Raw genomic sequence first — 121,896 nt, 5'->3', positions numbered from 1 at the left:
GACAAACACTGAGAAATCACCGTCTGCTTGGCAAAAACCTCCTTGTGATTGCGTTGGTTAACAGCAGATTGCCCCAGTCACCTTTAGTTTGCATGAAATACAGCGACTTCTTTATAAACACTCACCAGCTACTCTGTGAGCTGTAATAAAGGAATGAAAGCAGGTAGCAGGCTGTAAACATCCTTATTAATTGTACTACGTTGGGTATTTTAATACGTAACTCTATGGGGATTGATTCATTCTTGTAGCCAGCCTCAGCTGGCTGTGAGAGCAACTGGACTTGTGTCGGCTGTGGTTTGGCACAAATATCAAATAAGACTACAACACATGGCGCTGTTAGGTAGCTTGATAGCATTAGTGCCACCTAATTAACTGAAAACGTATTCCTCCCGGTCGGTGGTACCTCCACATAGCCAGTGTTGACTTTAACTCAGAAGTCGGATATCAGAACTCAGAATGACGTCACTTTTGAGTTGAGTGCATTCCAGATGTAAAGTCAGAACAACAATGAAAAACAGGATTCATTTTGCTTCTTAGCATAATAGAAAAATGTGTGTATCGCTAACAATGCAGCACAATGCTTGTTTTTTTGCTCTGCAGGACATTCATGGATAAAGCCTGATCAGTGGTCTACGCATAGCGTATTTAGCGAGTCAAAAAAACACAACAGTGGCAGCACAGATTTAAAGTTCACAGCTTTACTTCTGTTTACCTTCAATCCTGCCATATTGGATTGTTAACTCGTTAACTAATAGTTTTTACCATTATTAGTACACAGCCCAGGTACTAATAGTGCACTTTGGAACTATCAAAATAGCAAATATTGAAGTATGCAACTTGACATACAGCACGAGGCTCACTGCAGTCTTTATGAATAGATGTTTCCCTTTGAAATGTCCCATTAAATTTTTACCTTTTAGTATTTTCCTTCCGATCCATATGTTATATTTTCAAATCTTTTTACTAAATATTTACACTTGATGTTCATGCTTTTGTTTTTGAGGTTTTTGTAATATTGACTAGCTTAAGTTCCTCTCTTTTGTTCTCCCTCCAGCTGCTTTCTCTATTTTTCCTCCAAATGTGGAAAGTTTGAGTTTCAAAGTTGACTCATTGACTGTTAGATGTTACAGGGTTGGAATGCTACTGAGTATATTTACTCTTCTTACGTAATTTTAGACTGTTGTTCTTCACATATTTCTTCTACATTTCAGAACCCAACATGACACTCTTTAACTTTATTGAACACATCTGGCTACTTAGAATTCTTTAAAACCATGGAGTTTAATCAACTTGTGAAACACATAAGGGATCACTGGTTGTGCTGTCACTTTGTGCAGTCTTTTTGGATGTATTTTGAGTATAATTTGTTTTCCCTAATCTTGCTTTGTCTACCTGGCATTTTCTTTTTCTTCTCCCTATAGCTGTTTTCTATCTTTTTTTGTATTTCACTCATCCTTTGTGTGGCTTTGTGCGTCCCTTTGAGTGCTTTATGTCTGTTTGAGCTTGTTTTGTGAGTTTTTGTCATTATTTTTTGCGATTTGGCAGTGGCTTATGGGTCACTGAGGTTGTTTTGCTCCCTGTTGGGATCACTGTGTCTCCTTGTGGTCATTTTGTGCATCTTTGTGCAATTTTAGTTAGTTTTGAACTCTTTATAGTCAAATTGTAGCTCTCCGGATGAGTTACTTTTCAATAACAATTGTTAGGACTCACTTTAAGTGGACTCTCTGGTCCAGAGCCACCAATCCTAGCAGTATGCCTGACTTTTCTACAGCCGTCAACATCCACACAGAAGAAATGTGATTGGTTCAAGCAAACAGAACAGAAATTCCAGTGGAACATCAATGTCGAAAAAACATACAGGGACGCAGAACATAGGACCAACGTGTTAGCCTACCATGTTTTTCCATTTCCCAAAACACAAGGACGCACCTGTACCACTCTGACAACACAACGCTGATAAGATGTCCTCAACTGCTCTGTTTTATTTTTCTTTCTGAACTATTACATCACAGCTGCTGCATCCTCCCAATATAACGTCCATAATGCTAACTTGCATCATAAAACTAGAAGCATTCTTGGTATTGAAAGGACAGACAAAACGAATGTAGTGACATCAACCTGTTACAGGATTGTTAAATAAATACATTACAATGTTTGACTTGACTGAAACAATAGCATTATCTTTCTTTAATTTCTAAGTCTTATTGCTGTTTTCAACAGAACTCAGTGCCACAGAGTTTTATTGTTGTTGTGTAGAAACTCTTAATCAGTAAGCTATTCTGTGTGACTTGTTCCTTCATTATCACAAAAACACACACAGTTGACTTGACCACATACTCGATTCCCTGCTACCCCAAAAACACATACCAGAGGACCAAATTTTCTAAAAGCAGTTCCAAAAAATATGCTCTAAACTCTTCTATAATGACAAGCTTGTTTGGGAAGTTCCCGAGTCTTTTTTGAATTAAACCTCAACACTTGAGAGGTAGTGAGACATGAACTGACACTTGAAAAAGGAGAGTGGGTGTGTGGATGATGAGCTAATTCAGGTACTCACTGTCTTTTAAATTAAGGCTTGTTCCCTGCTTACGAACACTTGTTTGTTCACTTAAGCTGTTTCTTATTAACAAATACTACGGGACTAATGAGGCATATTCTCTGTCCTGTGGGTGTGTGTGTGTGTGTTTGCATTACCTGCACAGTGGGGACATATGTACACCTATTTTCATACAAACAAAAAAGATCTCAAAACTTAAATGGCTAAGATTTAGTCGTGGTTTAAGGTTATGATAAGATGAGGGTAAGATTAGATGCAGGTTAGACTTACTAAGGAATGTCATGTGGAGTGACGCAAACCCTGGTATGTGTAAGTAAACAGGAGTGTCATGAACCAAATGTCCGCTTGCCAACATAAGTACTGTGTGTGTTACACTACGCATTCATCCATCACAACAATGCACAGTCGCCGTCCTTCTGCTGCGGCTTTATGTAATCGAGCTAATGTTCACTGTCTGTGTTGCACAATTCTGTCCTCGGCGAGCAGACGGCAGAGGTCAATGACTTTGTTTTGATGTCATTCAAGACACACTGAGTAACGTATATGCTGCACAGTGATCACAGGAACCTACCAGAACCTGTTTGTCCTCATACTAAAGTGATACTTGCTGCAGCTTTGAAAGGTGACCGTAAAGAATTCAGTTTGCTCCAGGGATTCCAGCAGTGGTGAGTGTTAAGGTGGAGCAAGGGTATCAAAGTATTTCTAAAACATCCGGACTCGTAAAACTATTGAGAGACCCATGGGGAAAAGACTGTAATGAACTCAGTAATGATTAAACTGTGATGTCATATTTGTAATTCATGTTGGCTAACATGACATAAGTAACGTGTAACAATAATTGAATGCAAAATGTGTTTTCTTAGCATGCGTGTGGATGTTTTCATATTAATGTGCAGTTTTTATGCATATGTATATTTACATGCACGGGCATTCATAGTTTATGTGTACATGTAAGAAAGAATGTGTTTTTTAGGATAGGTGTGTTAATTTAGTCCGATCCTAACATCAAGTGTAGAGCAAGATTTTGTTTGTGCTTTTTTCCTTCTTATGTTTTCCTTGACTGCGTATTTTATTTAATCGTATTAACAATAAAATGATTGAAAAATAGTTCTTGCAGTAAGTGATGTACAAACACCTTGAGTAAATCTAACTGGTCCCTTGTCATTAATGTATCTAAGGAGATGTTAAACGTTTCCATGTGTGGCATAAGCAAAGGTATAATCCTAAAGAACCAACATTAGAACATTATATATCCAACTTGGAATTTATGAAAGACATGGTGTCATTTGAGACATTGTGATCTTGTTAAATTTCAAAATATGTAATTATGTTTTATTTTCCTTGATAAATCTATAACTAACTCTTATCTGTAAATAAAGGTGCAGTCTCAGAATTGAAACTACGAGGAAATGCTTAAACTCTATACAAGTTGCAGAAGAAGACCAGTTGTATAGACGTTTAGGAGAACATTTCTTTATCAGCGATCTCAATAAATACTTTTCTGATTGGTTTATGGTCTAGGTTGCTAGTTTCAAGTGTCACGCAATACAGCATCATATTAATTTAGTATATTATGGTCATAAGCAGGGAATGTGTCACAGAGCAGGCCACTTTGTGATTGACAAGCCACTACCATATGAGTGTTGTTCTCAGTCAGGTCCACCCCTTGCTTGCGACATAAGCTTTCAACAGTCAAGATGGCACAAATGGTCGAAAGCATCAACCCAATAAGCGATGTCCCTGTGGCCACATCCATCTTTTATAAACAGTGTGAACTTAAATCAAATTTAACACTTTATCAAAACAGTTCTTGTTTTACATCTGCAACGCCAAAAGAAGTAAACGCGCCCTCTCAGCATGTTTTCAGTATCATCTCCATGTTGACTGTTGCTATGGGGACAAGCCGTCTGTCTGTTGATTTGCACTTTAGATTCATGACGTACAGATGCAGAGAGGAATGTGGGCCCGGCTGGGAGTAGCACACTGACCTCTGAGGCATCAGAGGTCACAGCTTCACAACTAACGACGATCAATGACAACTTCTACTTTATCTTACAAAAATGTAGTAGTAAAGCTTTCAAACATAATATTTCTAAGTTCCTGTGGTTTAAAAATGGAGGGCTTTAGATTTTGAATAGATACAGTTTTCTGCAGATATTTCACAAATTTATTATTTGTCCCTCAAACAAGACTCTTTAGCAACTCTTTTGTATTTCTAAAGACTGTAATCAGAGACACTAATTGCATCTTACAATGATCACAGTGACAAAAGGGTGAATATAGCTGTATCTGATTTCATATTCCATTATTCTGATTTGTAGATGCCCATAAAAGCTGCACAAATGCACAAAGGTATTTGACCCACTTGAGGGTCCACAAAAGAACTTGTATGAAAAACACATTGCTCAAAGTCTGCACTGAAAATGATGTATCGTAAGTGACTACAGTAAATCCTTCTAGAAGGATGCGAGCTATACTCTCTAAATGTGTTGTGTACATTAGTCAGGGCTGTTGTGTGTTTTATTGGGCCTGCTATTTAAGGGATCAGCTGATTCTGGCCATGTAGGGTATACAGACAGAGGAGAGGACTATACTGCAGTAATTGTCTGAGATGTGTCCACTCTGAATGCATGAATAAGCAATGAATTCAAAATGCTGCTTGTTATCAACAAGGAAATTAAAAGCCTACAGGACCTGAGCGTTCGAGCTGTTGATAGATGGGGCGGATTATCACTCGAACTCGTTATAACCTTTACATGCAAGACCACAAACACAAACATGTATCCACACCCAGTGGAAAAATGCTGCTTTAGAATTCCGACAAGGGTTTGATGTGCTGGTATCAGAAACACATTGTGCAGATGGTTAACTTTGCAGTAAAGGAAAAGGTCCCTCCCATAGTTTCTTCAGAATAGAAAGCTTGAAAGCTGTTTTAATATAAACATCTGAAAAGCTGAAAGGTGACATCCTCCTCTTGAGTTGCATCAGCTGAGCTGAGCAGACTAAGGGGCGGGACAAGGTGCTGAGAACCAGCAGGCCATTGGCTCTTAATGCCCCTTTTCTGCTGGCTGCAGCTCCAGTCCTGCTGCTCATAAAGTGAGTTAATAATAGTGGTGAAGTTATAAAACACAGACAGTTTCCTTTCTGTTTTAGGAAATTGCAGGAAGAACATGAGTCACAGCTTGGGAAAAAGAGTTTGACTGCATGTAAAAAAGCAATGCAACTGTACACAATGACACTATGGTTTAATATTTTGCAAGACAGCATTAAAGGTTATTCAAATGTTGAAAAAAGTTAAGGAAGAAGCATTTAAATACTTCAGAAACATTACTGAACAGGTTTAAAAAAAAAAGGCATAAATGCATGTGAGTTTTTAAATTAGGTAAATGTGTTGATGAGTTGTTGTGTTGTAGAGGTGCGGACACTTAAATCCTCTTTTATACATGAATATATTTACTCACTAATGACCAAGCAGCATTTTCTGGCTTCATTTTAAAATGACTTTATAGAAGACACAAATAGCAGACACTTTTGAATGACTTATACATTTCCTCATTTAATTGAATGATAATATTAACTCATTCACTGCCAGCCATTGGCAGTGAATGAGTTAAACCCATTGACTCATTCACTGCCATTGACGGCTATAGACGTCAATGGCAGTGAATGAGTTAATAAAATTCCTATTAGTCCAGAATGACACCACGTCTAAACTTTCTATACTTAAAATAGGGACCTACAGTACAGTACGTGGATAAATGTACCTTTAAAACTAACTGGTCTAGAATTACCAGGTAAATTGGTTGCATTGATATGGAGTTTCTATACAAAAACATTTAATCCCTTTTTAACCCATTCATACGGATACAATGAGGACAGGGTAGCATTCACAGCACCAGCCTAGCCATTGGATGCAGTGGGAAGATCCATTGTTTCTTCTCAATGACGCTTTTCTGAGTGAACAGCGAGGAGTGACCCACCCACCTTGAGATTAGAAGTTAGCTAATGGACGACCCTCCTACTGTGCAGCCGAGGTTGGGCAACAAAGAATTTGCATCCGATTTGCATCCTCATTGTTCTACAGCAGCTTTTAAAGGTAGAAAAGCCAAATGACTGCTCTCTGAGATGAGTGAAATCTGTAAATTTGTGTTTTTCATCAATAAGAATCATGTTGACACCTTGAGTTGTGATTATCACAAAAATTATATTATAAAACATTTTTTTCTTATTTCATGTATAAGGATGTGTGGCTTTTTTGCACAACTGTTTTCATCATGATGCAGAAGGAAGTTTGTGATGATGCCACATAACTGATGAATAAACAGCAGTTTTCTTTTTAAAAAAAAATACATGTTACAATTAAAAATGTCATGTGGAACCCTCTCGTAGCAAAACAGTGACATACCACGTTAGGGTAGTTTGTGCAGTATAAATCCCTGTATTCCTGCTATGATTGGCTGGGAAGCCTGGAATTTCAAAACTCTTAACAAGCGAGAGTCTTCTATCTATATAACCGGTTTTCCAGCTGGTTTGCTCGTGAACTTTTTGAGATGAACGCGGAAGTGAAGCCAACTAAGCTGCTGAGTCACAAACTGTGTTTCTCCACAGATGGTCAGTGCTAACATGGTTACTAAACATGGTGGAGCTCTGCAGAGCGACTGTCAGCAGCTGCTCAGTGTTAATATCCATTGTAGGTTAACTAGGAATGCTTGAAATAAAAGAAATCAACAGGAGAGCATTGTCAGAGAGACCGACAGGAGGTCCTCTACAGAGAGTCACATAACTTTTTATCCATGGAACAGAAACAATAAACTTGCTTGGTTCAGCTAAATTTGTCCTGGTACTGTAAACATTGATGTTACTGTGGTTCCTGCTGACATTAGGGAAAATATCTGTATTTATTCAAAAGCAGTATGATGCCTCTCGTGTCTCTCTGTTAAACGTGAAGCTACGGCCTGCTGTCTTTTAACCTAACTCAGCAAAGCAAACAAAAGCATTCCTTTCTGCAGACAAACATTTTTTTTCTGACTTAATATTCTATTGAATGCTTTTCCTGTTAGTTTCACAGAACCACAGCTGATGGTTTACAGTGAAGAAACTATTTGGATGACTAAGTTTAAAAGCATGGGTTTTCTTTGTCTGAAGATGAATGAGACTGAAAACACTCTTACATTTCCCATGCTTCCTGTACAGAAGTGTGGCAAATATCAAGTTGATAGGTTAGTGTAAGCATACGCAGTGTCCATACTCTTATGCAATGGTGCACTCGCATGTACTCAAAGTAAAAACAGGTCTGAAGGATTTTTTATTTATTACAAAACTAACTTACAGCTATGATTTTTTTAAATTTTACATGTGTAGTTGTCAGTAAATTTGATGCCTACATTTGTAAGATCTGGTTGCATAAGTTAACAAGCAAGTAAATAAACTGACAACACTGGTGTCCACATACCAGAGTGGCAGTGTATAAAGGACTTAGTGTCCTCTGTTTTTTGGTATACTGTGTTGATTCGATTTCATCTTTGTGACTGCCACACTGAGGTGTAAAGGGTGTTCTTCACTTTGCAGTTGCAATCAGTAAACATTGAAGGAGAAAGCATTCTATTAATGCAAATATCACCTTTTATTCAGTGTATATTATGCAACAGTGTGTCGGTCTAATGGCATGATGACTGCAATTTGTGTGGTTTAGATCACGCAAGAGCAGCTAATGCAGCACTTGTAAGTGGTGGAGTATTTGTAGCGTGTTTTATGTGTCCAGATGTCATATGAGTGGTGACCCAATTCTTCAGCTGATGGTATAATACTCAGATCCCCACAGCGCCATGGTGAACTACATAACTCGTTCAAATATTTTAACTTTCCTGTTAGTCCTGCTTTATCCTTCTACCCCTTCTGTAATCAGTTTACATTTGATTGCATAAGTTAAGGGGACTGTGCCTGAATGAGCTCCAGTTATATATTTTCTTTGCCTTCTCCTGTAACTGGTCTGCCCTTTGATTGCTTTGTGGATGCTTTTGGACCGTGAGTTTTGAACATAATTAGAACTGCATTTAAGTTTCTTGCAACTGCCTTAGGAAATAATTAATTTGGCAATTAAATAAAGAATCCATAAATATATACAGAGCCCGCAAATGATGAAAGTCTCATGTCACTGTTTATTAGGGACTGATAGAGAAAGAAAATGCCTTCCGGAGCTACAGTATTTTTCCCAGGGAAGGAAGAGAAATAATAGATTCTCCCATAAAGAATGAAAAATGTATTTTATTAATAGAAAATCTTAAGTCCATCATTTAGACTGCCTTACAGAGCAGAAATACAAATGTCCTCAATTCCCTCGTCCTTCTCAAATAAAGCAAAATAAAATGTGAAGCATTCAAGCAACACACAAAAAGCTGAAGATAGGAAACTCAGAACAAGTTAAAAAAAATCATCACTAAAAAAAAAAAAAGTAAAAGTGAAAGTAGGACAAAGTTATATAAAGTGACAAGTGAGCAGCTCATGGTTAAGGTCCGAGGACAACTGTATGCCCCAGTCACCTGCAGGTGAAGGTTCAGCCTGTTTATCTCTGCACAGTTAAAACTTTGTCACTGTGTAGCAGCACTAGAGTTTCCTCATGGAAACACAATGCTGATTTAGAACAACAAATAAACAAAGACAGGATAAGGCCAGTCAGTGAGAGAAAAAAAAAGACAAGTGCATCTACAAAATCGGCTTTAACAGTTAGCACAATGCATAAAATCACTCCATAAACATCCATCCATCCATCCATCGTCATCCGCTTTGTCCGGGGTCGGGTCGCGGGGGCAGCAGCCTAAGCAAAGAGGCCCAGACCTCCCTCTCCCCAGCCACCTCCTCCAGCTTGTCCGGGGGAATACCAAGGCGTTCCCAGGCCAGCCGAGAGATATAATCTCTCCAGCGTGTCCTGGGTCTGCCCCGGGGCCTCCTCCCGGTGGGACATGCCTGGAACACCTCACCCAGGAGGCGCCCAGGGGGCATCTTTGTCAGATGCCCGAACCACCTCAGCTGGCTCCTTTCGATGTGGAGCAGCAGCTGCTCTACTCTGAGCCCCTCCATAAACAGTTAATTAAAACATCAAAATGACCCAGTGCTTTCTCTTTGTGCCGTTTGACAGTTAGTGCAGAATGAAGAAAACAGGAAATATAAGTTTCACAAAACATCTAGCAACAGAAGCCAAGCCTGTTTTCCTGTTGGTTCACCGTCTTGATGAATGTTGGGTGGATTCCTCTCAGTATCCCCAGAATCCCACTGACTTTGGTGGTCAGACTTACTTTTCCCAAACAGCCAACTGAAGTCCCTTCTAGAGCTAATTCCATGCAAACACAATCTTTATATAACACAGGACACTAACACAACCGTGTTAGCATGCTGACAAGATGATTTTACTTTTTGGCTAATGTTATCGTATACCAGTGAACCTGCAAACTCCAGTGCTGAACTGAAAACTGCAGTTCCCTCTGATGGCCACTTGAGGCTGGCTCCAGAAGACTTTCATGTTAAAATTCCCAATTTTACAACATTAAAAGCATTTTTAGCTCCAGATCAAATCATCGAACTGGATCTGAACTGAGTACTGTTGGTACTTTTGTATAAATTCATGCATGCTATTGGATAATATGGTCTCTTGTGAGATAGAGTCTGTCCAAAAAGTTTGCACTTCAGATTTCGTGAGAAAAGCTTTAGTTTAGTAAAGTTTGTTAATTAGCAGTAATTAGTGGATTTCTGTTTCAATGTATTACAGTTTACAGATACAGTTAGCTAACCAAGCCTGCTTGCTTACAACTTAGTACCATAACGTCTTGTCTAAATATGATTGGTTCAGACACCACAAAACCAACAAGTCAGTGGCCAAAACACTATTGTTAAAGCCTGGTAATGAAGAATCTAAAGACCAGTTGCTATAGTACCAGCACAAGTTAAAACTCAAGATCTTTTTGCTAGCTTACTCAGAAGCTTTAAAACACATCTCACTGTGTTTGCAGCTAGATTTTCTAAAAGGTCAACTCTTTTAGTCATTTATTTTTCCTGACAACTGTAGCAGTCAGTCTTTATGGTGGTGTTTCAGTTAGCATACAATATTAGTACACTACTATGCTAAATGCTAACGCACCGACCAGATGACGTTGCTTTTGCATGATGGTGCTGTTTGAGTGCAAGAGCAGCGAGTATAATGGCCCCGACAACCGTGTTAGGTTGAAAGTGAACATAGAAAGAAAAGTAAATGATTTCTACTTTGAACAACCAAAACTGAATCGTGATATTTACTTTATTTCGCTTAAAACAAAAATAAATCATCTCATAAATACACTCTGGGTGTCCGATTATGCTTATAAATGACATAGTAATAATTTTCTTAATAACATTTAATATAAAATTGGCACCTTTCTACACAGAAATTCAAAGGGATTATTCACATTTATCTCATAGATATCTGAAATTCAGACATGGAGCTCAGTGCAAATTGAGTAAACTCTATCATTTTGTTTAAAAATTGTCTGATTGAACCACATTTTGCTTGGAACATCAAACGTTTTCATCTTCGTCTTCTTCATCCGATTACATTGCAACACGCGGAAAAGTTTGTCCTATCAGGAATCAGTATCATAAAGTAAGCTCAACAGTCTGGGAGTTCTTTGGTTACATAGCTTCACTGATCTTAAAAATATTGCTGATGCGTTCAAATTAAATCTGATTCTAAAAAGTCAGCTATGAAAAAATATCCATCTGTTTTATACTAAGTGGAAAGATAGTTAACTGACATTTAAGTGAGATAACCCATTAATGCGATCTTGTAATACAGATTCCTGACAGGAGTTTAAAGTTCTTCACAACTTGAAAAGTTGTGGTTTTGCTGGAGTTTAGCTGGAATGGAGACATTCAGATTGCTGATCAAGTTTCATAGCTGTAAACAAAAACCTTAGGCATGTATGTGGGTTAAAGACTGCAATAAAGCTGTTGTGCTTTGTCCTTTAGTTTCAGTTTCATTTTATCAGGAGTGTTGATAGAAACCTGTCATTGATAAGAAGAGCAAATAAAGCAGAGGATTACAGAGTTCAGCGTTATCTTTTTGTGCAATAACTGTCTTCACTCACTATCCTTGGTCCTCTTGACAGCTACGACTACCCTGAGTGTGAGGAAGACCAAATTTCATCCTGAGAGTCTGAGTCCTCCAATTGAAGATCCTCTTTCTCAGCTCTCTCAGTGTTGCCTCTGGCACATGAAGTGACTCTGTTGATGTTGTTCAGAGGGACGTACGAATAATCCTTGCGCTCGGGAAAGTGAGATGCCACTGAAACGGCACGGCACGCCTGTACGAGGTGAACCAGCAGGCTGGCTGAGAGGACAGTAGCCAGGGTGAAGGTGATGATCAGCCACGTTCGCCTGAGGAGTGGAGGAGGTTAGATCATTTCAATGATGAATCCAGAAGCCACATGTATCAGTACAAAGCACTCACTGCCTTACTGTAATGAGAGCAAGCAAGGTTTCCTTACAGTGTGCCTTCATTTTAAAACTGGATTTTACTGAGTGACTGAGTTCAATAATGTCCACAGCTGTATTTGCACTTGTGCAGTTTCTCCTTCTCCTACAACTTTAAACAGCTTTTCATACAGGAACTGACCCACTTGTGTGGCAGGGATAATATAAAGTTGTGGGAAATATGTGCATGTTTTTTTTTTAAACATCAAATGTTTTGATTTTTAGGTTCCACTTTTATAGTATTTTATAGTGAACCGCTAACAGTCCTACAGTAGGAAGATTTACTGCTGCAGGGAGATTTAATGCCCAAAGTGACAATGGAAACAATGTAGCTGATGGACATCAGTTGGGAAAACTATATTTAGACTATTTTAAAACATTTACTATATATAAAGACAATGTTATGGGTATGCTAAAGAGAAAAAGAGCCATTAAAAATTACGTGTTCCTGAGTGTTGGTTAAAAACCAAATCAGTTGCTAAAATAGCTGCTTTAGGGTTAAAATGTATTTTTCCAATGTATCTCATTCCTTAACCAATTTGTTAGCCTTCTGTTTATGTAGAATATGTAGAATATAGTTTATCATTTCCTGAAGCAAATACAAATACTTTTCCTTGTCTGATAGTAAGTAGTGAGAGGAAAAAGCAACAAGCCGTGAGAAGAAGTCTGAGACATTTCTCACATGTGGCACACAACATGAGATAGTCTGCTAAGGGTTTCTTCTGACCACTAGAAACTTTCTGTCAGTACTGAGGCAGTTGCCTGGAGGAAGCTGCGTGCAGGACGACTGCTCACTTGCTTTAAAAAGCTACTTTCAGCTGCCTTCTTATTCACAAAGAGGTCACCATCATGTGGAGCTCTGCATGTTAACAAATGTTAACAAATTTCCCACGTGTGGGACTAATAAAGGTTATCTTATCTTATCTTTGAATTGGCAGATTTTTACACTATTTGTTAGAGGCAGGTTAAAAACTGTTTAATATTCAATAAGACTGTGCATGAGATTAGCATATATCTAATCAGTTTAACTGCCAGACTGAAAAGTTGGTGGTATTATTGTTACCGTGGTCTTGAGTCAGTATCTCCTTCACATGCTTGTTTGGATGATAAGGGACAGAAACAGTTAAAGATAACAGAGCTCCACCTACTTTGTCGCAGCTGATCAATCCCTGCCTGAAGTGGGAGTTGGTTTTGGAAAGTTACAAGAAATGAATGACAAAGACAGCCCCATCTGGAAGGCCCTGGGGGAAGGGGATTTCAACGCTGACATGCACTTTGACTACTGCTGAATATAACAAATTGGAACGTGTCCAATTTTTTAACAAACACTGTTTAAAGGGATTAGTTCTTTTTAAACGTGTCCTTTCCTACATAAGTGACCAAACATTAGAAACCATAGCAACAACTAACAATCCCTCACTTCCATGTGAAAGGTAATGAGGCCAGTGAATGCATCCCACCCCCAGAGTGTCTTTTACATGCCTTGTTTACATGTAAAAGAGAGAGTGTGAGAGAAAAAGCCAAATGCGGGTCTGGGCTGCTTCAGATGTTTTCTATTATTATTAAACTGAACTACAGTATTTAGAGCAGAGGGAAAAACTGGATCACTTATTAACAGGATCTGTAATTTTCTGTATACATAGCAATACCATATATACATGGAACATGGCCAAAGCCTTAGATTTCACAAACAGCTTTTTAAAAGCTCTTGGTTCTGTGTGCAGCCAGTGTGAGTGAATAAGAATTCTTGAACCTCATTCCCATTCATATTCCTTCTTATTTAACACATTAATACTACGTCGAGAGCTGAAATCAATGCTAAAAATGGTATCAAAATGGCAAAATGTAACCACTTTATTTTTTAAAAGGGAGACAATTTATTGAAAAGACCTCAAGATGCACAGCAGGGTAAAAGGTGACAGGGGAGGGTGGGTTAAGGTTGTGTGATCTTTGACACTTACTCCGTAAAATAAGGCCGCTTTCTGTAAGCGTCTTCTTCTTGCCTCCAAGATATAAACATCTTTCTAGCCAGGCAGTGTCCAGCTATGGTGAGGTGAGGAAAAAGAACAAGAGATAAATGACAGAGGACACTGACTGTGGCTGGTCAGTGTTTTTAATCCCATCCTGCATGAAAAGGTAATTTTCTAACCCAGACTTCAGCCACAATTACACTGGCTGCTCCTCCTGTAATTGAAATCTCCTCCACAGCCAAACCTTGGATTTCAAATTGGTGTTTTTCCAAATAGAGCAGCATGGCCTACTTTTATATCAGCTCTGTGTGAAATTTAACCTACAGGCTGTCACCATTAAAGGGAAACTGGAGTAGTTATTAGCAGCTCAGGTTTCCAGCGCAGTTATAGATATTCAGACTATCACTGATATAGTTGGACATGTAAATTAGTAATCAGAAACTAAGGCAAGAAATCAAAGATAATTATATGCAAGTCACACTAAATTTTGCCAACTTGTTACTCTTAGAAAAAGGATTTCTGAATAAAGTCTCCCACGCCTGTGCACCTCTGGGGAGAGGTTTATGTTTCTGTGTTGGCTTTGTGCACACGATGCCTGCTACAGACCTCATCTCATAAGTTATTGTTGGATAAAATATTGCATGGACCAATGAGTTAAACTGCTTAGAGAGATGTATTTGAATATTAATTTACTACGTCTTTAAAACTGATATCATAAGTCAACTTTGGAAAATGTTAACAGAATCAGGTGAAGACAGTATTTAAAGCTTCACTTTCTCCCATGTAGCACACAGCTTTAGATGTGTTGTCACGAGACTGAAAACACTGGAGCGATGGATAGTTAGAGCATGCAGTTAGGAAGGTAGGAAGGCCATTTGGAAGTTATGAATTATAGGTTTGTGGTTTGAACTCATACAGCGGTATCCGAGATCATTTTTTCTGTTTTTGTTGTTCCTATTAGAAACATAACAGAAGCAGTAAAAAACAAGTCTATTTATATCATGATGTAAGTAAAATATCAGACCTGTCAGGCCACATAAACAGTGCTTTAGGTCACAAAAAATGGCGTTCCTGAAAACTCGTTATAGGGTCAAGATTTTCAGAAACTTGTTCTGCAATGACATCATGTAACATCAAAGGTGTGTGGCTTTATCACATTTTTATGCTTTTTTTTTTGCTTTTGTGCAATGGCGGACATAGACAAAATACTTTTTCTGTTAACGATATTATCTGCATTTTTCTAAGCATGCGGACACATGCGCACAAATGCAAATCTCGCTTCTTCCTCTATGCACTGTCTTTTGTTTATATAATAACTTCCTGCCCCAGGCGTCTGATTGGCCAGGATTTCTATACAGTTATGCTCTTCACAGCCCTTGACACTGTGTTTTAATATGTTCGTGTGGGTGGAAATATTTTTCAAAACGATGCTTGAGAGGATAGGATTTAAGGAAAAAAAAGAAAGCTGAAAAACCCCCCACAAAAAAACAACATCAATGATAATAATAACATTAAAGGGTATAATGTAATACAAGTAGAGTGCAGAGTGGAATTAAAGCCTCTTTTAAATAAACAATGATTGAACATTACTAACTTTTATGAGGATATTCACTGTACTAGTTTTGGCTACATGTACCTAATATTCTGAAAACAGATTGTAGAGCAGAAAGACATAACCGTATGAGTTACAGTGGAAAGTTTTGAGAGCTGACATGCAGGTGAGTAACATTTCCAGTCCTCCCAGATGAGCTGACACGGTGCTCCTCTGTTTAGACAGACGGCAACAAAGACAGAGCTGCGTCTACATCTGCTCTCTGCAAATATTGAATCATTTGCTCATGTGAGAATATGCACACTTCAACACAATGATAAACACCATCTCTGCCTTTTCTCCTCACGCACACACATACTGAAGCTGATTTACATAGTGTCACATTACTTTAGTGTCTCCTCTCACACTGACTGTTTTTCCTCACACATATTCTCTCACTTTCTTACACTATGTTTACTATGTGAGTATCTCACCCTACTTTAAGGAGATGGGATAGAGAATGACTGAATCAACAAATGGAAATATATTTGAAACAAAGTAGCCACATTAACCAGCTGTAAGGACTGAGAGCTGGTTAATGTGTACATGTGTAGTGCTTATGGGCAGCAGGCAAATCAGTATTTAATATCTGCTCAGCTGTTTAACAGGAAAAAAAAAACGAAAGAAGAAAAATGTAAATGAGAAACACCACAGTGGGACTTCAGTTGCACTGAAACACAGTACAGATGACCACATTTTGAAATGTGATACAGTGAAACAGCAAAGTATGTTAGACAAAAGATTTGGTCTCCAACCCTGTGGAACTACATGCTTTAAAAGGTTGCTACTTGCTGTGATTTGGTCAGAAGGCATCTATTAAATAATACTTTAGTCTTTAATCTTTCTCCTCTCTTGTATGCTGGCTGTGAATTTTGCCCAGAAGAAAGCAGGCAAAGGAGATGAAACTGAGTTATTTGCATCTTGTTTCACTTCAAATTCTCTACAAAAACAACCATAAATGTTCCTGCTTTCACAACTAGCGGCATAATTAATAATTAAATATGGTGTAACAAACAGGCTAGGGATGAGGGAAAAGGAAGGAACAGAGGCGCTGTGCATAGAAAAAAAAATTCAAACTGTTCATTCACGTGAAAACCCCTGCAGCTAATCACCAGCTGCATGAGAGCTTAAGGACAGGGTTTCGTTCATCTCTTTACCGCTACCATCAACCACCATATGACCCTGTGTGTACAAGCAGTATGTATGCCTATATATGGGTCTGCACAGGAGTTATTGCAGTTTTGTAACAACTTTGTTTGCATTCTTTTTATTTCAAGCAGTTCTTTTAAGTTTACTTTATGCTTTACGTAGCTTTAAAACAAAAAAAATAATTTAGCTTGGTTAACTTTAATAACCTTGGTCTGTACCTGTGTGTAAGGTGTAGTTGGTGCTTCCTGGCAGTGTGGTGTGGCAGCTTCCTGTTTGTGGGTCACATGGACACCGATCCTCACATTGACACTCATGAGCGCAGGACAGACCGTAGAAACCCAGAGGACACACTGAAAGAAAAAAATGAAGTGAATTTACATTTTTTAATATTTAAATAAAGAACAAACAAATTTAGCAAACTAAATGGTTCATTTTGTGACTGAAATGGTCGTCAAGTTGATTTTTCTCTGTTTCTTTTCAATCAAGTTTAATCGTCGGATCTTTTAAATAAGTTCTGAAAAGTTTTAATACCCGTTTCATTTTTACAGCCAAAATAAAAGCATGAATGAAAACAAAAAGGTTATTGAGTGACTTCACTCAGACTTTTTTTGTGATACACCTGTTCAACTGCTCATTAATACAGATATATAGTCAGCCAATCACATGGCAGCCTCTCAGTCCATTTAGACATGTAGACATGGTCACAACAAGCTGCTGAAGTTGAGTATAAAACTGAGTATAAGAGTAGGGAAAAAGGCAGTTTGGTGCCACACTGGTGGATTTGCATATTTCAGAAAGAGCAGATCTGCTGGGATTTTCCCACACAAACATATGGTTGTCTGCTTTACAGAGAATGTTCTGAATATGAGAAAATATCCAGTTAGCAGTAGGGCTGGGCCATACCATACTGTTCACAGTAATACCGGTATAATGTTGAGCAACGATAAGAAAATGAAATATCGCGATAGAATATGGGTAAAACGCGCATGCGCAGCGCCTTTGTTTTCATACGCACATGGCGGAGAATGAGAAGGACGAAAGCGGATCATTGAATGAAACGGATGAACCAGAATTGGTTTGTAAAAATGTTGCAACTTCAGTGGTGTGGAACTGGTTTAGCTTTCGTCTGTCAGAAAGCTAAACAAAGCACTATTTTTGGTAGAGCATGCTAGCGGGCTGTCGTTATTACCGTGTTCTTTTGAAAATACGGCACACTTAAAATCAATCCTTTTATTTTTCTGAAAATCGACAGTGCCCCTGTATAATCCAGTGGGCCTTATGTATGAATTCTGTTTGTGTTTACTGACCTCGAAATGATTTTATGTGGTACACGGCGCTCGAAAAGCTGTCAAATGTTTTAGTACGACTTTGCTAAGCTACGAAGCCGCACCACTTGATGGATTGTTGGAGCATTACGGCTATCTTAGGCAGGAGCCTCACGGAGTGATACGTACTGCGCTTCAACATAATATTACCGTATTGTGTGTGTATAACCTCTTTTTAAAGTTTTGTGGATATTATACATGGTTATGCTGAGGATATGTCAGCCAACTTCCACTGGAAATGCCTTTTGGTTAAACTGTCAGCAAGGAATTTGCATTTGCACTGTTATATTTTTATATAACTTTAATGCACATAAAAAACAGCTGCTTGTTTAAGTGAAAATACATTGATGTTTTTTTTTGCACTAATAAAGTTGAGGAGTTGTAAAGTATTTTGTCTAGTGTCAATTATATTGTCAGTTATATCGTTATCGCAAATTTTCAAATGTATATCGTGATAAATATTTTTGGTCATATCGCCCTGCTCTAGTTAGCAGTGGTTCTCTTTTTGAAAATGCCTACTTGATGCCAGATATGAGAGGAGAATGGCCAGAGTGCTTTGAGCTGACACAAAGGAAACAGTAACCCCAATCACCACTTTTTGCAAGCAAGGTTTTCAGCAGAGCATGTTTGAATGTTCAAGAAGTCGAACTCTAAAGCAGACGTGCTACGGCAGCAGAAGACCACATTGGGTGCCATTACTCCTCCCAAGGAGAGGAAACTGTGCCTACAATTTACACCTTCTCACCAAAATTGGACAAATGCTGCCTGGTCTGATTATTTTTAGTTTTTGCTGTTACATTTGGATGGTAAGGTTACAATTGAAAGCATGAATCCATCTTGCATTATATCAATGATCTCTATTTCTGGTGGTGGTGTAATGGTGTGAGGAATATTTTCTTAGCACACTTTTGGCCCCTTCGTACCTGACCATGCCTTGAAGACCATAGTGTGATCCACATGTGACACATAATACTAACTTGTATTAAGTGGTGTGAATTCTAGCCAACACAGCAAAGGTTTAGTTAATGATTTCCTTCTACAGCATAAATAAAAATGGATGGAAATCAAGTTGCAGTTCAACACATGTGACAGAACATACATGCAATAGTTCAACACAATAGTAAAGAAAATCCTTTTATTTCCACTAAAATTCCGAGTGACTTTCAACAGGTCCGGGTGAAGTGACATTTAGCATGCATAGCTCTACCTTGCTCACAGTAGTTGCCATGGAAACCTGGAGGGCAGGTGCAGCGTCCGTGGACGGGGTCACAGGAACCGCCATTAACACAGGAGCAGGTCTGATTGCAGCCGTCACCATAGAAACCAGCGAGGCACTCTGCAAACAAAAAAACAAAACAAAACAACAGAGACATTTCATGTAAGGAGCGTGTTTTATTTTTGGGTCACAGGACAGCAATCAAACAATGTGTGAACATACATACACATTTAAACAAAATATAACACAAATGAAAAAAAAAAAAAAAACAACATGTAAAGGTGCAGTGGGATGACCAACAGACCCACACGGGTGGGAAAAATGCCACATTTAATCAAACCATAACTCACCATTAGAGGCTGGTGTTGGTGAAAGTTAATGAGGTTGCGTATGTGTATAGAAGAACAAAAACATGTGTTTGCATTCTTGCGTACGTGTGACTGGATGAGGCTTTTGATTACCTTGGCTGCAGTTCTTTCCTCTCCAACCAGCATCACAGACACAGCCATCTGCAACACAGATGGAACAGACAGAAAGACATGAATCACAGAGGACAAACAATGAGTCAACAATCAGTGGGGAAAACAAGAAGTTTGATCTTTCACTTATAATACCCCCTCTAGGCAGGCTTGAAATATAACTGTAAATACTGTGCTGCTCTACGCTTCCACCACTCAAGTCAAACTGCAGTTTGTATCCAATTCTGGAGTTTGGAGCATGTCTTTGCACATTGAGCTGACAATCATTGTCAGCTAGACCTCACATCTGTTAACTTGAGTCATCGGACTTCTTAATTATGTTTGTGAAGTTTGGACTTCAGTTTTGAAATTCTACATTTTATTAGTCTGTTACTTTGCACTACTTAGCTGATATCCATGTCTGCGGATTTCAAAAGTACTGTTTATTGTGGCAGCTTGCCAGCCAAGCTTACTAGCGTTTGCTGGTAACTTAGCACTCAACCCTCTTGTCCATATGTGGTAACTTCTGGGCCCAAAATACTCAAATAGCAGCAGCCAAAACGGTAAGACTGAGGTATCAAAATGTGAACAACACAAGCTAAAAAAAAGTAGGTTTTTAACAGTGTTTTTAAATGATTAAGAGACTGGGCAGCACTTATGTGAAAAGGATTGTTGTTGCAAAGATTAGAAGCCACCATTGAAAAGGCTATCACCTCTGATTTTAAGCCTGGATCTATGATATCAAAGACCTCAGTGCTCAGCTAGGATTTTGCTGTCACCAAACCACTGACACTCTTAAAAAGAAGCAATCAAATTTTAAACTGGATCCTGAAATGGACTGCAAGTCAGTGTAAAGAGGTCAGTATAGGTGTAATGTGTACACCTATCTGTAGGTCCTCTAAAAAGCAATGAAAGGAGATGTTGTTTTTTTAAAAATGGACCCCAAGAGAAGCATATATAAAATGAAAAAAAAAAAAGGAGAACCCTTAGGTATTCCTCAACCAAGTGGGGACACACATAATGAATACTGTCCTAAATGCACAGGGGAACTCCTATCTGACAAATATGACTGGAAATTTTTAAAGGCTGTACTCTTAATACCCAGACATTGGACAAAGATTACTCTTAAACCAGCTGCAACTGCACTAAAAGCTTTAAAACTCAAATTTTAGAGGAACTTCGAGTGCACTGATGTCAAATTCAGTACATCACTGATGACATGTTTACAGGGCTAAAGGTTTAGAATTACTGTACTATAAGTAATCCTGCTATTTTGCTTTATCTTTACCAGCACTTTCATACTTACTGGCGGTACAGATGCCATGGGGTCGGCAAGCTGATGGCTGACACACCAAAGAGTCACAAGCAGCACCCTGCCAACCATCATGACACAGACAGTGTCCGTCCACACAGTCACCGTGCTCGCTGCAGTTTGCTGGCTGGCATAGTCTTTTATGGATACACAAGATGGTGGAGACCTTTCGCTCACAGCGCCACATGTTATCTGAAATACTGGGAGGGAAGGAGATGTGTTGACAGCATGGAAGGACAGAAAAAAGTCTATTAAAAAAATCAATCATTTATTAATTATCATGTACACCTATATGCACACTTTAACATTAAATGTTGGAGAATAAAAAAGTAAGTGTAAAGTTTCACAAGTGTGAAGGGACAACTCACTCACCAATGATCAGATGGATAGCTGGCCAAAACGCCATTTTTAACATAGGTGGCAGATCCGCCCCCATCCAGATTAATGGCATTGATCACTCCATGCTCCTTCAGGAAATCAGCCATCTCCCAAAGACTCAAACTGTGTTAAAAAAAAAGCAGCACTGAAAAAACTGAAGACAAACACTGTGGCCATAGAAATGTTGAGGACTTTAGTCATACTGGCAGCGTGTCAGAATCAGTGACTGCCAAACAGCCTGGTGCATCTGTTACTGTTCTGTCTGTCTACATTTATTTGGTTCTGTGTTTTGTGTTTGTAATTATGTAAATACCATGTTTCTCTCACAAAATCTTGTGCATGAGTCATTCAGCTTTGTGTATTGTATGGAAACAAACTTGCATGGGTGTTGCATTAGCTTGGGCTATAAATTCCTTGGTATATGCTGCTGTACATTGCATACTTATCCCCACATACAAAAACAATAAAACAAAACAGATATCCATTTACAAGAATATCTCAAATAACTGTATACAAACATTCATAGTCCTCGGAAGGTGAATCCTACTGACACACAGGTAAAAGCTTCACGTGATAAAAAGATCATTTTTGGAGCAGATACAAGGTAGTGCTGACATTTTGCAAAAATGTCCCACAGATCACCTCTCATGGTTGGATATGAATTGCTGGCAATGTGGATAAGTGGCAAGCTTTGGTCAAAGATCATATATTTCAGACAGTAGAAATTACTTCTAAAAGTTATCTAAAAGCTTAGTCTCCAATTTGTCTTTTGCAAACAGTGTTTTTGATCTTGATTCTGTATGATGTCAACAAGGGGAGGGGGATATACTTAATATGGTCACCTCAGGTACATGGTAGCTCTGGGTGTGTGTCTCCACAGAAGCCCCCCTCTGTCATTTAAATCTTTTTTGAGAGGCAGTCATGCAGAAGACAACAGGCCTAAATACACAGTGTCCTTTAAAGGAGAGGAGCTATCATGGTTTGCCTCAGACAGAAGATGACCTGGGGCCCTGCACCAAAGTCCATTATTTTCCACTGTGAATGATGCAAGCAACTCTAGCGGAGTCACAGTTTGCCACAGGTTTTCATGTGTCACCTGCCTGCCAAACTTAAAAAGAGTGAGTCTTTTCAAGGATTCAAGGGTAGAGAAGAAAAGAAAGGTGTGGGATGCTGTAGATGACGTAACTTTAAAATTGAAACTGTGACAATAGATGACAAAACCTCATCTCAGTAGTCTGGCTTAATTTTTGTTTTGTTAATCTAAATGGAATGAAACAACCGTTAAACTCTGCAAATAATTAAGATTATGCAGATTAAGATAAAAATGATAGTCCCTGAAGAGAAATATGTTCTTGATCATGAGAGCATGCAGACCTGCCTGTGTCAGAATTAATACAAGAAGAACAAATACCAAAATATATTGTTTTTCCATTTACTCAGTATGACTTACCATCATCGTGGTTACAATGGCACTATAATATGAGAAATAAAGTATATACAAAACACAAAATCTTCAAAAGCTAATGAGTCAAAAACACTGCAGTCAAATATTTTCATGTTGTTGGCATTTTACTTTATGTTTGGGTTTGTCTGGCCAAATTTCTAAAACAGACGCCTGATTATTTCACCAATCGCGTGTAGATTAGGCTAAAAAGTCCAAAAATGGCCACTGTACTGTGGATAAGTGGTTCTTTGCAGTTAAGATGTCTCACAATTCAATGCTAATCAATGCATCACATAATGAACACAGAATGATTAATTAATTGTGAAAATAATCATAGATTAAGTGTCTGACTGGCTGATCATCTACGGCAACCTCCACTAGAATTAGTTGAGAATTTCAAAGAACTAGCATGTCGTTCATGGAAACTAGAGGTCAGTTTCTGAGGTCACAGCTTCCTTCGACCTGACTTTTTCATGTTTTATTGAGTGGGAGGTGGCCCTATATTGAGCAGAGATATACAGAGGGCAGCAGACATGTTCAGACGTGTCCGATTGTTGTGCTTTTCAAACCCCGATCATAAACACAACAATAGAATATCTGAAGTCAGTGCAGGTCTGTGGGGTCACAGCACTAAAGGTGGAGGGAAAATTAGATCAATGCAATTGATTGGTGGAGTATCTAAGAGGGTTGAGCTAATATAAGCCTGATAGTGTTATCGGATGTCTGTTTACCAAAACCCCTGTTTACTACATTCACTGTCAGCTTGTTTTTATTTTTCAGCCTCCAAATGACCTCGACCTGCATTAGTCCATCATCTTGTTGTTCAATGCTGTTGTTATTGATTAAACTAATCTATAATTAACAGCTATATTTTGAAACAACTTTATATTTTTTTTTTTGCATCTTGTGAAAATATCATTTCTCTGCAGAGTTTGTGGACACATTTTTACTGTTGCTGCTTCTAAAAAAAAAGATGTTTTGTTGTCAAAACAAACCTACAAGACAGGAAACAAGCAGGTCGAAAAAGCTGTGTGTTCATGTGTGTTTTGTGTGTTTACGCTTGAGCATCTGTTTACATTTGTGATGTGTCTTCTTAAGCCTTTTCCCACCAAAATACCTGTGGGGGTTTTGTGTGCGCTACGAGTTCAGGAGCCATCCCTGAGGGTCTTCTTTCTTTTGTTTTTTTTCCTGGGGGAGGCAAAAGCAGATCTAATCGTTTGTAGGCTCTGGAAACTGCTGTTCAGTGCTAACTTGGCTGTTTCTGCTCAAAGCTGATTGGCCATTTCTGAACCTTTTGTCCTTGACGGCCAGAAGTCTTCATCTCTTCAACCTCGCCATTAACAGTGTGAAGTTTTACTGACTGACAACAAAACAACAATGCAGCAACCTTGCCTACATTTATAAAACCCGGTGCTGTACCCTGGTGTTGTGACAATAATTCCCTCCATTGTTCTCATTGTTTTTATGGTTTAAAAAAAGAAAGTCATCAGAAAATAAAAACTGATTAGTAGGATGTTGCTGCAAAATGTTTGCAATACCTTACAGCCAAACCAGTACCTGTTGTGAAAAGTTTGAGAGGGTCTTAGGGCTGCTCACTGAGCCCAGATCAGCCAAAATGTCTTTGTTAGACGGTCGTTAGGTAATTTGTCTTGCTTATTCTCTGATATTTCCTGACCACAACAAGGAAGCTGCCAGTGTTAGGCTGTAGATGCTTGTGTCACAAGATCAACAAAAGATAAACACTGATGGATTAAGTTTGGTGTTGGTATAAAACAAATTTTAAAGATTCATTTTTTTCAAGGTTTTAAACATCTTTAGAAAACCAGCAAGTGGAAAATATGCAAACAGTCAACATGTCATTTTCATGGTCATGTCAAGTCTTTCAATGAGCTGAAGTAAACTGGAGACATTCCAACGTACATGGAGGTTGTTTTTCTCTTCACTGTGTGTGAAATCGGTTCCTGGATAATAAATTCCCACTTGGGACATCCTGTGTTGACTCAAAAACCAGTGAATCACTTCAAGCTAACAGGATAAATTCACTCTTTTCTTACATTTACACCCGTGTTTGCCGTTTCTTTTCTAATGGTTGGAGTAGATAGCTTCCCACTCACTGTGTGTAATTTTAAAAACAAATTGTTTCAATTTCATCACTACTTCTTGCTTCAAATTTCTTAAAAAGAAAACAGCATTGTAAACATTGTTTATCACCTTTCCTTTTCTTACCCTCGTGCTTTTGTCTGTCCATCAAAATGAAACAGGATTAACCTTCCTTCTGCATCGTGGCCCACTGCCGTCCTCGCTGAAACTACATCCACAAAAGTGCGGAAACCCCCTGTGAAAATATGAGAAAATGCTTTTTTAATTATGATGTACGATTAACAGTTCAATAAAACCTGTTAAATCAAACTGTCTTGAATTTATCCCACCATAGAACTCAGGATCTACAGAAATGTGCACACCAGTATGAACCAGTTATTCCAGATTAGGAGTTTTGTGATTAATTAACTCAATATTTTGTCTTTTTTATGCTGACCTCACATTTGGGAATTTAAAGTCTAACACCTTTTCCTAACCATGCCTTTACATCCAAATGATGCATTATAAAGACATGACTCAATAATGCCTCAGTGCTGCTATTTCAAGCTAATGGCTGATTTAAACTTCTGCAGTGAATGCTTGTAGAGCCTACAATGTAATATGTAAGTCCCCAGCGTTGCTGCTGGCATTTATGTTTGTGCTTGGTGCATTATGTGTCAATTACCTTGTGGTCATGTCCCTGTGTTTTATATTCCCTATTCCCTCCTGGGTCCCTACTCTTTGTTGTTTTTGGGGGCCAACATACTTTTCCCTCAAGTTCTACCATTCCTTTGTGCACCCCTCACATCCATACTGACAGTTTCATCAATGTCCTTTCAGGAATTTGCTGACATTTGTGAGTCCTTATGTTGAAGCTGACATTAATATTCCTTATAGTGAGATGATGATTGTTTTTCTCTCACTGATAAATTCAAAAACTGCAGTGAAAATTAGCCAGAAATGTGTTTTAATCATACATCCCCAGTAACAAGACCAAACATTTAACCGAACGAATGAAGAAAAAGCAATTACCTTTATTAGAATGACCAATAAAATTTGATAAAAATATTATTTCAATGTTGTGTCTTTGCTCCAAAACAATGTTTAAAATCACTTTTTGTTTCAGTATGGTTCGATTGAAGAGTCAATCCAGGGTGCCAGTTCAGTTCAGTAAAGTTTTAAATACTGTAATCAACTGTTGGCTACAGGAACAAGGCAGCAGCTATTGAGACAATAAGGTCGTGACCTTTGAATTTTTTTTCTGGGAGCCAGGTGCTCCAACACTTAAGGTTGCTGTAAGTGTTCCCTATACACAACTAAATTAAGGCAAGCTGCATGACATTGATGAGTAATGTGGCTTTTGGCCATTACATTTAGTCATTACTAATATCTATCAGTCAATACTGAGAACTACTACTTATTCCAGCTAGCTGGTACACAGAGACATATTGTACTGGCTGTTAATGGGCAACACATGAAAGGCTGCACCATGTCTCTTGCACTGCTCTATATTTTTCCATGTTATAAATTCAGCCTTGAAAAAATGTATGGGTTGATAGATAAGGCTAAATAAGACAAGATAAAAATTACTTTAATAACGACTATAGTGGCTTAGGATTAGTTTGCTCTTTGTGTAAGACAAATGACTCTAGACGTGTCATGTTTATCATCTGGCGCCATGCCACACCCCCCGTGTTAGTTCAGAGCTAGATTTAGAAAACCTGGGTCTACACACATGATAGCAGCTGTTAATTTTAGTGAAGACAGAGAGTGTAAGCACAGACAATGTAAAAGAATTAGCTGTCTATAAATGTAAAGACATTGTGGGCATTATGAACAGGCCTCTGGGTTATGCCAGTACTGAAGCACTCTAGCCAGTTAGTTACTGAATCTGATTGAATAAGCCCCAGACAATTCCAAGGTCAGAGAAAATGATGCTGGACAAGCAGAGAGTAATCTAAAATAAATTACCTCCAAATGAACTCTGTTTTTTTTTTTTTAACTGAAATCCTGAGAAATGTTTTTTTATTTTATTTCTTCATTTTTTTTTTTTGGGGGGGGGGGTTGGTTACTGACAGGCTGGATCCTTTTATGTAACAGTTTAACGTAACCAAAAATCTGGGTCAATACCGGTCCTAATATCAAATTTTCACTATGCAAGTATCGTGGAATAAGACTTTACAGATAATATCGCAATATCCATATAAGATTTAAAAAAATTCTACCAGTCAGAACCAACCTTTACTTTTATTTGCTTAACTTCAGTCACCATCAATATCAGTATACCGTGACAAGATTTATAAATATCTCTATTTCTCAAATCCTAAAATCTTACGATTGAAAACCTTTATACATACATGTGGTCAAAGAAATGAATCCAGCTGGATGTGGATTTGCATCATTACCTGTTTCCTGTGTCTTGTTGCACTCGGCCTCAATGCTCTCATTGATGTAAATCTCGCCGTTTCTCAGTAACCACACCACCCCGCTGACTAATTGGACAAACGGATTGGACTGATCCAAAACGTCATCCTGAGATAGATACCTGAACGGTAAGAGGGGAGAAAGGAATTCAAAAAATATATAAATAATAAAATAAATATAATACTACTGTAGTACATATTATAATTTCATGTTTCTATATTTGATATTTGTGGTGATAAATAATGCTGGTAGGTAATCCTTTACTTTAGTCCAGGCTGAAATGTCTGACATCAATTTGCACAGTTTTTTATGCACCCCAGAGAAAACAAAGAATATTTTTTTACTTTTGTGTTACGACTACTAACAAATCCTCTTTTTTACCACTTTAGGTTCAGGCAGCTTTATTAACTTTAACAGCATTTCTGTTAACTTAGAGGGATAATGTTAAAACAGCATAGCACGGTGGTTCCCACATTTGTACTCGCTGTAGCTGTTTGATGCGTCTCTTAATAAAAATAAAAAAAACACACAACCCACACACAGATATCAACACTTCAGTTATCTAACAACATATTAGTCATAGCAAACAGCTGTTTGGACTCTGTACTTGATTTAGTTTAGTAGACCAAAGCTACTGAACTTTTGGACACTGTGTCTACAAAGAAAAACTGAGCTCGGCTCCATCTGGAGGAGTAAACAGCCCAACAGTCACTTCAAACTAGGACCCAAAACTGTCATTTTGTGGGCGAAGCAATGCGTTCTATTTTAAATCAGAGGTAGGTTTATTATGAGCTCGACTGACAGGTCATGGACGGCACAAAGGGCCCAAGCAGGACTGTGAGCAGGTTATTTTTTTACTGAGGTCCACTCGCTCCCTGGGAGTGTGACCGACGACACAAACCACATCATGTTGCATCATGTGCATTTCTGACCTCAGTTATCAAACAAACAAGTTACATAGAGTACTTCATGGTTTAAAGATAGACGATGAGCAGATGTTTTGTTTTTGTTCATCGAGGAAAATGTGGTGGCTTCACATATGAGTGTTATTTAACTTCTAGTTCAATTTTAATGTGATTCTCTTTAAAGCATTAATGTAAAGATATGCAGTTTTCTTTTTCTACAACAATTTGATGATAGTTTAATGCATTTCCACTGATTTAACATGCTACAATGATAAACACTAGTTAGATCAGTGACTGATTCAGACATGAGCTCATCTTCTTTTGTTTTTCACATTAAAAAAGAGCAGAGGTTATAAGCTTATGCAAACAGGAAGTCACTGTATTGCAAATGTGCATTACTTGGGACAAAACCTGAAAAGAGGCCAGTATCAGAGGCAGAGGTGAGAAGATATTTTAGTGCCATGATGTCAGGTACAGTTAAGAACAAAGAGGGAATGGAAAGAGGTTTGTTTTTATTCACGGTGTGGTTTCTGGCTGTTTGAAAACACTGATGATACAAACTGTGAAAGTGGGCTGTACCTTGTAAAAATAAATGCTGGCTTGTACGTTGAATATTGTAATCTGAGAGTTCAATCTAGCAGTAATTCTACAATTATTGGTAACTTCACAGCGTGTCTTCTGTCCTGTCTCCCTCCCTTCACCCCCCCTAACTGGTTGCAGCAGATGGCTGCCCCTCCCTGAGCCTGGTTCTGCCAGACATTTCTTCCAGTTAAAAGGGAGTTCTTCATTCCCACTGTTCCCAAGTGCTTGCTCATACCAGGATGTTTGATTGTTGGGGTTTTCTCCATATTATTTTAGTGTCTATGCCTTTAAATATACAGCACCATGAGGTGACTGTTGCTGTTATTTGGTGCTATATATAAAATTGGATTGACACGAACATTTGTTACTTTAATTCTGCATCTTTTCTTTTTCCTTTGTTTTACAATTTTTATCTTTTTAGGAAAATATCCAACAGTCAGCCATATAAAGCACAGATGCCTGACAGAAACGGTACTTGAGACACACTTGACAGAGGAGAAAACGTGCTGTCTGGAAAATAAAAACATACTGATATGTATGATCACACTTCTTAAAAGGTTTGACTTTTTTTGCCTCCTTGCATACTGTGTGTAATATGCTGTTTAAAGGGTGTTTAAAACTGCATATAAAACATTACCTCACCTTGGATCATGTCTGTTCATGCAGATATCTTTGAGTATTTGGATGAACTCATCCTTTGTCTTTGGGGCTATGATCTAATGGTGAACCAACAATCACTGAAACGGATTTCTCTGTTTTACATTTTCAAGCCGCATTTCTTACCCAAACACTAGGCTGCCGTCTTTTCTGATTCCAAACTGGGCATTTTGCAGTCCTCCACTGTCCCGCACCACCCTGCTGTTGCTCACCACGTTTCCCAGACACTCCCTTGTTACTGTATTGAAGAAACCAGCATTTTGCGCATACAGGCACTCAGCCGCTTCAGCCGTCTCTCGTACTGTTGCCCTCACTCTCATTTCGCAGCCGCCTGGCCCCCCTGGCTCCAACACGGACACCGTCCTCAGGGGGTCGTTGACCACTGTCATGTGTCCTGGTAAGAAAGCCGCAGCAGGATGAGGTGAAATTGAATCTTCAGTGATATATAATAAAGGATTCTTGCCAACACTTTGAGATGAAGGTGGGCGAGTACAGAAGTAAAAAGAGGGATCAATAAATCAAACACCAGAGATTGATATTATTTTTTGTTCCTTTAACTTATGATGTCATCACTAACCATAAACAATTCTGGAGCTCCCCGGAATATTCGACACAAACAACTTGGTCTCAGCAACCGGCTGCCCGCTGCGGTTACTGGAGGCCCAGCTCTCATAGGTGGTGCTGCCATGAATGATGGGCTGACAATCCCTGACATAGCGATGAGAGTGGGAGGGGCCGTGGCCTTGTGTGTAGGGCAGCAGGATGTCATCGTCCATAGCCTCTCTGCAATGAGAGAAGAGTTGTTGGTCTTAATTGAAAGTGACAAAAGTCAATTAGAAAGTGCCACCTGTGTACGTTTGTGTACGTTTGTGTGCAGAAATGCCAAACATTTTCTAGTTCCATCTTCTCACAACAAAGCTCTGGTGCTTTGCTTTGTCATATACTGCCAACCTATCACATATCATATTATTCTGGACAGTTTTTTGATCAATGCCAGCAAACTGAATATTACTATGGGGTCTTTGAGATTACAAGGGGCTCCATGCTTTTATAACCAAAACAATAATAATAAAAATAATAAAATTATTGAAATCATTAGTAATCATTAGTTAGTAGCCAACAAATATGTGTTAAAAACAGACACCTCGACTAATATTAGATGCTGCAGTTTCGCTAGAAAAATAACAGCAACAAAAATAACAAATCCTGATATCCACTGCACCAACATGTAATGTCAATAAACCCTTTAGTAGCTCAGTGTGTCCCATTGGCTCTCTGTGAGGAAGAAAAACATTCCCACATCTCCAAAAATAAGAGCTACAAAAACCCCTTCCCCTTAGGGACGCTGTGGAAATAAAAATGCATTTGCGTGTTAATCTTTAAACAAATAAATCATGTGAGGACATATTTTAATGGAGAAAATTTCATCACAGCCTTAGCTGGTCAAATCACAGTTTCATCACATGAAAGAATGTGTTTTCAAAAGTGCTGAGTTGTGGTTTCTGCTCAGGGTCATGCAAAAATAGTCCATGCACAGCCTGTTTTTTTTCCTAAATCTTCAAAGATCCCATTATTACTTGAATGTTAAACTCTTACTCCTTAATTTGGTTTCTTAGAATTCTTATATTCTGAAGTATATATACAAAACAAATAACTTGTATGTATGCCCACTGCCCAGTAAGAATATTTTGGTTCAGGCTATTGGTTGAAACCAATAGCCTGATGGCCCAGAGCCAATAAAAACGATGTCACTGGCCAGCTGGCAGTTTTTCCACCATTTGGGAACTTTTGCTGTAGCCAGTATTTTTTCCACTAAAAGGGCCATAAATGTTCTTTCTCAAACCACCTGTTTGGACCTCCTAACATCTACCACTAGTTTCTTCATTAAGGTGTGTTTTATAGTGTCAATGCACAATAACATCAAGTTGTTTTATACTATAAGGTAAAGGTCCTGCAGTATTTAGGAGAAAACCCTAACATTTAAGCAACCACCTATCAGCAAACACTTTGAGATCGTGGAAAGGAAAAACCCCACGACCACTTGGGGAAGAGAAGAGAAAAAAAGCTAGTCCAACCTAGAATCTATTAACTAGTTTTCAGCTTAACACTGAGGCAGGATGTCTCTAATTTTAGAGATATTGCTTACATGAAAAAGGAAGACCTACACATTTGTTTAATGTGAGCACTGAAGGAGATATCCTGGCAATAAGATTTCTCACAGTGTTGCTAGGTGAGTATCTGGTTAATTACATCAGTTCTCTCTGAATTTAGGAAAAGAAAATTACAGGACATCCAGATGTTTATGTATTTAAGACGTGCCTGTAGCTTAAATGTGTTATCTGGCTTCACAGATAAATATAGCTGGGTATCAACTGCATAGCAAAGATTATGTATGCAGTATTACAAGCATGTATGGATAGTACTGCACATAGATATGTTTCAAACCATTCCAGTGCAGTTTCTTTTTAATAACAGCAGTATGTTCTAATCTCTGTAGTAAAACATTGTGGTCAGTGGATGCTGCAGTTAAGTCTAACAGGGCAAACAGAGTCCACTGCCCGAAGCATAGGAAAATAATTTGTAACCTCCACTAGTGCTGTTCCTTTGCTGTATTTAACTGAAACTCTAATAATATTATTTAACTATTTCTTGCAGATATCTTTAATAATAGTGTATTCGTAATACCAGTTGAGCTGTGCTAGGAATGTTTAGAACTACTAGGATTTATTGTATAACCAATATATAACCACTGCAACCACTAAACACAATCCTTTACTTCTTAATTATCAATATTAACATATAGAATATACAACTTTCTTATTGCAAATCAGTATGTGCATTCAAAGCAAAGGGGGTTCCATTTCAGAGAGTGTTTAATCTCAGCTGTTCTGAGTTAGTTTCATCTCATTAGGTGTAGAATACTGGCTTATATTTTGTTTGTATATTTTCTTACATTGTGAGTTCTTGTGCTTTGCACCTGTCAGCGCTGACGGACTCGTAATGTACTTGAATTTATATTGTACTTTTGTAGTCTAACTGACCTCAAAGATCTTCTAACAACAAGTCACACTTTTAACTATACATTTATATAACACTTTAATACATACACTTCATGTGCCTGTCAGTACAGAATTCCTACTTATTCAGACACATATGTATTTAGACAGTGGAAAGAAGCTAGGCTACCAAGAGAAAGCTCAGTACCTGTCAAGGTTTTTCCCTCAACCTCTGTAACTGCTGTCCCATAAAAAAAAAAAAAAATACACATACATGATTGGTGAATCTAAAAACCATCTAAATAGATATGGGTCAAACTGACCCACATTTATTCAAAGAGTGGTGAGCCTCTGTGTACAAAAATTTGTAGCACCTGTACAATAGCACACAACCTTAAATTATTGTAATTTTTGTGTATTTTGGTTAATTTTAGGAGAAGTCATAACGTTTCTGGCTAAAAGGATGACATTTAGGCTTTACTTGCTACTGTCAAATATCAAAACTGATCCAATTTAAGTTTCAAGTTTATAATACATCAGCGCCGTCTTGCGGCCAATAAATCCAACTGCGTCAACATTTTCTCCAACCGTCAACTTCCGTGTTAAATGAAACCAAAAACGTGACGGCTCGTCTTGTGACCAAAAGTTTGGGTTAAATAAATATTATGTACAGTTGCAATCACAGAAACACGGGAAAAGTTAAGTGTAAAGAACACTGTTAGTTAGTGAGAAGACATTCAATCGAGCCAACCACAAATGACTTACACGTGTTTGTTAATGCTGTTATTATTTATTATTAGATGTATTTAAATAAGCACATTAAATTACGTACTGTATTTGCGGTTACTAGTGAATAACCGCAAGAGTGAATAGTGAACTCTGGACTCTTCTGATAAGACTTTAAACATTGGACACTGTTACCCAACAGCTGGCAAGTGACCTTACCTAAGTTTGTATGCTGACGTGTAGGTAATTAAACACTGCACATTAAGTCAACTTCATCCCGAAATATCGTCAGCCACCTACCTCAAGTGATTTTTTATTTTACCAGAAAAAGAAAATGAAGAAGACACGTTTCTTTTAATCTTTATTCTTGGCTAACAACAGTTAGTTAGCAGTTGACTATATATAACAGTTAGCTCAACCAGGAAGTAGCGCCTTACCGGGTATTTGTGGTCTGGGACAGCCGGACACAGAGCCACAACAGCAGCCAGACACACGTACATTTCACCGACTGTGTTGCCATATGAAGAGGAAAATTAGCCTGTCAAACTCCTGTCTCCTCCTGTGGATCCCACATCCTTGTCAAAGCCAGCAGAAAACACACGGCAAACTCCTTTTCCTGCTAAATTTCAAAATAATGGTTGCTATGTGGCACATCGTTGTCAGAAGAATAGATATGAAAGTTATTTCATGTCTATTTTGCAATATGTTCGTAAATCATTCAAAAACAAACAGAATCTCCCCTTATTTTAATCATCAACTATTTGTGGTAAATGTGAGTATAGGATACCGGCTCTTATTTTGGCAGCAGAGTCATGCCATATCCGGTGGTGTTACCGGAACACCGGTAACTACAATCAGTTCAATTGAATTAGGACTTTTATACCTATTTAACAAATCAGATGTATTTTTTATATTTTATATTTCAAATATTCAATGGAAATTAATTAACAACATGGGCGCTGGCTATTTTATTGATAAATAAATAAATCTGCTGGTTCAAGGTGGTCGGTGAACTATTTTGATGTAACACAAGGTCGGGGTGCACGCTAAAGGGGAACATGGCGGCTGGTGTTAGTGTGAAACATGGATTATTATGCAGCAAAGCCCGGCTGGTTTATGGTCTTCAGAGGAAAATATCACCTTATAGTGTTTGTATCCAGCGAGCAGCCGAAATACAGAGTGTGAGGGCATCAACCAGCACGACGGGAGACTCACAACACACTCAAAAGTACTGCCTGGATCTGGTTAGGTGGGTCTGACTGCTAGCAACACAAACTGGGTTAGTGGTTAATTAGCTAATCTGTGTTTATAGAAAGCAGATATAATCCGGTCACTTATAGCAAGAAACTTCGTCCTGTTATTGAAAAAATAAATAAATAAATGGAAGCAATCTAAAGTTTTTAAGTTTTGTGGGGACACATCTCTATGCAAGACTTCTTTCAAATATCGCACACCTACAGTTTACATACACCAATTATTCAAATGAATATAAATTGTATGTCATTTTAATGATTTCTTTAATGCGCCAGCAGTTTATAGTTCATTCATATTATCTCACTCTTATTGCCTGTTTATGCCCTGCCCTTATCTTCAACGCTCTGCTCTGTTGTATGTTAATTGCCCCTTGGGGATAAATAAAGTCTTTCTGATTCTGATGGCAGGGTTGGGCCTTGGTGTTTAGTGGGTTTCTTGAACATCGTTAAGCAATTTCCTTTCATATGAGGGCGACAGTTTAGGTCAGGGGTCCCCAATCCCAGTTTAAATCCATCACAGCTGATTTAAATGGATAAATTACCTTCTCAACATGTCTTGAAGTTCTCCAGAGGCCTGGTAATGAACTAATCATGTGATTCAGGTTTGTTGACCCAGGGTGATATCTAAAACCTGCAGGGACACCGGCCCTCGCGGACTGGGATTGGGGACCCCTGGTTTAGGTCTTCTTCCAGACCTTTGCCAAGTGGTGACAAATCCGAATAACTTGTACTTTCATACATTTTTTAAGCCAATGATCTTGGAATCTGCAGTTGTTTAGAAATGGCTCCACGAGACCTCCCCAACCTGTGTAAATCTACACTTCTCCTTAGATCTGCACTGGAGTCCTTGGACTTTCTGGTTCTCATTGCTGGTCAGTTCAATGAGGCCTGTAAAAACAAAGCCCTTTTAAGCTTGCAATGAGAAACTACCAGTTCTATTCTTGTTATGAACTGATATGATCATAATTTAAATCATGACATCTTCAGAAAATGAACTAAAATGGAAACAACAGCTGTAAAAAAGCCACGAGGATCACATACCTCCCCTTGTTGTATGTATATGATCATTGTTATTGTCCGTCACTAAGATTAAACAAAATCTGCAGCGCTGACTTTCTTTTCTGTGTTATAAAGCTGATCTCTAATATTCTAATTTCTAAATGGTGCTAGAAAAAAAGACATATTGTGCCCTTATTTTCTCCACCCGTTAACATTGGTTGCTTGAGCTCTTATATGAGAACTTACAGATCAAATGTTTTAGAAAAACAATAGTTTCAAAATACTATTATTTTGTAGGAATATGGGTGGGTCACTTGAATTTTTTTTTCTTAAAAGAATCCCTAACAACTAAGACTTTCTAATATTTTGGGATCCCGAACTGTTCCCTGGGATCCCTATTTGCAGGTACTTTTGTTTAGTTTTTAGTAAAACTGTCAGAAACTCACTGGAGGTAACAAGCTCTTTCGGTTGTGTTTGATGTGAACTTATTTTTGTTTGAACATATTTAAGAGAATTGGTTTGTTTAATCTCCTATTTATTTATTATTATTTTTAAAGTGTTTGTTTTAAAATGTGGCTTTTGAAGTTATCTTGTCCAACTTATGCAAAATTACAGTGTTGTCAAAGGCTATACAGAAGTAGCAAGTTAATGGGACTATTTTGTTATATGGGTATGAAAATGTTTTTGGATAAAACATGAAATCTCATCTGCTTCCCGGCACCCCTATCAGCTCGTTCTCTCTCTCCTCCTCAGGTCCAGAGACTATGATGGTTTCCTGTCCTCTCTCCTCCTCCCAGAGAAGGCACGGCGCTCTTCTCTGGCTCTGAGGGCCTTCAATGTGGAGCTGGCACAGGCAGGTATTGGTACAATCAGGCTGAATGCAGAATGATTACTGATAATACTGCTGTTTTTCTACTACTTGCGTCACTGCCGCTGCTACTACTGTTATACCGCCACTATTCCTGACTATCCTCTATCCTGACTTTCCTCTTAATTAAAATTAAAAAAGAAAGGAATTTAATGAAATCCTTACAGTACTTACTTACTTATTCTCAGCTGCATTTAAATAAAGCACCAAATCCACACTTAAGCTTAAATTTCAAAACTTACATTTTAACTACTGATCTACTTATCTACTGTTCAGATTTTATCTGTTTTGATTTCTGATTTTATATACTGTTTTGTTTGTTTGTTTTTTGTTTGCTTGCTTGTTTTAATCAATTTTAAATCATGCTTTTATTTGTTTTTGTTTCTAATGTCTCTGTAAAGCACTTTGAATCACCTTGTTGTTGAATTGTGCAATACAAATAAACTTGCCTTGCCTTACAGTGGCTAATTTCAGGTCCTTCTCAAACTGGCTCGTCAACCAATTGTTTTGCTCATTTGTTTCTCTACAAGGTGAAGGACTCTGTTTCCCAAAAGACCATTGGTTTGATGCGAATGCAGTTTTGGAAGACGGCTATAGAAGAAATCTACAGAGATGAGCCTCCGAACCAACCAGTTAGCACTGAGCTGTGGAGGGTAAATATTAGCCAACAGAATACAGGGTATTTTAAGATGTTTTTTCTTCATGTTAGCAATATATAGGGGAAACACTGTCAGGATGTTGGATGTCTTATTTCAGTTTTAAACATGCCATGCAGTGTGTCGGATTTCTGTGTTTCTGTCCCTCGGCTTCAATTAGCTGAGGGGCACCAATCTGAATCAGTGTTGCACCTCAGCTAATTAACAGTCTGTGTGGTGTTTTTCAGGCAGTGAGGACACACAAACTGACAAAGAGATGGCTGCTGAGGATCATAACAGAGAGAGTAAGACAAAATTAAGATGATCATTAAATTCAAATTGCTGGAAGTTTAAATTGTGATATAATAAATGAAGTTGCTGATGAGTGAAACTGAACACGAATAACTGCTTAAATGTGACAATATAAACTTGTCTTTGCATGTGTATATTTTGCTTTTTTTCAATTTTCATTTATTATTTTCGCTTTGTGGGTTATCTACAAGACCTGTCAGATGGTTGCATCCTGTGCCCTTAGAGGTTAAATAATGGCTTATTTTAATGGAAATAAAAACGAAACTTGCCAGCTGCTGTTTAGCGTAATTAAAAATGGGAAAAGTGACATTTCTGTTATTAAAACTTTGTTTTACCAGGAAAAGGACTTGGATGACAGAGCCTACAGGAACCTTCAGGAGCTGGAGGCGTATTCAGAGAACACACAGTCATCCTTGATTTACCTCCTGCTGGAGTGTTTAGGTAAGAAACTGTGTTGATAGCTAAAAGACAAACAGTAATTATAAATTGAGGGGTGTCCCGAGTCCCTCCTAAAGACCTTTATCTGGGCAGATCCATCCATATTTTATGGGTCATTGTTTGCTGAAACAAATCCAGTCAAAATCCAGTAGTTTCTTTTTTTCAGCTCTGCTGTGTGTTGTCACTTCAGTGTGCCCGTGTGGCTGCAGGTTTCTTTAATCACAGCCGGATTCTGCACAGCAGCATTTCACTGGATATGAGAGTGAAAGTTAACAGAGTGTGAAAAGGAAAAAATTATCTGGTCAGTGATTGTTTCTGCTCTGACAGCTGTGCCGGCCTAAGCCAGCTCGTCTAACCCTCTTAGCAAATTCACAAGTTTCATTTTAGCCAGCACAAATTCTGCTTTTTACCATTTAAGCCATTTAAAAACTTAAATATAGGTCAAAATAAATGGTCTGTTGTTCATTTTGTCGTCTTTCTGCTTTCTGTATCCTGCCAAATATTGTTTCTGGTGTTTTGTGCTGGTGGATTCATCATTCTGTAATACCAGCAGGCCCCTCCCTCTAATTGTGTCACATTGTGAGTAAATATGCCAGGAGGCTAGAAGAAGGCTGTGGCTATTACTCTGTGCCAAATACATATTTAATCAACACTGAAGTAAATTTATAGGTGTCAGATTGGATTATGATTTGGAGACATTTAAAATGGAAGGACTGTAGTTAGGATTGGGCCCCTCAAAATGAGAAAAGTCTGTTTTAGATGCTTTAATTGGTGTACTTTGGTGTTACGAAAAAAAATTAATGGTTTTGATCCACACAGCATTTTATTTCCAGAACAAAAACCTGTTTTTTGCCTCAAGTGAGGAGTGTGATTTACCTGTGAAAATGAATTATAGTAGGTGATGCCAAACTGTCTTTCTTTGCAGGTGTCAAAAATGTCCAAGCGGACCACGCAGCGAGTCACATCGGTAAAGCTCAGGGAATCATAACATGTCTGAGAGCGACTCCTTATCACAGCAGCCGACGGAAAGTCTACCTGCCCATGGACATCTGCATGTTGGTAAGTTGAACTTTTTCTTTGATTTCAGGCCCAAAGGAGCGAAAAACTTGGGTGAGGTTTGAGCTGCAGCTGTTGAGACTTTACTGAAGGTGACACGTCTGATAAACTGTGGTTTTGTTGACCCAAATCAAACCCAGGAAATCAACAAATTCAGGACTTGAGCCAGATGATTTTTTGGTATCATCATCAGCAGATTAATGTGCCTTTGTTATTTATTTCTTATTTATTGTGTTAAATTCATTTCTCAAGAGTCATACCCTAGCGTTTACTTTAATGTTGCCTTACTCAGGCAACTAAATCAAGTCCCGTGAAAATCAAAGGTTTTTTTGTGTATGCAAGCAGGATGTTTTTGAATTTTTATTAACATCACATCCAGTTTAGAAGCCAATCATGGTCCAGTTTACACGAGAGTGATGTGAAAACTTGAAGCCTGAATTGCATATAAACTTTGCAAGGCTTTTTCAGAAGGCATGGATGTAATTTAAGCATTTCTAGCCTTGTAACAGAAACCTAAGAGTACTTTCAGTGAAGGATCTTTTAAGTGCTACTTCATATTTAGCTGAGTCTGAATCTTCCTCACAAAAGTAACATAAGGCAATCCCACACATGCCAGCAAACATTTGACCGACTCATGGCACGACTCTGCCGCGTTGTCAGTGACGTTCTTGTTGGAACAGTGTTGAAATTTTTGTCCACCATAAACCGAAAACAAAACTGTGAGGCATTATTACACAACAACAATATGGCAAAACCCTCTTAGTTTGCATATTTGCAGGCACAGCAGAAAAACAAAAGACACCTCAAACAATTTGCATCCACACGCTGAGCCATCTGTCGCACACCCAGAACAATAACAGTCCGGCGATGCAGAGGGAGCCAGGATGTGCTGGGCTGTATTTGCTGTGCAGATGCGTTTGGACTATTGAATGTAGCATGCAGGTGGTGCCCTTAAAATCTTCGAAGCCTTGTGACAAAACCTACCTCATGTCATTGCCCTCTGCTGCCTTAAGAGGGCGCTGGTGGTGTGCTGTAATACCCTGCACATGTACACATGCACACTTCGGCTCATATTATCCATGCAGGGTGACTTGCACATCACTAATGAACTAACAAAATGTTATAATGTAATGTTCCCTCAATTAGCAAACAGGAGTTGAATTTCTTGGACACAGCAGGCAGGCGCGATGGAATAAATTGTCCCGATACTCGAACAATCACTCATGTTTAAAAAAGCACAAGGGGAGCAAGTTGAGGAGGGAAAAGGGGCTGGTAAGTAGACTGAAGAGTTAATGTTGTTTAAACAGTCAATCAAATCACTGCAAACATTCACAAGGGGATCTGATTATTTTTTTTGATGCAACATTCATCTTTTGAATTGCCATAAAATCTTTTCTTTCTTGTTTCTATTTACAAAGATTTGCTTGATTGAATTTCATTAAATTTCCGTTCATATATGAGTCTTAAGATTTAATCAATTACCAAAATATAATATTCAAACTTAATTGGTAACCTCTTCTTTTTTTGGTTTTGCTGGATAGGAAGGATGGAGCACAAAGACAGGACAAAAACTTTTATGTTATAGCAAATTGTATTGAAGAGCAACAGAAAATGCTTTTCCAGCACAGCTCACTGGTTAAGCTGGATTTATAGTACTGTTAGAACAACACACCACAGCCTGATGTGAACCTTTGCAGTTAAGTCACACATTGCACTTACACAGGCTTTAAAAAATCTGATTTGATTTCATGGTTGTAATATGCCACATAAACAGGGTTTATTGATTAACACAGGGATAATGTTTCTGTTCAACTAAGTCTAATGGGCTGTAATTGTATCTAATTTGTTCAAATTGCTGTTACAATAGCTGCTGTTCTTCCCCAAAGAGGGTTTTTAAGCTCTGACTGTCCATGTATAGGTTCCACTGGATCTAAGAGGTCTGCTCTCTTTTGCTGCGTTTTAGTTTAAAAATATTTCATATTTATTTGCTTGTTAAATTAATAGGTTAGATGAGGTAACAACCCTGTTTCCAGGTCCAATCACCTGGATTAGTTAGAAACCGACAGTGTATGCTGCAGCTGATGGGCTCACATTGTTCTCCAATGACTCTTTGGCAGGGTCGGCATGAAGCTTGGGATCAAAACTTTTTCACAGCAAGTAATCCAAACCACACAGCTGCATATTAATGACATCCTTTGTGTTATGGATGGGCTAATTTCACAAGCTCTGGCATTTATCTCTGCCTGCTGAGCATCCTTGTGTATATTTATGGAGGAAAATTTAACCTTCATCCTAGAGCTTCACTGTGCTAATGTACTAGTCTAAAAAACACTCTGTAGCTACCCACAAGATGGCACATTCTTATGTCAGCCAACTGCAGTAACTCTCCAAATGTCATTGGTAATTAGGTTTTAGTCTTTAACATCTCCAAAGTTATAGTTGTGGTGTCACAGTCTTCACAGTCTTGTGAAAATGGGAACCAAAACTGAAATTACCCCATAATTCAGCAACTTGTAAAGCCACCACTGGTAGTATCATTTTCTGTATGACTTTATCAGCATCTCAAATCATTGTTGAGGAATGTGTTTGCGGCATTATTTCAGTTCATTGAGGTTTGCACATTTCTGTTCACAGCTCTTTTGAGGACCTGTTACAGCATTTCAGTCTGACTGTAGAGTTCTTTGGTATACAGAGCAGTTCAGTCAACGCACAATGCAGTAAACCCAAATCATCACACCTCCACCGCTGTGCTTGACAGTTGGCATGGGGCGTTTGTGCGGATGTATCACATCAGGCCTGCAGAGATGTAGCTCTTGAGTTTTTTGCAGTTTCTTTCACTGAGCAGTCAGACCTTTGAGTCAATTTGCTGGGGCGTCCTCTCCTTGGCATTGTGTTAACACACACGTGAATGCGCCTATCTGGCAAACTGCCCAAACATCTGGCTTTTACACAGGTGCTCACACTTGCTGATTATTAGTTTACCCTCTCAGGCTCAAATTAAGTTTTAGTTGCTAATACACAACCACGTCCTGCAGGGGTACTTCTGAGTAAAAAATCAGGTTGTTAGTGTTTAACTGTTGCAAATCTGCAACGCCTGCCTTGAGAGGGTTAAGTGCATGTGACTAGCAGCACCTGTAGCTTACACTCTTAACTCCCTTGGAAGCTGTGTGGGTGTACTTAAGTTTTTTTACCCGACTGCAGAGATTCCTGAAAAAAATATTTTTTTCACATGACTGCAGGCATGTCATCTGTAGCTGTCACCTAGCTAGCTAATTTGCTGTTAACCTCTGAATCACCTCAATCTCATAAAACCTTTTTTTTTTTTTTTTTTTTCACAAACAACTGGAGTGATTAATACTCAGTACTTTATCCGATACTTTATGCACTACATGGATCATTTTATTGGTTGAAAGAATTTGGACTGTTTTTAATATTTGGGACAACAAGCCTACAGTTGGTTAAGGAGCTGTGGTTCAGATTGTCCATAAATTGTGAGGTTGGTGGTTTGATCCCCAGTCAGCATGTCACAGTACCTTTGGGCTTTGGGTTAAATCCTCCCTTAAAAATAAAAACTTGATGTGTGTCATCTTTATGTGATGGCGAAAGCACCTCGTTAGGTACAAAATGAAAATACTATGCGTGTGGGTGACTGTTACTTGAACCGTAAAAGGCTTTGAATTGCCTGAGTCTGTAACAGAACTATTTACATGCAGGATTACTAGAATGTACAGTCTGAACAGTGAGAGTTTTCTCTCATCTTTTATTCATTAACACTGACTGACGTCCTGCAGTTTATTTCATTGTGAGCTCCATTCAGTTCTGTCACAGTCTGACAGGGAGTGACGCGCATCAAAATCTGCAGGATTTAAAGGTAAACCCTGATAGGTTTGTAGCTTGAACCCATCCGCTGGAACGTTGAAGACAATATAATTACACTGCAAAGCAAGACACAAGTAGGCAAGCTTCTTCATGTTTCTCGTGCACGGGAGAGAACCGGACAGGCACCGTTCCTTCGCTTGACCCCAGTTGCTCTCGTCTGTTCTCCCGTACCACTGTTCTTTTATTGAGGTTACATGAATATGCATAAGTTCATTAACATATGACGTCTACATACACACAAAGAGTACCTTGCCTGTGTGTGTGTGTGTGTGTGTGTGTGTGTGTGTGTGTGTGTGTGTGTGTGGACTGCTGATCAAAGGGTCAAACATCCTTGGTCAGGAAGAGGGTAGCCTCCCCCTCACCCTAGATGGTTCATCCTAGATAACACGGTGAGGAAGTCCTGCAGTTCATCTAAACAAAGAGCACTTAGACTAGAACAGACGCAACTACGTTAATCCTACCATAAAACAATAAGACACGGTATGACCTCTCATGCTCCCAAAGTGCTGTCTAATACACACAAAGTTTGCAGACTATCAAGGATCAAAACCTCTACCAATCTACAACTAATTACAAAACTCTAAGCATATATAAGTAAATATTTCTAAGCATAAATGACAATCAACAATACAAATCTAACAAACCCACTCACTTGTTGCACGAGGTCACAGTGTATTTAGTTTCATTGAAATAAATTTAATAGTATGCACAAATGTTAATTGTATTTTATACACTTGTCAACTTAAATCAGATTTAGTTGCAGGAGGCTGTTCAGGGCCCTTTGTGGAATTTCAATCACCATAACTCACTGCAGGAAACACTGTGATTGGTACAACACATAGAAAGCCTGATGTTTATAAAGGGCAGCAAAAAAGAATGGATGCAGTAATCATCTATTCTATTTTATGCTACTTATGTGGTGGATGTTTTAATTAAATGAAGTACAGATTATTCAGAGTGATTGTTTTGCACTGATTGAGTGGAAAGTAATTTAAAAGAGGATATAGGGCTGTAAAAGTTGCTAAACTGAGATGTGAAAAGTGCCGTTAGTGGGATTTTTTTTTTTTTACTTGCCAATATATAAAAGTGCTCTGCTTTGCCTCTAGTAGCCCATAGACTTTTGCAGAACTGCAAAGGATGTTAATTTTATGTTTGGTTCCAGGTGCCTTGCTTCAGTGCGCTGTCTGCTCCCAAACAGCACCAACAGTGTGCGACGTTAGCGCCGCATCATTTCAAGTCACAGAGTCCAAAACCAATGTGTGTCAATCTTTTTATATACAGTCTATGGTCACATGCAAACATGAACAGGATACTGAGTGCAGGCCATTTAATGACCATAGCTGTCTTTAAGAGCAGAGGTTCTGTGGATGTTATACAGGAGCCTGTTGTTGCTCCTTGATATTCCTCTATTGGAGCCTTTAGTAGCAAGAAAATAGTATTAAATGACATTCTCGTTTTTTGAAGTATAGTGAGTGTGAGTGCATCGAACAGTCCACTTAAAAATACAGCAAAAACCTGGCATATGATAAGCTTCTATCATTTTCTGAAATTGGCACAAAGGACTTTCAGAATAGCAACAGCTTTAACAGTCTGGATTGTTCCATCCTTTTGTTAAATGAGGCACATGAAATATTGATTGAAGTTATGCTGGCAGTGGAGATATCATCACCTTTGTGCTCTTATTCCATTTGGCACCATAAATAACACTTGAACTACAAGCTGCGGCACAGCTTTTGTAGGTTGTTTGCAGTCATTCTTCACTCTGCTCAGTATCTGTCTGCCTCTGTCGAAGTTCTGACATTACATTCATAAATATTATGTTGTGAGTGCAAAAATAACAAATCCAAACACAGGACCAAATTGCTTCGTCTGGATTTTGTCACCTGACTTTTCTCACTCACACAGTGTAACAGCTGGGCACTGTGGGTACACAATTTGTGTTACTTTGTGTTTCATTGATGCTTGAATTCTGAAAATGACTGCGAAAAAGGTAGAAATTACACAACTGATAATAGGCAGACACTGCAGGTAGTCTGGTTAGAGGTAATTGGATGGTCAGGAACCCCTCATCATCTTTCCTGGAAATAATTTCTCATATTCAACGTCACTTTTATTATTGCCTTCCACTTTCCCCCCCCCCTTTTTCTACTTTTTTCCATTATTTTCCCGCAATAGCTCATCCTTCGCAACTCCCCCCCCCCCCCCCCCCCCCCCCCAGCAGACCTAGAGCTGAGAGTCTCAGTTTAGTCCCTACTATCTGCTTGTCTGAGATGTAAACATATAGGGCTGTGCGATATGACCAAAATCTCATATCCCCATATAGAATTCTATCGTCCGATAACGATATAAATCACAAAAATGTAACATTTTCTGTAAATTCTGTGAATCTCAGGCAGCTCGACTTGCGGGAAGTGTTTCCAGCTGCGCGTCATGTAGCTGGAGTCGAGTGTTTTAACCGATGCATGAAACGATACATTTTTAGACATAAGTTGTAACGGCCGCCGTTTTCTTTGTGAGTATTTATTACACGGCGTGCTGCCGGGAAAAGCCTGTTCTAACGTTTGAGTCTAAGGTTTATTTTTTAGCACCTGGCGGCTCTTTTTTTACTTCTCATCCGTAAATAATCTGCTCTTTCATGTGATTCAGTTTATTTTGAAAAGTCTCAACAGGATCTTGAGCTTTATTGTGAAAGGTTTATGTGGAACATAAGCAAGCGGACACGCAATGGTGCTACTGTCGTTGTTGCTAACCACAACGCATAAAAACAGGCGCTTGTCCGTCCGTCGTGGTTATATTAAATATAAGAGAAAGAGAGAACTTTAAGAAATGAATATAGCCACTACAGTGACCATCAAAACGATGAAAAAATATTGCCGTAAACAGTTTATTTTGCGACACCACGAAACAAACGATAGCGTAAAATGAAACTAGACGTTTTTATATCGTCATCCGATATATATCGTTATATCGAACAGTGAAGATATCAATTTGCTAAATTATGATTCCTGCTACTCAAATATTTTAAAGTAATCCAGAATATCATATATAGGGCTAACAATACTTAATAATTACTATTAATCCAACAGTCATTCATTGTATGTGGTGAATATGCTAATAAAAGCTTATGATAGCTGATTTTGTCAAATGTCTGTTTTTCTTTTTTTTGGTTTTTGGTTTTGTTTGTTTTTTTATCGGAGCAAAATGAATCTCCTCATGTGTCCAAAAAGAAACCTGTCTTGATTCAAAAAGATGCTGATTACAACAAATGACAATTTAACTAATGATACAGTATGTCTCCATTTTCCAAATCAAGCCAGCTTGTAAATTGTTTCATGGTTAATATAAATGTTATTGTTACGTTTTTGTACTGTGTAATTATGCAACATTATACTGGAAATCCCATCATTTATTGAAGAGGGATTTTTTTTTCTACACCACCACAACAGATTTTAAATAAAACAAAGATTTAAATAAAGAGAAGACAGATATACTCTCACTGGTCACATTATTAGGTACTGTTGAGTAGCTTGGTAACACAAATATCTGTTCAGCCATTTGCATAGTGGCAACCCATACCTGCTGGAGGAAGTGGAAGGAAGGTGATTTAAATGACTTTGAACAGGGTGTGGTTGTTGGTGTCAGATCGGCTGGTCTTAGTTTCCTACAAAGTCTCCAGGGTTTACAGAGAGGTCTGAAAAAGAGAAAATACCTAGTGAGTGGCAGTTTTAGGAGATTTTAAAATCGTTGTTTGGTGTGAGTTTCAATTCAGATGTTAAGTTCAAAATTTTTTAGTAAAACAGCATAAAAGCTTAGATCTATCCTGCCTCGCGTCCATACTTTAGGCTGATCGCTACAGTTCGTGTCCCTTAATACTAATACTAACTGATTTATCTTCTGATTGCTGCTTACAGCAGGGTAATGTGCAAGGTCAGGAACTTGTTTCTTGGACATGACAATGAATCAGACGGCCCACAGAGTCACCAGATCTCAATCAGTGTATGATGTGGTGGTCAGGAGGTTCAAATAGTGGATGTCATGTCAATGTGGACCAGAATCTCTGGGGAATGTTTCCAGCACCTTGTTGAATCTGTGCCGTGAAGAATTAAGGAACTTCTGAAGACAAAGGAGGTCCAACCTAGTTGTGATTTACAGGGAGTCCTGAAAGATTTCTATGTATTGTATGGTCAATGCCGTATTTGGTTAAAATCCTTGAAATAAACCCGACAGTCTAAACTTCAGTTAAATCTTAAATACGTTATTTTAGGTGACGTACAGATGCCATATCACAAAAGACCAACACTTTGGTCCGGTTTCAGAAAAATTACATGCTATGTGCTGAAAGTTGAAAACTTTTAATCACACAACCATGTGGTCTGAAGGCAGTTTGTTTCTTTCTGTGTCGGTCGATTTGCAAATATGAAAGAAAAAAAAAATTATTTGATGACATTTGTTTTGTTTTTTTAGCTTTTCGTGGCTTTCTGGGCTTTTTTTTTTCCCCATTGTTTTGAATTATTGTGACATATTTTAATGTAATATTGTTGGTACACAGCAAAACTTTCATAGTTTTTGTTCTCTCCAAAGTCCCAGTGGCTACCAGGCTTCCAAAAGTTGCCTATCATGTTTACAGAAATAGTTATTTTGTGCATCTCCCAAAAGCTCATTTAGCACTTTCTCAAGTTTTCTTGAAGTTTAATTTATTTATTTCAATTCAAAAACCCTTGAACACCTGAGTATATATATATATTTTTTTTTTTAGGTACAAAAAGAATAGATCATTGTTACCAACCAAACATACGAGTCTTGAGATATTCACTAAATAATCGCAGAACAATATAAAGATGTTACAGACAAAGAGAATTAATCTTTGTTAATGTAATGCTGTTTGTAGGGAATAATTTTTCTAAATTCTGCTGTAAATATCACTTTTGTTCCTTTTTATATCTCAGCTATAAGGTAACCTGCAAATGGTCGTGCATGTAAGATTTTATATTCTGCTGGAGGAAAAGTGCTCATGGTGCAGAGGAATCAATGCTTTCAGTTTATGTGAAATAAATAGAACAGGCTTTGCTGCTTTAATGATCCATGTAAACTGCAGGATGTCAATAATGGACACCAGTCATTGATTTCTCTCTTCTTCTTAGTGGCCTTGACTTGCTGTCACATCATTATGTGTGGCCACATATGCAGACGCACCAGTGGGAGTTATATTAATACCACATCATCCAACAAGTTGAAAGAACTTATTAAAACGCGACATGTCTGCAGGTGTGGAAAAGCACAAAATTTAGTTCCTTGAATTAAAGTCTTGAATAAAATTTCAATCTTAGCTCATGAATGTGTTTTCCACCTTGGAATAGGCTCAACATTCCTGCTAGACTTTCAACATCAACAGGAATACTAGTAGACATTAAATGTGGGATTGTAACAGTGGATTATGTTCACTACTTTTTTGTTGAGTTTCATACACAGTCGCTAGTGTCGCTGGAAAGGTGGGAGGTATTCTGAAAATCATCAGTTAAAATGACCTGTTGTTATCTTGTCAGCTCGTTGTGCTTATCTGGAGCCAGGGTAATACATTTATGGAAAAATGGGAATTAGTCTGGGATTGAATTGGTTGTTCTGATATGCATTTCTGCATACAGTATACACTTTATTATTATTTCTACCAGTGACCTGTGTTGTTGTTGTTGTTGTTGGTTTTTTTTTCTTTTTTCTTTTTTTTTTTTCTTAAAAGGGGTGTGGGTGGGGTGTTAAACTGCATTTTGTGTGATGTTAGTTACTGCACTAAACACCAATAACTGAAGTGTTTACCACTTTTAAATAAGCAGAGCACTTTTATATATTGACAAGTTAAAAAAACAAAACAACCTGTAATGTAAACACTGCTGCAGTGTGTGTATTTATTTATTTTTTAGTATTCAAGTGTGGGGGTGGTATGCCCCCATAGCACAATGTCACATTTCATTGCTAGAGCTCCAGGAGCCAACTCGGTGCTTTTAAACCTTTTTCAGCATATTAAAGAGAAGACTCGGCTCGTGTGGGAAGTGGAGCTAAAATGGATACAGCTGAACTGCAGAGATAGTTTTTGTTGTTAAATTGAAAGAACAGCTGTGAACTGAATGCACAAACATCACCGTTTTTTGTTATTGTGTGTCTCTCCAGCACGGAGCTTCTCAGGAGGATTTCATCCGGGGCAGCCGGGAGCAGAACATTCGGGATGTTGTGTATGACATCGCCAGTCAGGCTCACGTGCACCTGCAACATGTATGTACTTCACCTACACAATAAGGTCTACATTGCATGCACATGCACATGGCATATTCCTGTATAGATGTTTCACATGGCAAAAACATGTTCTTTTTAGTGCTACTTTTATATATGATTCACTAGTTAATGAAACTTGGCTTCTGGGATTTACATATGCATCGACATGTACTCAGTTGGTGCAGGCTTTTGTCCAAAGTAAGGGACAACAGATCAAAGAAAAGCTTTGAGAATAATTAACTCAACACTCAGCACCATATCCCATTTGAAACAAGTGCAACAAGCCTGCAAGTGTATGAAACAACATAAAGTGCATAGCAAATGACCTTTTTTCATTTTCTCCTGAGAGGTAAGGTAGGAGAGCAAGAGAGCACATTAGATGAGTAAGCACCCTTGTGTGGTTTTTGAAGTTTGAGTGGGAGTTTGAGGGCTAGTTGTTGCTCATTTGAGAATATGGTACCATAGGGGAAGCCTGAACAACAGAATTTGAATATTTCTCATCATCCAGCCACTCTGTGACTGCCTTGCTTTTGCTTAAAGCTCATTGGCACTTATTGTTAATTTCAGGAACTGTTCACGAAAATAAACAAAAACAGGAGGCCTAATTTCCTCCTGTTTTTTCCTCCTCTTTAGATACATAGGCCTAAAAAGAGGTCAGTGACCTCCTGGAATCTCTGGTGACTAGAAAAATGTGTATTTCCTGACGGGTTGATAGGTAGTTGCTGCAGGTGAAATCAGTCACAAAGAGGGCTTTAAACCAAAAACAACCTCGTGAATGCTTTGATTGCTAGTAGGTTGCTGATAGTTTGCATGAAAGACACCAACTTGTCTGCAAACATTTTCCAACTATGGAGAAAGCAGTAGTGAAACCCGAGTAAGTTCGAAGCAGTCGGGAAATGGAGAATATCTCCTTTCAAAATAAAAGTTGCGCTTTTTAATACATAACTATTGCAGTAGTAAAGGCAACACAGTTTCAGTACCAGTTAGCAAGTAGTTGGCAGTTGTTTGCATGTAAGATGCTAAGGGAAGATGCTAACTTGCACACGAGTTAGCATCTTCCCTGCAGAATACAGGCAACTACAGCAATGTGATCGGCATATATCAGTTTGCGACCAATTTCATATAGTAACTGGAACCATGAGTGTATATTTTATATACATTCATGTATATAAAATTACACTTTTTTCCCTAGCAACCCATTGAATGTCCGTGGGTCTGTAACCGTGTGTGACTGGGGCTTAAAACAGCTGACCACAGTAGCTTTTAGAAATATTCTAATATTCCGCAGTTACAAAGTGTATTTTAAGTTGCATACTAAAAACATTTGGATCTTTCACAAACAAATTCCACACAACATATGCACGGTTATGTCGGCCCTTTGAACTCCAAACTGTGTTTAACTTCAAACAAAAACAACATAAAATTTGTTGGTCTTTACCTCTGCCATTGTGTTGCTCTTCCTCTAATTTGTCAGTGTTGTCCAGTATGTTGCCCTAATGAGTACTGAATATTTTCAGGTGACAAATCAACATCGAAGTACAGTTCAATTGAGTTACAGTTAAAAAGAGAGATGGATATTTTTTTCATATGTTCAGTCAGCACTGCACATGAATATGTTTGCTGGATTGCATTCTTATAAACTACATGTTTGTGTTCACCCAGTTCAAATGTAAGCTTACTTTGGATAATAGTGGTGCTCAGGGGAAATAATCAGGCTTTGTAAACCTGTTAGTAGGAGACACTCGTCTTTCAGTGCGGTATTTCTACAGTATAGAACATAACCAGGCTGATCTGTTAACACACTCAGGATTTCCACAAAGGCCTTGAACTCAGCAGCAGCATCACATCGAGGCTGGCCAAGCTCACAACATATTTTTGCATAATGCCTCTGCAGCACCTGTTGATTGAAATTATGACTCGTTTCAGAGACGAGATGAAGTAAAATTCTCCTCCGCATTACTGTGTTTTATAACACTCATGAACACCTCTTAATCCACTCAAAACAGCATGAACAAAAAGCTGTGCTATAATGTAAATGAACACCAGTGACACATAATGCTTTGACATGCTGTGATGTGCGTCTTGCACATTGAAAATGCCCTGGAAATGTCTTCAGTTTGAGTATTGTCTAACTAATGTAGCTCTAATTAGTTGGGAGATTTATTAACCTCCACTTACATGCCTCATTGATTTTTGTACTTTAGGAGGCTTTTTCATTAAGTGGCTTCCCAAACATTCATCAGCAGTTACTTGTTTTAATTTGAGCCTTTTTTATACCAGTTAGGAGTGTCGCCAACAGTTAAAGGACGTGTGATATTAAAGTGTAAACAATAAAATGTAAATGATTTCTCTGCCATGAATAGATGTAATGTTATTTTTTTTCCTATTGTGGCTATAGCCATTAACCAAAGAGCCAGTTTACACAAATTATGCAAGTAATGACCTCTTTGTGTGTGTGGTATGTTTACATATGTTTGTGGGGATCAAATGCCCCCATTTTGAAGGCATTTTTAAGAGTCAAAATGTGGTTTTAGTGTCAGGACTACAATAAGTTAGGGTTACGCGTTCATTTTTGATTGTAAGCGGCTAGGGAAAGCATTATGTCAATAAGATACCCCCACAAAAATGTGTGTGTGTGTGTGTGTGTGTGTGTGTGTGTGTGTGTGTGTTTTTTGGGGGGGTTTTTTTGGGGGGGGGTTTTTGTGTTTTTTTTTTATAATTAAAATAAATGCATATTTAAAATGATTAAAACTGGAAATTTTAATTCAGACAAAATGTTACATTTAATTATCATAAAGTCAGTTTTTCTAAATGACTTCTAATGTTTTTTTTTGTTTGTTTTTTTTAATTCACAGTGTGCTTAAAGTCACATTTGTCTTTTCTACAGACTCCTTTCTAGGTTTAAAAGAAGTGGTACTCTTCCTACACTGTTGGTCATTGAAACAAGATTAATCCGTCCTTGATGTGTTTCTTTTCAAGACTGACTTCTCAATGGGTCTTAGTTCTTATTTGCAGTACTTGTGTAGCAACACCAGTGATAGGAACACTTACTGTGAGCCAGATGAACAACTACATTGTTTTTTGGTTTTAAAATCTCTTTAATGACACTTTAAATTAAATATAAGACCAAACTTGAATCAAAAATTAATTCATTAAAAGGATAAAAAACAAACTATTCTCTTTACAAGTCAATATTTTTATATAATCTCAAAATTAACATTTAGGAATAATTTAAAAAATGGTTGGGTTTAAACATGCTGTGCATTTGTTATGGTGTTCTGTATTTTCATATTACTATTTCTTTGAGTTACAAGTAAGTTGGCTAGTAAGGTCTCACACTTCATCACCGTATTCTAAGCCTTGCTGGATCTAAGTGTCAGGTGCTTTCCTGTATTAAGATGTTTTTAAGCTTGACCTGCAGCTTGACCTGCAGCGCACACTGTGTCTGAGGAGGATGTGCGGAAGTGCTTCAGGAAGGTGAACGCACGCAAAGCTACTGGTCCGGACGGGATTCCCGGCCGCGTCCTCAAGTCATGCGCGGCTCAGCTGGCTGGAGTGTTCACACACATCTTCAACCTTTCCCTCTCTCTGTCTGTAGTCCCAGCCTGCTTCAAAATGGCCACCATCGTCCCTGTACCCAAATCCTCCACCATCTCCTCATTGAACGACTGGCGACCTGTAGCCCTGACCCCCATCGTAAGCAAATGCTTCGAGAAGCTGGTCAGGGACTTCATCTGCTCTGCACTACCCGACTCACTGGACCCTCTACAGTTTGCATACCGCCACAACAGGTCCACTGATGATGCCATAGCCCTGACACTACACACTGCCCTGTCACACCTGGAGAAGAGAGACACGTATGTGAGGATGCTGTTTGTAGATTACAGCTCAGCATTCAATACCATCGTTCCCTCAAAGCTGGACAGGAAACTGCAGGATCTAGGACTGAGCAGCTCCCTCTGCAGCTGGATCCTTAGCTTCCTGTCTGACAGACGCCAGGTGGTCAGACTGGGCAGCATCACCTCATCCCCCATCACACTGAACACTGGTGCTCCACAGGGGTGTGTACTGAGCCCTCTCCTGTACTCACTCTACACCTACGACTGCACAGCCACTAACAGCTCCAACATCATTGTGAAGTTTGCGGACGACACTACAGTGGTGGGTCTTATCACCAACGGTGATGAGACGGCTTACAGGGAGGAGGTCAGCGCCCTGACCCACTGGTGTCAAGACAACCATCTCACCCTCAACGTCGCAAAGACAAAGGAGTTGATAGTGGACTTCCGGAGGTGCAGAGAAGTACACACCCCCATCACCATCAACGGCGCTGCTGTGGAGAGAGTGAGCAGCTTCCGGTTCCTTGGCGTACACCTGGCTGAGGATCTTACGTGGTCAGTACACACAAACAAAACAGTGAAGAAGGCGCAGCAGCGCCTCTTCTTTCTCAGGAGACTGAAAAGATTCGGCATGAGCCCCCGCATCCTCAGGACCTTCTATCGCTGTGCCATTGAGAGCATCCTCACTGGATGCATCACCACCTGGTATGGCAACAGCACCGCCTACAACTGCAAAGCTCTCCAGCGAGTAGTGCGGTGCTCTGAACGGATAATTGGAGGTGAGCTTCCCTCCCTCCAAGACATCTACAGGAAGCGCTGCCTGAGGAAAGCGGGGAGGATCATCAAGGACTCCAGTCACCCCAGCCATAAACTGTTCAGACTGCTTCCATCAGGAAGGAGGTTCTGCAGCATCCGGTCCCGTACCAGCAGACTGAGAGACAGCTTTTTCCATCAGGCCATCAGACTGCTGAACACGTCATAGACACCTCAGCTTCACTACTGGAACTTCAACATTATGCACTCCACACTGTATATAAATGCCACTTGTTTTGCACATATTCAACTCTGTATATTTTATATATTTTATTATTATTATTATTTTATATATATATATATATATATATATATATATATATTTATTTATATTTATTTATTTATTTATTTATTTATTTATTTTTTTACTATTTAATTTGTAAAAATGTGTATACACACACACACACACACACACACACACACACACACACACGTAGGAAAATATTTAGTATACACATCCAGAAATGCATACACTATTATATATTGTACATATATTTATTAGTTTCAGGTTGGCCATTCTTGTATTTTGCTCGTTTGTGTTGTTGTGTTTGCACATCTCTGTTGCTTGTGGGGCTCGCACACAAGAATTTCACTCGCATGTGCTGTGCCAGTGTGCCTGCACATGTGATGTGACAATAAAAGTGATTTGATTTGATTTGATTTAAGTTAGCCAGTGTTTCTTATCTGCTTATTGTTACTGTTAAGAATCAACTGCATGAAAATTGGGTGGCCCAAGATGGAGCAATAAGTCTAACCAAACTACTTACAAATTGATTTGAAATTCAGGGAGATTTGATTAAGTGTGGAAAAAGTATTCAGCCTCCCTAAACGCCCAGTAGGAGTCATGCTGCTCTGCAAGAACATTGATGACACGTCAAAGTATAAGATGGAACTAGTCGCCATCGCTTTTGACTTCCACTTGTCCCGATCAAATTTTTAAAAGATACACTGCATACCATCGATATGGTGTCTGAGCTGACAAGCCACTCTCCCAAGAAACCATGAAAAACAAATTACCACCAAAATAATGCATACATGTTTCATCTTTGCTCATTGTAAGAGTCTCTACTGTCATTCTTGGTTACTGTGTAGTATACCACAAACTTCATTCATCTAAATCGAATATGTCGGATTTATTTTTGAAAATTAAAGAGAAGCCAATAACCAGGGCGAAAATCGCAGAAGTCTAGCTCCTAAAAAAGTGATTTGATTGACGTCTCAGTGCAGCAAGTGTAGTTTATGAGCTGCCAGTGTGTCAGTATGTTCACTTGCTCCTTTGTATAACAAGAGAAGCACAAAAATGTGTAAGTTGTGTCCATGAGAGAACAAAAAAAGACCTGAGTTCTTCACTGTAACCAGTCCGTCCCACAGCTTCAGGTATGTGCTGTGTGACGGCAGACAAACATGAGATGTAACCGTTTCCTGTTGTTTCTGTGTGGGTGAACGGTCTTTAGAAAAGCAACCCTAAAAGGCCAGTGTGGGCGCGTTTTAAAGTATTTGGTGTGGGCGAGTGTAGATAATTTTTTTTTCTTTCCATTTAATTTCTGTTTATTGTGCTCTCTCCTTCAGGCACAATCCTTTAGCCACAATGTTCCAGCAGCTGCCACTCCAGCCTTCCTCCCCACTGTAAGTCAAATAATGTGGTCATGGTTTTATTCTTTGACAATTTGATGCTGACATTCCTCTGTATGCCTTCTGAACTGCTTCGTATAAAATCGCTCTATATTTATTTTGGAGAAAAATTCATCTGAATGTCAAATATGCCAAAAAAAATGTCTTAAAGTGACTCAGAGCTTTAATTAACCTCCCATGAAAAGCTTTTAAGAACTGAGCCCATCAATTTATTCTAGTGGATTCCTCTTTTTGTTCAGACTACCAGAAAAACAGACTTCCACTGAGGCCAAGGCAAAGCGATTTTTCAGGCTTCTGTTGCACCCAAATATAGTATCCTCATCACTTCTTATCAAGAGTTAAATTGACTTTTCAAACATTCCTTTAGGCTTGAAAATTACGGCTCTATATCTGTAAGATTTATTTGGGGGGGTTAAAATAAGATAATGAAATTGGAAATCCACATCACCTCTCTTGGATATTAATGAGGTGTCCAGTATCCAGAATATTAACAGCAGTGTTCAGTGCAGTTCAGTCAGTGCACCTCCAACACCTCCAGCACCATGACCTCAATTATGGACATAAAGTTGTATTTAGTTGAGCTTCTGCATTGGATTACGTTATATTTCCCAGTTGATTTCCCACTTTTCTGTCTTTAGGACAGATTACATATGGAGGTTTAAAAATGTTTAGAAGTCTTGCTTATTAACTAAAAATGAATGCAAGTCATTGTTTGTAAGAAGCAATCGCAGTTTAAGCCTTTTGACAAACGAGGATCCGCAGAGAGGCGATAGATCACAGAACTGATTATTCTGTGCAGCCATGATGTAAGTTGCGAGAATTTATTTATTTATTTTTAAAAAAGCACGATGGCGTTCTGCTTAAAGACGAAAACATTTAAAATTAGGGCACAAAGATATGTCTCTCTTTAGTTTTCCAGCTGTTACATGCGATATCTCTGGAAGCGCAACTTTTAATTTGGGAAAAGCCTAAACTTTTTAAAATTTGCATATTTTTAAGATCTGTTAACTTTTATGTAACGCTACATTAGAAATCGTGGCGATTAAGAAAACATATTATTCAGTGGGAGAAGAAACCACATAAACGGTAAACCCACTGTGCCAATGAGCTGCCGTGCCCAAAGATGAGTTTGAGAAAACTTGATTTTAACTGTGACTGCACAGTTAAACCAGATCTGCAGGTACAACATTATGACTACTGACAGGTGAAGTGAATGACACTGATCATCTCTTTCAAGTGAACTTTTTGTCCTGAACATTGATGTGTTAGAAGCAGGAATATATGGGTAAGTGTAAGGATTTGTCAGGGTGCCCATGCTGACCCCCCATCCTTCACTGAAAGCACCAACCCTTTCATAGAAACTGTATTCCCTGATGGCTTTGGCCTCTGTCAGCAGGATAATGCATCCAGCACAACTATGAGTTTCAGGTGTTAGGACTTGGTCTCCTAGATCCCCAAATCTCAATCCAATCGAGCATCTCTGGGATATAATGGACAAACAAATGCCAGATACCACAGCACACCTTCAGGGGTGAAGAGGAGTCCATGCCTCACTGGGTCAGGGCTATTTTTTTTGCAGTAGAAGGGGAACTAACATAGTATTAAGCAGGTGGTTCTAATGTTATGCCTGATCATTGTATACCATATACAAGAAAGAGTGAAAACAACCCTTCAGATTGGCTGTCATTTGGGGAAAACAACAAATGGGGGTTACATCTGGCCACTGGGCCTGGTAGTGAGCAATCATTGCTTATGGCCAAAAAACTCAGTTTAGGTCATTTTAGCTGAATGTCCTTTCTCAAGATGCCTCAGGATGTTACTCATCATTTGCAGTTTGAGCGAGGAGGAAAATTGATGGCACACAATGTTAAAAACAAAAACATGAGCATGCTCATCGTTGCACTGCTGACCTTATTTGTTGCCTCTGGACTTGGGCACTGGACTCTTCATCAAAACACTATTTGGACAGTGACTTGTAGCTACACAGGCAGCTCTTATCTCCAGCAGTGATCTTCAGCATGAAAGCTGGGTCAGTTTGACACAGAAGTTGATAGATAAAATTTGAGGTCAATGTTTGAATCACAGATTCAGCATGATTCAATTATTCCAATGATTCAAGTCCCGCAAGGTTTTAATCACAGATGGTAGTTTAGAAATTCACTTTTAGAACAGACAAGTATGCAACAAAGTGTTTTCCTCATGACGCAGATAGACGTTGTAGTCAAAGTTGAGTGTCCACAAGAAAGACTGTGATTAAGCTGCCTGCTTTTTTTTTTTGTTTTTTTTTAAGTGTTATGTGTTTATGTGTTGAGTCCTTTGCTGTGTGTGTTTTCAAAGAGGTGAAGAAGGGTTTTGATCCTTGTTATTTGTAGTCTATCTCCAAAAAAATGAATAGCTTGAAAAAGTTCATTTTAATTTAAAAAGTAAACTGTCAAATTCTATATTTATGACATGTAAAGTGAAAACTTCAAGCCTTTTTGTTAGAACTATTTAAACAGTGCGAATACACACAATCACAGGGATGACACTGACCTGACAGTTGTCCAGATGACAATCATCAGCATCTTTCACAACGAGGGTAAGTCACAGAAAGTTCTGGAAAGGCTGGCTTCTCAAGTGCTGTATGAAAGCAAGGTAATGGAAAATCGACTGGAAAGTAAAACTTTGTCAGAAACACAGGGAAGGGTGCACAAGCAACATGGATCACTTCATCCTTGAGAGGATTGTCAAGAAAAGTCAATACCAGCTTTACAAGAAATGGACTGAGGCTGGTGTCGGTGCATCAAGGGCCACCATGCTTCAGGAAAGAAGCCACAACTGTCACATTCCTATTATCGGCGCACTCCTGAATGAGAGAAGACAGACGTGTCATACCTGGGCTAAGGAGAAGAACTACTGGACTCGTGCTCAATGGTCCAAAGTAGCCATCTACCAGGAGATTCTAGACCACTTCATGCTTTCATCTGCTGAAAAGCTTTGAGGATGCAAAGTCCTTTTCCAGCAGAAAAGTCCAAAATACTACCAAAGGGTTTGCTAAGCATGCGATTACTGTGCTTCAGTGTTCCAGCCAACTCTCCTGACATCAATCCAATAGAACATTTAAGAAAGATGAGAAACAGCTGAAACTGATATCGTCAAGTCAAGCTGGGCTTCAGTAACAGATCAATAATAACTTAAGTTGAACACCTCCATGACTCATCACTGCAGTAATTTGTGATAAAGGAGCCTCAACCAATTTTTTTTAAAAGCTTGAGGTGTTTCACTTTTTGTGTTGTGGATATAGAAGATGTAAAAGTTTACCTTTTTGACATAAATTATTTAAAAAAAAAAAAAATTTTCACAGTCGAGTTAGTTGAGATGCACTAGTACTCTAGCGTACTGAATTTAAAGTAATACGTGTTTGGTACCATGAGAATGAAGCACAATATGATTAATCAAAGCAATCTGCTTTATTGTCCTCCAAATATGTTAGACTGTTGCCTACAAAAAACTAACAACTTATGGAATCAACACCTGTTTTTAATTATTGATGTCATTATGTTGCTGCTACCTGTGTAAAATCTGAACAATACATCATCAAATATCTGCCAACTCAGGATGTATCTTGTGTTTTCAGAGTAGATGTATTCAGATGAAAATGTAAAGAACTTGCACTAAGTGCTGTGTAAGAAAACTGCAGCTCATCTCTTTGGAGATGAAATGGCATCATTATATGACTAAAGCTGAATTTAAAAAAAAAGAAAAATGTTTCTAAAATTTTATTAACAGCATTACTAAAGTGTGAGTACCTGGAAATTTTTACTCTACAACACTGAAGTGATGTAATTCACCGAAGGGTTAGTCAATACTTCCCAGTAGCTAAAAATGCAGCACTGCTTTTATCTCACAATTGGTTCCTAAAAGGAATACACTGTTTTAAGCTGACTGTTTATACCTGCATGCAGAAGCTGTTTTCTGAATCTAAAACAATGATTTCAGATGATAATGATGCTGATGTACTGACCTGCATCTACTACAGCACAAAGCTGAAAAGCTCTCCAACTCTGCAGTTTGCAGCAAAAATCACTCTGCACTCCTGAGTGTAGATTATGATGTTCACGCTGCAGTGGACTTGTATTATTTGTCCATATGCATGTGCTTGATACTTTTCCAGCTCAGTGTTCTTGCCCGCACAAGAAAGCCGGCACAGACATTCACGTTTCTCACCGCGCCGACGATTTGATTTAAATGAACGGCAGGCTCGGATGAGTCATGTGAAACAGCAGGGTAAAAACAGAGTAGTCCTAGTGAAGCCTGAGGGACATGAAATGCACAACCGCCGCTTAGGTTCTTTTATATTAACACATGAGTAGTTTATTTAAACCTTACAGTTGAGAGGGTACCTTTTTAGAGCTGAGGACAAATACCATAGCAATATGAATGCAAAGTTCTTTATGACATTGATCACTCAGATTTCTAAGAGAGCTAAAATGCTCTTATCTGATGTAGTCATGCAGATGGTTTTCAAATCATTTGGTGACATTTTGTTTGTTTTCCTACTTTAGTCAAGCTGCAATTTTGTCCTCTATACCCAAATATAAAACCATAGAAGTAGCATTTTTAAGACTCAGTAGTGTACATCTGTGGCCATAGTCAATTTTTGGCTAGTTTCAGGTTTCTGACTCACCTCCATTTTGCTCAGTGACTCACAGGATATGGAGGGGCAAAAAAAAGACATGGCCAGTGGTGTATGTGTTTACTTATTTCTACTGCAATTGCAGTTAAAAACTTGTTCAAGTATCCTAACCAACAACTAAACCATGTTATGAAGGTCTGAGTCATATCCATATGAACAATACCTGTAGGAGGATGAGTCGGTGTTTACACGGGAGCTTGTTAGGTCAAACCTGTTGAAGCCGAAACCAAACTCTCCTGTGATGTGTGCTTCAGGTGGTGTTGGAGGACTATCTTCACAGAGTGAGGAGGGTGGCTTTTGATGTTTTCCACAAGAGTCTACAGAACAGAAATCCCCTTCTCCCAATCCAGCTGTACATCCGCTCCTGGAAGAAGACTTATTGACTTCATTTCTCTTCTTCCTTCAGCCTTTTTAAGGACTGCTGCAGGAAATGAAGTGCAGGGGATTTATCTCACCACTACCACCAAAAAACCACAAACCATACCAGACCAAGTCTGTGGTTCCCACAACAGCTTATATCTTTGAAATATTTGTTTAATCCACAAGTTCACTGGAGGTGTCCTGCCATCCTGATCAGAAAATGCTTGTGTAATGTTTTATTCACAATGTATGAAAACTTTGATCAGATGTCTTCTCGTGGCTTACAGAAAAATCTAATTGCAAATTGGGTCAGTTGTTGTTGTTGTTGTTGTTGTTGTTGTTGTTTTTTCACTCGTTGTTTCTGTAATAAACACAAACTTACAAGTTGAGACCTGTGGGATGTTAGAAGTCACCTTTGCCGAGCTGGACTTGTACGTTGTTTGTATTAACTCTCTTCCTACAGTAAAGTCTATTTTTAGTAACACATAAAATTTTTACATCTATGTAGCTTTTTAGTGTTATGTCAAGTTGTCTATTTGATGAATACGACGCTGCTACTGTGCTGTTGTTGTGGACATGTTCACTGAAACATGAAACGCTGAGGTATGACTTCAAGCTTTAGCTTCTGAGATCTGAGAAAATAGTGGGTGATAAAACCGGAGCAGTCAGGTGGGTTGGAAACAAACCTCTAGGTGAATATTTAATAAAAAACACTTTGAGAGTACCTGCAGACAGTTTTTTTTTCAAACATTAGTGACCAACATCATGCCTCCCCAGGAACACAATACATGTAGCAGACATGTTAATTCTGTTGTGAGCTGTGCTACCGATATGGTTTCTACTGTATGTGGAATTGACAGGAGCCTGAGGGACAGACCTCGGGACGGTTACATTAAAAAAATAAATAAAAAGAAACTATGGAATTTTTTTTTTTTTTTTTGTCCTTGTTTCCCTATGATTCTCTTGTCTCTTCTGCTCTTACAAATGCCGAGTGCTTTCTCATAGGAGCTGGGGTCTTCAACTTGCAATATAAAGCTTGGGGTAACTGATGAATTGAAGCTAAGTAATGCCTGCTTGACTACATTAACACGTGGATGTTTCTCAGTAAAAGTCTGCCAGACCAGGGTTGGACAATTAATGTTCTCAAGAGCTTACATAGGAAACTGGGACTGTTATGGAGGGCCACACCAATAGGCTTATGAAGAGAGAAAAATAATATGAGCAAAATTGAGTTAAGCTTGTTGATGTGGCCCTCCAGAACAGTCCTAGTTTATTCTTTGACAGTACAGCTGTGGACTCATCACATGAATGTCATGGTAATTTGGGGCTTTTAATTTTTTTTAACTGTTCTTTTCCCAGGGCAAAATGATTGTACAACATAGTAAAAACAAGATTTGGGTGCACAAGCTTTGGCAGCATAAAAGGATCTGTTTGACAGCTCTCACTAGATTCACCAACTTGGGAAGGTCTCTTCGAGCCATTTTTAAACAACTGCAGATTTAGAGTTTATCTGTTCAAACAAGTGCAAGTTATTCAGATGAGTCACAAGTTTGCCAAGGTTTCTGAAGTAAACCCAAACTGTCACCCTCAGATCAGAAATTGGTTAGGATGTTCAGAAAAAACCCAGTAATAGCAAAGGTTAAAGTGGTGGAGTTAACATCATGCGCTGGTGCTGTTTGCTGCCTTGGATGGAATAATGAAGAAGGAAGACTACTTCCAAATTCTTCAACTTCAAATGAAATCAACAGTTATATGGTTGGGACACCCACCAAGACAGTGATCGCAAACACATATCAAAACTATAATTTTGACCCTATGTGGATTAGAGAAAATCAGAAGTAATTCAAATTTGTTGTTTTTATGATTAGACAAGTTTTATAATGATTCCAGTATGGAAAAAGAACACTTCAAAAATCATTAATAGCCCGCAATTACCATAACATTCATGTCCATGAAGCATGTGAGCATATGAAAACTTTTGACTTCAACTGTATGTTTCTTATTGTCAGTACCTTACCTACAAATACATTCACTCTTCTGCAACTGTGTCAGTTCAGCTTGCTGCAAAGGGACCTTTGACACACTAAACTCTTATACCAGCCTATAGTACATTAGACCCTTTTGTTAGCTCAAAGAGCCGTGTTTTAATGCTGTTGTTTGGCAGCTGTAATGTCAAAGCATCAGAGTTTCATATGGGCAGAGTGAGTATTCTGGTCATAGGTCACTTATAAAATCCCGAGCAGCTGTCAGCCGAACACACATCGGACCACAATTGATGAGATTGTAGCAGAAAAACTCCATTAAGCCGACTTCACACAGCACTCGTCGACCTTTCACCTTTTGTCATTTTTTTTATTTGATCATTTTTAAGTTAGATGAAAGTTTACTGCCAACAAGTCCTGTTGCTTTTACCGGCAAAAAGTAAGTAGACTGTGAGTCTTCTCACATTATGCTATATGTCACTAACTTAGGTGTCTTTATCCATCATTTGGGTACTGTTGATACTTTGTACGGCTGGTCTGTTCACAGCTTTCCACGTTGTCTCACTGTCTTGAGTACACTACAAACTACAAAAATACAACCTTATAAAGACTACAAGAAAAGCTGGGGAAAACTTTTGCAACTGTAGCAAATTCTGCAAAACTTTTATGCATTATTCTTGGGAGACAGTCTGAATTGTAATCCTGTTATTTTTGTCATTGCCAGTAATTTCAAAAACTTCCCATTTGTTTGATACAAGGGTTTTTAGGCTGCTTTCCTACCTTTAAATGCAGAATTGCTGAGGCAGGAGAGGAAAATATGACTCAAAGCTTTCATATAGTTTTGTTCCTGGCTTCAGGAGGCCCATGGAGCCTCTCAAAGAATGGAGCCACATATAAGTACAGAAACTCAAAAGGTAATGAGACTGAAGATGCATACGTAAAAAGCAGGCAGTTCAAACCCGAAACATTTTATCTCTGAACAGCCCTGTGGAGAGCAGTCTGAAGTTTTCTACGGCACAATACATCGGCGTACTCAGACAGGTTCCTCTGTCTTTGTGTGTTACAGTCACTGTATCAGCAGGTGTCTCACCTAAAATAAATCTAATGTTCTGCAGCTGTTATCAAACCAAACAGCCCCGAATAGAAAAGAAAGAACTGCAGCACGTCAGCTCAGTTTCACACTGAGGCTGGAAAACATCGAGGAAATTGCAACCAATCAAGTTTCTCTAGACTGAAACAACCCCCACATCATGGCTGTTGTGTCTGTGGGATAGAATACCGCTGGAGCCTTTAAATATAATGAGTTTCAGCTATTTCTTACAGAGCTGACCTGCCTGTTATTCTTGTCGTTCGATAAATGCTGCAATTCTGAGATACGTGGAGGTGCATTACCTACATTTCGATGGCAAAACCTTTTACTAAACTTCCTTTTTTTTAGTTTTACTGGAAAAATATTCGTTATTTCTCTCAAGCAAAAATACATCAATAAGTTCAGATGCAACCCATGACCCTGGAAAGGATAAGCAGAAGCGAATGGTTGGATGGATGGAGGTCATTCACTTACTAAAATACCCTAAAAAATCAGATTTTGCTGTTTCTAAGATCCTGCACGTGGTTCATACACCAACCCCAGCTAGAACAAAGTTGCTCTGTGATTAGTGAATTTCTAAGTAACCAATGATGTCCTAGGAATGTTGTTGTTTACCTGGAAAAGTTAAGATGTAGCTAAGTCGCTCAGTTATGAATTTGTCATTGGTGGTGATCCCAACCCAAATCTTAGAGGAGCACATTCTGCTTGTCAGATCTGGGTAAAAACATAAAAAGTTTTTTACAGCAGAACATCCCTTTAGCTAATCAGGTCTGAAAAAAATTATAAGAAACTAGCAATTTGTTTGCAGCCTCTTGTATTTCATATTTTATTTAAATTTACTGTACTTGCTAAAACTGCTTCAGCTAAATCTTGGCCGGAAAAATCCAATTTGTACCTGAAAAAAAAAAGACTATGATGGCCATTCTAGGAACATGTGGGCTACATGGGCTCTTTTTACATCAAGGACTGCATATTGCAATATTTCATTAACTATTGCAGAAGAAGCAGCGTTGTGTTTTTTAAAGGAACTTCACAAATTCCCAGACCATCTGGATCGATTTGGTTGCTTCCTTCGTGTCCACAGATATCAGCAAGCCTTTAAGCCTCTCTGACTCCACAGCAGTTGCTCTGAGCACCTGTTGAAATGTTTGAAACAGGTTGATTATAAAATCAGTTTATGTGGTGAGGAAACATTGCCTGTTTAAAAAAGGAGAAAACACTGGACAGTACATTATGTGACAGCTCGTAGCTCAAATGCAAAGATTTAAATACTGAAATCTTCTTGCACAATCCTGATGCTGTTTTTGTGGCTCTGCGTGTCATTTTGTATATTTCATGAGATGTGCATTTATGATAAAAAGAAATCACGTGGGAAATTCACCTCTGGGCATCGAGCGACCCCACAGTGCCACAAAATGAATAAAAGTGAAAGTTATTTTGAATGCTTGGAATGCTATTAGCATGTTAATTTGGTCCATCTATGACGTGTGTGGTTTCAGATGCTTGGCCTTTTTGTGCCAAACCTGACACAGAGACTACAGATATGTTAGCACCGGCAAAGTCATGTTTGTTTATTTATTTATCAAACTTGCAAGTTGTAAGACATAAAGTCATTATAATGTACAAAAGCACCGGATTAGACCAGTTAAAAATCTGACAAAAATAACAAAAATGTGGCTATAAATTGTGAAAAAATGTAAGTAAGAACGGAGACATACATCTAGAGACTACTTCAAATATTTTTCATTAATGAGTTCTTATTTAATTATTTACAGCAAACCACATGCAGTTCAGTTTTAGAATAATTTACATAACAAAAGAAGGTCACAGGAAGATGATGATTTTGGTTTATAGTTCTGTATTTAACAATGTAATAGTCTCTTTGGACTATGAGGGTCACAGACGACACTTTGTCCTGCTGTGTAAGTAGGGAGTGGGTGCAAGAGAGCCTGGAGAGGTGGAGGTATGCTTTGGAGAACACATGTTGGAATCAGAGGGTCAGGTGGAAAGGTGAAAATGCAAGGCTGTGCACTGGTCAGAGTCTGTGTAAACCATTACCAAGTTCCAAGAGTTCACTTTCTAATATTGTAGTGTCTTTATCTTAGTGAATAAATTGACTTTGTTGTGAACTGTGAACTGGCTACACAAATATAATTTAATTTACCTTAAAGAACACACAAAATAAGTTTTGACCAGTAAACATCGTTTAGCACGACCTGAACCACAATCTGGAGATTTGTTTATGTAAATTAAGTTTTGATGGCTGAGAAGATGGGCATAGAGAAGACGGGACTTGTGTGTAGCTTGTTTATGAACGTGCGATTACTGTCAGCTGTAGGACAGCAGGGACAGGCCGTTCATAAGCATAAAGAGGCCATTCAGATGCCATTAAAATTAATTTCATGCAAAATCTGATATATTACCTCATGGACATTCATGGATTATTGAAACACATGGACAGAATTTTATATCAAGATTAAAAGAAGAACCTCACCTGGGTTCAGATGTTCAAATGAGTTAATGAAAACCTGAAGTCTAACTTGACCATCCTCTCACATTCATCAACATATAACATAATTAGAGCTCTAAGAGGTTGAAGACAATTTTTCTATAGTTTTTTAGGCTTTCTATAATTTCACATTTGCATAAAATTCAGCTCCTCAAAAGGAAAAAAAAGCAAAGAAATGTAATGTGTTACTCTGCAAGTATATAAGAGAGGAGGTTGAAGAGATTTTTACTGAAAGCCAAAACAGATAAATGCATGACCTTTACTGTAAGTGTGCCAAGTAGATCCTACAGGAGCGACAAATCGAAATGGTCTCATGTTGGATAATGTTTTTTACGGATTTGATGAGCAGGGTTGTTCACCCTACCCTCACCTTGACGTGACACGTGTCTCGTTAGTCCATAATTAAGCCTCATCTCTTCTGCCTTAAGCTGTCACTGTCAGCACCAAGACCAGTAATTACTAACTGTAAATGACCTCATTAATATTTGGTAAAGTGTTTTGTAAACTTATGAGTGGCTATTATATTGTTGGAGTGAATGCTTTTATTTTGAAAGTCACAGAGCGACAAGGTGCCGTAAATCAAGTGGCGTAAACCATATGGCAGAAGCGCGAGTTTTAATGCACAGAGAGGAGGTGTGCTCTATGGTTAATGGACGGGAATGGGAAAAAGAACGGCTATTAAGGTGCAACACTGAGTCGAAAGCAGTTTCTTAGCACCTGGTTGATGAGGGAACAAGGTTTGTAACAAAGTTTGTCCTGTAGATATGTATTTTGTTGTTTTACGGAGCATATAGCTGCTGACCGCTACTAAGCATAAAGGCTAAGTTTTCACCCACTAGAGGGCGCTAACGTACCTCGTCATGTTTAGGCAGCGATGCAACGATTTCCCTGTTATATGCAATAATTTACAAGTTTTAGTGTTATTTGTTATGTAAGGTAAGGAGAATTAATTTGTGATTAATGAATAAGTCAAAAGGTTAAAGGTAACACACTGTTTGATTTACTAATAGTCTTTTATTCTGTATGTTGTAGCTCTTACGGTGTGTTCACATACACGGCTGTTTAATAAAAGGATTGTGAACCATCAGTTTGAGAGACCATCTTTTCAACCGGGGATGCTACAGTAAGAGCTTGACCCCAGCTGAGAAGAGCTCCATCCCACGCTCAGCATCGAGGTCCCAGTTCCACAGCTCCACACAAAGTCTTCTGGGATCTGATGGTCAACTAAATTGCCCCGTCCTCAGCATGGAAGCATCTGAAGAAGAGACAGAGTTTGCGGAGGATCCCAAGGCCAATGAGGAAGAGGAGCCTCCACACTCTGTTCGTCGAAGGAGGCCTACTGAAAAAATGCAAGCGTATCAGGAGGAGGAGGCCCACAAGAAAGAAAAACGGCTTCTCAAAGTTTATGATGAATGGAAAAAACAAGTACGTAAAACACGAGAGCAATTAAAAGGAGACTTAACAAACAATCAAATTGCTTCACTCATGGACATGTTAGAGAATGAAAAGGAGAATGTCATAAAGTTGTATATGGAAATTAGAGAAAACATTACTCCCTCGAGTGGCACAAGGCGACTCATAGACGCATGTGAAGCAGTCACCAGAGACATTATCAAGATTGCTCATGAAAGACTCTCAGGCATAGATGACTATGATAGGGACAAGGTAAAGATACGTCTCCGTGAGCTTCTTGAGCCAGACTATGCTCAGTCCATTTACAGTTCCTCAGTCACGCACTCAAGTAAAAACTCTTCTGCCAGTAAGTCATACTCTGCAATGTCAGTAGTAGCTGTTAAAAGAGCAGAGGCTGCAGCAGAGTTAGCAGCCAAAGAAGCAGAGTATGAGGTGTTATTAGAGGAGGAAAAACAAAAGGAAAAGATTCAGCTTTTAGAAGAAAGGCAAAGAAAGGAGCTCGAATCTCAAAGGCGTGAGCTAGAGAAACTGAAGGCTGAAAAGGAGTTAAAGGCTGCACGAGCTAGACTAAGGACCTATGACACTGAGATAAAGAGTGAAATCAGTGCCTCTGATGTTGACTATAGTAACACTGCTCAGAAAGCCCCCACAGTTTCTAATCTCAGTAAAGTCCCTGACAACAATGTAGTGTCTACCTCACTTCCACAAACAGATGTCCTCTACTTAGCACACGCAGTACTGGATAGTGTTGCATTGAACAGACTGCCAGTGCCAGAGCCCTCCACGTTCACAGGTGACCCAATACAATTCATAGAGTGGAAAGCTTCCTTTACTGCTCTCATTGATAAAAGGAACATCTCACCTGCTGACAAACTGCACTACTTAAAGAAATACATAGGAGGTCCAGTTCGACAAACGCTTGATGGCATCTTCTATAGAAACGACAGTGAAGCATACAGAGATGCATGGGAGCGTCTCAACCACAGGTATGGACATCCATTTGTGGTACAGAGGGCTTTCAGAGAAAGACTGGCAAAATGGCCAAAGATCCAAACAAATGACTCCACAGGATTCAGGGCATTTGCTGATTTCATTCAAACATGTCATGAGGCCACGCCCCACATTGAAGGCTTAAGCATTCTCAACGATTGTGAGGAGAACCAAAAACTCGTTCAAAAGTTACCAAACTGGGCAGCTGCAAGGTGGAATCGTCAGGCCACTCAGTTTATGAAAGAAAGTGGGAAGTTTCCAGGTTTAAAGGACTTTGCCAAGTTCATGTCTTCTGAAGCAGAGATCATGTGCAACCCGATTACATCATTTCAGGCTCTCCACTCTGCAAACTTCACCACCGACACTGGTAAGGGCTGCCAAAAGGACAAAAGGCCCACCTCTAGTGTTCTCCATACCCAGGCGATAACTGAGACTGAAAATAAAGGTCCAAATGTTAAGGCCCCATGCATGTTCTGTCAAAACAACGGACATAAACTTCACAGTTGTCCACAGTTCAATGGAATATTGCTTGAGGAACGAAGGAAATATATAAAGGAGAAAAAACTCTGTTATGGTTGTCTTAAACCCGGACACAGCGCAAAGAACTGTAATTACAGACTTGTATGTGAAGTGTGTAAGAAAAAACATCCTACCTGTCTGCACGACTTCAACTATAACAATGATAAATCAGCCTCAAACCAGCCACAAACTCAGATCAGCACAGAACAGGCTGCAACCACCCTGTCTCTGAATGCAGAAGCCAGTGAACAGTGCGTGAGCACCTCCATGATTCTACCAGTATGGGTTTCTTCAGAGCAACATCCAGGTACAGAAAGGCTTGTTTATGCCCTCCTAGACACGCAAAGTGACACCGTGTTCATTGACCAAGATGTGTCTAATAACCTCCAAGCTAAGGCTACCCCAATAAGGTTGAAGCTCACTACACTGCTTGGTAAGGATGTTGTTGTGCCAAGCGAACGCATCTCAGGTCTCAAGGTAAGAGGCTATAACTCCTCAGAAATGATTGAACTCCCTCCTGCTTACACTAAAGAATGTATACCAGTTAACCGCTCTCACATTCCTACCTGTGAAACGGCAAGGCGGTGGAATCATCTCAAGGAAATAAGGAACGAGATTCCTCCACAGCTAGAATGTGAAGTCGGCCTTTTAATTGGCTACAGTTGCTCTAAGGCACTAGCTCCAAAGCAGGTAATCTTAGGAGGCGAGAACGAACCCTATGCAGTTCGCACAGCATTGGGCTGGAGTATTGTAGGCCCGACATCATCTTATGGTGACTCTTCTAGCATGTCTACTGTGTGTCACAGAGTTGCAGTTAAAGAGCTTCCCCTAGTGACTCCAGCTGATGTAATCAAGGTCCTTGACTCTGACTTTAAGGATAACGACAAGGATAACAAGTCAGTGTCTCAAGATGACATTCTCTTTCTGAACATGTTAAAGGAAGGAATTTACAAAAACACTGAAGGCCATTATGAAATGCCACTTCCATTTAAGGAAATACCTCCACCTGCTGACATCGACATGAACATACCACTTGGAGACCCAGAGGTTAAGAAGGTGCAGGCACTGAACACGCTCAAAACAGAGAAAAAAGGTTTATCAGACAAGTTAACAAAGTTTTCCTCATGGTACAAAGCCACCCAAGCCATAGCTCGACTCATTCGCTGTGCCAAGGGAGACAAAACAACAGGCCACAGTACAGTACAAGAAAGACAAAATGCACAATGTGTTATTCTAAGAGACACACAAGCAAGTGAATATGCAGAGGAGATAAGGTTGCTAAAGAACGGGAAACCACTTCCACACAAAAGTAAACTGTTTCAAATGGACACTTTTCTTGATACTGATGGACTCCTTAAGGTGGGAGGAAGACTTAAAGATGCTTCATTCTCCTCAATACTGAAACACCCAGTGATAGTTCCAAAAGGTCACCATGTCACTCAACTAATAATAGATCATTTCCACAGTAAGGTGCAGCACCAAGGGAAAGGTTTTACAATCAATGAGATCAGAGTGAATGGATTTTGGATTCCAGGCATCAACAAGGCCGTAGCAAATTTTATACACCAATGTGTGAAGTGTCGCAAACTCAGAAGAGGCACAGAGGAACAAAAGATGTCTGATCTCCCAACACAGCGCTTAGATCCATCTCCACCATTTACATTCTGTTGAATGGACTGTTTTGGTCCTTTTCTAACCAAACAAGCTCGCAAAGAGCACAAGCGTTATGGACTTCTTTTTACATGCCTTTGCTGCAGAGCAGTGCACATAGAAATGTTGGACAACATGACTACAGACGCCTTTATCAATGCGCTCTGCTGTTTTATAGCCATAAGAGGAGCAGTCAGTGAGATTAGATGCGATCAAGGAAGCAACTTTGTCGGAGCCAAAAATGAGCTACAAGAAGCTTTAAAACAAGTGGACTCCAATCGCATTACCACATTTCTTGCAGAGAAGCAGTGTGACTTCAAAATGCACACTCCTCATTCAAGCCATACAGGAGGTGTATGGGAAAGACAAATCAGGACAGTTCGAAACATTCTGCGCTTCACAATTTCACTTTCATCTGGCAGAATGGATGACGCATCGTTAAGGACATTCTTTTATGAGGCAATGGCGATTGTCAACAGCAGGCCTCTAACGGTGGACAACCTAAGTGACCCAAGCAGCCCAGAGCCCTTGACGCCAAATCACCTGCTTACTATGAAATCAAAGATATCCCTGCCCCCTCCAGGCACATTCATCAAAGAGGATATTTACGCACGTAAAAGGTGGCGGCAGGTGCAGTACTTATCAGAACAGTTTTGGTCACGTTGGAAAAGAGTATCTATCCAACATCGCAACAAGACAGAAATGGCACACTCCAAGGAGAAACTTGAAAGTTGGAGATGTTGTCATGGAGAAGATGGATGATCTACCCCGCAATGAATGGAGATTAGCACGTGTAGTGGACACAGTAACTGACAAAGACGGACTTGTAAGAAAAGTAAGGATTTGCTTCGGAGAAAGGAAGACTGAGAAGGGACAATGTTCAAGTAAACGTTCTATAGTGGAACGCCCAGTGCAGAAACTGGTTTTGCTATTAGAGACTGTTTAACTGTATTCTAAAGTTTAAGGTTCAATGGAACTATGTGTTATCATACAGTTTAATGGTTACGGGTCATTTCTTCATTAGGAAATCATTATCGCTTCAGTTAATTCCCAGTTAAGCTCTTAATGATTTGGTGGGAGTGTAAATGACCTCATTAATATTTGGTAAAGTGTTTTGTAAACTTATGAGTGGCTATTATATTGTTGGAGTGAATGCTTTTATTTTGAAAGTCACAGAGCGACAAGGTGCCGTAAATCAAGTGGCGTAAACCATATGGCAGAAGCGCGAGTTTTAATGCACAGAGAGAAGGTGTGCTCTATGGTTAATGGACGGGAATGGGAAAAAGAACGGCTATTAAGGTGCAACACTGAGTCGAAAGCAGTTTCTTAGCACCTGGTTGATGAGGGAACAAGGTTTGTAACAAAGTTTGTCCTGTAGATATGTATTTTGTTGTTTTACGGAGCATATAGCTGCTGACCGCTACTAAGCATAAAGGCTAAGTTTTCACCCACTAGAGGGCGCTAACGTACCTCGTCATGTTTAGGCAGCGATGCAACGATTTCCCTGTTATATGCAATAATTTACAAGTTTTAGTGTTATTTGTTATGTAAGGTAAGGAGAATTAATTTGTGATTAATGAATAAGTCAAAAGGTTAAAGGTAACACACTGTTTGATTTACTAATAGTCTTTTATTCTGTATGTTGTAGCTCTTACGGTGTGTTCACATACACGGCTGTTTAATAAAAGGATTGTGAACCATCAGTTTGAGAGACCATCTTTTCAACCGGGGATGCTACACTAACTATGACCGAGGGAAGCTCGCTGCTTTCATCAGCAGATGCACCTACTTTTCACTAAGAGAACAGAAAGCGTTAATTAATTCATATCTGCCTCATCGTTCACAATTCCATTCAATATAATTGTGAACCTTTTTAGAGTCACTGAAATGCTGCTCTAATTTACATGTGTTTTCCATTATGAGACTGAAGACCTCAATGAGAATCAGACCACGAGAGCCCTGACACACACCAAGGCCACATTTGTTCCTATAAGTTGGGATTTTAAAAGAGAGAGCCCTCCTACATACTGCTGCAACAAGACAACAAATGTTGTGTTTAATTGCAGTGCTAATTTTAATGATGCAAAAAGCAGAAAAATATTAATATTAAAGAGATTCGCTGCCTCCATTTCCCCCTTTTCCTAGAATCCTACTCTGACACACCAAGCCTCTGCAGTTATTCCTACATGAACCCTCTCTGTGGTCTTCCTCTTTTTCATCTTGCCTGGAACCACCGTATTCTACATCCCCAATATATCGACTATCCGTCCTCTCCTCGTGTCCAAACCATCTCAAATGTAACCTCATTTCTAATCTTGTCCATTCTGATCACTCCCAATGAAAATCTTGCCATCTCCAGCTCGGCCTCCAGGAAGGTCTCACTACCATGTATAGTTCCCCTCTTAGCACCCTATTATATGCTTTCTCTAGATCCATAAAGATTCAGTGCTGCTCTTTCTGACCTTCTCTATCATTTTCCACGAACACTGTGCTTTTTCACTGCATGATGGCTACTTTTCAACCATATATATTTAATTTGTGTTATACACTGGGGTATTTATAACTATTTGTACATATTAAAGATATTTTACTATATTTTGGAACTTGGTGATATATTGTATTATTTCATTTAGTTTAGGCAATTACATAATTTTCTCAGGGATTAATAAAGTATTCTGATTCTGATGCTGCTGCTCACTGATTGTCACCTCTCTTTTTAAGCTAGTGTCAACAACCCTTTCTCATAGCTTCATGGTTTGGCTTATCAGCTTTAAGTGAAGACAGATGTAGGCACTATTTAAATAATTTACAGTTCCCTCCATAATGTTTTTGACAAAGACACAATTTTTGTACACCACCATGGTGGATTTTAACAACAATCAATATTAGATTGACATCTTCAAAAATATTATGACAAACTAGCTCAAATTTCAATATAAAGACTGTTTTTAGTACCTGAATAAAAAAAAAAGAAGCTTTGCAGCCAATGACTGCTTGAAGGCTTGAACCCATGGAATATTGCCAAATGTTGTGATTTAATAATGGAAAGAAAATCACAGGTTTTCTTGTCAATGGTTGGTTGTTTTGTACAAACCTATGAGATCCACTGAGAACAAAGGTGACAAAGATGAGCACAGTTTGGGTAAATACCCATTGGATGATCATCGTGTGCAGGTTTCACTAAAATCTGACCAATACCCTAGAAGGAGGAGTGAACTGTAATATGATAGGTTTACAATGTTTTCTGCCACAAAGAAAATAAATTCATTAAAAATCTAAGTGAAATTATCCAAACATCTTTTTTGTCAAAACGTATTTACAGCTGCCACAGGTGATGACTATAAACAGAGTTTATAAAATGCTATAGGTGGTAGATTTGTTGTCATGGCATGATTTTAGTCTATGGAAAAAACTACCAGTTGCTCTGACTGAACGTTACATGCATAGTTCAAATGCAGTTCTGCCACATGTGGTGCATTCAGCATTTTAAAGACTTTTCCACAGAAGTTTCCACAGATCTAATTCTATGCATTGTCACTTGTAATACAAGTCACCAATTTCCTCTTTATGTCATAGATTTATGTTTTTAATACTTTGGCCTACATTTACCCAAGTTCTTTTGTTTTGAGTCTTTTATTTCCCAGTCATATGAAATCCAGTGGACTGTTTCTGTGACATCAAAGGTTGTTGCTTGAGAAGTCCAACTGAGTCTATTAACAATTGAAAGCTTGTGGCAGGAGTTGAGACATCATGTTTAGATGGACTTCTAAAATCAGACTATAAAATCGTGCCAATTTGGAGAAACTGAGACATGCTTTCATGCTGTGAGTATGGGAATGGTAACCTAAGGTTATATAGCTTGCACATCACATTATCAAAGCATTTCCAGAGGGGGTTTTTATATACTGCAAATCACTCTCTGTAGCCAAACCGGGTTGTTAAAAAATCTTTCCTATCAGGGTCGATACTGACTGTGCCCAAAACAACAATCCAGGCACAAGTTATTTCTGCTTGTACGGGGGGTTGATCTGAAATCTAACATAAGCACAAAAAAATCCATTGGGTTTTACTGATATTCAGTAATTTTAAATAGATTAAAAGAACCAAACATCGGACTTTTACACCAAACTCTGAAATTCCCTGAAATAACAAACATTTGCATTACCACCAGGTAGGGGTGCAACGATACTCGTATCGATATTGAACCGTTCGATACAGTGCTTTCGGTTCGGTACGCATATGTATCGAACAATACAAAATTTGTAATTTATTTTATCAACTTTCCTTCTGACGATGCTGTCTGTGTTGAGCGCTCAGTGAATCTGCGTTCGACTACTCCGCCTAGGCTGCACTGTCGAGCGCAGATCCACTGAGCGTTCAACACAGACAGCATTGTCAGAAGGAAGAGCGCAGGGCAAGCTAGCAAGACAGAAGTTAAGCTCTCCTTGCAACATGGCAAATTGAACCTCCCCCAACCTCATTCAGATCTGGCGTTTGGAATTATTTTGGTTTTCATGTGACGTATGACCCTGAAGGTAAGCGCGTCATGGACTAAAGTAAAACAGTATGTTGGATGTGCCATGCAATGCTCAATTACATGGGTGGGAACTAGTGTGTTAGCGCAGTTAGCTCGTTAACGTGTTGGCCATCTAGCCCCAAGCAGGGGTAGCTCGTTAACGGAGATTTGCCGTGTTGTGGCGTTAACGTTATTTCAACGAGATTAACGCTGACAGCACTAGTGGGAACACAACGAATATGACTGCACATTTATGCCGACATCATCCTAGTGCAAAGACAAGTGGAAGCAGACAAAAACAACAAGCATGCATGCTACAACTTTACCCGAGTCATTTAGACAGCCGTTAGCACATGATTCTCCTTATGGGGACCTGATATGTTTAATATTGTGGCGAGCTCAGACAAGGAGGAGACGGAGGTATCATTTGGTCTTCCTTCCAGGGAGCTAGCCAGGGAGCACAGCCGTTTATTGACATCTGCAGAAGAACACTGCCGCTAGCTAACTGCTCAGCGCTGCAACCGCACAGCAACAACAACACACAGAGCGCCCTCTGACCCCGGAAGGACACACCGTTGCAGCGAGAAGGCGTCACCCGTCGCTATGGCAACATAAACAAAACATAACTGTACAAGCAGAACCCCGAACAGCCCTGACCCGCTACACAGCCCCCACCTAAGGGGTCAGTCGTCCCCGACGACCCCATTGCCCCACACAAAGTCCTGCAAATGTCCAGGTGCCTTCTTTTGGCGCACCGGCCGGTCACGACCGGTGGGGGAAAAGTCACTCGGGTCAGAACATGGGGTGCCACCATCATCCCACTTCTGACACCAATGTGGCGAGCTCAGACAACGAGGAAACGGAGGTGTCGTTTGGTCTTGCTTCCCGTGAGCTAGCCAGGGAGCACAGCCGTTTATTGACATCTGCAGAAGAACACTGCCGCTAGCTAACTGCTCAGCGCGGCAACCGCACAGCAACAACAACACACAAGGCGCCCTCTGACCCCGGAAGGACACACCGTCGCAGCGAGAGGGCGTCACCCGTCACTATGGCAACATAAACAAAACATAACTGTACAAACAGAACCCCGAACAGCTCTGACCCGCTACAATATGCTGCTGAGAATATAGCCCAGAAGAAGCGTATAGTATAGCTTTTATTTTGGAAAGAGCCATTTCTCTGTAATGAACTCTCTTTTCCAAAGATGAGTGATTCCTCAATCAGATACAGGTGTTACCGCGCCAGATCCGCGGCCCCGAACCGTAGTAAGGAAACCTCTGGCAGTTACTTGAAGGTTCCGTAACTGACTCGTAGCCGGCAACAGCTTACTATACAGGTCAACTCCGCTAGCAAAAAGATCGAAGGAGGCGTAGGAAACTGCTTCACCGAACTTTATTTCTTCTCTAAGGCACGAACACCGCGTACAGTGGGCTGAAACAGTTTACTCACTGCGAGCATCGCCGACACAACTCTGGCTGTCGAGGGAGTTATTATATTCCTTTTATTTATTTTCTTTTCGTCTCTTCTGTAGCTAACCGTTACTTTTCCCTCTCTCTCTTCACACACACACACACACCAGGCAGTCCCGCTACACACATCCCGAATACATTTCCCATCAGGCTTCATCCTTAAAGGGCCATGCCTGTAACACAGGGCTTGCAAAATCGCTAGCCCGACGTCCCGGGGCTAGCGATTTTTCCAGTCATACTACCAAAATCTATCTCTGCCCTGCCCGTTGGGCTATTGTAGGAAGGAAAAATATATGTCAATGCTTTTGCATTCTTTTGGAAATGTAGCTGGGTAATTATGTCATTGGCATCGGTGAGCCACTGTCAATATGTGACATATTGAAATCGCGTTTGAATTTGCGCTTGTTTTTTGCTTTCACTTTGCAAATGTCCAGGTGCCTTCTTTCTGCGCACCGGCCGGTCACGACCGGCGGGGGAAAAGTCAGAACATGGGGTGCCACCATCATCCCACTTCTGACACCAATGTGGCGAGCTCAGACAACGAGGAGACGGAGGTGTCGTTTGGTCTTGCTTCCCGTGAGCTAGCCAGGGAGCACAGCCGTTTATTGACATCTGCAGAAGAACACTGCCGCTAGCTAACTGCTCAGCGCGGCAACCGCACAGCAACAACAACACACAAGGCGCCCTCTGACCCCGGAAGGACACACCGTCGCAGCGAGAGGGCGTCACCCGTCACTATGGCAACATAAACAAAACATAACTGTACAAACAGAACCCCGAACAGCTCTGACCCGCTACAATATGCTGCTGAGAATATAGCCCAGAAGAAGCGTATAGTATAGCTTTTATTTTGGAAAGAGCCATTTCTCTGTAATGAACTCTCTTTTCCAAAGATGAGTGATTCCTCAATCAGATACAGGGCTCGCAAGATTTTTCCAGTCGGGCTACCAAAATCTATCTCTGCCCTGCCCGTTGGGCTATTGTAGGAAGGAAAAATATATGTCAATGCTTTTGCATTCTTTTGGAAATGTAGCTGGGTAATTATGTCATTGGCATCGGTGAGCCACTGTCAATATGTGACATATTGAAATCGCGTTTGAATTTGCGCTTGTTTTTTGCTTTCACTTTGCAATCGCGTGAACTGTGTATAGAGAGCGACAGTACTGATTGGTGAGTGATGATAATTTGCGCACCAATTCCTCTGACATCGTCTTATCAATCGTTAGCTTACTATGCAAACATGACAAGTGAAATCTCCTGTAGCAAGCTTAAACATATGAGAGGTTGATCGCGCAGAGAATCGCTGACCGTTATGTGTGTGTGTGTGTGTGTGTGTGTGTGTGTGTGTGTGTGTGTGTGTGTGTGTGTGTGTGTGTGTGTGTGTGTGTGTGTGTGTAAAAGCAGCAGGATATATATTTTAGTTCTGCTTAGCCAAATAAGACAGGTCAGGGTGAAGAAGTGACAGCCAAAGAAAAGCTTACCACAAAACGGAAAAGTTATGACAAATCAGACTATAAGGCAAAAAGAAAGTGCAGCTTCATGGTTTCATGGACAAAAGAATTTCTGTGGCTGCAATATGACGAGCTATATAACCGGGGCTGCACATAAGTGGTCCGCAGGTGCGCATTCGCTGTCAAAAAAAAAAAAAAACGCGCACAAGATATGAAGTTGCATCGCGTGTTTGCATACATAAGATTTTCTGGAGGAGGACAGACATTTGTTTAAAACTCTTAAAGATGTCGAAGAAGCTCCTTTAAGCAATTACTTTGGTGTTCCTCCACCTCCAAAGAAATGTCAGAAGGAGTCCGAACCACAAAAGAAGCGCGTATTCTCGGAAAAGTGGTTGCAGGAGGTGAGCTGGCTTCAAACAAATGATGAACGCACAGAGATGTGGTGCAGAATGTGCCGTGAAAATCCCACTCTAGCGGACAAAAACAGTGCCTTTTATATGGATGCAAACGCACGTTGCAACTTCTTATCTGGTGCGCGTCTTTTATTTTGACAGCGAATGCGCACATGCGGACCACTTATGTGCACCCGTGTAAATAACATAATGTTCTGCCGGGTGTGTTGTTGGTTTTCTCTCGATTTCTGAGTCGACAAGCGCCTTTGTTACTGGGACCAGTCATTTTAAGAAAGGCCCCCATTAGAAGCCATGAGAAATGCAAGAAATGCATTATTGCTCAGTCTGCAATATCTTTCCCAGAACAAACACCAATTGCAAATAACATACTAAAAATAAACCTGAAAAATCTGTTTAGAACAGCGTACTATGTTGCAAAGAGTGAACTACCACTGGCAAAATTTAGCAGTCTTTGCAAACTTCAAAAAGCAAATGGCCTCGATCTTGGTTCCACTTGTCTCTTACCCGTGACTTCAGCGGAAATTTCAAATTCAGGATCTGACACAGATGGATTCATGTCCTACACAGTTCTTACAAGTTCATAGAAATTTCTGTTCAATTAGAACCAAGTATTTGAGTTGATGATTGTAATTTTTATACAATGTTGTAATTTGTTTTTCAACAATTTTTTGATTAATGTTTTGTTTCCTTTACAATATTATACTTTAATGTATAATATTGTAAAGGAAACAAAACATCAATCAAAAAATTGCTCTCTTTTTTATTCGGGCTACTTACATTTATTTTGGGCTACCAAAAACTGAAGAGTCCCTGCCCGAAGGGCTACCAGGGGTTTTGAAATTTTGAGATCCCTGAGATATATTTATTTTTTAAATTACTTTTGTTTCAGCAACATAAAATTTAAAAACTGTACTTTTGAGTTAAAATATATATTTATAATTTTAATAAATGACAAATTAAAAAGGCATGAACATTTTTTTTGTATCGAAAAAATATTGAACCGTGACACCAAAGTATCGAACCGAACCAAACCGTGAATTTTGCGTATTGTTGCACCCCTACCACCAGGACAGCGTATCACAACAGATCAGTGTGTTCAGCTGAACTCAACCTGTGACGTTTTTTTTCCGGCTTGAGGCAAAGTTTGTGGAACTAATTTTCCAATCCACAGACACAGAAGGGCGACTTCTGTTCACATTTATCCATGCGGTCTTTGTAATGTGACTGCAGCCCCAGGAAAACCAATTTCTTACAGTCAGTTTCATAAAACAAAACTGTTCTTAATGACTTTCATTCAAATGCTGAAGAGGTCAAAAAGCAACAATTTGGTCTTTCAGGAAATACGACAGATTAATCAATCTTTAATGTCTCTGCATGCAGTGCGGCTGACAGCACCGAGCTTTCTGCTAATAATAAAAGTGAATGCCAGCTGTAATTGGTTGTTGGACACTGGGAATTAACTAACAACAAACACAAGTTGATACATTAATTTATACAAACTAGGTTCGAAAGATGGAGCACCAACAAGAAGAAGAATATTTTAATCCTGGGTGCTGCAGCCAATGTTGAATTATTTGTTTGATTATGATTTCTATAGTCTGTTGCATAGACGAAAATTAGATAATGAAATTGCAACATGCAAATTCCAACTTCTAGAGATGCTCCTTCATACAGAGCGTCCATCTGAGCGTTTCACTGTGTGGGAGACAAAACCAAGGAGAAGGAAGAGTGTCTCATCTTACTATTGCTGTACGCATGAGGGCAGCCACAAAAGCCTGTATGTAGACTGGTAACACGTGGCTCATGACAGAGGAGGAATTGCTGTATGGGCAGTTTGATAATGAAATAAAGATCAAAGCTGCAGATATAGAAACATGCATGAACGGCTCTCAGTAAAGGTTGAACATGTCAAAGGCATGCCAACTTTATTCACTGTCTTCAGAAGTGCTGCAGTGCAGTGAAAGAGCTTAAATGTATCAAGAAGCTTTTGACATGCCAGCAAACATGTGAGCTGTAATTCAGAAACACGCAAGTCTTGACAACCTATTGTGGTCGTGGATAACTGGACACACAACAGTTGAGGAGTCAGTTCTTCTCTGGATGGACCATCGTGCTCAGTGTCTGATGATGATGTTTACAGTACTAGGACCTGAACAGACCCAGCAGCCTAACAAAGAATGACAAACTTTAAACACTTGTTAAACAGTGGCAATGGGTTAGGTTTGCAATGACTGTAGAAGAGATCTGATCTCCTAAAGGGGTCCTCGTGTGAGTTCATTCACACTTGTTGGAAGTGGTGTGCATAATTCTGTTCAAATAAGCCCAATGAAAGCCACTCAATGGAAATGAGGAGAAGTTAGTGAAAAAAGAAAGAAGAAAAAAAAGGAAGAGGAGGGGATAAAAAGCAAGAAATTGGTGAGTGAAGCAGATAATAACATATATCAGCTATCAGCTCCACTAATTACATATAATAATAAATAAATGCTGCTAGTTTAGTCTTAACTGTGAGGACAGACATTTAAATAACCAAACTTCAATTAGGATCACATTATTTGGTTTGTGTCCTTTGATGCTTAACCTTAGTTTACTTAGCTAGTTAGAATACGTCTTTGGAGATTTACAAGACATTATCTATGAAAAGCAGCTTTGCCTCTATCGAAAAAGTAAAATTAAGAGAAAAAAAATTACTCAAGCTTTTTCTGACAAAGGTAAGATGCACTGGCAAATGAGCAGATGGTGCACAGAAAGAAAGAAAAGGACAAAGACACATATTCCATGGAGGAATATATTTAATTTATTTTAATGGAAAAGTTGTTGGCTGAACTTAAAAGCCTGTCAGACTTCAAGGTCAGTTGATGCTTTAAACCAAAGAAGCGCTCTGCTACATTACTTCTCTGACCCCCCACCAGGGTGCAGATGACACTGTTAGCTACATCAGGATATATAATAGAAGGAGCACTTATGTTGCCTCTGGTGTTGACAATACAGGAGTAACACCCTGTATGGAGCCTGGATCTGTCTGAGTTGCAGGGATACTTCCAGCAGAGCTGCAGCTCATCTTGGAATAAGTCTGAGTCCTTAAAAAACATCAGAGGTGAGGGTAAAAGATTTGGTGCTTTTGTTCCTAAAAGACATTCTGCCATTCAGGTGCCTGTCAACCAAGCTGTGCTTCTTTTTTTCTGAGCTGTACTTTTTTAACACTTTGTAATGGGAGCAATGTGTGGTTACACAATAGTACAATCAGTAGCAGTGTGATGAGGTTCTGAGTGTCTTTTCCAGTACAGATAGCTCAGCATTTTTTTCCAGTCAGAGAGAGATGGGAAATTTTCAACTTCAAGTTAAATGCAAAGGGCAACATGTCAAAAGTGGCAAAAGCTGGAGATCTTTTATCGAAAAACTGAGGCTACTTCCAAAAGGGAGTCAGTCATCACAAACTCCAACTTTAAAGCATCCTACTTTACAGCATTAAAAGAGATATTTACAGTGTGGCATACACACAAAAAATATTTTAGGTTTCTATGGGTAGTCTGCTCTCTCTTAACAGCTCTGAGTGGGGTGATTTTTAAAATTGGATTTACAACTCATCCACCTGGATACCTGGGTTGGGTTTCCATGGCCGAGCATCTGCATCCAAGCTTTAAATCCCCAAGCACAATGCAAAGTGTTGTGGACTTGAGGACTGGAGACAAGTTCTCTTGAGTGACGACTCTGCATCTGGCAATGCAATGGGTGAGTCTGGGTTTGGCAGCTGCCAGGAGAACTCTTCTGTTTGACTGTATTGTGCCAAGAGTAAAGTTTTGGTGAAGGGGAGATTATAGTGTGGGGTTGTTTTTTAGGACTCTTGATTCTTCTTTCACAAACATATGAACTTGAGGGTCATCTCAGGTCAGGAGAGCAAATGATGCTTCAAAAAGATTGATGGTTTAGCATCTGTTTGGTACTTGAACTTAACCATTTTGGGACAGAGTATCTGGAAAAAATCTGTTAATTGGCTGCTAGCACTCGAGAGATACTTGTAATTAACAACATCTCAAATGTCATTCATCAGTTCATGATAAGATTTACTGCCTAGAAGGAGCTAAAAAGCACAGTTGAATGGATTTTGAAGTTGACCGGGAATCTGCTGGACTTAAAAGAAGGTAATTACTGGAAACTTCTATTACTTTTTCTCTGCGCTGACTGCTTTAGGTGACAGTTGCTCTGCAGGAGCATCTTAAGGGAGCAGGAACAGCCATTTTTTGCTTCAGTCAGCAGAAAAGGTTTGTAAGCGAAATGAGTGCACTGACATCTGACAGGCTTGGGAAAAAAGGAGAAAAAAAAAGTTGGATCTGCATCTGATCAGAGTTGGAATAAGGCAGAAAGGACTGATAGCACTAAACATCCTATCATTATCTCTAGGGAACAGCATGTGCTCTATTTGACACTAATCAGCTGGGTTATGCATAAAGAAATCATCCTCTCTCAAAATTGTGCAGAATCTGCAGGAGCTATTAGGTTACATATATCAGCTCTGCAGGAAATAAAAATAAGATGAAACATATCAAACTTTGAAGTCTACAGATGCCAAAGATAAAAGTTAGTCAAGCAGAAAATGGCAGATTTTCCAGAAATAAAAACTCCTGAACAACGATACAGTTTTTACTGATTTGGAGTGATGTGGTGACATGGCACAATGCTATGGTGTTATTTTTACATGCATGGAACATGGGACAGTCACTTTGCAAATAGACTAGATAAAGATTCACGAAATAGTGTTTCAGATTAGTAGTATTTAAACAGTTGCAGGTGTGTGCACCACTAAAGAAAAAAAAAAAGCCCATGTGTTAAAACTTATGAAGAAGATGTTTTATCTTTTGGTTACAGTTTGGACTGGGAATGAAAATAGCATAAGAATTCTACATGGCAGCTGATTGTTTTATATCTTATTGTGTGTCATACAAAGTAATTTCTTTTTATCTTTCCCTATGTTATTACTTACTCTAACATGGTTATCATAAAACACAAAAATGTTGTTCGAAGACTGAGTGATTTTTTTTTTTTCCTTTCCAGCCCATGCTGTGAAAATGTAAGAATAACCAAGTTAGGAATATCATCTGTATAAAATCTATTAAAGAAAAAATATATAGTTATTTTCAGTTCAGCAACTATTCAGTGGCTTTGAGAAGCAATAGTAAGGACATCAGGTAAAGTAAAGACTTGTCAGATCAAAAGAAGAAGACAATCAATTCTTTTATCCTTGAACAGATTAAAAATGAAAAAACAAATACAACAATATAGACAAGAAAAAGCCTTAAAACAGTGTGATTTGAACTAAGTAAAAATTGATTTATGTTTACAATTCCAGACGTGTATGTTCTTTTTTCTTTGAATGATGAGGAGGTCGAGACAGAAAGTGAGAAGCAATAAATGGAAAACATGTAGATATAATAAGAACAAAGTGCATGCAAATATCTGAACGTTACACTGCACTTTGTAGTCACATTAATAAGATACACTCAACAGCCACTTTGGCTGATGTGAAATAAGTTAAAGGCAAATGTCTTATCAACATTAGACAACTCGGGCATCAAGCATCAGAATGAGGAAGAAATATGATTTGGACGTGACATGAATGTTAGTGCCAGATGTGCTGGTCTAAGTATTTCAGAAACTGTGTGTCTTCTGGGATTTCCCCACACAACCATCTCTGGGATTTGCAGATAATGGTCCACAGAAGAGAAGATATCTGATGAATGGCAGTTCTTTGGGCTGAAATGAGTTGTTGATGTCTGATGACAATGACCAGACTCAATATAACTGAGATATGCCGAAGAGCATCTCTGAGTGCACAGCACATCAAACACTAAAGCAGCAGATGACATCATTGCTCTAGTCCAGTCATCTTTCTGGTCAGCCTCTTCGAGCCAATCAGCATCCACTCTGCATATTTTAAATCACACTGTGCATCTTTTACTCTACCTTGCAGCCTCTTTTCCATCTCTGCCTCACCCAAGTCCATCCAAGCCTTCATGTCATCTCTACCAAGTAGAGTCAAATTTGCAGTAACTTTGTGGCGCTAGCAAAAGGTGGTCAAACTCTGTAGTATCAAGGTCAAATTAATCATAAACTTTGAAGCAAATTTAATAAATTTATTTAAAATGATCTAGATGCATTACTTTTGGTATGGTACTAAAATCCATGCCTTCTGTAGCTTCCCTTTACTCCTGCCTCAAGGGATGAGTTCAAAAAAGTAAGTAAGTAAAATTTATTTATATAGCACATTTCACAGATAAAAATCACAAAGTGCTTTACAATAAGATCAGACATACAAGTTAAAATTAATTAAAAGCCCGTTTGTATAAAAATGTCTTCAGCTGCTTTTTAAAGGAGTCAGTAGAGTCTAGACAGCGTAAAGACAATGACAGAGAGTTCCACAGTCTAGGTGCCAGTGCCTGAAAAGCCCGATCCCCACGTGTTTTAAACCTAGTACGTGGGACCACCAGTAGCCTCTGACCTGAAGACCTAAGTGCTCGGCATGAAGCATGAGGTTTCAACAGGTCAGAGATATACTGGGGAGCTTCACCGTGCAGAGCTCTACAAGTTACAACTAAAATTTTAAAATGAACCCTAAAATTTACAGGCAACCAATGAAGAGAAGCCAAAACTGGAGTAATGTGTGACCTCTTGTTTGTACCAGTTAAAAGTCTTGCCGCTGCATTCTGTACAGACTGAAGGCGATCCAGAGCTGATTTGTTAAGACACGTAAAAAGACCGTTACAATAATCCAAACGAGAAGAGATAAAAGCATGAATAATCATCTCAAGTTCGGCCTTTGACACCAGTAGTCTGAGTTTAGAAATGTTTCTTAGATGATAAAAACAGTTCCGGACAAGTTGTTTAGAGTGTTTCTCAAGAGACATCGAACTGTCAAATATAACACCTAAGTTTCTGAGACTCGACTGAAATGAAGGGTCTAAAAAACTGATATGCTGCCTAATTTCTGAGAGCATGTGATCAGGTGCAATAATCAAAGTTTCTGTTTTATCTGCATTTAACTGAAGGAAATTGTCATTTAACCATTGTTTGATTTCTGACAGACAATTATTTAAACAAGACAATTTATACAACTCAGAAGCTTTGAAAGAACAGTACAACTGAATGTCATCAGCATAGAGATGATAAGAAATATTATTGTAACGTCTGATAATGTGGCCTAGAGGGAGGATATACATCAAAAAGAGAATAGGACCTAAAACAGATCCTCGAGGTACCCCAGAAGGCAGAACTGATGTTTCCGACAGCACATGATTTATACAGACAGTAAAGGATCTCTCAGATAGATACGACATAAACCATTTTAAAACAACACCAGTAATCCCAAACAAGTCCTTCAGCCTATTTATCATGATGCTGTGATCAACAGTATCAAAAGCAGAGCTGAGATCCAACATAACCAGAACAGTGTACTCTCCAGAGTCTGCGACCATCAGAATGTCACTAGACACTTTAAGCAAAGCGGTTTCAGTAGAGTGCAATTTGCGGAGACCAGACTGGAAAATGTCCAGAACATTGTTCTTTTCCAAAAAGTTGTTAAGTTGTTCTGCAACTGTTTTTTCCAAGATCTTTGACACCAATGGTAATTTTGATATTGGCCTGTAACTGCTTGGAAGAGATGGGTCCAAATTTGGTTTCTTTAATATTGGTTCAACAATAGCTTGTTTAAAATAGCTGGGAACTGAGCCAGTATAAAGAGAATGTTACAGTTTGTCAGGATATTTCAGTTCAAATACTAGTGATACAGCAGTACTACAGTGATATTACTGGGTTGTTTAGCTTTGGTAAGGAATAAATCTAAATTTTAATATATATAGTAAAATAAATAGTTTTCTAAAAAAATGCTAGTAGTGCATAAAATTCAGGTATAAACAGATTACAATGGTTATTGTACTGCATACTGCAATGTTGTGTTGGATGTAAGGGTGAAGCAATGGATTCTGGCTTCATCTATGTTAGCTTCCTTTTATTTAAATATCTGTAATTTTGTCTTTGCAGAGACCTCCAACAATCAACTCATGAGCAGTAATTGTAGCATCATGGCAACATGTAAACATCCAGCAACCTTTAATCTATTTATTTGTATCCATAGACCCAAAGGTCCAATATATCCACATGAACAACAGCTGCAGCACCGTCTAAGAGCAAGTTATAAATACAGAATTTGACAGGCATTTTGTGAACTAGTCATGATTCTGGATCTATTCATTGAGTAAAAATTAAAGTGTTTCCAATCTCAGCAACATTTCTCTTTTTTTCTCTTGAACAGTGCACAGCCTCCATCTGGATGCCCACTCACTGAAAGGAACAGAGGGAAAGAGCTCTGTGCTCACTCGCTGGGGGAAAGCTTGATGAAGTATAGATTTTTCAGCAGGTGCTTTAGAAAAATAGAAATTGCTAAAAGGGTAAAAAAACAAAAAAAAACAAACAAACAAAAAAAACACACCAAAAAACACCAAAAAACCCCATCAACAAATAATGTCAAAGAGCCACAAAGTTTGTAAGCCAACTGTCAGGGCTCGTGTGCGGAGGCGAGGAAGGGATGACCCACATGCAGGACTCGTGGTGCAGAACGAGGTTTATGGAATATGTAGACAACAGATGATAGGATGGATGGCTGGCTGGCTGGACTTAGCGGACTGGCTGGCTAACTGACTGACTGGACGGAACACACGACAGAAACAACATCATCAATGACCCGACACTGAATGGGTAGAACAGAGGGCTTAAATACACAGACTGGTGATAATGATGATAATGAGGGACCGGTGAGTACACAGCTGAACATAATGAACTAATGATAATGGGAAGAGGATTGAACATAATACACACAGACCAAGGCTAACACAATAAAACAGGAAGTGGAACAGGCAGTAGATAAACAGTGAGTGTGAACTGAAAACACTGGGTCACCGACCCAGGAACCCTGACAGGACCCCCCCCTTCAAAGGCCGGCACCCGACGGCCAAACGAAAAAGAACCAGAACAGGGCGGGCGGAGGGGGCCCAGGACGGAGGGACGGAGGCCACACAGAGACAGTTCGGGCGGGCGGCCACGTGGCCCGAGGCGAGACTGTTCCGGTGGACCGACCGTGCGGAAGGCAACGGCGGCCAGTCAGGCGAAGGCGAAGGCGGTCCGGAGGCCGGCCGTGCGGAAGGCAACGGCGGTGACGTGGACACAGTTCCGGAGGCCGGCCGTGCGGAAGGCAACGGCGGCCACTCAGGCGAAGGCGGTCCGGAGGCCGGCCGTGCGGAAGGCAACGGCGGCCACTCAGGCGAAGGCGGTCCGGAGGCCGGCCGTGCGGAAGGCAACGGCGGCCACTCAGGCGAAGGCGGTCCGGGGGCCGGCCGCGCGGAAGGCAGCGGCGGCGGCGCTCCAGTTTTAGGCGTGCTGGCCATGGCCCGGTGGGCACAGGACCAGACGAGGCAGGATCAGGCGAAGCACAGGCCAGAGCTGCAGCAGGCGAAATAAAAGCCAAAGTCGAGGCCGGGCCAGGCGAGGACGAAGGCTCCGAGGCCGGGCCAGGCGAGGACGAAGGCTCCGAGGCCGGGCCAGGCGAGGCAGAGGCAGGGTCTGAGGCCGGGCCAGGCGAGGCAGAAGCAGAGCTAGGTGACAGCGAGGCATGAGGCTGGTGCGGTTCCCCTGAACCCCCAGTTGACGAAGAAGGTTGCCGGACGGGCTCCTCGGGCCCTCCAGCCGACGAGGCATGAGGCTGGTGCGGTTCTCCCGAACCCCCAGCTGACGAGGAAGGTTGCCGGACGGGCTCCTCGGGCCCTCCAGCCGACGAGGCATGAGGCTGGTGCGGTTCTCCCGAACCCCCAGCTGACGAGGAAGGTTGCCGGACGGGCTCCTCGGGCCCTCCAGCGAAAACGGTCTCAGAACCAGTGGGTACTGGAGCCCCTGGCGCACACAGGACAGGGCCAGCGGGTGCGGAAACCCCTGGCTGAGGAGCGGCCGGGCCAGCGGGTGCGGAAACCCCTGGCTGAGGAGCGGCCGGGCCAGCGGGTGCGGAAACCCCTGGCTGGGCAGCAGGGTAGCTCACAGCAGGCTCTGGGTACTGAACAGGTTGGTGGACGGGCGACTGGGCTACTGGTGACTGGACAGGAGGCGACTGGGCTACTGGTGACTGGACAGGAGGCGACTGGGCTACGGGTGACTGGACAGGAGGCGACTGAGCTACGGGTGACTGGACAGGAGACTGAGCTACGGGTGACTGGACAGGAGCGGACTGGAGAGCAGGTGAGTGAACTGACGGGGCTGGAAGCTGAACAGCAGGTGAGGCTGACGACGGAGCTGTGGTTGGTGTGGCTAATGGCTGGGCTACAGACTGAGCTAATGAGGCCGGTGCCTGAGCAGGGGACACTTCAGCCAGCCTAACCAGGGATAAAGCTAGTGCGTGAAAGGCTGGGTCAGGAGGTGGATGAAGTGGCGGACTGATTAGCTCTTCCGTGCCTCCAGAGCGTGAGGGCACTGGCTGGAGAGCCTCAGCTGAGTCTCTAGGGGGGTCAGGCTGGATCCTGGCCGTCCTCAGCCTAGGTGCTGGGACAGGCACGGGAGGTGGCTGGACACCAGTCACCCCCACTCGAGAAACCGAAGCGGGTGTGGCGGTAGACTGGGTCGCAGCTGCCCTCCTCCTGGGAGCTGGCACTGGTGTGGGGGTAGACTGACTGACGGGAGTGGAGATAATGACTGGGTGTGTGATGTTAGCAGGTTTATTGGGGATTGTTCTGGTTTTCCTGCCACCACTATTTACAGTCTTTGGGAGAGCAGAGCAGAACAAATCTTCCCAGTCCACAGAATCTTCCAGGAGGGAAACATCCCACGAATCAGAGATGGGGTTATTGTGCGTTTTGAGTGAATAATCAGATGGTGAGTGCGAAAAACAGTCACTGGAGCTCACCATCGGGAGTGGCTGAAAGTGGTCCGTTTTATGGCGGTGTGTGCGCCGATTTCTCCGGGAGGAGGAAGCGGGCGGGGTACACGTCCGAGCCTCTGGCACGGGAGCCTCTGTTGAGCCGAGGTGGAAGACGGAGCCGCTGTGCCGTGGCGAGGTTGAAGGTCCGGTGAATGAGGCAGGTGATGTGTGAGCGTGGAGCGGAGTGGCGAGAGAGGGAGCGGCCGAAGCGCGGCGTGAAACGTCCACTCTCCGCGGCAGATGCTCCGGTGCAGGTGAGGCAGCAGGTGGGGGAACGCGGCGTCTCCGAGGCCCGCCCAGAGCCAAGCGAGTGCCCTCGAAGACGTGCTCTCGCTCCGCTAAGAGCCGCTGTTTGTCCTTGAGTTTTTCAGCCCACAAGGAGAGCGCTACCTCCTGCCGCTCGTAGAGGTCCGAGTCCGCTGGGTCAAAAGCGTGTCTTCTTGGCACGGGTCGGGTCATTCTGTCAGGGCTCGTGTGCGGAGGCGAGGAAGGGATGACCCACATGCAGGACTCGTGGTGCAGAACGAGGTTTATGGAATATGTAGACAACAGATGATAGGATGGATGGCTGGCTGGCTGGACTTAGCGGACTGGTAGACTGGCTGGCTGGCTAACTGACTGACTGGACGGAACACACGACAGAAACAACATCATCAATGACCCGACACTGAATGGGTAGAACAGAGGGCTTAAATACACAGACTGGTGATAATGATGATAATGAGGGACCGGTGAGTACACAGCTGAACATAATGAACTAATGATAATGGGAAGAGGATTGAACATAATACACACAGACCAAGGCTAACACAATAAAACAGGAAGTGGAACAGGCAGTAGATAAACAGTGAGTGTGAACTGAAAACACTGGGTCACCGACCCAGGAACCCTGACACCAACCAAGCTCCACAAATTCCAAAATAACATAAACAGACAATCTGAAAAACCCCTTATAACGTCTGAATCTAATTATGTTTTTCAGCTTTGGATTCATGTTTTGTGATTCAGTTTTTGCTTCCTCCTCTTAGTCTTTTAATCTTTTGCTCCTTTTATCTTACCGTTATTCCATTGTTGAGCTTTAGTTTTACAATCCTGTCTTTTTGTTCACATATTTGTTTTTAAAATGTATTCTTAGTAGTACTTCTAGTTCCCCCTGTGTTTCTCTGTGAGTCTTATCTTTCTGTTACAGCGGGTTCCTGTTTGTTAGTTGTACCTATTGTTGGTCTTGTCTTCGTGTTTAGAATTTTGTTATTTGGGCTACATTCACACTGCAGGTCTTAATGCTCAATTCCAATTTTTTGATCAAATCCGATTTTTTTGTCTGCTCGTTCACACTACAAATAAATGCGACAGCAAACACGCTCTAGTGTGAACGCTCAAAGCGGCCCGCATGCGCAAAAGAAGACGTCACACACAACGCGCTCTGTTTAGACCCAGAGCAAACAGTATTGTTTGACTGATGGCCCTTAATATAAAGACTTTGGATTTTACGTTTCCCAATTTTTGCTTTAAGTTATTTTGTTATTTACATAATAATGTAAATAACCTAATAATGATCCTTATTGCTGTTTTAGAGAGGAGCGGTGCTTCAAAGGATAGTTGCAGATTTCTGTCAGAATCTGCTGATTATACAGTACAAATAAAATGTTCATGTTGTCTTCCCAACAGTTTCACTGACATCTACACTGGATGGCCAGGAAGCGTTCACGATGTCTTCTCGAGCGCTTCTCCGGAGCTGATAATTGGCATCTGTCTTGTGTCTGTGACGTAAAAGACGGGTTTAATGCGACATGACCATTCAAACAGCAGTCGCTTTCTAAAACATTGGATATGTATCCGATTCAGTTCCACATACGAAAGTGACCCAGATCGGATTTGAAAATATCGGATTTGTGCCGTTCACACTGTCATACCATGATCGGATATGGGTTGCATAGGGTCAAAAAAATCGGATTTGATGCACTTTCGCCTGCAGTGTGAATGTAGCCTTAGTTACCTGTTTATCAGTCTTGCCATAATTGTTTTCACCTGTGTTAATTATGTTCAGCTGTGTCTCATTCCCCAGCTGTCTCCAGTAGCCTGTCAGCCCTGTTTGTAAGTAGTGCCTTCCTTTGTCATTTATCAATGCATCTTTTATTATTCCCTCGTTGTACTTGTAGTCTGTATTTAAGTCTTCTCCAACACTTTTACTACAGTCAGAAGTATACCTGACGAATAAAGCTTTGATTGATTGATTGACCTACACAGCTAACAAATAGTTAGTCAAATATTTGGTGACAGTAGCATCTTTTTTTCCCCAGGCTTTTTATGAACAAAAAGCCAACAGATAAAGTATATGACTTAAAACTGTGTTAACCTGATTTAATGAATGCTTAATTATTGGCATCCGTAGCTAACTAATCGTAAACATTGGGTGTTACTGTGTTACTGTAATCAAATTACAAGATAATTACTGTTATTACTTGCAATACGCAAATTCAAAAATCTGCATGGTGGGTTTAAGGGAGACGGTTTTCAAAAACATTCAACATAATTTCACCAAACACGGTAATTTTAACTGTGGTATAAGTAAAGTCCTGCAGTTTATGTAGTGCACGTATGGCCTAACATTAGCCTTAAATTTAGGTTTAAAAATCATGAATGTTACAATAAATTATAGAGGTTATCTTGCTGTGTAAGAATCCCAAGCATTAATCCCTGACAGAGTGTGTTCTCATTTATATAAATTCTATGTAAGGGAATCAGGGCTAACTTCTGGGTTTGCATACAAAAATGCCGTCTCTGTAGTACTTTGTAATTGTAAACGTTGTGAGCAGGTCAGCATATTCATTGTTCAGTTCATTGTTTTCTGTGCATGACATTTGGCAACTTTGTAGATTTTGATTAAAGAGTTTTTATATTAATATTCAAATTGAAAATCCCTTGGCTCCATAGTGTGGTGGTTTACACATTTGAATAATAATAATGTGTCAGGAGGTGTAAAAATCTGTCAAATCAAATATGCTGAGATACCTGCTGTGGTGAACCGTTGTGAATAAGGGAGCAGCTGAAAGTAGCTTCTTTTCTGATAAAATCCAAAACACTGACCTGAAAAACCCATGGCTATCACTTGTAGGTCAATTTGTGGAGGTTAGGAGAGCCAGCAGTCTGTGGATATGCTCAAGAACAGATGGAAGACTTTTACCTTTACTTTTTGATGTTGTGCGCCATTATTTGGCATCATGTTTTCCTTGTTCGGCTCACATCAGCTACCAGGCTGATTTGTCACATCCATGCAGGGACCACAAATGGCTGAATTGTGGACACCTAACATTCAAGGTCGCACTTTTGCCTCCACCTGATGAGTCGCCACCTTCAGCCTCCCATATTACCTCTCTGCAGAGCCATACTGGTGTTTTTGTTGTTGTTGACAATGAGAGAATGCATTAGTTAACATTAAAGGCAGTGTGGTCACTAATGACTGACACGGCTGCACAAAGAAGCAAAATGTAGCAGCATAGCAGAATGCCTAAAGCTTTTACAGCAGCGGTGATGTGTCTGTAGGCAGAGCATAAAGTCTGAGAAGAGAAAAATCTGAAGATTGCCTGAGACTATCTCAGTTTGTTCAGTGGCTGCCTTTTGAATAATTCCCATCAATAAACTAAAGGGTAATGTATTTTCTTCAGTTGTTTACCAGGTCAACACATTAGCATTTAGATTTGCACCACTACATGTAAGTACATTGTCTTCTGTGTCTTTTTGGCAACTTAACAACAAGGCTTGTATTTTGTCTGTGAAACATTTTAAAAATAGTGCCATATGGAAGGATATTAAAGGCTGGCAGTAGTATGCTGTTGTACAACGCCTGTGAAATTCTTTGTGTAATGAATATGCATGTGAGAGTAACTATTTGTAAAATACATAAAATGAAGAACTTTCTTCTTAGACTGCTGCTGCTATGACCCAGACCTGATTAAGCAGAAGAACATTGATGGTTGGATAAAAAACCATCAGAGAATCTGAAGATTGTCTGAAAGTAATTCATCCATCCATGCACCTAATGACAAACCACACTTCTGCCCAACCAAAAGTACCTTGGAAGAGGGAAGGTTTAGTGATGACGCTTATTACTGCCACTGAAATAAAAATGTCAAGCAGTGTGTTATAACTCCATGACATGATGCTGCCAGTTTCTAATTGGCAGATTAGTTGTAAAACTTATTTAAATAACTTATTTAAAAACAATGTATCCTTACATTTCAGAAAAAGTAAAGCATACAGTTAAATACAACAAGCAGGTTATTTCATAAATCATATTCAACACTATTTTTTTCTCTTTTAACAATTTCACATATTTAATTCTGAACCAATTTGTAACTTTGTAAACTTTTTATCTTCATCCTGCAGAGAATAATTCATTTTCTCTGACCTGTAGACAACATAAATACAGGTTGTTCTTGCTCTAGTGAGCAAAATGTCCTAATTGTTCCTCGTACAAGATTAATGATTAGGTGGGACAGAGCCTTTCAGTCTGTGGCATCAAGACTTACGAACAGTTTTTGTTTAACCTTTTTTTTGAGACTTTTTCTTTCACGGCAGATTGTTCTGCCCGAGGTTGCATTCCTGTTAAAAGGGAATTTTCCTTCCCACTGTCACCAAAGCGCCTGCTCATAGGGGATCATCTAAATGTTTGGATTTTCTTGGTTTTCTAATTTATTATAAGGTCTTTACCTTATAATATATATCACCTTGAGACAACTTTTTTTGTAAATAAAATTTATTTGTATTGATCGACTGATTGTCTGTTAAAAGTGCTTCACATAGTTTAATAATTAAACATTCCTGACTTACCAATTCATTCTGTAAAATTATAGTGACTAAAGTGAATGTGTCAAGGTTCTGGGAAATGTAATATATCTTTCAAATAGATATCAATTTGTTTTGTTTTAATCCTTTTAGTTTTAAAATCATTCATTTCATTTAGCAAGCTGATTCAATGAGTGAGTTCTAGTAATAGTGAAAAATATAAAATGATCAATGATGGCAAAATAAATTTCTTATGTAAAAGCAAGGTTTTGCAGGCCTGTTTAGTAAACCTTGTTTTAATGCAACCTTTTTTAAAATTTAAAATAAACTGTCCTGAACATATTTCCTGATACATTGAGTACAATTCCAGAAATAGTTGAAAAAATTCTGACAGCCCATTTTAAAACATTTGCTTCCTTCTGTCCTGTCTTTCTTTTCTTCTGTGACTTAAATGTATTATTCGTAATTGTGACAAATTAAATCCGCTTTCTGGGTATGTTATGTTCTTGTTGATAAGTAGCTTACCAAGCAGAAATTTTAATTGGACTCCTTGAAACCTTCAACAGATAGCCAAGCAAGGATTGCAGTGGGTTTAGCAAAGAGACTTTGACACAGGCATCAAAATAATTGGTTAGATAAGGCGCTGCTTTCTACATGCCTTTGATTCTGCAGCATCTCTGACACACACAATTGTTTTCACATTCTTTGTATTATTCACAACATTTCCACATAAAAACCATGGTGTTCCAACAAGTATTCATTATACATTAAGTTTAATACTGGTTTATGTGCTACATGCACTGAGCTGACAACAACAGAAGTAACAGCTGTGCAAATACGGTGTATAAAAGCACATTGACAAAAATCACAATTTACATTGTTGTTGTTTCACACATTTGTTATTTCTTATAATTTCAACTATTGTGCATTTCTCCGACCCTTAAAAGTCCGACTATATAAAAGATACCCACGATACTTTAACCATGTTTTAGTACTACATGTATATAGAGTATGTGCTTGGGGAATATACTTTTTATTGTGTAAGTTGTTAAGCTGTAACCTGACTGATTACTGATGAAACCACTTATTTAAGCAAAAAATGCAAATTATGACAAGAATGTGCATGTATTAGTTCTGTGATGCAGATACTGTATAAATCTTGTTATATTTGATTCTAATTCTAATCTGTGGGCGACCGTGGCTCAGGTGGTTGGGAATCGCATCTGTAACCGGAAGGTCGCTGGTTCGATCCCTGGGCTCTCTGTCCTGGTCGTTGTGTCCCTGGGCAAGACACTTTATCCTACTTGCCTACTGGTGTTGGCCAGAGGGGCCGATGGCGCGATATGGCAGCCTCGCTTCTGTCAGTCTGCCCCAGGGCAGCTGTGGCTACAACTGTAGCTGCCTCCACCAGTGTGTGAATGTGTGAGTGAATGAATAGTGGTATTGTAAAGCGCTTTGGGTGCCTTGAAAAGCGCTATATAAATCCAATCCATTATTATTATTTATGACTCTATGGAAAAGTAACCTTTAATGTGTCCATTTTAAAGTTTCCGTCTTTATAATTAAAGTCTTAAGAAAATATGAAAAAATTTAAAATATTTTATCATCTATCTAGTGGAAGATGCTGTGAAAGGATTTGTAGATTAATGGAAAAAAAAACAACCTTAAAAACAAAATATTGTTGCATTTCTGAAAACAGTAAAACACATTTATTTTTACTTCCCTTTTTCAAACACAACAAAAAGGTTATTTCAGAAAATGTTGTCTAGAAGTGCAGCATTCTCCAGGATTTTTAAAAAAATATTTCAGATGTTTTATTCTGAACCAATTTCATGTTGTAAACGTTGTTTCATTCTGTATAGAACAATTCATTTTCTCCCAACTGTAGACCAACCAACAACCCAAAAGTGACAATTATAAAAGGAGCACAGGATTATATACATGCACACACAAAGCACTGAGCAGGGGAGGTAAATCAAACCAAAAAACACATGAGAAAAAGTAACCTTCAAAGTAAAACCTATAAATAACCAAAAATATATCTATATTGTTTCTGACTCATTAAGAAAATTTAAAAGACACAAACATCCAAAACAGCACCACTGATAGTGCAGAATGATCAGAAATCAAATAATAAACTTAAATTATTAACTTTAGTATTTTACTCTTATATAATTTATGTTCTTTATAGATTTTTATTAACCATTTAATGACCTTTTTTTTTTTTTAAATCATCATCATCTGACATGTATCCAATTAGAGTAGGTGGCACTCATAGGGATCATTTTGTGCTATGACCAAAGCATCCCTTTTTCATATGAGAGCAGACATAAGCTGAAGCAGAAAGGCCAACTTAACAGTGAAAGCTGATGACCACCGTTGTGATATCTGTTATCTGCAGCTGGTGTTTTAGGTTTTTTTGAGCCAGCTAATGCAAAGAAAGTCTGTGCTGTGTTGTACCACCTGATTATGGACTCCATATTTCAAAGCATGCTGTGTTAGATGATTAGTAAGGTGAGAAAGGTGACAGATTTTTTTTGTTGTCAGTATAGTTGCCATAATTGATCCATCTTGCGAGTGTTTGATGTGATGCAGCACTAATATGAAAATAATAAAATCAGTATCATGCAAAAGTTTCTAACATACTAAGCAAACACTTTGCAGAAGCTCCTATTCACCCTGTCATCCCCTACGGTGTTTTAGTATGATTAAAAATTAACTAATTTTATTCAACAATTTATCTCCAGTAAGCTGCTAAAAATATTGATTCAAAAAAAGTGGATGTTAAAACAGTTGTTAAAACAGGCTTGATGCTGACTTGATAACACACAAGATATAAATCAGGATATGTTAGACAAAAACAGAATAAAACATCTCCATGATTAGATATGAAAGTAATGGAGCTACGTTTCTAAATAGAGGAGAAACACACAGCAGATTCTGAGGAGGCGATGGCACAAACTCCAGCAACAAATTGGGTCTGATCTGTTGCCACGGAGACCCATCTCTCCTTTCATTTTGTCACTTTGACATCTCGACTCATTTATCTCCATTTATTTACCTGATGCATATAAAACCCTTCAGAGAGACTCATAAATTTGACTTCAACTAACACCTGCAGCCGACTTCTTAATAAAGAGAACAAAAAACTTCCAAAACAAATTAAATCAAGCACAATGAAAGCTCGGAAATGTCACATCCTGAAGCTTACTCACTCCGTGAACATCTCACGTATCTATTTTGTTTTGATTCTTAGCTGAATCTAACTTGGGAAACTGAATGACTGCATCTGCTGGTTGTCATTATGGTGCTTTTATGGTACTTCTGGACGTGAAGAGACAAAACAGCTTGAGTCAAGAAGACGGGGGTGAGACTGAACTTAATGTACCCCACCGCATTTTCAAACTACGAAGTATGAATGATTGTACTCATATCTAATTTTAAACAACCGAAAAACATGAAAATGCCATGAGTCAGAATTGTGACGTTGCCGCCACCGTCTTAAGGCGGTCCCAGCCTTGTTATTCTGACAAGGGACTGTCAGCAGGAACTGCCAGCTAATGCAGCTCAGCTGGGCCTTCTGTCTGCTTAACATCAGCCCTCTTTGGTGTCTTATCTTATGTGATTTACCTGAAGATTTGGATGTGGGACCTCTTGCACCCAAAATTAGAATCTATCCCTAGATAAGAGTTGGAAGAGGTTCCAGGTCTAAATTTATTTATTAAGCACTAAAAAAATCTCACAGTGACTAAAGTGTTGCGAAAAGATTATTTATTATTTATTTATTATGGATTAAGAAAACAAAACAAAAAAACCCCTAAAACGATCAAATAGATAAGAAAAAGGTAAAATACATGTTGATGGGTGCTAAACATATACAGTCCTGGCCAGAAGACACAATGAGCAAATCAGAAAGACTCAGATAATGTGTTGCAACTCAGAGAAAAACAAAAAACCCCAACAAAGCATCATCAGCTCAGATACAGAAACTGATGCACAATCATCCAAAACAACACAAAGTGTGCTGCCTTCCACAAGGGAAACAACTGAGAGCATAAATCCATAAAGAAAATAAAAATAGTGTTACATTGAGTGAAGTTTCAGTAGGATAGTTTTCTCATATATGCAATCACTGGTTTGGATTTTAAAAAACCCCCATCAAGTTCTGATATTTTCTTGTAGTTTGTATTAATCAATTCAACATCTCTGTGGTGAGAAATACTCTCTGTGGTCCTTGAAAATCTTTCAGAAGCAAATAAATATCCATAATATTAATTAGAAATAAAAGGTCATAATTTTAACTTTTCTTCAATTTAAATGTTTTCTTAATAGTAAATAAAAGCGAATACTTCATACTTTTTATTTGTCTCAAAATACTACTACTATAACTGACATTACAGCAACATTTAGTTCTGTTTCTCTGGTCTTCCCTGGTGTTAGGTCTTCATATCGGGTTTAAAATGCTTCATTAATAGTGGCAAAAAATATTTTCTCCACATTTCTCAACATTTTACGCTGAGCTGCAGGAGAAGAAACTAACCTCATGATTAACTTGACTGGGCAGACAGACTAGTGTGTTCACTGAAAATCTAATTTTGTAAAATTACGACTGGAGAAGAGGGTGTGAAATACTCCATGAGCTCCAGTCTGGCTGAGAATCCCCAGCTGAGTGGCAATCTTAAACTTATGATTTCAGAAAAAGAATATTAGGACAAAACAATGCCACATTATTTGATGGAAATGAAAAAAATCAACCCACAGCTCTGAACAGGCTAGTAGGTTTTTCCCAAATTTAATGGCAGCAACTCAAAATGGTATTGAGTGGTTTGTATGGCCCCCACATGCTTATATGCATGCCTGACAACATTCAAATCAATTTATCTATTCAGCGCTAAATCACAACAACAGCTGCCTCAAGGTGATTTATATTGCAAGGTAGACCCAACAATAATACGATCACATAAATCAGGTTCCTTTGAACTGCCTGCATCCCAATACCTAAAGACCCCCACCAAATTATAGCTTCTCCAGACCCTTTTACAACTGTTGTCATCTGTGAAAACCACAGGGTGCCAGTGGTGGACCTGCCTATTTCTGGTAAATGGTCTGCATTTGTATAGCGCTTTACTCAGTTCCCAAAGCGCTTTAAACTACATTCAGTCATTCACCCATTGGCAATGGCAAACTACATCTGCCACCTGAGCTACAGCCACCCCTATTCTATGGTAAATACCAATTTGCCATAGAATACCAGTGCTGGGCAGTGAATACAGGGCCGATTAGAGGACATTGGGCCCTCAGCCATGCTCATGAAGTCTGCTTTTTATTATTTGACAGAGAAATTCACGCCAATGGCCTGCAGGAGCTAATTTTGTAGCTCTTAGCAATGCTTGTCCTGTTCCTCTGACATGCTCTTTAGAATGTGCTGGGAGACACAGCAAACCATCTGGGATCCCATCAGTGGCCTCCACATGTAAAACCATTCCTGTTTTGGGGGTTGTCTCATTGTAGACCCTCTAGTGCATGTGTTGTTAATGTCATTAACGCCAAAGAAGCCGAAAAAGCTTAAAAACCACCTCGTTTCCTTAACTGACCAGAAATTTCACTAATGTAATGCTATAGTGTGATTAGAGAGTTTTCCTTTAATTTTTTTTGAGTAATCTAATTAGAGAACTGGAGAGCCGTGTCAGTTTATGTTTACTGCACTGGACAGTTTTCATTGTTCTTCAGACTGCTTCATTCTCATTATGCACCTCTTATCTTCTAGAAGCTTAATGGAGGTAGAACGTGACTAAAGTATGATTCTTATTCTCTACCAGGAAAGAACGTTTGTGAATAAATGCCACGTAATGAATTCACAGAGCCGCCTCCTGCAAAAGTGCAGCTGTTCCTTCTGGCACCGACTTTGCTTTTACATATTATCCAGACCAGGTCAAGGATTGTGTAAGAGAAAAGGAGTAAAAATTAGAATAATGAATAATTAGGTCATCATCCAAAAGAGAAGCAGCTTTGAAAATTCATCACTGAGATGCAGCTGGTGGCCCAGATGAGCTGCTGGAATCGATCCAAGAGGACAATGATTTTCTGAACATTAGAGAGCAAAGTTTCAGTCATTCTGCTTCTCAGATCACACTCTTTTTGAATATCTCTAGCTTTTAAGTGATACTGATTGCACTTTCCAACAGAGTCTTTCACAGGCTGCACGCACTCAGCCCTCACCGAATCAATGCTCTGTCTCAGACAAGGATCGCTATTGTAATGATTTTTTTTCTTCAGTGTTTCTAAGCCTCCGACGCCAGAGACTGTGACTTTAACTGTGTGGAGAAAAGCACAAAACCTTTATCCTCATATTGAACCCTGCTGAAACTGTTTAATTTGTTAATTAAATCGTTTTCAAACAGAAGGAACATTCGATGCCATATGTCGTTATTACTGAATTTTACTTTAACCTTTAGTTGCAAATGAGCTGAAGTTAAATCTGATTCAGTTTCTTGTGGAATATAATTAGGACATTTCCATCCAAGAAGTTTCACTTCTTTGCATCTAATATAATTAATTTGAATACAACTGTCAATTTAGGTGAAATCCACTTAGCACTTAACTTAGAGTGAGCGTTCAAGAACCAGCTACCTTTTAGTGGACAGAAGGAGAAAAGTTTGAACAGGAACTGTCCTCTTAGAGAAAATAGCCGCTTCAGTTGTTTCAGAAAATTTAAATGACACTTGCATCTAAAAGTCAAGCTGCTCTATAGACTGCAGGGATTTATGATTGCTCTACTGGGAGAAAAGGAAGAAAACGAGGCATTATTGCACATCATGTGTATGAATCCCAAACTGCAAATAACCCCCAAGAAAAATTGTTTCCTCTCATTTTCTTGCTAAATGAGAGCAAAGCATCACAATAACCCGGTATGCACCGCATCCTTTGTAGCCACTTTCCAGTTTTTGGGAGCATATGCATTTTTGTGAGTGTGTAGCCATCTGAAACTGTCCATGTCTCCCTGCTTAAACAGCAGTGAATGATTTCTAGTCTAAATACCTGATGCAGGTGCTCCAGGGAAACATTCAGAGCACAGTCCAGCTGTTGGAATGGATTAATACGAAGGCGATTTAGGGCCACATTAAGAAAAAAAAAGTTTCATCATTTTGAAAATAAGGTTGAAATTTCAAGAAAAATGTGCAGATTTTAGTTGTTTCAACACAAAACTATTATACCCTCTACAAAATTCCTTGTGCAGATGAGTGAAACAAAGCAAGCAGGTGTCTTGTTGTGTCTTGTGATACAACATACAGCCTCTTTACTGCACAACGGTATAATCATCGATAACTTTACGTCTTTTCTTTTTTTCCCTTCTGACCAGATGCAGCTTTCTGCACCATCTTTTTACTGTCCTCATACTTATCACCACACTGCTTATGTGCTAAAAGGCAAATCATTTCCTTGTAAGTAAAAAATCTGATTCTAAATTACAATCTCACTAACTCATCTACACAAGGCGTTTTGTAGAGGGTTTAGCAGCCGAGGCAGTTTCCCTTGAGACAACTGTAATCTCCACATTTAAACTTTTTCTTAAAATTCCACATTATTCTCAAAATGATCAATAATATATATTTTTTTCTTAATGTGGACATAATATGCCATCCTACATTGATGAGAATATGAATGGGTTAAAAAAAAGGCCGCCCCTTACATGTCTGCGGTGTTGTGACTTTCTTTGATAAACTTCAAAAAACAGTTTATCAATGCAGCATGACAATGTACTCACATGCACACAAACAAAAATTATCCATGCCGCTGGCGCCAGCCTGCAACCTTCTCCGTCTTTATGCTCTCTGTGTGAATGAGCATCTGTAGCTAGCTTGTCCTGTGTTCATGAGGTCCTTTTGGAGGTCTGCCTGCTCACTGCCTCTCACACTAACATTTCATCATCTAATCACTCCCCTGCAGTATTTACACACCAGCTTTTTCACCCATTCCCTGCCAGATCATTACACCAGTCTGTAGCAGTAGCCAGGCTTATCTCGAGCTTTTGAGTGATTTACTTTGCTTAACTGGGGTTCTCTTTGTGCCCCTCCTCAGTCTGTCAGCCACATCTCTGCTTCTCCCAAACCCCCCAAAACTTACATAACTGGTCACCCTTTGCTGTTCCTCACCGTCCCAGTCGCATAGCAATTCTAGTTCAGCCTTCTAGTAAAGAATATTAATTTTTCCAACAACTTTTCACTTTTACTCCTTACATTTTTAAACAAATGTCTGTAATTTCTACTTCTTACATCCCCCCCCCCCCCCCCCCCCAAAAGTTATATGGTTTAAAAAATCAAGTAATTTAAAAAATTTTTATCACAGCTATCAGGTCATTTCTATCAGCTAAACAAAGATCAGCAAGCACACAAACTGTTTGTGTGGAGTTTGTCACACACTGCGTTGCTAGCTAAAGGTCTAGCTTCTGGATTTCACAGGGAGAGAAAAGAGTGCAAAATAAGTTCACTCAGAGATGGAGAAAGATGTAAGACAGACAGAAGGGGAGAGGAAGAGGAGAGGTCCACAAATTTAAAGATTATCTGTAATATCGTCATTTTTATTCACACGTTGGACTTTTTTATGATCTGTTGTGATAAATTACATATTTTTATATTGTGAAACATCCTGCAAAAACAAACTAGGGGTATACTTACTTTGCGTTCTTCAAACTCTGTTATTGTCAAAGTCTATAATCAGAAATCATCTTCATGAATGTAAATACAAAGTACAAACTGTTGGTTATGCTCAAAAACAGGAAGACAGGTTCTAAATGAGTCTTTGGACCGATGAAACAAAGATTAACATGTTAATCAACCACAATGATGGGAAGAGAGCGACCCACAAGTTTCTCAAAGTAAAGGAATTCTTCAATGATATTTTTCAATCGTCAGTTCACTTGAAGGCAAAATTATGTGATTGCATTTCCAACCAGCATGCCCTTAAGTTACTGTAGTTACCATAAAATACATTTTATATATTTTGTTGACATTCACTTATGTGTCTATAAAAAAATACATTCAATATTCAGTTATTCTCTACGGGCGATTGTGGCTCAAGAGTTGGGAGTTCGCCTTGTAATCGGAAGGTTGCCGGTTCGAGCTCTTGCTTGGAGAGTCAGAGGGCCAGGTGGCGCCAGTGTCCGGCAGCCTCGCCTCTGTCAGTGCGCCCCAGGGTGGCTGTGGCTACAATGTAGCTTGCCATCACCAGTGTGTGAATGGGTGGATGACTGGATGTGTAAAGCGCTTTGGGGTCCTTGGGGACCCTTAAAGCGCTATACAAATACAGACCATTTACCATCTTCTGTTTTGCATCTGTTTTGCAAACTGTTTTAAAGGAGGGACTGTTGTGATGGATGAATTGGGGCTTGACTGTATGGGAGTTGCAAATGCCTCATAGGTCAGGTGAGGCTTCTGTAGAATGGTGATTAGGGTCCCAGTGGGGTCAGAAATTAGTCCGATCTGATTATACCTCCTGAAGAATGAAGAACTGCAGCTGTGTAGCAAACTGCTGGATACTTTCTTTTCTTGCAGGTGGTTTATCCCCACGCTTTCTGCTTTCTGTTCTCAGTGAGCTTGAGTCTAAAACATTTAGTTAGAATAATGGTTATTTTCTTTCCTTCTTGATACACAGCAAGACAACCATTAAGAGCTTCCTTCACAGCCTCTCAGATTCTATGAGCATTTTATAGAGCTAAAACACATGCAGTCAGGGACTTTTGGTGTAAACAGGGTTTATTTATAACAGACCATATTCAAGAGTGACTCATATTTGTCCTTGAGGGGCACAACTGGGTTTAAAATAATTCTTTGGATTTTCTCTTCTCAGATTTTTTGCAAAATAGCAAAGAAAAATCATTAGAGGTGCAAACAGTCTTCAACTCCCATCACCTTATAGAGAGTATATGAACCTTTAGCCTACGATTTAGCTGTTTGCTCCACAGCATTGCTGTTTTAGTTCAACTACCACTGCTATTGAGTCTCAGCACTGGTACATCTTCACTTCAAACCCATCATCTGTCAGGGGCTGGGGCTGTGACCCAGCATTTTGAGTTTATTTTGTATTTTTGATTTCTTATGTTATATTGGAAATATGTGAAGTTCTTGTGTTGTTATTATTAGTTAGGATTTAGCTGAGTTTTAGTCTATATTATGTTTCACCTTTTCTCCTTTTTTATGAGTCTTTTCTGTTTGTCATGTGCTATCTCTTCATCTATGTAAGTTCCCCTTGGGTCTCTCTACTCTGTCCCTCTCTCTGTCTCTTGTGTCAAGCTTGCATGTCCCAGTTCATGCCCCTCCATGTTTCCTGTTTTATTTTGAAAGTTTTGTTTCCATGTTGGGTGTGTTTAGTTTTGCTTCCCCTGCGGCGTCATGTTCTTTTGTGTCAGCTGTGTTTTGCCAGGTGTTTCCACTTACCTTATTCCCCTTCTGTGTATTTAAGTCATCTGTCTCCCTTTGTTCATTGTCAGGTCATCTGTTTTTCTCACCTCATGGTCCATGGATATCATGGTTCTCTCATCTCAGTTTTCTCATGTTCTGGTCATGTTTAGGTTTGTGGTGATCATTAGAGCTTTTCTATGTCCTGCGTTAGTTGCTTCCCAGTTTAGGTTATTGCTTAGTTTTTCACCTTTGTTTGCCCGTGCTTTTGTTTTTGTGGTAGTTAACAGCCAAAATAAACGGCCCGCTTTTTGTTAAACTTTAGTCTTGCCCCTTTTGTGTCTGCATTTGGGTCCATACTCCTCAAACACATCAGCCATTCTGGCAGTGACAATCATCATTAACATACTTGTCATGTTTTCAGTTTTGTTTCATTCAGTCAGTCAACTAAAGGCAAAAATCAGGAATTTAGTCTTCACTGTTGTTAAAGCTATTTAATTCAAATTAAATGCTTATTAACTGGTGTGATAACGATATAACTGACGATATAATTGACGTGAGACAAAATACTTTACAATTCCACAACTTGGTGCCAAAACCCCCCATCAATGTATTTTCACTTAATCAAGCAGCTGTTTTTATATGCATTAAAGCCATATAAAAATTTTACAGTGCAAATGCAAATTCCTTGCTGAGTTTAACCCAGTTTAACCAAAAGACATTTCCAGTGGAAATTGGCCGACATATCCTCAGCATAACCATGTATAATATCCACAAAACTTAAAAAGAGGTTATGCACACACAATACGGTAATATTATGTTGAAGCACAGTACGTATCACTCCGCGAGGCTCCTGACTCCTGAATGCTCTGACAATCCATCAAGTTCTTTGTTGTGTATCTGACGGACGAAAGCCAAACCAGTTCCACACCACTGAAGTTGCAACATTTTTACAAACCAATTCTGGTTCATCCGTTTCATTCAACAATCCGCGCTTTCGCCCTTCTCATTTTCCATCGCGGCCATGCTTTTTCCACCATGTGCGTATGAACACAAAGGCTCTGCGCATGCGCGTTTTACCCATATTCTATCGCGATGTTTCATTTTCGTATCATTGGTAAATGGTAAATGGCCTGTATTTATATAGCGCTTTACTAGTCCCTAAGGACCCCAAAGCGCTTTACATATCCAGTCATCCACCCATTCACACACACATTCACACACTGGTGATGGCAAGCTACATTGTAGCCACAGCCACCCTGGGGCGCACTGACAGAGGCGAGGCTGCTGGACACTGGCGCCACCGGGCCCTCTGACCACCACCAGTAGGCAACGGGTGAAGTGTCTTGCCCAAGGACACAACGACCGAGACTGTCCGAGCCGGGGCTCGAACCGGCAACCTTCCGATTACAAGGCGAACTCCCAACTCTTGAGCCACGATCGTATCATTGCCTAACATTGTACCGGTATCACCGTGAACGGTATGATATGGCCCAGCCCTACAGTGGACTTTAGTTTAAAAGTTTTGTCTTTTAGGAAAATGTCCAGCTTCAGAAGCAAACACAGTTAGAAATTAGGTCGTATAGCAGGTGAAAAATAAGAGCCAAGTATTTTCTTCAGAAGTTGGTAGAGATTAACAAACAGATTTTAAAAAAAAAAGCTATAGTCAGCATAGAAACAGTTGCAGATCCTCTGTTTTTCTCACAATCCTTTCTCTCTCTCCATTTGTGACTGTATATGTCTCAGGTTATGTGGAGTGCTGGAGGTTTGGTACTGCTCCAGTTCCCACCAGATCCTGACTGGCAAACACTCATTAACTAATTAACCCCCAAAGTATTTCTCTACTTTTCATCCATTCAGTATTTGTCTTATTGTTCTGTCACCAACAGTGATAAAAACATTCAGGTTCCATATTTATTTCTGTGTTTTTAGAATTGTTTGCTCATCCTATTTTCCTTATACAATAAAAATACAACCATGGCAAACTGCAGCTCTTTGTTCAGTCTGCCAGCTCCTCACTGACAACATCTGCCCGTTCTCCACTGGTACCTCCACAGAAAGTTTAGGTCCTCATTTCGACTAAAATCTCTTGAATTCTGCTGCGTTGTACAGTAGGCTTTCCTTAAATATAGCTCTTGTCAGGTCACCCAAATGAGTTAGGCGACTCGATATGCAAACTCAAAGTGTGTTCATGGTCAGGCTTTATTCACAAAGTGGCACTTCAAAATGTTGAATTATAGTCCCATTTCCTTTCATTTATTTAAGATTTCATGTCATTCATCAGGTTCAACTGAAATTCCTTAATGATATTTTTATGCATTTAAGAGCGTTTAGTGAATCCAGTTTTGTGTGAAAAACCCGCTGAGTGTATAAATTAGTTCATATTTGTTTTTAATAATTGCTAAATGGCTGATTTGAGTTTAGCTTGCTCGGGCTAACTGGCTAACTGAAAATTAGGCTTTTGCAAGAAACAGCTTACATTGGCAAACCCTTTCACCAACAGCCTGGGATTTGATTTAACACATGACTGACTTGACAAAAAAAACAGTTTCTGTGATATTTCTTAAAACAGAACATCTGGGTTGGATTGGGTATCTGTTTAAGCCAAAAAAGGGGATTGGTATTTACTGAACCTCAAACGTAAAGCTCGTTGAAGGCTGTGTTAGAGGCAGGTTGAAGCAGTTAAATCTGGTGTTAGCTGGGAATGGGCAGAGACACGTTGGTGCAGCTCAGCACAGTGACACTAAATCCATATCGACACAAGCTGCTCTAATGCTCCTCAACAGAGCTCCCTGCTGCACTGATTACTCTGCTGCTGGAAGAGATGACACACACACACACACACACACTCAAAACCGACGTCAAATATGTCTTAAAGTCAAAATCCTTTTTGCCCACATCCGAAACTTTCAAAAATCCCTTATTTTGCCATTTCTTATTAAAGGATCATAGCGTACAGTATGGTATGAAATATGTATCTGAAATTATTCTGCACAATCATCTGTCAGTTTAACAGCCTTGGACATGATTCGAGGCATCCACCCTGCCATTAATCTGGACACTGACACACTGGCCTCATGTTTGAATTAGTCGCCCATTTACTTTTCTGTGAAAGTGAAAAGTAATATTGTAGTTGTAACATTTCACTAACACTTCCAATGAAGTCTGAATGAATGCAGTCACATTGTTGGATGAACATGGAGAAGATCATGGCAAGACATTTTTAATGATAGCGAGTCTGCAAAATCACAAGCTCCCTGGTCCTCAGAATGAAAGTCATACTTTTATGTTGCTTTTCTATACTTGTTGAGCACCCAAAGTACTTTTCAGCTAAGGCTTAAATCACTCAGAGCTTTATATCTATAAAGCACACACAAACATTTGGGGTTCACTACTCAGATTGTAGCTGGAGACTTTGCACTTTGCTTAGGTCATTCCCCGTACATGTGGAAGATGTAGTATGGAGAGATAGTCTCGATATGATAGAGAACTTCAGGTTTCTGGATTTGTTAAAGTTTTCATGCACCAAACACCAAACACGCCCCCCCATTTGCCCTTAATCCTGTTGTCTCTGAATGACAAACATAACTGAGGCTTAAATTTTTCATTGTCAGTGAGAGCTAGAGAAGAATAAGGACAAATACACATACACAAAGTTGCTTCTTGAAACTACTGATGCGCTTGTGTTTCTTTGATTAATTACCAACTTATTTTTAGTTAAAACTCTGAGATTAAAAATGACCCTGCTGCTGCAGCTCCTGTTGGCTTGAGAGGCACTTAGGTCTCAATTATAGTGACTAATTAAATCGATTGTTTGTCTAATTGGATTAATGAACAGCCTGGCACATTCCCTCCAGAGGTCTAAACCCAGACAGCGAGCAGATAGGAAACATTTTCTCGGTGATCATATTTCACATTTAATGTCAGGTATATGCTTCAGTAAGGACACCACCTTAAATTTAACATAATACCTGACGTAAACTGATTAGCTACCATGTTTTGGTAAGCAGGTTTAGGTATATGCATCATGATATAAGAAAAAAGGTTCGTCCATAGACAGCTGTGGCATAAACACAGTGTTTGTGTTTTCACAACTTTTGTTGTTCTATGTAAAGAGCAAATGCTAAAAAAAAAAGACCAAAGATCTCAGCTTCACACACCACCAGACAAACAATTTCTGGCAACAGCATGCAGACCGTCAATCATCTGTTATAATCCAAAAAAAAGAAAAAGAAAACTAAAGCCTGAAAGAGAATGTCTGACCTTTTCCAGTATTTCTGAGCAAAACATGCAACCTGCACTTAAATTCCTAGACATCGTAAATAAGCTTCTTTTTTTTCATCACTTACGGTACCTCTAAGTGCAGCTCAATTTGGAGCCAGACACCCTCTCATTGCTGCTAACATTATCAGGAAAAGCAAAGGAAGAGAGCAAATGAGTTCTTCTTCTTGTTAAAAACACACAAACAAAAAACCCCACCAGCAACAGAAAGTACTTAAACCGATCCTGAAGCAGAAAGAAGTGGTGGACAAACTAGGGATGTTTTTCAGAATTTATCAGTCACACTCCAGTTCCTACGAAATGGATATATACATATAATAGGTTTTTCACCATTTTTTGCCTATTACCCATCTTGCTGACACCCAAATAATGAAGTTTGTCTCTCTTTAACTCCTTCCTATGAAGTTTTATGTCGCAGAGTTGACTCCAGTTTGGTTTGCTCTGTGTGTTCAGGGTCTGTTCAACATGCACAACATACACATTTGTGCAATTTCCTGCTGTCTTAATGGGGTTGGGACCATCAGTTGTGTTGTCCAGAAGTCAGGTTGGTACACTGCCCTATTTGACAACTGTTAGAATTAATATTATGCAAGAACCAATCAGCTAAGTAAAGAGAAATGACAGTCCATCATTACTTTAAGAACTGAAGATCAGTCAATTTAGAAAAACTGCAAAAACTTTGAATGTGTCCCCAATAGGGATGGGTACCGGTATCTTCTGACATAAACGGTAGTAACCAGACCGAAAAGCAGCGCACATTTCGGTGCTTTATTTCGGTGCTTTTTTTCCCTGAGATGTCATACACTTTGGATTCTAGCCAATCATTTTACCTTTCCGAGGATAGTAGGGGGGACCAGGTACATACGCTACAGATTAAAAATGCCCAAGGCTAAGCGGTCAAAAGTCTGGCTGTACTTCACAGCAAAAGACACAAACTCAGCAGCCTGCAACAAGTGCTTTAAGGTGATACTGTGCAAAGGAGGTAACACCTCAAATCTGATGAAACACCTGGCGACGCATAGCGTTTTTTTAAAAGCCCAGAAATGCGCCGTATTTGATAGCTTGCTGCAATACCTCACGCCGAGCACATCTACTGCGGGTGTGGTGCCTGTTATCGGACCCAGAGTTAGCAACATATCCCAAGAACCCGAAGAGGAGAGTCCTGACCCCTAGCCCTGTCAGTGTAGCAGAAATGATGACAGATGATGATGGCAGCAGCAGCCGTTCTTCTCTGGGTGAGTAGGTTAATGTTGTTCGTGTGTAATTTACGTTGAGTAGGCTAACCACGTTATTAAATTAATGCATGTAAGGTGAACTAGCAATCATCGTCGTAGTTACATGCGGCTGTCTTCTTGTTTGATGGCAGATGCTCCCTTCACCCTGGCCAAAAAGGCTGAAATGACCAAAGAAAAAGTGGAAAACAGCTAAACATGAGAGGTTTTTGGACAAAGTTTGTGTTTTTTCCATTGTTTAAGCACTGCTTCCAGCCAAGAGTGATACCATATATGCCCTATAGCTGCAGAAAAGGCTAAATTCTTATCTTTTTACAAAAAAACAGCTAAACATGAGGTTTTAGGACAAAGTTTGTGTTCTCCATTCTTTAAGCACCGGTTCGAGCACTTTTTAAGCACCGGCACCATTTCAAAAGTACCGATTTGGCACGGGTATCCGATAAAGCCTAAATGATACCCATCCCTAGTCCCCAAGTGCAGTTGCAAAAAACATCGAGCACTACAATGAGACTACCTCACATGAGGACCGTTGCAGGAAAGGAAGACCAAGAGTTACCTCTGCTGCTGAGGATAAATTCCTCTGAGTTACCAGCCTCAGAAACAACAAGTTAACAGCACCTCAGATTAGAGCCTAGATAAATGCCACACAGAGCTCCAGTAGCAGACACATCTCTACAGCAACTATTCCGAGGAGACTGAGCGAATCAGGCCTTTATGGTCAAATAGCTGCTAAGAAACCACTACTAAGGAAAAGCAACAAGCAGAAGAGATTTGTTTGGGCCAGGAAACACGGAATGAACACTGGACCAGTGGAAATCTGTGCTTTGGTCTGAGGAGTCCAAACTTGAGATCTTTGGTTCGACCTGCCGAATCTTTGTGCGATGCAGAACAGATGGTCTCTACATGCATGGTTCCCACCGTGAAGCATTTGATGTCTTCAGTGAAAATCTACAATGTAAATAGCCATGAAAATAAAGAAAAAACATTAAGAAGGTGTTAAATTTTTTTCTAACAAAACTAAAAAAATTTCTAAAAATGTTCATAAGAAAATTCAATAATGAAGTAAAAACCTAGAACATTTCTAGGAGGCGTCTTCTACATTACATCGGTTTCTTGTGCTCTGGGGGTAACAGGGCTTTAAACCGCAAAAAGATAAGAGTTCATCCAGATCAACAGTTCCAAGAATAAAGATTATATTTCCAATCCTATCATTTGGCCCAAGCAGAGATACCGGCTCCCGAGTGGCTCGGTTCATAAAGGGCTGTTGCACAGGTGGGAGCCTTTACTCATAACATGATGGAGAAGAAAGGGAGGTGGTGTAAGCTGCTCTTCCCCACGGCACAAGAAATTTATGTAATGTCAAGGAAGCGCCCTGTAGATTTCTTTAATGAGGAAAGTGACAAAGAGGAATTTCTCCGCTTCGTCATCTCCCCTGACGATCAGCTCTTCCTGACTGAAAATACAGACACTGAGGAGGAAGAGGAGTGCAACCGATGACACAATGAAAGGTTACTTTTCTATATGATAAAAAAAAGCTTCTAATTTTACTGCGTTTGTCTTCCACTTAGTACCAAAGACAAAAGTGTACCTGTTAGTATAACAATATAGATGTAGCAAAAGTGAAGATATTGCTGCTTTTCAAAATGTGTGATTATATGAGATTGTTTTTTCCTACATATAAGAACCCAATGATTGCACAGCTACTGAAATAAAAGCAATAACAATAGATATTCATTTATTTAGTTTTAGTTTTGAGACACCAGCTAAGCCTTAGTTACATTTAAGCTTTAAGATTTAATAATTTGTTAAATAATTTTATATCTTTTTGTAGATGCAACAGCTGTAGTAGAGTTGAATTAAATTGATCTACTGTATACAGATCAAATCTGGGAAACACTCACAGTATACTGGACTCAACTCATATACTAAAAAACAATATTTGGAGTATTTACTGACTGTTGGAGAGAAAAGGTTTCTCTGTGTTTTGGGGCTGTTTCTAACCAACTAGGCTGCAGGCCAACTCTGCACCACTTGAGTTACCACAGCTTTCCAGTGTCTCTCTCAGACATCTCATGGAGAGCCTGCGTTGCTCACAGCACCCATCTGCCTGCCTCTTATCGTGACTGCCACCATTTCCTGTCAGCCTAAGCCCACTTATGATTCAGTTTCAAACTTGTTATAAAAAAAAAACCCTGCTCTCTTCTGCACTGACATCTGAACCAGTGCTCTGCTTTTGGGTCCTCAGACTGACATGACCTGATGCAAAAAGTCAGAGCTCCTGCTGACAGGAGAGGCACTCGAGTCTCAATTAGACAAACTCATTTGATTGACTGGTAGTATAATTAGATTATTGAGCAGCCGTGCTCATTCCCCTCCAAAGAAAGAAACCCTCCAGACATGCAGCAAGCAGATGGAAATGTGGAGCGAATTGATTGGAAATAATCTTCATTTTATATTTAATACAAACCATGACCTGCCAGCTCAAATCAAACATCACACAGGACTTATTGAAATCAGTACATATCAAAGTTATGATAAGCAAGTCTTAATGCACATTTTATCTCCCAATACATTTTTATTAATGACTTCAACTACTCTGTTCCGGCTGTTCACACTACCATGAAAATATTCTGTTTCGTCAGAGTTGCAGGGATGTTTCAGGCATGCACTGTGTCACAGGTGGTGTGGGTGAAAAGTGAAGTAAAAAAGACAGAGACAGTTAAGCTTACCAGTGAGTGGAAGTAAAGCAAAACCAATTGCAAAACTGAAAAGTACAAATGGAAAACAAACCATAGTTTCCTGCCTGATAAACCTGCCACTTAAACTCTAATAAAGCTGTGACTGGTGCCATGCCTCCAAATGACACTTCAAGCAAAATGGAGTTTTGCAGTGGAGGGGAACTAAAGGAGAGCATGGCTTTGTTATCATGGCTGCAGTGTAAGTGTGCTGCAGGCGGGGTTGTGGACCCAAAAATGCAGGACTGTGCAACACAGAACTGAACTAAAAATCGCAGCTTTAATCCCAGAAAAAGCATCAGCAAAAGATCCAGATCAACCAGAGACATAAAATAAACTGACTCACTGACAGCAAGGCAAAAAGTGAGACAGAACCACAGAACTTAGCTACAATGAGGGGATCGGAGACAATATATACACACAGTGGATGGTGGTGAGAACACAGAGACAGGGGAAGCAAAAACGAACATAACACACAAGTTGCAGACCATCAAAGTAAAACAGGAACTACCACCGAGACACAGGACTAAGATACATGAACTTGACAAGACCAGAAAATACAAATAGTAAACAAACAACCACAGAAACCTGGAACACAAACCATACTTAGAATATTAAATAAACCAGAATCTAAAAAGTCCAAATGCATAAACACTGGGTCACAGGCACAGAACCATGACATTTGTCATCAGCATCATTCCTCTTGGAGCCAAACACTGGAAGCAGGAGAATCCCAATCCTGATGGGGCCACACATTCAATCTTTCTTTTAGTGTTTACATGTGATCAATGAACTGACAGCATAAAGAGACTTAACAGACACCGCCACAGAGATTCGACTGAAGAAACTACAGCTCTGGGTTCAAGATACACTCACCTTCATCATCACTCTGGGTTCTTAGCTTTGTGTTAGCTTGATGTTTGTCAAGATTCTAGCAAAAAGCTAAAATTGCGATAGCAGCACAAGGCGGATGTTTCTGTCTTGGATGCCGTTTCCACTTCACCATTGTGCTCTTGTTCGTGCAATAAAAATAAAAGTGATGTCCATGTCTCCACTGATCCAAAGCTGTAGACCACACCACCGTTCCCCCCTCCCCATGAACTAAAATCAACTGACTGTAGTGGAAGTTTGCTGGAAGTAGCAGCCCAATTGTAACTCTAATGTTACTACAGAATTTTGTACAGTAACATGTTACATTAGTTACATTATGATATTACTTAATAATGTATTGTGTCTACAGTAATGCTTCTTAATGTATTACACCCAACACTGCTCATGGACAATGGTAAAATGGTAATCAGAATATTTTATTAATCCCTAAGGAAACTATGTGGCTTACAGTTGCTCCAAGAAAGTAACAGTAACAGACTAAACTAATTAAATAATTAATTGACAAATTGCTCAATTATAAATATCAAGAATATTACAGAGGTGATTATAAATGTCAAGAGTATTGACAATATGATTGACATTTGACTGTTACCTGTGAATTTTGTCATTTGCTATTTTACTGTAGAGGGTATGCAAAAATGGTGTAACTATTGCATTGTTTACAGTGTACTAGACGGAGGAGTTGTACAGGGAGATGGCGACGGGCAGGAATGATTTCCTGTGTCGTTCAGTGCTGCTTTTTGGTAATCTCAGTCTCTCACTGAACGTGTTCCTGTGTGTAGCCAGCACCTCTTGGAGTGGGTGGGAGGTATTATCCAGCACTGTCCTCATCTTGGACAACAACCGCCTCTCCGACACCACTCTAAGGGAGTCCACCTCCGTCCCCACAACATTACTAGTCTTGTGGATCAGTTTGTTTACTCTGTTGGCATCTGTGACCCTCAACCTGCTGCCCCAGCATGCAACAGCATAGAAGACAGCACTGGCCACAACAGACTCATAGAAAATCCTGAGCATTGTCCGACAGATGTTGAAGGACCTCAGCTGCCTCAGAAAATAGAGATGACTCTGGCCCTTCCTGTAGAGTGCAGTGGTGTTTTTAACCCAGTCCAGTTTATTGTCTATGTGTACTCCAAGGTATTTATAGTCCTCCACAATGTGGACATTGTGGAGGACCCCTGTATTGAAACAGGGGTCAAGGTTTTCCTGATCCTCCTAAAGTCCACAATTAATTCCTTGGTCTTTGCCACATTGACCAAAACAATAGCTTATTTCTACCCCTTTAAAACAGAATGATTTTTTCAGAGTGACGCACAAATCAATCCCCCCTCCTCCTTTTTTTTCATTCAAACAACTAAACATTTGAATTCAACAAAAAAAAAAAAAAAAATTGTTGTTCACAAAGGTGACTTTCTTACTATTTAACTGTGATACTTTAGAGGGAACAGAGTTCAATGGATGTTAAAAATATTTGTCGAAAACAACAAGAAGCATATTCACATAAGATGTCATTAAACGCTGCATGAGATTCATAGAAGTGTTTGTTCTCCCCTTCCATCTCGGTTGCAGAAAAATAGCCTTTTTTTCCATCCTTGTCTTCCTTCAGGGTGAAAAACGTGTGCTTCCCACCCCTCCTCTCGCTCCAAGGGGAATGAAAAACAAAGCCCCGCTGATGAAACATGGTAATAAATCTACTTTAAGCAAAGTGTGGAGGTCTGTGTGAGTGTAACCCTGCTGTAACAGAAACCTCAAAAGAGTCTTGAATCGCTGAGAATGACACAGAGAACGAACTGAGCTTAACCAAACTAATTAACAGTCAATCACAGAATTCAATGAAGTAATACAAGTCATTGTACAGGGGCACAAAGCACGCCACAGGGCTCTAAATAACACTTGTTCAATACTTATAGAGCCAGTAATTCTCTTGTGAAATTGCCCAAGACTAAGAAACCAATCCCACACAGCGATACCACAACATTAAATCCCCCTGTCTAATATTTTGTAACCCTCCCTCGTGCCACTAAAAGAGCTGTTATATGTCGGAGCATGTATAGATCTTCTCTGGGGGAGTCCTGTGGTGTGTACATGTGGCATTAGCATCTAATTCTTTGGGGTTTTGTTTATTGCAGGGTGGTACCTTTGTGAACTGTGCCTTTTCCTACATATTTGATTAGATTGGGAGTCATCACTGGCAGGGGACCAAATAGGCCTCGTCTGTGTGTTAGGGGGTCTGGTGGCTTGATTAGCGCTCGCAAATTAGCCTGTGTTCAACTCAAGCTCTGCACACAATTACTCTTGCTTTTAAGCTGCATAATGTTGTCACAGTGGCAGTGGAAAATAACCCATCTACATCAATATTACCTTTTCGAGTATGCAGTGGCTGATATTAACTGTCATTACACATGCATAAAAATAAGAGTGGCATTAATGCATCCTAACTTTACAGCAGTCAGGCAGCAGGTGGACTGTAGCTCTGCTCGACTTTTCCACTTTCGGATACATTTTTAATTACTGAAAAGGGGAGAGAGAGTTCAGGGTTTGCCACTGAGTATACTCACTCGTGGCACATCGGCATGGGTTGATACCGGTATATAAAACCTCTTGCAGAAATTCAGTGTTGTAATATTTTTGGCAATAGCCTGTGGTAGCACAGCAAAATATCATATTTGTAATTTTGTATCAAAATATTTAAATATACATTATCATTAAACCCATGGATCCGGGGAGTCTGGATGCTGAATGATTGTAACGGCTGCGTGTTTTTTCTGTTAAATCTTGATGTGGATTGTACAAGTTAAAGTAACAGCCAAGACCCAAGGTCTCCCAGCTAGCAGGATATTATAATGAAATTATGAAGGTTAACACTTCATCTGTCATTGCTTCATGGATTAACGATGCCTCTGACATGAAAACTGACTTACATTTCAGTTTTAAATTTTTTCTATATGTAATTTCACATCAAGTACACGTTCAACTGCTTGTTAATGCAAATATCTGACCAGCCAATTACCTCACAGCACATAATGTAGACATGGTCAAGATGGAATGGGGAAAAAATGTCATTTTGAATGTGGCACGGTTGTTGGTGTTAGACGAACAGGTCGGATTATTTCAGAAACAGCTAATCTACTGGGATTTTCCTATTCAAACATCTCTTGGGTTTACAGAGAATAGTCTGAAAAAGATCACATATCCAGTGAGTGGCAGTTCTCTGGACATAAATGCCTTGTTGGGGTCAAAGAAGAATGGTTACACTGTTTTGAAACTGATAGGAAAGTGACACTACCTCAAATATCCACTTGTTACAACCAAGGTATGCAGAACAGAATGCACAGCACCTCAAAACTTGAAGCAGGTGGGCTATAGCACATCTGGGTGCTACTTTTGTCAACTAAAAACAGAAAACTGAGGCTACAATTCATCAGAACTGGACATGAACGTTTCCCGGTCTGATGACTCTCAATTTCTGCTTATTCAGATGATACAGATGATAGTAGCAGAATTTGATTTAAACAACAAAAAAGCAGCAACCCTTCGTGCCTTGTATCAGTGGCTCAGGCTGCTGTTAGTGGGGTAATGGTGTGGGAGGACTTCACCTAACATACTTTAAGCCCCTTAATACCAGTACCACTATGACACAATATCCGTCCCTTTATAACCACAGTGGGTCCATCATCTGATTATTGTTTCCAGCAGGATAACGCAGAATGTCCCTAAGCTCAAATAATCTCAAACCGGCTTCTTGAACATAACAATGAGCTCACTGTACTCGACATAGACCTCCACAGAAACCAGATCTCAAATCCCACAGGCCACCTTTGGGATGTGACAGAACGGGAGATTCACATCATGGATGTTCAACCAACAAATGAGCAGCAACTGTGTGTCAACTGCATGCCAATTTCCCCAGCACCTTGTTGAATCTCTGTCATGAAGGATTAAGGCAGTATTGGCTGTATTGTGTTTTAATAGCCATTTACCCATTAAAAATTACCCATTAAAAATGCCTCATTGTTTATTGATTAAGTCCTCACCAGTGTCTTACAACCTATTTTTAAACCTGCAAACTGGGAAAGTCTAGCTTCTGTCAAACATTATTCTTCTGCTAATTATTCATCTTGTGGCTGTAAAAATTTCTTACTGTAGATTTTTGAGACTGATAATAAAGGTGTGAACTGTAATGTGTTGCAGCATATGAGAGCTCTGTAGGATTTAAAGATTTATCGGATCTTTGCAAGCCAAAATTATTTGTGAAGGTTGGAGCATTATATTTCTTTTTTGTGAACGATTACTGAACTGGTCTTTAGCAGCCATCTCCATCATCATCAGCAGTCTGTTCAATAAAACACAAAGAGCCCCTGCTGTACAGTTATTGCTCTCTGCATGGGGTCTTTCTCAGAAACTTTTGTAGCCTCAGCATGATGTACTTTTCTTAGAGAAAGCTCCCATCCGCTCACATTTTTGATAGCCTACATTGCTGTGCCAAGAAAGTTAAATTTAAATCTAAAGTCCAAGAGGAGTTACAGTTGACAGTCCAGGCAGCAACCACCACATCTCTTTGTGAGCAAAAACAATCAAGTATTTGCATGTTTATAATAATTATATATGTCTGTGAAGGTTCTCAGTTCTCAATAATTATATATGTGTGCACACTGAGTTGGGCTTGGTCTATGATACCCATATGTCATAATTAGCAAGAAGAGATCAAAGTAAATAAAATAATGTGCAAAAGTCTTGAGCTTCCTCTCATTTCTTCATATTTGGCTTCCAAGGAACCAGACTTGGCCAGACATGTCAAAGGAATGCATTTAGTTTGTTAAGCTATTTAGGACTGACCTACGAGTCATTCAAGCATTAAAAACTGAAGGAGTAAATGAGTGTTGTCTTCCTATAACTGACAACTTAGCAAAGCATTTTAAATTGTATCTCAAGGTACATTGTTAATAGCAGCCTGTAGCAAAAACTCAAATTTTGATTCCATTTTGTTAACAGTATCAACAAAAAAAGGATAAAAGGAAAGAGTAAAAAAAGAAAATGGACACATTAGCCAAAAACCTGGCATATCTCAGTATGGTCTGCAGTGTCCTTTAAAAACATTGATGGAACTGGACATGTGGAGGATAAAAGTGACAGGCCTAAAAACTAGCAACAGCGGATGGCAAATATCTTAAAGTTATGTCTTTAAGAAAAAGGACAAAAAAACAAAAACAAAAAACGAGCCTGACACAGGGCCTGAGAGCTGTATCTGGCTTCAGTTCATTCGCCTACTTTTCACTGAAGCCTCATTAGAAATGGTTTCAGTGGAAGGGTGGGTGTCAAGAAGCCATTCTTAAGGAAGGAAAATAGGGAGAAATGGCTGATGTATGCCGAATTACACAAGAACTGGACTGACACTCATTAGCAACAAGTTTTATTAATCCAAATTGTAGATGTTTGATTGAATGCAGAAAAGTGCCATCAGATTTTGATCCACCATGCAATCCAGTTTAGAAAGGAACTGATTGGCAACACCTTTATTTTTTAGCCTGATAATGATCCCCAAGACACTGCCAGTGAAGTAAAAGCATACCTGTATACAAAAAACACACAATTAAACACAATCAGTCAAGGATTGGTCGTCCCAGAGTCCGAAGTTTAACATTACTAAAGCAATGTGGGATAATCTTGAGAGAGAAAAAAGCAAAAGGCAAAGAAAATCTTTGAATGTCCTTCAAAAATCCTGGAGAAATATTCCTGAAGACTACTTAAAGAACTTAAAGAAAGCTGACTAAGAGCATTCAAGCAATTTTAATAGCAAAATATAAAGAAATGATAGATGACTTTTGCATAGTACTGTCACAATACGGCCGTGTGCAGGCAAGAGTAGGACCCAAACGCAAACTCACAGAGTCAAAAGGTAAACTCAAAAAACACAGCTTTATTGCTGGCGTGAAGTGGGACACGAAAAACAACACAAAATAAACTAAACTGGGAAAAACTAAAGCACAAAGAGCCACAGGGAAAAATCACACAGCTATGATGGAGGACGCAACACTGACAAAGAGAAACATGGGGCTTAAATACACTGAGGGATAACGAGGGGGAATGAGCCACAGGAGGAGAGCACAGCTGAGAGTAATTAAGCAGGACGAGGCAAGGGAAGCAAAACTAGAAACATTAACATAGAACAGACTGTGAAAGTAAAACAGGAAACACACTGACGGAACTCAAGACATGTGGACTTAACAGACTGGGGGAGACAGAACATAGGGATCTGAAACATGGAACAGAAAGGCACAGTAGATCAACATGAACATAACAACGCCACAGGGGAAGAGTAAAACTGAACACGATGAACACAGAAACACCAGACCTCTTCACAATAAAACAGGAAACATAATGAGACGTAGACATGACAACCCAAACTTCACAATGTAAGACACAGACATGAAACACATGAAAAGCAGGGGAGATTTACCATAGTTGGAAACACGAGGGGGAAATAATAAGAACTAGAAACACTTAAGCATGATAACAAATGAACTTAGGAACCTGAAGGGCTTACATAAACTAAAACATCAAAATGAACTAAAACTCAAAACACTGGGTCATAAGACCCAGGATCGTGACAAGTACTATATACTATATGTTATTATTGTCAGCAAAGAGGCACAGAAAAGAAGACCAGACACCAGCGAGGGAGGATAAGAAAGACAGACGCAACAACATTGTCATCCCCTATGTAGCCGGTGTATCAGAAAAACTCAGGAGAGTTTTCTCCAAACATGACATCCCGGTGCATTTCAGACCCAGCAACACGCTCAGACAAAAACTGGTTCACCCGAAAGACAAAACGCCAAAACACAAACTTAACAATGTGGTGTATGCTGTACAGTGCAGCGAGGAATGCCCAGACCTCTACATTGGAGAGACCAAACAGCCACTTCACAAGCGCATGGCACAACACAGAAGAGCCACCTCCACAGGACAAGACTCAGCAGTCCATCTGCATCTTAAGGATAAAGGACACTCTTTCGAGGATGCCAATGTTCACATTTTGGACAGAGAGGACAGATGGTTTGAAAGAGGAGTGAAAGAAGCCGTCTATGTCCACTGTGAGCGACCATCTTTGAACAGAGGCGGGGGTTTACGACACCAACTCTCTGCCATCTATAATCCAGTTTTGAGATCCCTTCCCAGACGCCTTAACGCCCACTCACATCCTGGGCCATCTGACCTCAGGAATTCGCATGACAAGGTGGGGCCAGGTTTCACAATGAACACACCCGAAACTCTGGCTGATTGGGACCCACACCCAGTTTCACACCTTGGCTCAGGCGATTAGAGGATCATCAGGGGGTCCTTTTGTCCCTCTGTGGGGGGTTTCTCCCACTAGGTTTATATCTGGGACTCTCCACCATTTGACCTTAGAACTGAAGAAGCTTCTCGGATGAGAGGTGAAACATCTTCAAGTAACTTAAAGAAGTCCAGACGCTTTTCTTTGCAAGCTCCTTTGACTACGATGACCTGGATGACTGAGAACCTTCACAGACATATATGTTATTAAGCCATTCAAGAAAAACATCAGTGAGTCACACCGGCTGTAGCCTTGTATTCTGACAGAAAAGCTCCGACAAAGGCACTCCTGCTGTTTTCTTCTGCAAACGCTGGGAAATCTGCATCTGCAGGAATGGAGTTTGAACCAAACATAAGTTATCTACACATTTACTTTCTGAATGACTGACAGTACAGTGTGAAAACATTTAAGATGTAAATCAAGTTTCTAAGCATTTTCTGATTAATTCTAGGTGGGAAACTCTCAGAAAGTAACACCAAGACTGGCGCAATTTTTATTTTTATCTAAGTCAAGTGAAGTGACTTCCAGTCAGACTTTGGAAGTGGTGGGTGGTTTTTGAGACGGCTGACATTTGATTTTGCCACTAGAGAAACATAAAAGTGCTATGACGGAAATAAGAACAATAATTAAATGTGTAATTATATTGTGTTAAAAATGACTAAGGAGAAAGAAGATGGAAAATACATGCATATTATCTCTGAAGTCAGGAGCAAGGACGAGAAAGGGTTCCACTTGCAGGAGTGGTTGGTAATGTTTACATGCAGCCTTGGATGCTCCTGTGATACTCGTTTCATAACGCATCGAGATTCATGATGCCTGGCAGCATTTTTTCCACTTTTCATTCATCAAAATGTTCACACAGGAGTTACATGTTGATGTTCACAAAAAGTATTATCCACTACCAGCATCTTTATTTACTCTAAAAGTTTCTTCCAGAGTATTTGATGCTCCAGCTTATTTTTTTTTAGCATTTTCCATCAAATCTATACACCTCATCAAAAT

The 121,896-nt window shown here is 39.6% G+C and overlaps 2 protein-coding genes across 2 annotated transcripts; one reads left to right on the top strand and one right to left on the bottom strand.

The window, feature by feature from the left end:
* Nucleotides 1-10,891: 10,891 nt before the first annotated feature.
* On the bottom strand, nucleotides 10,892-33,846 carry nagpa (N-acetylglucosamine-1-phosphodiester alpha-N-acetylglucosaminidase). The gene is made up of 12 exons (XM_085365325.1): nucleotides 33,705-33,846; nucleotides 30,123-30,328; nucleotides 29,672-29,939; nucleotides 27,383-27,522; nucleotides 25,125-25,233; nucleotides 21,449-21,577; nucleotides 21,071-21,276; nucleotides 19,768-19,815; nucleotides 19,298-19,426; nucleotides 16,984-17,115; nucleotides 14,017-14,098; nucleotides 10,892-11,959 (listed from the first exon to the last, which is right to left on the bottom strand). The coding sequence occupies exons 1-12, from the start codon at nucleotides 33,785-33,787 to the stop codon at nucleotides 11,698-11,700; spliced, it is 1,794 nt and encodes a 597-aa protein (XP_085221451.1). The 5' UTR covers nucleotides 33,788-33,846; the 3' UTR covers nucleotides 10,892-11,697.
* A 472-nt stretch (nucleotides 33,847-34,318) lies between these two features.
* On the top strand, nucleotides 34,319-60,594 carry ndufaf6 (NADH:ubiquinone oxidoreductase complex assembly factor 6). The gene is made up of 9 exons (XM_085365324.1): nucleotides 34,319-34,516; nucleotides 36,273-36,372; nucleotides 36,918-37,040; nucleotides 37,271-37,327; nucleotides 37,673-37,775; nucleotides 38,698-38,831; nucleotides 48,870-48,971; nucleotides 55,193-55,249; nucleotides 60,185-60,594. Exons 1-9 carry the CDS (start codon nucleotides 34,326-34,328, stop codon nucleotides 60,311-60,313), a joined length of 996 nt encoding a protein of 331 aa, XP_085221450.1. The 5' UTR covers nucleotides 34,319-34,325; the 3' UTR covers nucleotides 60,314-60,594.
* The last annotated feature ends 61,302 nt before the right edge of the window (nucleotides 60,595-121,896 follow it).

Source organism: Diplotaxodon limnothrissa, linkage group LG11 (genome assembly GCF_057381915.1).
Source record: "Diplotaxodon limnothrissa isolate DT_005_m linkage group LG11, D_limnothrissa_male_GT1.1, whole genome shotgun sequence".
NCBI classification, from domain to species: Eukaryota; Metazoa; Chordata; class Actinopteri; order Cichliformes; family Cichlidae; genus Diplotaxodon; species Diplotaxodon limnothrissa.
Note: the sequence above shows the minus strand (reverse complement) of the source record. Positions and strands in the feature narration are given on the sequence as shown.

Coding starts and splice junctions, on each gene's coding strand:
- nagpa (XM_085365325.1), bottom strand. CDS start 33,787: ATGGCAACACAGTCGGTGAAATGTACGTGTGTCTGGCTGCTGTTGTGG. Junction 30,329..33,704: donor TCCCAGACCACAAATACCCG/GTAAGGCGCTAC, acceptor CTCTCATTGCAG/AGAGGCTATGGACGATGACA. Junction 19,816..21,070: donor CCATGGCATCTGTACCGCCA/GTAAGTATGAAA, acceptor TCTGTGTTGCAG/ATGGCTGTGTCTGTGATGCT.
- ndufaf6 (XM_085365324.1), top strand. CDS start 34,326: ATGGCGGCTGGTGTTAGTGTGAAACATGGATTATTATGCAGCAAAGCC. Junction 34,517..36,272: donor TACTGCCTGGATCTGGTTAG/GTGGGTCTGACT, acceptor TCTCCTCCTCAG/GTCCAGAGACTATGATGGTT. Junction 37,041..37,270: donor TTAGCACTGAGCTGTGGAGG/GTAAATATTAGC, acceptor GGTGTTTTTCAG/GCAGTGAGGACACACAAACT.